Raw genomic sequence first — 144,179 nt, forward strand, 5'->3', positions numbered from 1 at the left:
TATATGATCATATAATCTTAAAAATACTTGAATGTGGTTATAATGAATGCTAGTAAATTAGCATTAGAATATATAGTCATATAAATTTATATATACATATGGGTAAATAGGCAAGATGTTCATATTTTACTAGTTTTTACCTGTATTTTATGACTATACTCTTATTTTTTCCTTAGTTCAACTCATGATAGAATCTAGATAAGTCATCTTCGTAAATGCCTCAATTTCATTTTGTAAAGCAATACTATGAAAATGATTATTTTCTCATTCTTTTGGTTTCACATGCATGTGGTGTGCATGCATATGTGTATGCATTCTTACTGTGTATGTAGGCACACATCTGTGGAGTTGCATGTGCATGTGTGCAAGAATGGGTGTGCAGGCCTCAAGTTGACATCAGGAGTCTTCCTCTTGATTTCGTTCTACCTTATTCAATGGGCCAAATCCCCTCAGTTGAACCCAGAGATCACCAGTAGGAGCTAGGGTAGTGTCAGTTGAAACCGGAGCTCGTAGATAGAAGGCAGTGTTCTGTGAAGATTCCCCATCTCTGCCTTTAGAGTACAGGAACAACAGAGGGGCTGCTGTAGACACTGGCATTAAGAAAGGTCTAACTCTAGCCTTCTAAGGTGAGAGTTCTTCCAACATGAATGCCACTGTCTTTTATCCCTTATATTAAATGACCTACTTCTTACACCAACACTACATGATAGGTTCTGTTGTCTGTATTTCATATACCACTGAGGTTATGGGTTGTAACTTGCAAACCATTGCAGAAAGGGGATGCCAGGGGACAGTTTGGCTGTAGCCCCAGCTTGATCCACAGCCTTGAAGATGCCTTGATGAAAGGGAAGTTCTAAGGTGTGTGAAGCAATTGCTATTTGCACGGTCTTTCAGGAGAATCTGAGAGACTGATCTGAGTGGGAAGACGGACTTGGGGAGCATTCGGAGGTTCCGCAGAGCAGTCTTCACCGGTAGAGCAAGCAGTGAGATTGTTTTGAATAACTACTTCCCTCGGGTCGCACAAGGTCTCCCTGAAAAGCCTTCTGCATTAGATTGAGTGAAAGATGTAGTTGTCATGATTGCTGAGTGGGTTGAAGTGACAGAATAAATGACCTCCTCAGCACAGTGCCTCTCCCCAGGAGCCAGGATGCACACAAAAACAGGGGAATTTTAGGGTAATTTGAGCAATATTTGCAGTGGTGGCAACATATGACTCTTTCGTCTCAGCAGGCTATGGTGGTAGGGAGTCTTTTTCAGGGCTCTGTCTTACTGTCTAAAAATTTCCAAAGCTTAACTGACTGCTAGGATAATTAACCCTCCTGCATCCTGAAGGTTTCTTTAGATCCACTTCCAATACATTAAGGAAAAGAAAGAAAACAATCATTTTCAAGTTGACCAGCCTGGCCTTTGGCTGCTGATATATGGTAAATTGCAGCCCAATAGGAAACAAAACCATATTTCTCATGGACAATATTGAAAGAAACCTATTATTTTTTTCTTTTATTTTTAAGTGCATGAAATTGTAATATACTTTATAGGTTTTATTATTTGCAGTGCCTCCAGGTGAGTTGTTGAAATGGGAAGCATGGTATCCGGTTACTGGAAGAGGTCTGTTCTAGTTAACCCTCTTGTTTTGTATTAACCATAGCTTGGCCACAAACCTACCATTGTGTACTCTTTGAAAACGTACTAAACAAAGGATCCACACCTTCAGATTTCCCACTGATCTCACTACTTGCTCAAACCACAACCAATGTTGAGCAACAGTCATTCTTACCTAAAACTAAAATGCCTAAGGGCTTTGCAGGTCTCAAACTCAGAATGGTTTTCACTGAATAATTGCAAGAACAAATGACCTTTACCTAGGGCAGTGTTTGGTCCATGACTCATTGGCCCCACTGTGTTGTATCTGTGCTGAGGAAGGTGTTATATTATGGCTGTGAATACATGATGCAGTGATCTGTTACCTCATGGCAACCCAGAGACAAATTAAAAAGAGGGGGAAAGCAGATTTCCACAATCTCCTTCAGTGATGTCTCCAACAGCCTAACTTCCTTACACTTGGACATGCTTTTTAAAGGCTTTGCTACCTTCTGATAATTCATTCTACCAAGGAAATAAATGTTAGTATATAGCATTTTCAGCACCATCACTAAGCCATATGGCATGGACAATTTTATTGCTGAATAATATTGGAGTTCTGCAGAATGTATTATTGCACTATTCCAGACTGTATACCAGCTGTGGGGTTTATGGTTCATCCTTCATATGGAATATGATTCAGCCACTAAAAAGAACAAATGAGCTATTAGGTAATAAAAGTAAGCAGCAGAGATGTTTTTATAATGAGACATCATATTAATGATTTCAGTATGATGAGGTGAATAGGATGGGAAATATGGAAGAATGAAAAGCAATTTGTTAAAGTGAATCACTTGTGTGTGGGGGTAGGTTACCAAAATGTGTGGGAAAAGACAAAGAGAAAAAAGAAGAAAACACTTCATCTAAGGCTTATGATAGACATTGGTTCCAAAGAGAAGGAGTGCTGGAATCCCATGGGATAAAAGGGTGTTGTGCTTCCTCTACCCACAAAGACACAAGTTTATAGCTGTGGCTGAAAAGGGTTCTGGGAAGGCAGGAAGCAGTGAGGGGCTGCTTTAGCCTCTTGCCCAAGCACTCTGGCTTCTTCCACCCAAACAGGTAACTAAAAGTTTAGGTAGGGCAGCAGAATTTTCTGGGCTTAGGGTTCTAACACAAACTCCCAGTGACTTTTCAAATTGAAAATGGCAGTAGGACTCAGATTACTGTGAAAATTAAATATGGTGGCAGAATTTAACACAAATTATGTCTATTTCAGTGAAAAGTGGTATTTTTTTCCATAAATGTATCAGATCATCCATCTAACTTCTGTAGTCTAATGTTTATGGGTTTTTAAGCTTGAAATAAAATTTATTCTGTGAGTAATTCCGGAGAAGCCTCCATAACACTGAGCTGTACACTGTGCTGTTACATACACTCTGTGCTTTCACACTCCTCCAGTTCAGGACAGGGAGATGAAGGCAGATCACCAGGAGTTCAAGGCCATCCTTTGACATTAAAGTGGATTCATGTCCAGGCTGGGATACGGGAGATTCTGTCTCAAGCAACAACAACAACAAATTACTAATGTTGTAATGACTGGAAATAAGTAAGAACCACCTTGAGGCTTTGTGGAAGGTTGCCTTGAATGACAGAAGTGTTTTTCATGGCAGAAAATGTTGCAGGTTGAAGAAGCACAAAAGGGGTGCTTTTTTTGGCCATTCTGAATTTATAGTTCATGAATTACGAATTATGGAGCCTCAGATGTTCCATGCTGGGAAGATGAGACAAGGATGTTGGTGCAGAGGCTCTAGGAACGTTCGCCTGTGCTAGAGGGTTTGCCCTGTGCACACAAAGCTCAGTCTCTAGAACCCAACACACATTGTAAGGACGTTTAAGATGGGTTCAGTAACTGAGATGAAGCATAGGTAATTATCAAATATACTTAATGCTTACTTTTAAGTGGCTGCAGAAATAGGGCTCTCATGAAGTTAGCATGTAAAGTTTGTCTGCTATGCTTACTTTGGAGACAACAAAGTTCTGGTTTGCTGATTGCTGTATACTTTTTTTTTCAATGCAGTTTATTCAGGAACAATCATCGGACCCTGGGGAAAGCCATCCCACAGCTTAAATAGCCTCTGGGTAGCCAACCCCAGCGTGCCATGTGGGCAATGCAGATAGGTCCACATACATGGAAGCAAGCCAGATCCTCAGCCTTAGCCAAATGTGGAGTTGTTCGTGACAGAGAGCACTCACCATTGGTAAGGTGGAAGGCGGAAACCAGCTCCATCTTTAAGGCGCGGCATTACGCAGCTCTCTACAGTTCCCCCTTTTTGCTTTAGACGCATCAGGCAAGAGTAGAGGTCTAGATTTCTGATATTAAAAATAAATTGGGACTTTGTACCGATGTTCATTTAGGTGTCATCCACCCAAAGAGCATCAGACCCGTCCGATACCTTTTTCTCAGAGGCGGGACCTGGGGCATCAACCTGCATGCAATCAGACTTGCTCTTCTCTGGGTCGAAAGCAGCTGACCCTGAGTGCAATGCTTAGCCTCGCATCCTGAGCATAACATTTTAGCTTTTTATGGTAGCCAACCATGCTTGGGGAGACTGTCCTGCTACAATGGCTGCAAAGGCCTGAATGATCATGGCTGCATTACGCTGTTGTGAGACTCTAATCTTGCATATACACCACAGGCAAACCAAGGAGACCAACACCAGAAGGCCTGCTAACGCTCCCATGCCCGCCCATTCCTTCAGGTGATTCATGGCTGCAGCAATCCATGGTGATAATCCTGTGGCTAGTCTTGCGTCCACTCTGGTAGAATTTACTGTAATAATGGCCACTCTCAGCTGCTCCATCGTAGTATCGAATTCTCCAGTCCAATTACCAAAAATATAGCTAGACAATTGTTTAGACAGATTTGCAGCACAGGAAAAATTCTCATGTTGTATGCTAGTGACACAAAGTCCAGCATACTTTCATTGGCAGCCAGGTTGAGCGATTTGCCATAGGGTATCAATTTGCTCCTGCACGAGGTCAATCCTCTGATTGAACACCATCAAGCCTCTTTTTAGTTGAGCATTAATTCCTTTTTGTACATCTAAGGCATGAGCTACATTGGCTAAAAGACTATTCAGGGTCTGAGCAGTCTGCACAGTATGACTCATGGCTAATGCCCCGGTGGTAGCTCCAACAGCCGCCAATGAGATGGCAGTAACAGTGGCGGCTGTAGTTCCAAGATCCCTTTTCTGTCTGAAGAGAGTCATAGCGTGAGGGGCATCAACAGGCACAGGCACCCAGCGAGGCATGCGAGTAACCAGGGCATACCTAAATTCACTAGGATTCCAGCATTGGGCAAAAAAGCAAGTATCATCACCACAATTACTTGGCTCTATCTGGCTAATAATGAATAAAAATGGGGGATATAAACAAACAGGTGTGGGCTTATAGGAAATATTATGAGAAGCCTTAACCCCCTCGTTGGAACATCTTGCATCAGTTCTAGAACTACCAGTGGTGGTGTCCGAGGTCTGAGTAGGTTCAGGAGACCATTGCCCCCAGGGGCGAGACGTGCTCCATGTAAATTGACTAACTCCATGTTTTCCTCCACTTTTGAAAGTCATTTAAGGTTCTTAAATTATTTTTTTCCCTTTTTTTAAATTTTTCCTCAATTACACTTTATTCATTCTGCATCCCCCTATAAGCCCCTCCCTCCTCCCCTCCTAATCCCACCCTCCCTCCTCCCTCCTCCCTCTGCATGTATGACACTCCCCAAGTCCCCTGATAGGGGAGGTTCTCCTCTCCTTTCTGATCTTAGTCCATCAGTTCACATTAAAAGTGGCTGCATTGTCCTCTAATATGGCCTGGTAAGGCTGCTCCCCCCAGGGGGAGGTGATCAAAGAGCAGGCCAATCAGATTATGTCAGAGGCAGTCCCTCTTCACATTACTATGTAACCCAATTGGACTCTGAACTGCCCTGGGCTTCATCTGTGCAGGGGTTCTGGGTTATCTCCAAGAATAGACCTTGGTTGGAGTATGAGTCTCTGGGAAGTCCCCTGTGTTCAAATTCTCTTGTTCTGTTCCTTTCCTTGTGGAGACCCTGTCCTCTCCAGCTCTTACTATTTCCCAGTTCTTACATAAAATTCCATTCACTCTGCCCAACACTTGCCCATCAGGCTCAGCATCTGCTTTGATAGTCTGTAGGGCAGAGGGTTTCAGAGGCCCTCTGTGGTAGGTTCCTAGGTTGTTTCCTGTTTTCTTCTTCTTCTGATGTCCATCCTCTTTGCCTTTCTGGATGGGGATTGGACATTTTAGTTAGGGTCCTCTCTCTTGCTTAGTTTCTTTAGATGCACAGGTTATAGTGGGTTTGTCCTATGTTGTATGTCTATATGAGTGAGTATATACCATGTGTGTCTTTTTGCTTCTGGGACAACTCACTCAGGATGATCCTTTCCAGATCCCACCATTTACCTGCAAATTTCATGATTTCCTTATTTTTCATTGCTGAGTAATATTCCATTGTGTAGATGTACCACAATTTCTGCAACCATTCTTCAGTTGAGGGGCATCTGGGTTGTTTCCAGCTTCTGGCTATTACAAATAAAGCTGCTACAAACATGGTTGAGCAAATGTCCTTTTTGTGTACTTGAGCCTCTTTTGGATATATGCCTAGGAGTGGTATGGCTGGATCATCGGGAAGCAGTATTCCTAGTTGTCTGAGAAAGTGCCAGATTGATTTCCAGAGTGGTTGTACAAGTTTACATTCCCACCAGCAGTGGAGAAGGGTTCCCCTTTCTCCACAACCTCTCCAGCATGTGTTGTCACTTGAGTTTTTGATCTTGGCCATTCTCATGAGTGTAAGGTGAAATCTCAGGGTTGTTTTGATTTGCATTTCCCTAATGGCTAGTGAGGTTGAGCATTTCTTTAAGTGCTTCTCTGCCATTCGGTATTCCTCTACAGAGAATTCTCTGTTTAGCTCTGTTCCCCATTTTTTAAGTGGATTACTTGGTTTGCTGCTTTTCAGCTTCTTTAGTTCTTTATATATACTGGATATGAGTCCTCTGTCAGATATAGGGTTGGTGAAGATTCTTTCCCAATCTGTAGGCAGTCGCTTTGTTTTGGTGATGGTCTCCTTTGCTTTGCAGAAGCTTTTCGGTTTCTCTCCATTCAGTTTGATGTTGGCTATAGGTTTGCAGTATATTGCCTTTACTGTGTTTAGATATGTGCCTTGTTTCCCTGATCTCTCCAATACTTTAAACATGAATGGATGTTGGATGTTGTCAAATGCTTTTTCAGCATCTAGGGAGATTATCATGTGATTTTTTTCTTTCAGTTTGTTAATATGGTGGATCACATTGATGGATTTACGTATATTGAACCACCCCTGCATATCTGGGATGAAGCCTACTTGGTCATGGTGGATGATATCTTTGATGTGTTCTTGGATTCGGTTTGCGAGTATTTTGTTGAGTATTTTTGCATCAATGTTCATAAGGGAGATTGGCCTGAAGTTCTCTTTTTTGTTGGGTCTTTGTGAGGTTTAGGTACCAAGGTGACTGTGGCTTCACAGAATGAGTTTGGTAATGTTACTTCTGTTTCTATTTTGTGGAATACTTTGAAAAGAATTGAAGTTAGCTCTTCTTTGAACATCTGGTAGAATTCTGCACTGCAGCCATCTGGTCCTGGGCTTTTTTTGGATGGGAGACTTTTGATGACTACTTCTATTTCTTTGGGGGATATAGGACTATTTAATTGATTTACCTGGTCCTGATTCAGCTTTAGTAAGTCAAATTGATCAAGAAAATTGTCCATTTCATTTAGATTTTCAAATTTTGTGGCATATAGATTTTTGAAGTAAGTCCTAATAATTGTTTGGATTTCCTCAGTGTCTGTAGTTATGTCCCCCTTTTCATTTCTGATTTTGTTGATTTGGGTGGTGTCTCTCTGCCTTTTAGTTAGCTTGGCTAAGGGTTTGTCGATCTTGTTGATTTTCTCAAAGAACCAGCTCTTGGTTTCATTGATTCTTTGAATTGTTTTATTTGTTTCTAATTGATTGATTTCAGCCCTGAGTTTGATTATTTCCAGCAGTCTACTCCTTCTTGATGTGTCTGCTTCTTCTTTTTCTAGGGTTTTTAAGTGAGCCATTAATTTGCTTGAATGTGCTGTCTCAAATTTCTTCTTGAAGGCACTTAGTGCTATGAACTTTCCTCTTAGCACTGCTTTCATTGTGTCCCACAAGTTTGGGTATGTTGTGTCTTCATTTTCATTGAGTTCTAGGAAGATTTTAATTTCTTTCTTTATTTCTTCCCTGACCCAGCTGTCTTTTAGTAGTAAGTTGTTCAGTTTCCATGTATGTGTAGGCTTTTTGCTATTTTTGTTGTTACTGAGGTCCAGCTTTCTTCCATGGTGATCAGACAGGATACAAGGGATTATTTCAATCTTCTTGTATTTGTTGAGGCTTGCTTTGTGACTAACTATGTGGTCTATTTTGGAGAAGGTTACATGAGGTGCTGAGAAGAAGGTAAATTCTTTTGTGTTTGGGTGTAAGGTTCTGTAAATGTCTGTTAGGTCCATTTGATTCATGACCTCTGTTAGAGATATTGTTTCTTTGTTTAATTTCTGTTTAGTTGACCTGTCCTTTGTTGAGAGTGGGGTGTTGAAGTCTCCCACTATTAGTGTGTGGGGATCTATGTGTGGTTTAAGTTTTATCAATGTTTCTTTCACAAATGTGGGTGCCCTTGTATTTGGGGCATAGATGTTCAGGTTTGTGATGTCTTCTTGGTGGAATGTTCCCTTGATGAGTATGAAGTGTCCTTCCCCATCTCTTTTGATTAATTTTGGTTGAAAGACTATTTTATCAGATATTAGAATGGCTACTCCTGCTTGCTTCTTGCGTCCATTTGCTTGAAAAGCCGTCTTCCATCCCTTTACCCTCAGGTAATGTCTATCTTTGTGACTTAGGTGTGTTTCTTGTATACAACAGATTGTTGGGTTTTGTTTACGCATCCATTCTGTTAGTCTGTGTCTTTTTATTGGAGAATTAAGTCCATTGATATTGAGAGAGATTAATGACCAGTGGCTGTTAGATTCTTTGAATTTGATGTTAGCTGTGTTCATACGGTTGTGTGCTTGGTTGCTTTTTGTTTTACTGTAGTGGGCTTATTTATTCCCTGTGTTTTCTTGACTGTAGCTAGCTTTCTTGGGTTGTATTTTTCCTTCCAGTGTCTTCTTTAATGCTGGATTTGTTTGTAGGTATTGTTGAAATTTGTTTTTGTCATTGAATATCTTGTTTTCTCCATCTATGAGGACTGAGAGTTTTGCAGGGTATAGTAGCCTGGGCTGACATCTGTGTTCTCTTAGGGTCTGCATGATATCAGTCCAGGCCCTTCTGGCTTTCATAGTCTCTGTTGAAAAGTCAGCTGTGATTCTAATGGGTTTGCCATTATATGTTACTTGGCCTTTTTCTCTTGCAGCTTTTAGTATTTTTTCTTTGTTCTGTATACTTACTGTTTTGATTATTATGTGGCAGGAGGATTTTCTTTTCTGGTCTAATTTATTGGGTGTTCTATAGGCCTCTTGTATTCTTATTGGTCTCTCCTTTAAGTTGGGGAAATTTTCTTCAATGATTTTGTTGAAAATATTTTCTGGGCCTTGGTGCAGGGAATCTTCTTTTTCCTCTATTCCTATTATTCTTAGGTTTTGTCTTTTTATGTTGTCTTGAATTTCTTGTACGGTCTGTGTCAGGGATTTTTTAGATTTAACATTTTCTTTGACAGATACATCTATTTCTTCCATTGTATCTTCCACACCTGAGATTCTTTCTTCCATTTCTTGTAGCCTATTGGTTATGCTAACTTCTGTAGTTCCTGCTTTCTTCCCTAAGTTCTTTCTCTCCCCCATTTCTTCCATTTTTTTTTTAAATTTTTCCAATTCTATCTTCAGGTCTTGAGCTATTTTGTTGGTTTCCTTCACCTGTCTGACTGTATTTTCATGTTTTTCTGTTAATTCCTTCAGCTGTTTGTTTGAACAATCCACTGTTGCTTTTATTTCATTCTGTGATTTAAGCATTTCCTCTCTAAAGGCCACAGACTGTTTGGCTGCAGCTTCCCGTATTTCTTCACGGATGGCCATAATCTCCTTGTCTTTAATTTCCTCCATTTCGTTATGAATAGCCATGATCTGTTTGTTTTTATCTTCCTCTAATTCTTTTCGTATTTTATTTGTTTCCTCTGTTATCTTTTTCATGAGCATAGATGTTAGGTCATCTACTTGAATTTCATTTATGCTGTGGTGTCTAGGGCTATTTGCCCCTGGATAACTGGGTTCTGGAGATGCCATTTTGCTCTGGCTTTTGTTGGTTGAACTTTTACGCTGTCCTCTTCCCATTGGGCTATCTTAGTTGTTTGAATTTAGTTTCTGGTTGTTCCTGGGCTCTTGTAGTGGAGAGAATCCCTTTGGCAGGAAGATGGTTTTTCCTCAAGGAAGCCTTTCCAGCTTTTTGGGTATAGTCACTGGATGTCTGGTGTTTTTCAGCAGTTGCTACAGCTCACCTCAGGCATAGAGACCTGGGTAGTAACTGTGGTCCTGATTAGTCGAGAGGGCTCTCCTCAAACTGGGAGAAGTCCTGGAGACAGCTGCCCTCCTTCTGGGTTTCTTGCTGTAAATTTAGTGATCAACTGCTGTAACCTGTGTGTCCCATGGTTTGGTCGGTTTTGTTAGGGATAACTGGTTGCCCCTTGGAGCAGTATCTGGGGGGTTGATCTCAGGGTTCCCCGTCTTTTGTAGGTCTGAGGTTGGGGCTCTGTGTCTCAGAACCCAAGAGGTAATCTGTGGCGGGTGAGTATTGCTCTGGTGTCTTGGGGCGCACAGTAAGGTGTATTTGGTACAATGCAGGCCTCTGGGCTGGTGGAGCGTGAGCTGGCCTGCTAGTCTGCGGAAGCTGAGTTTCTGATCACTCTGTGCTCCCTGTTTGGGCCCAGATCTGTGATGGCTGGGAGTACTCACTTGTTTGCGATTTGCAGGCTGCTAGACTTTTCCTAGGTGACCCCAACAGCACGGTTTCTTCCTTCCCTGTGGGGTCCTCTCTGGACAGGGGTTCCCAGTCCCTATTGTACTGGGGCGTGCAGCTTGTCTGTACAGCTGAGCTGAGCGCGCAGCTCTCTGTGCGGCAGGAGCTCAGTTGTGTTGTCGGTGGGTACCCGCTGTCCTAGAGACCTTCTGGGGAAAGACTGGGTGACCTGTGATCAGTCTGGCAACTTTGCTTTCCAGTGGGGTCCCCCCGCAACTGGGACTCCCAGCCTCAGGCACCCTTGTGCTCACGGATCAGCCTGGGAAAGTGATTGGGACATGGACGCTTGCGGCTCCAGCCCGGAGACCCAAAGTCTGCGTTACCCGGGATTTCTTCCGGGTTCTGGCTGGGTAGCCGTGAGTGGACCCGGCCGATTCCCACACTGTGGGAGCCTCCCCTCACCTGGGAAACACGATCCATGTAGTTTCAGGGCCCAGAGTTCAGTCTTCTGGTCTCTGCAGGCGAGTGCTGTCCTGCTTCTCAAACGCGGTGCTCTCCCAGCCGGCCATCTTGGCCACTCTCTGCTGTATACTTTTTATGCTACATTTAAACACATTTTTCTAAACATAGTATAACCCAAACCAAAAATATGTGTTAGGGATTATTATTTATGTCTTTGTCGTGGCAAACTTCCACAGTCGGAAGATTTCTTTCATACTTTTTTGTTGTCTATCTTAATTCTTTGTGGCCCGGAAATGCAATGTTCTGACTCTTGATCCCTCTGAGTCCCATGTCCAGTTGTTTCTTAAGGGAAGCAGACTTTGTGTGTCTGTCTTTATTGGTGACTATGGGTAACATGCCAGGGGTTAAGAGATAACATGCATTAACACTGACCAAGCCCTGCTCATATCCCTAAAGCTCTGTCCTGGAAAATCTGAGTCTTACGAGATGTAGCTTACGGCTGTGTTGGTTCAGACCTGAGTCTGATGCCTCCTCTGCACTGTTTTGAAATTTCATGAAACTTCCCATGCCGACTTCCAGCACTGACATCTGACACGAGGGCCTGGGACATCTGGATAATGCAATGTTCAGAGTGTTCACACTGGCCCTGTGTTCAGGAGGCAGCAGAGACTGTATTCAGAAAGCCAGAGAGAACCACCTTGGCACAAATTCACGCGCTGTAGTATATGTGTGTTTCAAAAATTGTTATAAGGCAAATATTCCAGAAATGGAGAAGTTGGACAATCATGTAAAAGTTTTGCTGTGAATAGTAGCTTGATCTAAAGATGTTAGTGTTTAAATATTTCCAGTCTTAGTTCCCTGTAGCCATTTCAAAAAATAATGTAAAATAAAATAATAAAAGACCACAAATTTAGTGGCTAAATAATAGAATTTTATTGTCTCGCAGCTCTGAAAAGGAGGTGTCCAAAACAGGAGATCCATACTAAAATAACAGCAAGACAATGCTGACTTCCCCTGCAGGACAAGAACTTTCTCCAGCTGAGCTAACTGCCAGCCTTACTCCCCGCCCCCCACCCTGTATCCTCCTGCTTTCCCCATACACCATAGCCACAGGTTCTGATTTGGGGGTGGGAGGAGATTATTCTGTCTACCATATGGAACAGCTTTTTGTCCATTGACTGAACAGATTAGCGTTTGATATCCCATTTAAACAGAGCTATTCTGGAATGACAATGACAGTCGTGGGTCACAGATTTATCATGGAAGTAATAGAGAGATTTAATGACAGTGTATTATCTCCCAGGCTCTAGAAATGCAAAGTCCTTGGCAGGTGAGGTGGTCTTTCCTGAGAGAACAACTCAGTCCAGCAGTAGCAGGACTGCCCCATCTAGCTGACAGTTCATTTTTAGGACAGGACTCCTTCTCAGGCTTTACTCAGCATCACAGGTTAAAATCACAATGCTCAGTGAATCAAATCACAGAACAATGACTCATTTCTGAAAAAAATAAATCTGCTTCTTCATTTGAATAAGGGAATAGATAGAAGCCGCATCTTTAAATAAATAGACTTTGATGGATAGTAGGAAACAGTCAGAAAATAGATCCCCTAGGAAACTCTGCAGTACTCAGGGACTTCCTTGTTATAAATAATGCTTTAATTGTGTATTTTTCTGATCAGAAAAAAATTACAATTCACTTCACGAATACTTTAAATTTACAATGCCATTTTAAAAACAGTCAATTAAAAGGAACTCTTGTCACATGAGTTATACTATTTGTAAAATTAAAAAAAATAATGTATTCAAGTATATCGCTCTAATACAAAAAGATAATCTTCATAACAGTAAAATATTGTAGACAAAATACTTCACACTGTATCTTTGCATTAAAGACATTAACAGTATTACAGTTTGACAAATTTATGTTTTACTGACTATATATTTGAACTCTCAATCAATGAAGAATAAAAACATTTTACATTCTACTTTCAAATCTAATGTTCGTGGAAGAACATACATCTTTGTATCTGTCATTTGTAAGGTCTTTTTCCTTGTTTGCTTTTAGACTCCTGAGAATGTGAATATAGCAAATTTAGGTCTGGGTCTTTTAAGTTCAGATCAGTTCCCAAACTGCTAGGATGTGTTTTCTGTTCTTGTTGCTATTTTATCTTGAAATTTTCTCATCAAGTTTAGAGAAAGCCAAGTTTATTGGAATGACAACTCCCTGTCAGAGGGGTCTTCATCGCTGCTTTATATTCTGCCTCTCCAACACTCCTATGTTCTCCTTTCTGCAAAGGAACTCATTACTAAGGTGGTAGGGGACTCGTTTGAAAGGCAACATGAGTCTCAAAGATATCAAGCCCGTGGTTTCCTTGAGGACATTCATATATTTCTTGTGTTAGAAAGAAAACTTTCCTTGGGCACACTGATATCACTCCAGAGAAACCAATTATTTTCCAAATATCTGCAATACTATTTTTGACATATCTAACTATGTCATGTAGGAAAACACACAGTGTAGCTCTCTGGTCCATAATTTTAACTCATATTAACTATATCTTTTATACTGTGAACAAAAAAACAAATTTGAATTTAATTACTAACAATAAAAAGACAGATTTCTTTTACGCACGGGTTATCTGGATCTTGGAGTTTTCATTTCATTGCAGCTATAATTATCAGGAGTTCTCTTTGTTTATCTTAAACATCCAAAACAACAGGGGACATTTTTGAACAATCTATAATATTCTTCTTGAATCTTGATAAAAGAGAAAAGAGGAAATGCTACATTATTAAGACAATCACATAGCACTGTTTTCAAATGGGCATGTTTTCTTTGCTGAAGCCTGATTGCTGTATGGATATAAGAATGTATTCAGGGGAATATAGGCTAAATAGCTTCCATTATGTTGTATTATATTATGTCAAATCAGGTTTTTGAGAGGCGTATTTAGATGTGAACATCTATATGCTCGTATTTAAAAATAAAAATTATTTTAATCATTATTGTGTACTTAAAATGGACTACATTTAGGCAATAAAAGGCGGGAGTCCCAAATCTTCAAGGCAAAAATTTTTCTCTCAGTTTAGCAACATGGTACAAAAATCTAATGCAGTTTTGAGCAGAATCTTTAAAAGACTTACCTTTCTAGATAAAACACATAGGAATAAGAAAATAAACATCCCTTGGAAGGCATTGCTGACTGTGAAGAGGTAAGCAGTCACCACGGAAGCATGAACCACGTGCAGAACCCCAAAGATCCAAGTGGTACCCAGGAGGAAGAGGAGGGCCAGCGCTCCTCTGGCACAAGACCTGGAGCACATTTGAAGAGCTTCAATTAAAACCCACTCAAGCCCATGGTAACCTGGACCTGGAGCACATTCGAAGAGCTTCAGTTAAACCCATTCAAGCCCATGGTAACCTGGACCTGGAGCACATTCGAAGAGCTTCAGTTAAACCCACGCAAGCCCATGGTAGCCCGCAGGTTCCACACAGCTTCCACACATCCTCCAATTTTGCTAAGGATGGGGAAAATAAACATTTTATGACCAGAAAGATCACAAATGACTAACGTGGTGATAGCTGCCTTGCAGTTTGGTGAGATAGCCTTTGGGGTAAATGTGTTCCTGTTCAACCTAGAATGTGTTTCAAAAATTAAAGTCTCGCCATTAAAAAGTGTACTTTTTGAAGGAAATACTTGATTTTCAAAATGTTTTAAAACTGGTATGCTGCTGTATGCAGCTTTTGATTTCGTATCTACTACAAAAGTAATCCTTAAAGAGCATCTTATGTAGACTTGCATCATCTGTGTTTAGCTCATCAAAAGCAAATTCTGGCTCATTTTTAAGTTCAATAGTGATGAATGTCTAGAATGTAAATCTAGAATTTCACCGCTGTTGCTTTGACAAGGTAGTAACCTCAAAAAATAAATTCATGTTAAGATACCAATGTCTTCAAATTTAAAAGAAATATGCATACTATGCTAAGCCAACCATATTTCAACTGACTGTCAGTGACTTCAGGTAAAGCAATATTAAATCTTTCTCACTGAGGATGTGGCTTTGAAAATGATTCATTGGATGCTTCCTCTCTCGTTTATTTTCAGTTGAGCCATTATTGTAGGTGTGTTAGAAATGCAGAAAATGCATCATTTTGAACTATATTGAAGCCAGGGCAGACATGAAACTCAAGAGTATTGAGGACTGAAAGAAGATGATCGCTACAGCACTTGCTAAGCCGCGGCTGTGACCCTTCCTCAAGCTCAGAACTGCAAGGTGCAGGAGTGTTCCCAAGCAACAGGAGCAGCAGTTGCTTCCCACACCCTCATGTCAGCTTCTCCCGAACAAAGCATTTTCAAGGTCTTCCCAGATCAGCCTCAGAGGGAGTGTTAAAGGAAAAATCATAGCAATATGTAAACTCTGAGTTAGAAGAAAGGTTTCCTAAATTCTGAGAAACGTCTGACAAAAGAGTCATTAGGATTTATTTTTGGCTTAAAACAATTCTCTCTTTTCCTTTAAATTGGAGAACATTTTAAAAGGTGTATTCACTTACCATTTAATCTGGATTGTTTATAATTTTGTTAAATTATTAAGTTTTTTTTCTAATATATATTTTAAATATGGTGAGAAAACTAAATCTTAAAAAACACACACACACATTCCCCCCAGATTATCCCTTGTTTAAGTGATTAAGGGTCTAGGAGTTGATGAGTGGTTGAGTACTTGCCTAGCACATAGATACTCTGTGTTTGGTCTGTGTTATTACCCCAGAGCCACAAGAAAAAAAAAGGAAGATAAGAAGGAAGGAAGGAGGGATGGAAAGAAGGAAGGAAGGAAAGAAGGAAAAAAGGAAACAAGGAAGGAAGGAAGGAGGAAGGAAGGAAAGGAGGAAGGAAGGGAGGAAGGAAGAGTTGCTAAAACATTTACATAAACTTCAATGACTACATACCTAATGTTCTCACAGCAACCCACTTCTGGTTTTAATCCGGCAGTGTGGCGAAATACTTTGTATATGATAACTCCGAAAGCTATGAGGTTAACCTGGGGAGATACCTTAATGTCAAAAGGGCGATCATTTTCATAGTGCACTCTGGTTTACCTAAACACCATGAATAAGCAGTGAAGATGTCAATAACGAAAAACACAGACTCAAGGGACACACACATTTTTGTATGTGTGCACATACACACAGACTTAGGCAAATACATTTCATGGCTGATTTTGACAGAGCCAAGGAACTTTTTTCATTTGCATTGTAAGCAGCTTAGGTGTGACACTGAGGTGAGCAGAAAGTTCTAGGGATGTTACAACTACATTTGCACACTGGCTGATATCATCCATCATCCACTGCCTTTGAATGAGGGTCCTCTGAAAGATCAACCAGTCCTCTTAACCACCGAGCCATCTCCCCAGCCCTATTTTTCTGTTTTTTGTTTTTAATTCTTAAAAGTCAGACATGCCACAAATGGTATATACTCATAAGTGGATATAGACATATAATATAGGATAATCATACTAAAATATGTACACCTAAAGAAGCTAATCAAGAGGAGAACCCTGGGTAAGATGATCAATCCTCACTCAGAAAGGCAAACGGAATGGATATCAGAAGAGGAAGAAAACAGAGAACAGGATAGGGGCCTACCACAGAGGGCCTCTGAAAGATTCTACCCAGCAGGGTATCAAAGCAGATGCTGAGACTCATAGCCAAACTTTGGGCAGAGTTCAGGGAATCTTATGAAAGAAGGGGGAGACAGAAAGACCTGGAGAGGACAGGAGTTCCACAAGCTGAGAAGAAAAATCTGGGCACAGGCATCTTTTCTGAGACCGATATTCCAACCAAGGACCATTCATGGAGATAACCTAGAACCCCTGCACAGATATAAACCATGGCAGCCTAGTTTCCAAGTGGGTACCCTAGTAATGGGAACAGGAACTGTCTCTGACATGAACTCAGTGGCCTGGTCTTTGATCACCTCCCCCTGAGGGGGGAACAGCCTTATCAGGCCACAGAAGAAGACAATGCAGCCACTTCTGATGAGACCTGATAGACTGAGATCAGATGGACTCGGGGAGGGGCATAAATGGAGGAGAGGGAGGGAGAGTGGGATTGGGAGGGGCCAAGGGAGGGAGCTACAGTTGGGATACAAAGTGAATAAATTGTAATTAATGAAACAATTAATTAAAATATTTAAAAAGTCAGACATGCAATGTTCGAATGATAAATGCTATCTATCCTAATACGAATATATGAATACCAAAATATTAAATATTCAATTTGTTATTAATACACTAATATTTTATTGATATACATTAATGTAAACAAAAATTTCAAAATGCATTTTGAAATGATAGTACTAATGCAATATCATACTATTAGGTAGTTCTTATATTAGTGATTTAGAAGCCTAGGGTTATAGGAAGCCTTTCCCCTATGCTGAGAGGTAATTTCTTTATCTATTGTTTCCGATGTTGTAGATGGAACCAAGGAACTAGCACACACTAGAAAAGTGTTCTAGTACTGAGCTACATCTCTTATATCCTAAGAAGTTTTGTAGACTTTCTCAGAATTCAGTTGAATAATTTCTATTAAAACAAGTATGAAGTCATGGGTTAGAGAATTTCATATTGCCACTTACCCATTGAAAGTTCTTTGAGATGAAATCTTAAAGGAATAAGGGTGCTGGTCATTTCTTTCTGCTTTCAACTGTTCATTACTTCTAATTATATGATTAATTAATTCTAATTACAGTAATACTTCCATTGAAGACCTTAGAAATTTCAGAGGCAGGATAAAGTATGCTTAAATTGACTTAGTTGACAGATTTACCCTTTTGAATGTTCACATAATGAACTGAAATGTCAATTTAATAATATTTAATAAATACCATTTAATAGTTATAAAAAGAATATGTAACATTTATATACTTTAAAAACTATAGTTTTGCATAAAATTAGAAACCACTATGGTTAATGTTATAAATATATGCATATATATTTTTAAGTAACAAAGATGTTTCACAATTGGCTGATGTAAATGTTGTCTGCCATAACTGCTTTGAAATATCGTCAGATCTTTTGACGATATGTTTAGAGTGAACTTTTGTATTCCACAAAGAAAGAACTAGAAGATAAAGTAAGTGATTAAGAATCTGTTCTAGATCCTAATTTTTCTTATTTAATAGGTTAGTGAAAGTATTGGCTAAAGTTTCTTTGACTCCTGTTCCTCGTTAAGTTTTATTTTCAGAGCTCAGAAGCACACATACACTTTGCATACTCCCTTTCTCATTACATGATGACAGGGAGGAGGAAAACAGATCTTTCTTTTGGGGAAATAAAAAATTTAAAAAAAAATTTTGTTTTGTAAAAAAAAGCAACTGTTAAAAATAAGGAGGAAGAGGAAGAGGAGAAGGAGAAATAAGATTGTAAGAAGGAGGAAAGAAGGAAGGAAAGAAAGACGACAACAGCAAAACACCTGGTGTTGGATACATGAGAAGTTAATTCTTATCCTATGTGCTCACACTTCTTCAAACGTAAAGGAACAGAGTCTAAGACATCTTTATCAAAAGGTATAGCAAACATATAGAAGTTCAAAAGTGTCGTGGACACCTCGAATGTTTTATTTTCATGCACTGACAGCACAGATATCTGGGCGTTAAATTTTGTTTAGGGATTTTCTCAAGGGTGTGAATGGTCAAGTGTTAGCACCAGTGAGAGCTTAGTACACACATATTCATGAACAAAGCTGACCTGACCTTTTGCTGTTGTGGATTTTACTAAGGGAAGACAAAGTAACCAGATAACTTTAAGGTGTTTACCAGCCTGCAAACTGACTGTAAGTCACAGATGGCACTGTTAGGAGAGGCAAGAGGCTGTGTGTTAGTGTCAGGCATCATCACTTACAGTCCACTAGAGAAGTAAAGGAAGAGGGAGGAGAGAAAGAAGCCCCGTGAAGGAAGAAAACATCACAAGATGTAGGTGGCTGCCCTGTGGACGCAGTGCTGTCACGGGAGCTATATGCATGAAATGGAAAAGGACAGGTTCTCTTCTCTGTTGCAAAGGAGTTTATTTTGTTTCGAGCCAGTGTCACACTCTGTAGACCAGGCCAGCCTTGAAGTCATGATCCTAATATCTCAGCTTCTCAAACACTTCATTGCAGGAATGTGCCATCGTTCCTGGTTTTGTGATAATATGGAGCCTACTTTTTTAATCCTTCTCCCAAATAACGTCTACGCCAGGAAGTTAAAATGGTTGTTAAAAATTAATAATCTTAGAGTAATGGTGTTTTAAAATAACTTGGATTTTTCTTCAGTTATTCAAATGTACTATTTCAACATCATGTTGGATCATATGGTACAGCAATACAAACCCAGTGGCAAAGCCTACATTTACTTCTTTAACATTACTTGTACAAAATTTGCCCATAAATACATAAATTTCATTAAATAATTTTTGTTGTAGATTCATAAACCATACATAAGAAATCAGCATCATTTAAACAGTCTAAAGGCATATGGCTTTATGTACTTAGTGATGGAAATGAAATTTAAACTCTACAGTTTAAATGGAATGGGAAAATATTTTAAAAGAATACATTGTGAATCAGAGTAAAAGATCTGTGTAAGGTAACAGAGATTCCTTACGACAGGTTTATATAGAATTAAAAATTCTGATAATAAGAAACACTTTGTGCTTACCGTACAGGTGACGGCCTTGAGATGACAAGTTGACACTTGAATGTGAATGAAACGGCTGTCACTACATTATTAATACTGTGATGATGTGGTGGGACCATATGGTTATTACTGAACTGAGAGTTTGGGTAATTTTTAAATACAAATACAACTTTCATGTTAATCTTAATAAACAATTTCATTTTCTCATTAGCATCTACCTAAACTAATTGTAGAGCCTAGAAGCTATGGTTCTGATACAAACATAAAGGAACCAGCTTTTGTCATCTTGTCAGTTGTTATTTCTTTGTCATTGATACCTAAATGTTAGTTTCACAAATGCACAGGGCTAACTGAGGATTTATAAATGGACATTCACCATTGCGTTTGCCTTAAATTCTAGGCTGGCATTCCAGAATCCGGCATACCTCTATAGAAATGAGCAAGACACAGATCCTAGATGGCAAACAATGTAACACTAGGGGTTATTGCTGTGTGTTGGAATACAGGAGAGAATAAAGAAAGCCATGAGGGAACTCAATGCCATGAATAATCAACACTGAAGAGCACTGGTTTAAATTTAACTTCATTTGTCCCATATAAGTGATGTTTCTTTACACATTAATCCATTTTTAATGTCAGTACTTCAATGCTTGGAACATACCTTCTTCTTGATAGCCTATTTAAAAAATTCTTTAAGCAGTCTTTTTACTGTTTAAAATTTTTCCTAGAAAGAAATTTTAATAGATGAGCAGACAAGAGAGCAAGGGGTTTATCTATGGAGTATTTAGACCTTCAGATACTGTCAACGAAAGGGCTTCAAATCCACAACTCAAAACACAGCACCTCAATTGTACACTTTTCTTTTCTTGGTCTTTTCTCAATAATTGATCATACCATCTATATGCTGATGCCAGTTCTCACGGAAAAGAATGGGAAAATTTCTTTTGCAGCACTTTTAGACTCACACTTTAATTTTTCATTATATAAAAAAAAATCAGGTTAATTTAAGACTGTGAAATTTTTACAACTTACATGTACTTTCAAATAATTTTAATACCTTTAAATTAACTGGCATCAGACAAACATGCTTCTGCCATGAACACACAAACTCTATTCACCTACTGAAACTCCATAAAAACGTGCATTCTTTTCTAAACCTTAGATCATCTTCTAAATAATGAAGTGGTTTAATTTAAGAAAAAGAAAGAAAGAAAGAAAGAAAGAAAGAAAGAAAGAAAGAAAGAAAGAAAAAAGAGTTCCATTGTCATGAACCAAATTAACATCAAAGGGTTGTAGTGTTATCTTCTGTTTGACTTTATGTTTGTTGTTGTTTTTCCCAGTTGGAATAACCCCTGCTAAGGCCTCAGTTAAATTGTAAACCAAGTACTATACCAGAACATCTGCGGGATGTCATAAGCAATCTATCTTTCCAAAGTTTTCCATGCTACAGTCCTGAGTCCTGGGATCTGTGAGTATGACCACACACACACACACACACACACACCACACACACACATTGGCTGTGGAAAGGTCTCTGTGAAGCTCTACAAGCAGAGCAACCCCTTCAAACAGCCAGAAAGGATCTGGGGCTTTAGTCCTGCAGTCACATGGAACTGAATTTGGTCAAGAACGTGAAGAACCATGGAAACGAGCTCTACCCTTGAGCCTCTGGTAGGGTTGATCCCTTAAATTCAGGACACAGAGATCCTCAGAATGGAGACAGCTGACCGGTGCTCTACACAGACATCTGAACTGTGTATCTGTGAGACACGCTTGCATTTTGTAAGCTGGAAAGCTTTCATCGTTTTTATAGCACCAGTTAAAACAAAGACAAATGTGGAATCTGCAAGGTTGTGTGTGTGTGTGTGTGTGTGCATTGTAAATATATAACAAATATGTATGCATACATCATATATGTACAGTTAACATATATGATAAAATACCCTATGAGTACTGATTAAATTCAAGTAAAAATTGACAGTCACATAATATATAATCGCTTATCATTAACTCATGTTTATTATTAATGTTCTATGCATTTAATGAATAGCTAATTATATAAAGTTTTCCTTGTTTACTATTTGTGGATTCTGCTTCTGTTTCTTAAAATCAAATGGTTAAGATTAATTATACTAATAACTTACTTCCTTTGCACTGTCACCCATGCAACTTGTTTTTTCCAGTTCCTTCTAGTTTTCTTTGTGCTGTACTTTCATTCCCAGAATTGCCAGGTGTAATAAATATAAATGATACTAATTTTAATCTTAGAAACACAATGACTATTTTATGTGCTCCATACAATATTGGGGATATACCCAACTCATAATTTATTTAATATTAAATAAGTTTGTTTGACATAGTTTATTCTGTATGCTAACTTCAATATTACAAGCTTTCAAATCCACATCCAAATTCCTGTATCATCGAGCCCAGGACACCTGAAAGAAAACCCTAAGGCTGTCTGCCTCTCCACAGAGGCCAGTCTCTAACAGTGTAAAAAGAGGGTGTCAAAGGAAAAGGAACTTTTATTTGTCTGTTTCAGTTGTCTTAGAGACTTACTGCCTCCTTCTTCTAGGCCTAGTCCTGGAAGCTTCTAGCCTCCGTACAATCTAACCTAGGCCTAGAGTGTTTTCAGCCTCTGAGACTTGCTGCTTAATAAGCTCACCCTTACTTGTTCTTACTGAGCTCTGTGCTGACTGGTTCAGCTTAGCTGTTCTGCCTCAAACTCTTCTCCCAGGTGATTTATTCAACTTCACTTCTCTCTCTTCCCTAAATTGCTCTGCTTGGCCTCAAACTAATTCCAGCAATCTGCTCTAATCTCGTGGCTCCTTCTCCTTCTCTGGCTCATTAGGTCTTCACCTGAGTTCTCTCTCTGCAACCCATCCCTATTACTGTCCCTGTAAAACTGCCTCCTCCTCCTGCTCCTCCTCTTTTCTCTCTCTCTCCCCCTCTTTCTCTCTCACACTCTTTCTCACAGTAGCTTACCTTTCCTCTCTCTCTTCATGAGAGTTGGGCGTATTCTATTTTGTCAAGTCTTTCTCCGATTTGTCACTGTATCTGCCACTCAATTAGACATCAAACATGAGTGTTTCCTTCTACAAACTAACTTTACCTTCGTTGTTTGGGATTAAAGACGTGTACCACCACACCCAGGCTTTTCTTTCCCTAAAACTTGCTCTAGACCAGGCTGGCTTTGGACTCAGATATGCTTGCCTCTGTCTCCTGCATTAAAGGCATGTTTGTATTGCATGTTTGGATCACAGGGACCTAGACAATCTTTGGATGTGATCTCTTGCCAGAGCAGCCATTTTCTGAATGAACTCTACAACCTACCTCTCCACAGAGGCCAGTTTCTAACAGTGCAAAAAGAGAGTGTGAAAGTGTGAGGGGGTAAACTGGGTGAGGTGGAGCACCCCTTTAATCCCAACACTTGGGAAGGCTGTGAGTTTGAGGCCAGCCTGGTCTACAGAGCAAGTTCTAAAACAGTCAAGGCTATACAGAGAAACCCTGTTTGGGAAAAACTTAAAACAAAACAAAACACATGAAGTGGTAAATTTTCAGATCCTGTTATAGAACGTTAGCAGGTGTGTATATGTAGGTAAAAGGATATAAAGCCCTGAGTGTAAGAAAAATTGACATAGGTTTGGAAGCATGCTTTCTCTTTGGAAATGCCTCATGGTGCATAGGGATATTGTGCTGGGAGGCAAAGGATCGGACTGATAAACTCCTTTGTTAAAAAGTCATAAGTAGGGGCTGGGCTTGTGATTCAGTTGGTAGACTACTTGCCTAACATGCACACAATCCTGGGTTCCATAGCTAGAACCACCACATACAAGTGGTGTGCATACTTGTAATAGCAATGCATGAGAAGTGGAGGCAGGAAGAACAGAATTGACGTCATTCTCAGCTACATGGTGAAGCCTGGGATACATGAGATCTAGTCTCTAAAGGAATAAAGTAATGGACCAAACAAAATCGGCCAATCTTAGGGATAAAAGGGAGCAAAAGCTTAATGAAAGTTCACAAGAATTATGACATCCTAGCATGCGCTGCCCCATTCTCAGCACAGTGAAATCATCTGAATACCCTTTCTCCCACATAGGCCTAACTAGCACCATGAGCTCCATCTGCTTTAACACTTGGCTCTGTCTCAGGAATACCTGCAGAGTTAAGAACTATTCCTGAGCTGAGATCCCAACACTGGCCCAGGAGAGAGTAGACTACAGAGAAAAGGACGCACAGTGTACAATCATATGAGAAAGACAACTGTTGAGTTTCAAACCCATTGAAACATCTGAAGCAGCCAGAAGACAGAGTAGGTACATGCTCACTTTGTAAGCAGCACAGGAGACAGTCATGAACAGAAGCCTCTGGAACAGTAAATCTTTTCTGATGTTACACTAATCTCTTGAGATTTACATGTTAGTAGACAGTAGCGTTTTCCCATCAGGCCTTGCCTGCGGAGAATTACAATTGGATGAACAATTGTTCTGGAATAATGTATCATTTTACAAGTGCTTATAAATGGTTGTAACACTGAGATCCAAGAACTATGACAAAAATACCCATAAGCACCAATATTCATTGAGTGGCTGTTTTCACATTTGATGTGATAAATACTGCCTGTAACTTCTTAATTATTCTTCTATATAATTATAGAATTTTAACTGATGATGCTGTTAATTGTTTTCCATTCAGGACACCAGAATTTCAAAGAAACTAAATAATTTATCTGAGATTATGGCTAGGAAGGACCAGGCATTAATGACACAGGCATATATTATAGAACTGGCCAGGAGTCAGTTTATTACTATGTTGGTATAATGTTCTTTTGGAATGTATACACTTTACCCTTGTTCACTCAAATGCTGATTTCTCTCCCCCACTCTCTGGTTTCAATCTGGACATTGCATTGTGATACTTATTCTAAGCATCACCTGTCTCAACTTTGTGTAAACATGCCAAAATAAAACAATCAGCCACAGTGTTGAGCAATGGAGAGGGTGGAGTATGCAGAAGAGGGGAGGAGCCAGAGGACAGGAAGCAGTGGGAAGCAGAGGAAGAGAGAGCTGGGAGGCAGAGCTGAGAGAGGGGTCTTGGAATGACATGGAGAGATGGACAAAAAGCAAGTATAATGTGGGAAATATGAATGGTAGAAACTATGAGGGCTTGGAGGTTTAGGATGAAGTAACTATTGCCCAGCATTGTGTTCTAGGTTAATTAAATAAATCATAGTCTCTGTGTGGTGATTTAATAATACAGCTGCTTAGGATTAACAGCAGTGTTAATAAAAGGTAAACCAATAGTAAATATTAATTGTCACTTACAACCTTACTAGTTTATGACTCATTCAGGATGGTCAAACATCAATGATAGCACCTGGCTTGTGAAGGCTTGGACTCAATATGCTGATAGAATAGTCCTCTGCTGAAGGCAGGAGTCCTCTCAGTCATGCAGAGGTTTAAGAATATGGTACCAGTCAAGAGGCTTCCACCCCTCACAGTCTGAGTAGTCTTCCCTTGTTCCACTGGTGTTCTCCAACGTGTGATGTGAAAAAAATCTAAACAGGTAATTTTAGCACTGCAGCTGATGGTTTTCTAGGGATAATTAAGCTTTCACACTCACAAGAGTGTCTCTGGTGTCTTTTCTGTATCAGAGGGGAGCTGCTCTCTGGAGGCCTATTTCTCAAGGTAACAGGGTCACCTTGGGACCTTGTGTTTTGTGAAGACAATATCTAGCATAGTTTAGATGCATTGTCCAGTTGCATTTGAGACTGCACAATATATAGTTCAATACATACTTTCTCTTATGTCAAATACATGTCATTTAAAACATCATGTTCTGAGGGATAAAAGTGCTGTTCTTCATCAGATAGTAAGTTAAATTAACATATTGAATGAAATCTAGGGGCAAATTTAAGGTATTCCTTCTAAAATTTAAGTTATTCTACTAAGTTCAGTAAATATCATTTCACATGCCAAAAGGCAGCATTACTGAAGGCTTGAAGGGGTATTGGAACAGTCTGCTGTGATGGATTCTGCCCCACAAACACCTGAACATGGACAATAAATACACCCTTTGAGGCTGGCATTCAAGGAGCCTTCCAAATGAAGCAGAAATTGGATTGCATCTCAGAGACTTGCTTAGGTATGCACAAATCTTCGGGATCAATTCCTACACAAAATAATGGCATAAGCCAAACTCTAATTATCTATATAATTTAATTACTATATCTGTAGTAAAATAAAAATTTAATTTCAGATGATGAAATTTAAAATCTTAATGGAATGTATATCAAATACAAAAATCATTTCTTTCATGTTTACTTCTTTACTCTTTTCAAGAACGTTTTGTAGTAAACTTACTCTACACAGTATAAGGCAATGAGCATAAACCAGTAAATGTGTAGGTTTTTGAGATGTGAAGGTAAGTTCACTAAAGTGTGCACTTTCTTACTGATGATGCCACCTCCAAGCAGAATGCATGCCTCCTATAGCAACACAGTTCCAGGCCTCGTATGCACGAGATAGTTTGTTGAGCTGTCTTTATTTTGCTTTCTTAATACATAAACATGAGCAATATTAATGTTTATCTTACAGATTTTTGTCTGAATAAAATTACACACTTAATGTAGGGTTTTCCAAATGATACTCATATATGTAAGTGTCCAACGAACAGTGAGTCAACAATTGCTCTTGGCCTAGAATCTCTGACCCATAAGAGTAAAACTACATTTGTTCTCTTCTTCAAGGAGTCTCAAGGTCAGGAATAATGACTAGTATCTATCAGGCTCAATATTCACTTGTTACGTGAATTAAAATTTAAGTATCTATATTCAAGTGACCTTAATTGCCTGTATAAAGAAACTATCAACTGATCAGCCATTAACTGAACAAATGTGTAAAAGGATCATAATTTGTCTCACATCTTGATGATTTTGCTACAAAAAGTTTCTCATTAATACTAAACTATTTGAAGGTAAAAGTAATAGTAGAAACAGAGACATAAATCATCAAAATGTAATGATTCTGGAGTGTATCAAAATAGAGAAGTTCTTGTAGAACATTCTCTGGACCCTGGCTTGATCCCTAAGCATCCCTAAAAGAAAATAGATGCACTGTAAATTATCGGAATTCAGTAATCCGCTGGGCAGAACCTAAGGTGGAGGATGTTCAGAGTTGCAGAAAGGCTGCCGTTCCACTTCCTGGACTTTATGGATAGACAAGGGCATATACCCTCAATACCTAGAAAGCATGGGCCTATGGCTCATGCCTGTTAAAATGAGGTCTGGATACAAGACAAAGGCACAGCTAAAAGCTTTAGTGATAACAGTTGTCAAGATTGTTTTTATTAGAATATTTTCCTTTCCCACCCCTGCTGATTTCCTGTTGGCTAACTAAGGGCTATCTCTCTTTTTCTCTGGCTAAAAATTTATTCTAACCATGATCATCTTTGGCAATAAGAGAATTATTTAAAATTCATATTTTAGCATGTTTCCATTAGAAATATTTCCATTAGGTTTTCAGTGTTTGAAAAAAGTATTTTACCTATTTAAGTCAGAATGAAAAATAGAATGAGAGAGAAGAGAATGGAAAATTTTTAAAACGTAGAATAAAGTGAACTCCTATGGCTGTGGTGTCATGCCCTCATTTTTGTTGCTTGTCTTAACTACAGTTTATAATATTCCATGGAAGATACTGAAATACAAACAAAGGTGAAAAAGAAGAGCATTTACAACAGTTGTTAATTTCAATACAGAAGAAAAGACACTCAGTGAATTTTCTTTTGTTGTGATTTCAGAAATGAAATCATAACATTTAGCATCTAGCATCGCACCCGTGGAAAGATAGGTTTTAATCTAAATGGTAAAATAGAACTGATATAAAATTGCTCCCCAGATTCTTTCTTTTCTCCTTTAGTTGTTAAAGGATATTCATACTCCTCTAATGCCATTTGCAGTCACTGTGTTATAGAGCTGCTGTTGCTATCCTCACATACGTACTGGAAATGCAGGCTCAGAGAGGACTCACTGAATGCTCCCTTTGCTAGCCGCACTGCCTTTGAGACCTCTGTTATTGCTGGCCAGAGCCTTTGCTTGTTGAGATGGATATTTAAATCACCATATTGCATGTCTTAGTGAAAACACAGCACAGACAGGCTCGCTGGCCAGACACAATAACCTTTCCCAAGAAGAAAAGGAGCAACGTACACCTGGCAGGTTTTAGTGACGGCTTCCCAGGTTTATGTTCAATTTCCTTCCTTACATTTCCTCCGTTGGAAAGGAACAAGTCTGTTTGACCAAGTTCATCTTGGTGCACCACCCCTTTAGTTCCTCAGCGGTAGGGCTTGAGGTAATACTACAAACTGAAACTTAAGAACAATATGGTGAAGGAAAATTCATGTTTTCTTCTCACAGACCTTAAAGTCACCTGAAGAAGATAAATACTGACCACTCATGAATCAGATATTTATAAAAACTTATACACATTGTAAAACTGGGAAAGTGTCCCTTAAGAACAAAATGTAGACTTCTATATTTGAAAGCATTAGCAAAACTTGATTATATATATGAAAAAAAAACTTGATTATAGATCAATTTGTTAGACAAGACTTCCTTTAGGCAATGTTTGAACTGAAGTATACAGGATGAGAAGGACTTAACTAGGAAAAAAGATCCGAGGGAGTTGAGACGAATGGTTCTGTATATAGAGAGAGGATGTAGTAGAAGGTAAAGAGACCTGCTCAGCAGCCAGTGTGTTTAATCACAGAGAGGCAATGGAAGGAAGCTGGCCAGTTTACAAGATGCACTGTGTACTCTGGAAAGTGTCTGCATGTCATTACTGGCATTCGCTGTTGAACAGTGTTCTGCTCAGGTTAGCATTCAGCGGTCACCATATTAAGAGAAATCTGATGTAGTCTTCTGCCGTATCTGCTGGGGTACCCTGTGAGAGTCACACATGCAGAGTACATTCCTTTTCATGTGGTTAAACATGATGGAAGCGCATGAGTGATATCCCACCTACTTCCTGACCCTATGCCCAGACATGTGAGTTACCAGGTTCACTGAAACCCGACCCGGTGGTTGAGGAGCAAAGACTTAGGATGACATTATGGTCAGCCACATAGGATTTTACAACAAGCAAGTTTTTGTTGTTGCTTTGTATAAAAAGACCTAATTTTAAAAATAATTTTGGAACAGAGTTTTATAGATTTCCTGCACAACAGCACTATTTTGAAGTATTTTTATAAGCCACTATTACTCTCATACAGCTCCATGGTTTGAAGATCAAGACACTAACAGGAATGCCCTTAGAATAAATCCTATGCAATGTTATTGACTTGATCACAAGAACAACGTGAAGCCAGGAAAATGGCCGTGGAGCACGGCAGGGCTGGTGGAGGCCTTGGCTAAGGTACAGATGACGTTGGCACGTGCCCTGCATCACTCAGAGAATGATCAGAATATGTGCTTGCCTCCTGCTTAAACAATTTTTAAGACTTCATTATGAACAAATTCTTGAAGGTTTTATGAGTCAGATTAAAGATAATATAATCAATTTGCTTTATTGTAATCAATCCACTTACAGAAAAATTTCTGCTTCTTAAATTATAAATAGTAGAATCCCTCTAGGCATGTATAAACAGATAAGTCTAGATTATAGTACCAGAGTGCAAAAATCTTGTGAAATCTGATCTTCTACCAAATGCTGTTCCTATTTTTATTTTTGTGTATTGCAGAGGCTTCTGCTAGGACCAACTGAGACATATTAAATGGCTTTGTGAAGATTAAAAGATTATGCAAATGTACAGTAAGCACTAATTCTAATGACAGGACAGTGGATCTACCACATACAGAGCTTTCTCTTCAGGGCCACACTATGGAATCCATACAGCTGAACCATGCTCACAACAGAGCACTTGCTATCAGCATCTTTTTGGACACTTCTTAATTGTTGGATTCCAAAGACTTAAAGCACTTTTTAAAAACTTTTTTTTTTACATCTCTAATTTCTACACATTTGGCCAAATCTTATGAAATTCTCCAGAGTACCCAAAATGACCTTTACAGGTATTTGCAGTAACAATACAATGTCTATGTTTGAGAACATATGAAAGCCAGCAATGTATTATTTGTATTGCTTTCTTCCCTCGAACACACAGCCCCTCTACTTCATCTGTTTAAAAAATTCTAGCTATCTATTGTCCAAGAAGGTCAGAATAATATAAAGGAAGAAACACAATACTATAGTCACTTAACTACTTATTAGTATATAGTGTAGAGAAAAGCTGGAATATTAAAATGCTTTAAACCCCAGATGTCACTGGATGATGGAATGAAAGCATTCTGCCACTAAATTGAAACTTTCAAAGAAAATATTGACACAGTCTTCACAAGACTGAAATGCCAAACTAGGAACATTTCTTAGGATAACTTTAGTGTGGGTTATCAATGCACAGTGTCTTCACCCTGACCTTACTTATTTCTCATGTCTGTGCTCTTTGTATAAGAGTTCAACCAACCTTAGTCTTACAGTCTAGACTAGACTGTCATATTCCCAGTGAAGAGAACTGGGGTCATGGTCGTCAGGGATCTTTTGACTCTGGAGATACTTTGCAGGAACTTTAGCTACTGGGACCTAGGGAGTAGAAGATGTGATGATGTGGACTCCAGACAATGCCCTGGACAGTGTTACAACAAAGGTTTTGCCCAGTGTCAGCAAACCTGTGGTATGGTAAAGAATGAATCTACCTGTATGTGGAGCCAGAGGATTGTCTCCTCCCTTAAGAGGTGATACAGTTTGGCAGATCAAATACCTGCCCAAGGGACTATGGAATACCTTGCTAAGGAGAGAGGAGGAATAGGTCACCCTTTAATGAGATGATGTTCTTTTCCTTCCTAGAATTCCACTCCCCTCACACACAGTCCCTGAGATTCATTAGGGTTCACCTGAGGCTGACCACCTTCTCTCTCTGTTTCTCGCCCCTCCCTCCCTATGTCACTTTCCTCCTCCTTCCCTCCCTTTCCTCTGTCTCTTTCCCTCTCTTCTTCCCTCCTTTTCCCTCCCTCCCTCCTCTCCCCTCGCTCTCAGACACTGGCCCTAACTGTCCTTTGCTACTTTGGGCTTTTTTACTCTTTCTTTAAAGCTCTCCCATCTCATGTATCTTGTTGTCTGCCATCCAGCTGACTTCCATGCCACCTTAACTTAAATGGCATGGCTTTTCCCACCCCTGCCTTCCCTTCCCTTCCCCTCCCCTCCTCTCTTATCCTCCTCTCTCCTCCTCTCTTCTTCTCTCACCTCCTCTCTCCCCCTCTCCTCTCTGCTTCACCTCTCCCCCTTTCCCTCTCCTCCTTTCTCCCCTCTCCTCCCCTCCCCTCCCCTCTCCTCCTCCCCTCTTCCTTCCCTTGCCTTGCCTTCCCTTTCCTACCCTTCCCTTCTCAACTCCTCCAAGGAACTGCTGAAATTTACAACTTGCTTGCCCTGCAGTTTTTCTTTTAAATTCTAATTAAATTGTCCTTTAGTTTCTGTTTGAATACATTCTTTTTTTTAACAAGGTACTTTATTTTAATATTACAAAAAACATAATTGAGAGATTTCTTTTTGAGGGGGATCAGCTTTCTATTAGACATATCAAAACCACACAGCATTCCTGACTACATTCTTCAATTCTTTAATAATGAGACTAAGAATCCTATGTGGGAACCCCAATTGCTACAGTATCATCTGTCAAGCAAAAAGGGACTGCCCCCAAATTCCAGTAACACTGGTCCATGGCAATCCTCTTTATTATTATTATTATTTTTTGCCTTTATTTAGTCTAAGAGCATGATTTTGACACCACAGTAGGTAATAATACCAAATGTTGGCTTAAATATTAGAAAAGGTTTTCTCATATGTTGTTGGTGTAACAAAATCAATTCATATAATTTTACTGGCATAATTATGTAAATGTTACAATCTATACATACATCTGTTTCTATCTCTAAGATGTGATTTCTAAGACTGTCTTGAGGGGTAGGCAGCCCTGGTGGGACTTGGATTCTTTTTTTATTTATTTTTGGTTTTAAAAGACAGGCTGTACAAGACTTGACTTGCTTGTAGACCAGGATGGCCTTGAACTCACAGAGATCTGCCTGCTTCTGCCTCCCTGAGAGCTAGAATTATAGGCATGCACCCACCACACCCCGCTTCAACTTGAATTCTTTATGCAATACTGTTTTTAAAAAGGAAATGTTGGAAATAAATATTTATCCTTAGGGGAAATTTAAAATACATACTCTTAATAAGTTCTAGTGAGGAAAGATATATTGTAGGCTATAGGTAAGGTTTATTTTTGAGTTTGTAATTGAGGATGTACGTATGATCTGTTAGAATACAGAGTAAATATGAAGAAGAAAGTATGAATGACATGGCAGAAATATATATATACACACACATATGTCTGTATATGTACAGACATATATATATATATTAAGTCTACATTATCAATATAACCTATATTGATAATGTAATAACAAAAATTTCAACACTGCAGGAGAGGACGAGGAAAGATTGCAGGAGTCAGAGAGGATGGGGGCACCAGAAGAACATGGCGCACTGAATCAACTCAGCAGGGGTCTTGTGGGGCCTGCGTGGGTCTGCACCAGGTCCTCTGTGCATATGTTATGGCTGGTAGCTTGGTGTGCTTGAGGGAGCTGGTGTGTCTCTGACTCTCTTGCTTGCTTCTGGGACTCCTTTCCTTCTGTTGGGTTACCTTATCCAGCTTCAATACAAGGGCTTTTAATTTGTCCTATTTTTATCGTTTTGTTACATTTGGCTGTTGTTTTGGAGGCCTGCTTTTTTCTGAAGGTAGAGTAGAAAGAGGGGATTCTGGGAAGTAGGGAGGTGAGGAGACATGGGAGGAGTGAAGAGGGGAAGCTGTACTCAGGGTGGATTTTATGAGAGAAAAACCCATTTTCAAAAGGAAAAAAAAGAATCCTTCTGTGGACATAGCTTAAATCCTATTGTTCAATAACTGAACATATATCAACAGGAACATTCAATTTCTATTTAAAATTACCTAATTTTTTTTATATTTGTTTACTTGAATCTAACAGCTAGGTTTTACTAAAAGACTCAACCTTAAAGATTAAAAATATTGAAAAAATATGGAAATTTTCTGCAGCTTGATGTTTACTTTTCCAAAGATGTAAAATTCTCTTTCCTATCCAGTTTACTTTCAAAAGCATAGTGGATCTTCTCATGTGCAGTCACTATCTTAAATTTTTAAATGTCGTGATTCATAGATAGAATCAATGGGGTCACCAGTGTCTTAATTCTGAATGCAAGAGTGATCCTTAATATTAATAAGCTCATATCTGAGGAAAGGCTTGTGTGTCATCTACAGAGAAAATGTTGCTGTTCAAATATTTTAGCAGCTGACTCTTATCACAGAAAACTAAATGGATGAATATGTGTTTGAAGCAACATACCCAAGAACATCAAGAAATAATTCAGTTATCACTCATTCATTCTGTGTCTCAAAGGCATTTTATGTTCCAATTTGAAGCCCAGACTACCCCTGAGCTCTGTCCTTAAACACTAGCAAGTGGTATTTATGGTGATTCAGTCTTATAGATTGCATTCAGGACACCATGTAAGACCATGGCAACTGTGAAAGGACCAGAGCATCCCTACATCTCAAACAAGGCTTGTCTCTCACTCAGGGTTACAAAACCATCACCACTAACTATCCATTTAAATTTAAACTAAACTTATCCTTTGTCTTTATTCTAGAAACTTAATATTATTTATCTTTTATTAAGTTTCTATTTTATTTTCTCTGTTTTAGTTAACTTTTTTTGGCAGAGGGTACTGCAAACCACAAACTAGATAAAAGTAGGCACATATATTGTATTTTGCTATAATCAAATGCTGTGACATATTCTCTAACATTTTCAAAGCTAGGATCAGCACAGACACAGACGTGCACATGTGCTGTGTATGATTGCACATATTCTAATGCATATGATTTGGGACTTTGGAAATCTTGTTTCAAAATTTGTCCTTTTGTTTGACTTTTTAGTGCAAGAAGTAAGAATAGCAGAGTCATAAGCTTTTCTTTGGAAGTATTTGGGGTTTTCCTTTCTCATTGCTGAAGAATAGGTGCTTTATAAAGTATGATATTTATCATTGCATGGTGAACTATTCTGACATTATTCTCTTCATTTATCTTTTAGGAGTCTAGGACACAGAGCAATCAAATACCCAAAGAAAGACCACATGGCCTTTCTTGTTGCCTCATGCATTACTGCGGTTTTATTAGCAAATCAATTAAAATTTAAAAATGATTACTGAGGACTCATTAGGCTCTTATGTGTTCTGGGGCTGCCCAAAAGTATACACAGAAAGTTATCATGTGCGATAATAGAGTGTTAAAGGTACAACAGAGGATTAGAATTCAAATTTTATGTGACCACATTAAAGAAAGAGAATGGTTTCAAGTCTGAGAAAGGTCCCATGACTCTCTGCACTAATTAATAATTTCTGAAAGCAGAACTTTACAGAAAATGTCAAGATTATGGAAGGAAAAGACTCCCCAAAATTTTCAAGCAAGTGAACAAACAAGGCTAAAGGCTGTGTTTGGGGGAGGCATGGTGAGGGAAGGCTGGAAACAGGAAGAGAGACATAGATTTCCAAGACTCCATCATTACTTGTGTTCTTGACCTGTCCAGGAGAAGAGAACTGTCAGCACCGAGGCTAAGATGGACTCACATCAGCTCAGACCACCCCAAGATAAGAGATAATGGTAGGAAAAAGTGATCAGAAAGTAGCTACAAAAGAGTTAAGAAAAAAAAAAAAAAGAAAGCCGTGGTTTAGAAATAAAGGCAAGAAATAGCTTCAAGTCCTACTTATAGAGCTATAGCTTATGCCAATCACTTATCATTTTGAAATCTCATTTTTAAATGTTCTAGTGGGATAATACAACTATAGAATGTCTAAGGGTTACTGAGTATTTAAGTAATAGCCATGTGGGTCAAAGTAGTGTGTACTTAGTAATTTGTAACACTCCTTTTTTAATACTAGAAAGTTAGTGGGAAGATAGAAAAGGCCTGGCTGTAAAAGTAGTGAACTAGATAAGTTTATTTAGTTGTTATTTAATTTATTTAGTTTGTAAGTTTATTTAGTTGTTAGTTAGTTTCACTGGTTAGTTAGTAAGAAATAATACTGTAGAGCAGGGTGATACTTGTGTGAAAATTAATTCTCGGGTACTCATACAAATAAGCCCATAATAGTGCCGGGTTTTCAATGCTGTTTCTTGCTCTGCCCTTTGCTGTTCTTCAAAAGGATTCCTCCAAGCTCAAAAGGCTGCTGGACAGCAATTCAAGTTCACAGTTAAATCCTCTCCCTGCTCTCTCCATCTCCATAAGCAGGCATGTATAGCACTCCATTTCTACACTGGTAGCTCTCTTCACCAGAAAGAAGCAACCATGTTTATATTTGACCCCTTTTCTTAGTTGTTTGCAGCATTGTTTGACCTGAGAGGCCTGAGACCTCTTGCTCTCCTCTTTTACTTGCATTTTCTTTCTCTCCTTTTTTCTTTTTTCCTTTTGCCTCCTTCCTTCCCTTCCTCTCTTGCTTCCTTCTTCCCTCCTCCCCTTCCTCTTTCTCTTCCTCACATACTTCCTTCATTCCCCTCTTTTTTCTTTTTTTTGTTTTATTTCCAGACAGAATCTTCTTTTCTAGCCCACGCTGTTTTGAAACTGCTATGTAAATAAAGGAAAATGGTGGTGTCATGATATACTCGTATTAGTGTCTCAAATTCTAAGACTAGAGCTTTGTCTCAGTATGCTTGGATATGGATGTATTTCTCTCTTTATAAGAGCTGAAGTTTCTGTGTGTTTTCCCTTTCTTTCAGTTTTAGGAACACTGCATGATAACTCTTCCCCTTCTTCCCTATTACATACTCTAGAAGCATGCAGCTTGCAGGAAACTCAGAAGTGGGTGGGTGGCTCTGTGCTCACATATGGGCTGCAATAAGGAGACACATTTCAGTGAGCACATAAAAGTATGTTCACCATACCTTTGCTGTTCTTGGGGGATCATCATCTTTCCCTAACACTGGCAGCAATAACAAAAACACTAGAAACTTTGAACTCTACTGTGCCCAAGGACTCATAACCAGGGACCTTCTATATTGAGATATTTCCTGCCCTGTTGTCTTCTGATATATATATATATATATATATATATATATATATATATATATATATGGAATTTCAGGCCAAGGGAAAAAAATGATTGGAGCACAGTTTCTCTGACTTTATCACTGAACAAGAAATTATTCTGTAGTAAGAGTAATGTTTCAGTTGACATCCTGTGCCACTGCACCATCAAGATATTTAAGTGTGGCTGCAGAGTCAAGATGACTAGAGTTAACTAACTCCCTTTGATAGAGTAGTTAGTATTTATAAGACACAACAATTAGAATGTTACAAGTTTTAGAGAAAACTGAGATGCCGTACCTGTTTCTTAAGCAACCCGACCTTCTGGTCGACCTGGGAAAGGCGGGCACACTAAACCTGCACAGAAAGTCGACTGGTTTGTTTGTTCCAAATTAGACCATGGTGACTGACACTTGTTCACTGACATCTCTGGAGTGTTTTCAGGATTAGGTTTTAGACAGCCCATCCAGAGTCTGAGTAATTCACTCTGTATTATCTACCTTCATTTATAAGCACCTTTAAATTGTGAAAAACATGACCCTGTCTTGCTTTCAAGAAACATGGCCCATTTCTTTCTGTTTTCAGCGAAATTCCTACACTTCCATGTTTTACATAAGCAGTAAGAATTATTGTTGACTTGTTTTGTGGAGAAGATATTAGTAGAATAGAACACATAAAATGTTTTTGCATGAAACAGTCATATCAAAACCACAAATGAAGATATATGAATTGGATACAACTTTGTATGTATTACGATATGGACTGTAAAATTGAAGCTGTAATAAATTAAATTAGACCAAATGGTGGTCTAATTTAATACCTATCCAGTAGTTTAAAAACATTGCTGGGTTAACTCCGGAAATTATGAACAATTGTCTGTGGTCATTAGGAAGCACAATTTTTGAATGTACTTGATTATACCCACATTACTGGAAAGCAATTCTTGATGAGAGCTCTCTGCTTTAAACATGAAGTCATTTCTATTGAGCAGTTCCCTCACAATCTTAAATGATTCAAGAGAAAAGAGAGAGAAAGGAAAGCAGAGTCTAGTTTATGGCCAAATTACATGGGACAGAGTTGTCCAAAATATTCTCACAGTTTTTGTTTTGACAATTTGTCCCATTCTTACATCTCGTCAGGTCTTCCTTATTCATTGACAGACTATTATATTCGAAATGGTTGCTGAAAACTTTCAGCATTCAGAAATGCTTGCAAGACATATAAAAATGTCTTTATTCAGACTGGAACATATAATACCTGCCAAATTTGTAGGTTTGAAACCACTTTCAATAAGAATTAAAAGGCCTCTTCCTTGTTGGAATAGCACCATCAATAGACAACTTGTCTGCTTGTATGAAATAGTGGGTTCTCGTCTCCGATGTTGCAATTTAGTTTAAAATCACTTTGTGATGACAGGGTACATAAAGATGATAAAACCCTGAAGATGACAGTCTAAATTTCAAAGATGACCTATCATCGATAAAAGATTAAATATCATAAACATTTGAAATGCCAGATTATCAGGTGGTTGGCACACTTTCAGTGTTTTGGGATGCAGAGACACTAGAGATAAGACAGACTGATACTGCTGACATTCTCTTATTACACTATGCAAAAATTATCCTCTTCCAACGGGATATGAATGGTAACTGGTTTTCACTTACAAGTTATGTATTTTTCTCCATCCTAATGCAATATATTAAATGGTACCAAATGATAGAGACAGAGTGGTCAAAAATCACTTTTTACAAAGTACAGAGCCTGATTTGGGAACATTCTTCTCAAACATAGCTGGTCCTTAAATTCTATTAGCAATTTTTATATACTTACAAGAATGATTAGACAAGCTGGTCCTATGAAGCTCCAAATGAAATTGTTTTCGGTGCTTAGCCAACATCTGAAAAGTAAGTGAGAGATAAAATCAGTAAATACGCTACATGGACTCTAGCGAAACAACATTCTTAAACACAAGCAGAGTACTTAGCAGTATCTTTCAAATGCTCATAAAGTCTGTTTAACTTACACTTTGGTGGTACCGTAATATCTGTATCCTAAGGATGCTGAGAACCCAACAACTACAGCTGGGCTGAGATAGCCAAAGATATAGAAGTTTTTGTGCAAAAACCCCTTGTTGTAGATGACTCCAACAACGATGAGATACAGGTGTACGCCTTCAATGCACATCCAGGCAAAGGCAGCTAAAAAGAAGTAATGGAGCAGGCCAGCAATGATAGAGCAGACCAACTAGAATGAAAAAGAAGGGAGAAATCATAAGTAACATTTTCTTTAAAATTATCATATATTTCTCTCAACCTTCTTCATGAATGATATTTTATATCATGATGATCATACTAAAATATCTGTGTCTCATCAGCTTTGTTTTTAAGATGTTCTGCTCGTGGCTGATTTAAAAGAACTGCACTTCATCTATGGGAAGTGCCAAATGATCTTGTGATAGAATTAAGCTATTGATTTGCCCAGAGATTTGTTGTTTATATGCATTGATGTTCTGGGATAAATTGGGGACTCTTCACACTTAAAGTGTTTCTCAGTGGCTGTGTAATGGTTTAAACTGGATTCTGTCTGGATATCATTGTTCTTTCCATTTTAATAAAGTTCAAATAATGTATATTATTGTTAAACCATATAAAACAAAGTGAGCCTCCTGATTAAGTAGCATAATTTAAAATGTACATATTGTATATTTTACCAAAATATCCGTTGTGGAATTGCTTAGAGTTGTCAGAATCCTATACAAATTTGAAATGTCTTTTCATTAAACATTTTTTCACAAGTATTTACTTATTACTTAGAACTGGAATTAGAGTTAAATTTGCTTTTTTTTTAATGATATGTATGTTTGTGTCTCTCTGTGTCTGTATGGATGCCATATGCATATTGTGTCTTTGCAGGCCAGAAGTTGATGTCAGATTTCTTGAGCCTGGACTTAATGAGTAGTTGTGAGCCACCAGATATGGTATTGGGAATTGAAGTCTGGTCTTTGTCAAGAGCACCAAATGCTCTTAAGCACTGAGCCATCTCTTTAGCCCTGGAGTTAGGTTTATGAGAGCTAATAATTGATTAGTAAAATCGGTAATATTTATTACTGGAGCGATCACACAATATAATGCTTATTTTCCTCATTAAAATGGTATAGGTAATGGAGAAATGGCTAAGTGGCTAGGAACATTGACTTGCAGAGGACCAGTTATGGCTCCCAGCACCCATGGTAGCTCATAACAATCTGTAACTACAGTTCCAAGGAGTCCAATGGCCTCTTCTGAACTCTGCCCACACTAGGCATGCAAGTGGTATACATACATACATGCAGGTAAAACACTCATATTCATAAAGTAAATAAAACTAAAAAATTAAAACTATACTTCAAGGATAAGCATATATGTTAAAATATGTGGGAGACTAATGTATAAAGGTGAGGAGCAGAAAGATTTCAAGAAGTTGAAATTTGGAACTCACTTATGTGGAAATTGGTTATGATAAAGAGCTTAAAAACAAGTAGATTTGACAGGAAGGAGTTGACAAAAACACTAAGTAAGACTTGTAGAACAAAAATGAGGGAAAAGGGAAAGAAGAAAAATACACTTGAGGGCTGAGGGGAGTATAAAATGGAGAGGTATCATGAATCCTTCTGCAAAGCATAGAAACAACACACACACACACACACACACACACACAAACACACACAAAGGGTGTTTTATGGTGCCTAATTCAGAGGGAAAACTCAATGACTGGTTACCAGCTTTAGCTCCTGGAAGATTTCCAAGAGGGACAGAAGTGCACAGTTGCTTTTCTGCTTTGTGGTCCCAAGAATACATTTCTCCAGCCAGCGCATGGAAGGTGGCTAGGATTCTAACTGCTGCTGTTGTATGTGAACTTGAATGTTGCTCACTCCCTCACCTAAGGCTACTGGCAGCCATTGGGTTACAGACATCCTAGTTGCCTAGAGACCAAGGAGCATTCTTGTGATCAGTAAAAAATTCCTCAAAGGACTCCATGGCAACCATGAGTTGCCTCTTAGAAAGTGCTGTTCTCCCTTCTTTCCTGCATGCAGGGTCAAAATTTGTTGCCTGGCTCTTCTGGTCTGCAATTCCAATTTCTTTCATGAGCACACATGTTAATAAGTGGTTGACATGCTTAACCCTATATCAGGTCCCACTTGTGTGCAGATAGAGATTTTAGAATAGGAGACTCTTTGGTGAGGTCTCAGGTCACTCTGATTGTGACTGTGTTTGGGTTTACTCTCAATCCTAAAGCAAACTTCATTTCCACTCCACTGTAGTCCCTTCTTATTGCTCATGCAAAAGCAGGGATTTCTCTGGTATAAAACTTTGGTTTTCCCAGTAATTCACATAATGAAGAATATTTTTGTTTAATGAACTTGACAAGTGTGCCATTTAGATATGTTAGCATTATCAAATCTAGAATAGATAACTTAATTATTATCAACAATTATCTAACATGTCAGCTCCACTAAGACCTTTATTATGGTTCATGTTCATGTGACATGTTGTTAGGGAAAAAAAGAAAAAAAAATACAAGAAAAAATACGAATACAGTACGGGGGGGGGCAGGCTGGGTACCTTATTTGTATTTATATTGATCCCAACAAGAAACACAAGCTCTGCAAGAAAAAGGCTGCAACAGAGGTTCTTGTGAATTGTGGTCCTGGTGCTTTGGATTTCACTGAAGAACCAGAAGGTGAAAATGCAGATGGCGAGGCAAATCAGCGAGATAATTATTCCAAGCTGAGTGATCCTTGTCAGAATATTATAATCTTTAATTCCCTGGGGGCAAATAATAAGAGTTGTTAAGAGAAAGACTTAGTGACTTACCAAAGGGACTACAGTCCCTAACGAACTTCTTAGGGAAGTTTAATCAAAATGTTCATAAAATGTAAAAATAAAACGTGCATTTAGATGAGAAAGCTTGTACTTAGTATCCAGAGAAGTCTGATATAAATCATGTAGCAGGCTAACAGTACTATAATTAGTGATTTTTTTCTCTAAGCATAGTATATATTAGTACATGCCTGAATAATGTTATCACCATCAGTTTCATGATATTGGAAAGGTAATTCATCATTGTAATGGGAAAATGGTTAATTAAAACAGATTTATCAGCAGTAAGTCCAGAGCTTCTGTCTATGAGGTGATTCATCTAGAACACATTAAACAAAGGTAAAAGAAAAACGGGATATGTGAAGACCAAAATAGTGCAGGTGAGACTGAAATGGAGACCACTTGTTTATTTTCACACAAAGAATAGAAGCTTCCCCTACCCCCATGGAAAAATCATAACTGATACTAATTCAAACAAATTAATTGTGATACTTAATAAACTTCATGGTATTAATTAATGACCTGATGAAGAAACATAGAATCAGCAACCTGATGAAGATTACAACACAGAGATACAAAGAAAGAAATTATGTAATCATCAACATAGCCACCACCATCACCACCACCACCATCATCATCACCACCATCACCATAATCATCATCACCACCATCACCACAATCATCATCACCACCATCACCACAATCACCACCACCATCACCATCACCATCACCACCATCATGCAGTCTAAACAAATACTACTGAAACAAAATATGTATTACAAGGATATTTACCTTTTTTTTTTTAATGTTTGAGAATTGTTGGGGTTTTATTTCATTAAGGATATACTGGGTAAAAATGTGCCAAATTTTGTCAGTCATCAAAATAAACCCATTATAAAGAAAGAAACTTCTCCAGAAACCATAAGAGTAAAATGTGTGAGTAGCTATTGAAATATGTAAAATCCAGAACAATGGAAATATGTTATAGACTAGTAAGTCTTTGATAGGAAAAAACCTAATCATTCCTTATACATGTCCTAGCAGAAAATGAAGGAAAGAGAGACAAAACCAAACCAAACCAACCAAGCAACCAACAAACCAACAACCAAACAAACAAAAACCCAGTCTTTTCAATTACATTAAACATACAATTGTCTCCCAAGAAAAATATAAAGAGGTTATCCTTTTTAATGATATGAGGTAGAAAGAGGAAAAGCAAGGATGATAAAGGCTGGTCGAAGCTCTGTGAACAAGCTGGGCTTACGATGGAGGTGCTGGAAGACATCAGGATCGCAAAGTGTGTCAGATGACTACAGCGGCAGGAGGTGTGTGTGGCATTTGAGTCTGTCAGCTCACAGCCCTCGGATGACCAGCCGCCATTCTCCATGGCATCGGCGGAATAGTCCCAAAAGGCACACTGTGTCCTATACTCCTCTGAGAGCTGAAAAACAGAGAACCCGCTCCTGAGAAAAAGAGGGAAGTCTACAGCAGCCTTGCCTTGCTGGCATTCAGTGTATTCCTGATGCGACCAGCGTGGCGCCTCACCTGTGAGCACACAGTCAGTGCTGACAAATGACATCCGTGCTTCTGCAGCAGATTTGGAATTTACATTGAAGTGATGCTACAGTTATTTCAGTTTTGTAGAGTTGTGATAATTTTTATCAAATGACATGTGAATTTCAGAGAGGAAGAGCACTGAGGTCATCATCTGTCTTTATTCAGCAAATACTTATTTTTATCAAATATTGTCAAGTATACACTAAACATGAAGTATTGACCAAAACAATGTATATTCACTGTTGATCTTACATTCTACTTGTATATAAAAAATTAGGAAATGAGAAAGAAGAAGAAAATGAAATGGAAAGTAGCCCCAGGAGACTTTTCACAGGAGGGGATGGCTAGTCATGTGAGCATATCACATCTATTTGTGTGTGTATGTGTGTGAGCAGGAGTCAGTTTGTCCTTCCGTCATGTGCTTGTGGTTCTGAAGGATTAACTCCAGTTGTCATGTTTTGCTCACAGAACCATTTCACAAGCTCTTAAACAACATCTTTATATCCTGAAAGATATGAGCTTAAAAACTGTCAAAACATTCCAGAGGCAGGCATATTTCTGTGAGTTCAAGGCCAGCCTGGTCTACAAAGCGAGTTCAGAACAGTGAAGAAAGACTACACAGAGAAATACTGTCTCAAAAGACCAAAAAACAAACAAACAAACAATCAAAACAATGTAGCTTAAGTTTAGAACATTGCACGTGCTTCTCTTTAGTGTTGACAAGAAATTTTAAGAAGAACTAGAAGTGCAAAATATTCTATAGAAAAAGTAGTTCAGTGTTGGGGAGTACATCACTGGTTGAGTGCAAGCTCAGAACAGACTTGGGCTCAATTCCCATCACTGAAAAGGCGAAAGGATCAAAATTATATTAACTTTTAAAATTTTTTCAATATGTTTATTCTCAAAAACTCAGATATAACTAAAGTAATACCACCAAAGTATATTTCAGTTCGCTGAATATATAACAAATTTTAAATAACACTGAAAAACAACTTACCTTTACATGACTTAGTGTAAATGTAATTTTTTCAAGTTCATACAATGTGGGCGGATTTGAGCTAATTGAGGCAGAAATAACTGAAGAAATGACTTTTTCCTTTCCACCAGAATTATCACTTTGAGGGTCCAGTGAGAATTTCTCAGATGAAGAAAGCAAGGGGCCAATGCTCTTATAGCATAGGAATGCAACTACAACATTGCCTGTCAATCAAATGAAGGTTGTCAGTGGACACTTAGAAAATGAAAGTATGTTAAAGCTTTTCAACACAAAAACTGAGCAGACAAAAGTTATACTTGATGGAAACCATAAAAATTTAGATTGGACTGTGAGGTAAAGTATCCCATATGTGCATTATGGTACTACATTCATATCTTCCATTTTTTGACCTCTGAGAACTGTCATGGCATCATCTTTTCACAGACTTTGATTGGAGATAAAGTATTCCTAGGTAAATTGACAGCCTGATCCTAACAAAGAGCCAGAGTCTAAGGCATATTCACTACTAAAGAGAAACTTTTTAACTCATGTGTCCATGTGGGAATGAATTGGAATTAAGAACACGGAGAACTGATTAAGCTGGGACTTGCCAAAGAGCTTGTCCTTCTAATCACTGCAGTGCTTCCTCCTAATGTAAAAACATTCAGTTCTGTGGAGCCAGAGGAACCATGTTTTACCTCAGCACTGCCCAAATTCAGTGTCAGAATACAGCACAATGCTGCAGAATCGCAAACACAAATATAACAGTATATTCAGAAAGCACTGTGCTCACAAACCAGGCTCCTCCACAGCGCACTGAAAAGCGGTCCACATGATCGGGTGATGTATAGTTTCTGAAGTTATGTTACTGCTCGTCTTAATTGTTACAAGGCCTTACTTAACCTAGCTACATCACAGAACCTTTCTTTCACCTACCAGCTTGAGAAACACCTATCCATGAAGCAAATAGATAGTAATCTATGTGGAGGTTAAACTTGCTTGTCAACACCTGGGGAAGTGGGAGCTGCATCTGAAGAAATGCTTCCATCAGATTGACCTTCCATCAGCATGCCTCTGAGAAATTTTCTTGATTGCTGATATAAGCAGTGGCAACACATTGTGGGCAGTGCTCTCACTGGCCAGGTGTGTCTGGGCTGTGTGAGGAAGGCAGCTATGGGAAGCCAATAAGCAGAGTTCCTCCAGAGCGTCAGTTCAGTTCCTGCCACCAGGCTCTCCTTTGGCTTCTCCTCATGAGGGGCTGTAACCTGTATGTCTAGTAAAGCCTCTCCCACTCCACTTGCTTTTGGTCAATGTTATAGAGTCCTAACCAGAACAGTCTGGAGTATTTGAGCTAGTGACATCAAGACTCTTAGAAATGACCATGATGCTAGTGTTTCTTGTGGATTGAAGGAAGGACTGAAAATTTAAGGAAATATCAGGTCCACTGACAGGGGTGGTTACCTCTTAGGGGTCATAGTAAGAAATGGTCCCAACTGAAATGAAAGGTGTATGAGAAAAGGTGTCTTTAAATTATTTTATTACCTACTGCTATCTAAAATGATGTTTTGTTTTTTTTTTTAACATCAATATGTGATTTTGAACAAGGGGTGCCATTGAAATCTCTAAACTCCCCACTGTATTTTCTTGATGAATATTCTTTTAGCATCCCCCACCCCCAGTATTTTGAACATTTTCAGTTTTGATGTTTTCTTGCTAATTTTAGGACTAATTAATCTTTGAACTTCCTTGCCAGTCTTGAATGTAAAATGTTCTTCCACTCAACTATGCTTTGAATGCTTGATCTCCAGCTGGTGGGGACACCTTGAAGGCAAGGAATTTTTCCACAAGGTGTTATCTCTCTTGCAGATAGCTCGATTGGCCTGAAGCTTTGAAGGTTCCTCTCTCTCCCAGTTCTCTCCTGCTTTCTCTGCTTCTTGGCATGTTGACATTTTTCATTCATGCCCCTTTCCCCTTGTAAATGTTTTTATTTCCTCAGATGATGGGATGAGAAGAGAGCCATACCCAAGCTTTACAAATATATGGCTTAGGCTGAGCCCAGGGCACTTCTATCTAACCATCCCTAGACCTAGGCCTGGAAACTTCTAGCCTCCATTCAATCTAATCTTCTGTAAGATCAGACTTTGAAGGATTCAGATTCCAGCATCCATTTGCTAACATAGGCCTAGAATGTTTACAACCTTCAAGACTTACTGCCAAATAAAACTTACCATTTCTAACCCTTTCTGAACTCTGGCTTGCTGGTTCAACTAAGCTGTTCTGGCTCAAAACTTCTATCTACGCTGACTGATTCAAACTGGTTTCTCTCTGCTTCTCACTGAATTACTCTGCTTGAAGTAACTGCCTCTGAACTCAAGAACTGAACTGTACTCAACTGAACTCCAACAAGAATTGCACCAACTTCCTAACTCTACTGTACTCTCTCCATGAACTTCACTGTGCTCCTGTGCTGTACTCTACTTCACTGTACTGTCTTGTCTCACTCTTTCTCTGTCCTGCTCTTAAGTAGCTTCTCTTCTGAAAAAGTTGGGCATATTCTATCTCTGACTGATTCTGTCAAATCTTTCTCTGAGTCATCACTTTGCCCCTCACTTAGATGTTATTGTTTGGGATTAAAGGTGTATAGTAAATTCCAGCCAGAGGAATTAAGGGTGTGTAATAAAGCCAGAGGAATTAAAGGTGTGTAATAAGGTCATGTCTACATTCCAGCTGGATCTCACAGACCTAGGTTTTTGGATGTGAGCCCTTGTCAGAGTAGCCATGTTGTTGGATTAAAATTCCTCTACACCCTCTGCCCTGAACTCCTCCATGCCTTCCCAACATGATGGACTGACTGAAACTGTGAGCCAAATAAATCTTTCCTCTTTTAAGGTTTTCTACCAGATATTTTGTAACTAACACAACAAATCTGTACTTTCTACTAAATAGTAAGGTCCGCTCACCAACAAAAGGGATTGCAGATATAGACTCTTTTGTAAAGAATACATCATTTCATACTGAATCCCATCTGCTCTCATTTCGTGCTCATGATGTTTATGCTTTCTTTGTCCTGTACTTTCTATATTCTGCATATCTTTTTTTAAGAATGAAAAACAACCTTTCATTGAGTGTCTAGAACAAATGTGTGAATATTTATTTAGTGCAAATGACTATGTTAAAGTTCCAGATATAACATTTATTTATATGTATGTATATAATACATGTATATATGTGTACAGATATGTACTTGTTAGTAGCTTTTTTCCCTTAGAATCATTTGTTTTGTTTGTTTTTATTATTATTATTTTGAAATGTTACCAATCATTTTTTTTCCCAGTGATGCAATAGTGCTTTGCAACCTGGGTTAGTTGAAAACCACCAGGGTGAAAAAAAGGTATGATTTCCTTGCCTCTCAAATTTTAAGAGTATAGTTTCCAATAAGGACTATACAGTGAACTTCTGAGAGAATCTTGTTCCTGGATGCCTTTATTGCTCCTTATTTTTGTAGAATGCTAAGGGTTCTTCTCAGTAGAATATTCTTCAGTGGTGTTTGGGCATTTGACTATTATCCTAATTTCACAAGTAATTAAAGAAAAATATGTACAATTCCTTAGCAGATATTCATTATGTTTTTTGTTTGTTTGTTTTGTTTTGTAAAACCACGGTTCAGAACACTGAATCTGGTTTTGTCACCCTATCTTGTCCCTGTCACATTTCTAAATTCAGCTTACAAGATAGTGCAAAAACCCATTTGTGCTTCTTGATCCCCTTAATTCCTATCAATGGCGCCTTTTGTCTTTTCTAATGAATTTCACAAGTGAAATCAAATGCAGACATCACTGGGAGGCAAGATCCATTTGTACATTTGTATATTCCTTTAAGATTCAACCTTGAGGAAAAGACATTTTCCCACTCTGCCTTATTGAGATCTGATATTACCATCTCCTTCAGCTGTCCATTTATGTGTGTCATCATTAAACATAACAATGCTACCACACAATCAGTCAGCATCTCTCTGAGATTTTAATTCTGTGACAATGTCATCATTCGTCACCATAATAGGTATTTTCAATGTGTTTTCCATAACTTCTAAATACCATTTACATTGTCTGAAATTTCAACTGTTTAACAGGTTCTGTGGATATGTTCATAAATCTCATATGTATGCTCTGTTGATTACAGTATGGTTTAGTAGCATATGAGATAAAGGTTCAGTTATTTTTTTTTCAGTTGTTTTGTAACTATATGTTTCTCACTTTGATCAGAAAATAAATAACAGTGAAGATAAAGAATGGAGAAAAAATCTCAAGCAGTGGAAACAAAATGAACTGAAGCACAAGAAAGAAAATATCATGAGGCTAACTTGTAGAATAGTCATTAAGGATAAAGTCTGTCAGTTCGTAAAGCAGTTTCTCTGTGTGTTTACTGCATAGTTTCATCTGTGTTTATGATTACCCACACACTCTCTGAGGAAAGGTTTCAATTCATGTTTACCCTCAACAATATATCTCTACCAATGAGAGAACAACTACAAGAGAACTTATGCCATGATAGAGAGAATTTTCCATGCTCATTTCTCCAAGAGGAGATAAATGATAAAATAAATTAACGCAGTAACTACTTGCTTCACTCCAGTTAGGTGACAAGGAAAAGCTTGTTGAGTTAATTTTTTTTATTAACTTTTTCCTTTCTAGTATTGCTCTAAACTATTCGCTGATAAACATGGAGACAAATCCATTAACTTTCCACCTTAGTTCCATTATCTACGAAATGAGCTTGTTAAATCAGATGATCACTAAATTGCTTGCCACTAGCATTCTCTCTCTTAACTTTTTTAAGTTGCATCTGACTTAGACTTTACTATACAAAAGCTAAGGAATGATGAATGAAAGAAAAGGTTAAGCCTAAGCAATAATCACTGTTTTTTGTCTTTTTTTTTTAAAGAACATCCTTTCATGCAATCATAAATTTGGTTTCATGATGAAAAATTAGAATATTATTGCTTAAAGTTCTCCTCAGGTAATCATATCAGAGAGAAATCTCAGCTATTCTGTAAAGAAACTTAAAATATTTCTATAGAAAATTACATGTATATTTGTGAAATAGCCAAGTGCATATTAACTATTTATCAGAAATTCCTGAATGTGCATAAGATGTTAAGTCATACCAGTTGAGTCATGTGAAGCTTTTCTCTTTGGAAATATTTTTACATAGCCTTCGTCCACATTCATATGGGGATGAGCATGCTTCATATGATTTGAATCAAAAACAAAAACCTTGAGAGCTGAAATAAGACCATGGAAATAAGACATATTCTAAAATTAGTTTAATCAATGTAAGTTTTAAATTTAGAGGCATTTGCGTTAGACACCACTTCATTTCTTGGGGCAGTTTAATGCATGCCCCCTAAAACTGAGAAACCTAGGAAATTTCATTTTCTGTCTTTTGACTATTGCATTCATGGCTTAATCTTTAGTGAGCTAAAATAAAAAACTAACATCTACACATGCAGGAGTATCCACACACAATTTCAAAGGCAACGAAGGACTACTGTCATACAGGTCTGTCTCACCCACAGCCCATCAGCCGCATCCAGAAAAGGTACGAATATGGCATCACATGAAATAGTAAACTTAAATAAAACTTAAATACAATTTTGTAAACTTTGTAGATGACAATGTCTTGCCTCTGTGTCAAAAGATTGGGCATACCTGTATACTATGTGCAATGTAAATATAACTTACTCTCGAAAGATTGACATAATTAAATTTTTGAGTAATAATTCCCTTTGGAGGTACATTACCACATCCTTTACACAAAAACATAGTATGCCTACATGGTAATTTCATCATTTTTAGTTTTAATTTGGGCAAGTGATGAATATCAATGAGATAATCCTTCTATCAATATACAACTGCCTAGTTGAATATCAGCCAGAGATGCAATAGAGGTACACTCAATGAATACATAATAAAACATCTTGATTCTTCAGAAGAAACCATTCTTAACTTTATTCATAATGTTAGTATTTTTTTCAGTAACTGCATGAAGCAGGAAACTGTATTTCATTAGTATAATAGCCTCATGTTATCACAAGGCAAAGCATTCCTAAAGAAAATTTTAAATATTCCATATGCATAATTCCTGATGTAAATATTATAGTTTCAGGAGACAACTGAGTGAACATGACAGTGGAAAAATATCTTCTGCCAACTTTCATGATAAACAGTGTATGGATAGGAAAAAGGAGACAGGAAAGACAGGGGCAAATCTATATAGCCAATCTCATTACTAGCATGGTTCTCCGTTCATATTGTTTAACATAAAACAGCAGGCATTTCTGCCTTCACACTACTGTGAGAAACTTAACATGACAGGAACTGCCCCTTACTGTCTTGTTTGGAAAATGCTACTGCTTTGAAGCAGACCATTCACCTCCAGGCCTTACCTATATCACTAGAACTCATATTGAACTGAGCAGTTTTTTGGAAGTTCTGAGAGATTTTTAACGTGATGTTCTCGGCAGCGTGCATCAGTTTTGTGAGATGTAGTCTTCTATGATTTGAAGGTAATTGGTCCCAAATTTTAAGTGTGTTCTTTTGAACAAAATTATTGATGGTTTTCACAAATTCCTATTTAAGAAAAAACATGTTTTTAGAAATAACACACTGAATAGAATTACAAGAAACAACTTAAAGATCAACTGCACTATGGATTAAATATCAACATACTCACAGTAAGAGTTGAATTGAAATAGTCATTTGTGGATAAAATGGTGTTGTTCACGTGACCTAGAAGTGGAGGAGGTTCTGCTAGTATCTCTATGTATGTGATTACATCCATCAGAGAGAGCTCAGCCTCAGAATTTCTGTAGATTTCTTGGAATAAGGTCATCTGTTCTTTCATGGGTCCAAACTGAGAAAAACAATGAGGCCAGAAGAAGGGAATTTAATGTCTGTTGGAAGGTTTTATAAATAAGTTTTATATGGTTGGGAAATTGGTCCGGTGAGAAAAACACTTGCCATATAAGTTTGAGGACCAGTCTTCAGATACCCAGACTCTCTGTAAAGATATTGTGGGTGGTGGCCCACCTGTAATCCCAGTGCGTGGAGGTGGAGACGAAGGGTCTCTGGGGCAAGCTGTCTAACTAGTCCAGCCTGCAAGCTTTGGGAAGGAGGGAGAGGGAGAAAGACACACACACACACACACACACACACACACACACACACAGAGAGAGAGAGAGAGAGAGAGAGAGAGCCTGTCTCAGAAACTAAGATGAAAAAATGATTGAAGAAGTCATCAAGTATTAGCATCTGGACTCCACATGCACATGGCAGCCACATATATGAACAAACATTCATGTGTACATATTAGACACAAGTCCACATGCATTAAAATCCAGAGTGCGACATACATCAAATTTACCCAGAGGCTGAATTCCTTGTCATAGATGAATAATGTATTATCAGGTTAAACCGAAATCATGACATGTATCAATGACAAAAGAATTTATTTACAAAGGCTTTATAAGCAACTGGGAAAGCTTTGAGCATACCTCAGAAACACACAGAGCTTATTTTAATTGAGAATTTAAAAATAATTTTGAAAAGAACTTCTTTTTTTTTCAAGTATAGACATATCCTAGCCAGTGAACCTATCTCAACATTTAAATTTATTAGTTCTTACAAGTTTTGATATTATAAGTAAGAAATTATGACCTAAAACCTGAATCTGATTGTTTTCCATCAAACGTTCCTCAGTATGCGATGAAATGAAAATGCTTTGGCCAGAAGTTCATTCCTCATAGTGTGATTCACCCTTTCAACCACATAACAACAATTTTATGAATGTCCTACTTTATTGCTCTTTGAAGTGTTCACTTTGAAGTATGAAATCAAGTTGCACTTAACTATGTCTCCTTGGAATGTGGTACTGGGTCTGAGCCAATATGTGTTTTAACCATTTTATTCAACAACTTCCTTTCATGTTTAAAATAATTTTCCAATACACCAAATAACGAAAAGAATAGCATAATTAAACAGGATAAAGTCTTCTACAATGCTTTGGAAAGTTTCAAATTAATCTTATATGCGATGTAAATAATACATGGCTGTGTGCAAACAGTTTAAATTCTATATGAGGTTCAGCTGCTAATGTTTTCAAACAGGACTTTGGTAGCACTTTTGATCTCTAACTGAGATCAAAATGCCAAAATAAAATATATTTCAACCTAAAGTGTCTACTTACTCTTTTTAAAGTTTTATTAACATTTGCAGCAATGCAGGCAGGCTCTAAGTGGCAATTTGAATTCATGCTTTCTGTAGAAAAAGAAAACACATTCCACAGTGAGTCTACAAACCATTGTTCCTAAGCTGATTGTGTTGACTTGAATGATCTTGTTCATTTAAACATTAAAAATGTATTCTTTAACATTTGAGATTCCATTTGAGTTCCAGAATATTTGATGTCTCACAGAAAAGGTAAGAAAGTAGTGTAGGAGGAGGGAACGAGTGCGGGACTGCGTTAGATACGCTGCTTCCACCTTCCATTCAGGGAGACAATGGACCTTTCTTAATGTGGCTGTCAACCTTGGTCAGTGCTGCCGCAGGTCTTGGCGATGTAGCTCACTGACGCTTCACAAATGTGTAGTAAATACTTCATAGAGGTTCAGGTTGAAGGCTGTAAGTCACCTTGGCAGTAGGAGCCATCATGAGGTGTGAACTGTGACTTCCCCGTGGCGGTCTGGTAACCGTCCCTGCAGAAGCAGTTAAACCCTCCGTCCACATTTTCACACACAGCGTGGTCACCGCAGACAGCGGACTCAATGCACTCATCTATATCTGCAAATAGTTCAAAAGTAATTTCTCACATTAGTGTTCTTTTGCTTGCTTGCTTTCTGATAACAGTATTACACATGGCTAGTGATTCCATATCAACTGATACAAGAAAGCAGGGGAAACCCCACCATTTGGAAAAAGAGAGAACAAACTTGACTGCATGCATTTCTTAACGCTAATTTGGCCAATCCATTCTGACAGAGTATTGAAAATGTTATTCATGGGCCACACTCTCAAATTGTTTTCTGAGTAGCACGATTCATCAACAGAGTCAGTAAATCTATTCCCATCATCGAAGATGTAGCAGTAGTTCTAATTTAATAAAGACTCATTTTTCAAAGTGCACTTAGAATTATTTGCCTGGCAGTGTTAGGCTAAACTGATGATAACTCAGTTTAAAGTAGCCTGGAGGATAAAGGTGGACTCGCTCTCTACAGCTTCATTTCTGTGTGTGATTTAAGCGAAAACTAAGGTCTAGCACATTATGTGATTCAACTCTCTTAAGATTTATTACGATTGATTACTTTTGTTCACATTACATTTGGACTATGATTCTAATATGCAATCATCATAGTTGAGTATGGATGAAGTAATAAATTGCACAGAATTAAGTCTGAGATTCTCAGTTGCTATATATTGATGCTGTAATAAAGGTGCTAGGTTTTTAAGCTCACATCATTTATATTCTTAATTTAGAATTTTACACACTGCAGTGAAATGTGCCTTAAAGTTATAAATACAATATAAATACACTGCCAGGTTGGGGAATGATTCCAAGGAACTGAATAGTCCAGATCATTACCTTAAATTAATGCAAAGATTGAGAGTGTGTGTGTGTGTGTGTGTGTGTGTGTGTGTGTGTGCAGAGCCCAGTTCTGGCATCTTAGAAACACTTTCTATTAGATTAATGAATGAATCTGCAATTTTAATTTACAATTTGATTATTACAGTAACAAGATGGCATGGTACCATTTACCAGGGAGCTATTAAAGTCTAATTTAAAACGTCATCAAGCTGTTGTCTTAAATTCAGCTATTCCCAATATTTCACTTAAAGATACATTGAAGGCACAGGAAAACCTGTAGCTCAAACCACAGAAAAGAGGCTCAAGGCTCTTGCTTGCTTCTTGAAGAACTTTGCGTTAGCTGGAAAGATGATGGTACTAGATTATAAAGAACATTACCAGATGTTAGAAACATCCCGCTCCGATGATGTGTGCACATCCATGGTGAGTACACAGCCTCTCAATGAATGCCGCCCCTTACTTATTTTCACTCACATGTATGTTCAGAAACTATCATCCTACGCAAATTGATTCTACACTAACTAATGGAAAGAGCCATCGAGTGCTGACTGTTGTATGGAAGGAACCGTCAATCCATGTTCTCTAAGCTGCATGGGAGGTGGAAGGAATGAGGCAGAAGAGAAACAAAGTCAACCAAGTGGGAACCTGCAGTTCAAGCCAGAGTCTTTTACTCTTGGATTGAGACAGGCTTCTCACAACACTGCTCTGGAGCTCACTGTGCAGCCCTTGAATTCATGACAGCCTTCCTGCCAGAGTCTTGCGGGTTCAGTGACGGCAGGCCTGGCATGTCACCAAGAGCCCCTCCTCTGCAGTGCCATTTTAGAAGCACATGTTGCAGTCCAATGGGAAAACCGCCTACATAAGGCTGTGAGCAGACCCACTGAGTGTCACAGACGGTACGTATCATTTCATGGTAGGGGCAGTTAACACATTCTTGTGTAACCACATTTTGTCATGTTAGAGGCCTCTTTAAGGACCTGATTCTTTAACTGTGCAGCATTACCATGAACTTTACCTAAAACCAAGCCTGAGCAAAACAAAAACATTGTTCTGTAAACTAGACTCTGTTCACCATGCTGCATGGTGACTTTCAATACACTTATTTTCTTCCTCTGTCTTCTTTACGCTGGGTTTGGAAAATTTGAAAATTTTATATATTTATACCTTGATCATATCCACTCCACTCCACTTCTCAACCCGACTTTCCATCACATATCTCTCTCTCTCTCTCCTCTTTCTCCCTCTGTTCTTCTTCTTATTTCTTTTTCCATAGTTTGGTTCAGTTAGTGCTGCCTGTATCTGTCTGGGCCATCCACGGGGACTTGAGGAACCTGTCAGGGGTCACTCTCCTAAGGAGCAGTGAGTCTTCCTTGTCCAGCAGCCACCAAACACCACTAGCTCATCAGACAGGGGTTAGGCCTCATGAGCCCTCCCCAGCCCATGGAGGAAATTAAACTAGCTTAATTTTACATGGATCTCATGCAGGTAACCATAGCTGCTTTGAGTTCTCATGTGCAACTGCCATGTCATGTCCAAAGGACAGCATTTCATAGACTACACCTTTTTCCTTGACAATTTTATACTTGCTCGAATTATATTTTGGTCACTCATCCTCCCTTCCTCCTATCCCACTCTTTACCCTCTTTCCCAAACAAGGTCCCCTCTCAGGACCAGTTTTGTTTTGTTCTTGATTTTATTTTGTGGCCTTGGCTTGTTTAGCCTCAGCGATGTAGCTCACTGACGCTTCACAAATGTGTAGTAAATACTTCATAGAGGTTCAGGTTGAAGGCTGTAAGTCACCTTGGCAGTAGGAGCCATCATGAGGTGTGAACTGTGACTTCCCCGTGGCGGTCTGGTAACCGTCCCTGCAGAAGCAGTTAAACCCTCCATCCACATTTTCACACACAGCGTGGTCACCGCAGACAGCGGACTCGATGCACTCATCTATATCTGCAAATAGTTCAAAAGTAATTTCTCACATTAGTGTTCTTTTGCTTGCTTGCTTTCTGATAACAGTATTACACATGACTAGTGATTCCATATCAAGGATACAAGAAAGAGTGGTGCTATCCCCTGGTGCTCCCTGTCACTACACCCAGGAGGACAATGACTCTCCTTCCTGCATTAGCTCAGGAGGGCTGGACCCCAGGAGCCTGTTCCTAACTGACTGTTGATGAGTGCGGTCTTGTGCAGACCCTCGGCAGGAAACAGCTTCTCTGAGTTCACGAGTGCCTTGCCACTGGGGTCCTTGCTCTACTTGATGGTTTCCACTGTTCCCTCAAATGAACGCCATCTCATCAGCATGGACCAAATAGGGCATTTCAGCTTCTGAGTTTATCAGATGGGCACATGATGATCTAAGAACAAGAACTGGTAGGAGCAATGTTCTGGCATACTAGCATTCAAGATTAAACTCATGGAAAGTTCTTATATTTAGAATCAAGATTTTGTGAACTAATATCTATTATCCTATGAAACTAATGCTTTTTAAACTTTAGTTTATTTTTATATTTTAACAAATGATAGAGGGGAGCCTATTTATTATTCCTCATTTGTATATCAAAGACTGGTTAATTGATAAGAGTTCATCCCTGAAGAAAACTGATTATCATTCTCAGTAGCCATTGGCCACTTGTAGCTCTTCATGTAGGGGTGGAACTTTGTGTGATTTTCCTCGCCTACCTTGATGTGTCAAGGCTGTGGCTCTTACAATCACACACACATACACATACACATACACATACACATACACACACACACACACACACGCGCGCGCACACATACATGATATGTAGCCACATGTAAATGCAATCATTTATATATTACTATTGTTACATATGTATAACAATAATAACTAAAAATAAATTTGGGTGGGAATCCGTGTGGGGACTCAAGAAGAGTTAGAAAGGGGCTGGAAGAAGGTGGCCAATGATATTGATACCATGCATACACATGGAGTTCCCAGAAAGCAATAAATAAGAAAATATAATGGGTTGCCATTGATAAAATAAATATGGTTTCCAACTTGAGGCAAGGTCCATGATAACTTTGCCTGAAGTCCCTTATGAGGTCCAAATTGTTAAAGTTACTTTTATTCTCCTGTTGTAATTGTTGTCTTGGAGGCTTACTGACTCCTTCTGCTAAGCTAGGTCTAGTCCTGGAAGCTTCTAGCCTCCATAAAATCTAATCTAGGCCTAGAATACTGTCAGCCTCTGAGACCTACTACTGAATAAGCTCACCCTTTCTAGTTCTTTCTGAACTCTTCCTGGATAGTCTAACTCAGCTATTCTGGCTCAAACTCCTCTCCGAGCTGACAAATTCAATCTGGCTCTCTCAATTTCTCACTAAATTGCTCTGCTTGGCCTCAAACTAACTCTAGCAATTTGTTTTATTCTTTGGCTTCTTCTCATTCCTTGGCTCATTCTGTCTTCACCTGTGTCTAGCTTGTTCTTTCTTCAACCTCTCTCTGGAAAACTCTCCCAGTAAAATTTACCTCTGAATTTCCTCAAACTGAAGCCAGGAATTCAACTGCATTGAATTTTCTCTCAGCTCACTCTCAACCCAACTTCCTGAACAGCACTGACTAGAACTCAGAGTTCTGTGTGCCTCTGTCTCCTGAGTGCTGCGATTAAAGGAAGTGTACCAGCCATGTGGATCTAAGCTTTTCTTTACCTGAAACTTGCTCTATACCAGACTGACCTTGAACTCGAAGATCTTCTTGCCTCTGGGATTAAAGGTGTGTCTGTATTCCAGCTGGATCACACAGACCTAGAAGGTCTTTGGATGTGAACTCTTGCCAGAACAGCCATGCTCTGACTTAAAATTCCTCTACATCAAGTGGTTTGAGTGTAATACATCTACATTGTTGTTTCTCCTTTCCTGCAATTACAGGCATGGGGATGGCTAGGTTTCTATCCTAACCCTCTTAAACTGGAGCTGTAATACAGTAAACAAATTCACCCAATGCAGAGGAGTTGTATATCATAACAAATGAGGGAATGTATATGAAGGCAGTAGTGGCATCAGGCTATAGCTCATACCTGACCTTACAATCAGAAAATTAAAACCAGTGACTCTGCTCCTATGTGCTTACTCCTAACTGCAGGAATCCCAGTGTGTGTATGCTCAGGATGGCAGAGGAATGAGTTTGTAGGTTGTCATGTCTTTGTGATTGTCAAAGCTGGCTAAGAGGAAAAGAACACTGGCCTCTCTCCTAATGAAAACTGCAGTTATGTTTTACTAAGACCAAATGAAAACTTTTAAGAACTGGCACAATTTTCTTGCTAATAAGCACTCTTGACTTTATATTAAAAATTCAACATTACTCAAAAGGAAGCACAACCTTTACAATCTCAAGTTATTCACTAACTCTAATTTAAAAGGACATGCTGTTTTCCATATCTATGGCTGGTAAACCCAACAGCATTTTTACCACAATCTTCTTTAAAAGTGTGATTATATAATGTTTTTGTTCATATGCTGTTTACAATAATTGCTAATAGTGTAGTTATCTAATGTTGTATTACAAAAGGCAGAATGTTTAATTATTGGAAATTATTCACAAAGATAAGATTCAATTTTAGTATTTTTAACTCCAAGACAACAAAAACCAGTTACATGGAAAATCCAGGATAAGCAGAAAACATAAATACATGTGTGCTAAGCATAAGGGTAAAAGAGAGAAATGATGCCCTATGCCCTTCAGGTTTTAGTCTCTTTGACTCTTGGGTGCTTAAGTTTCCCCATTTCTGAAATGCTGATCTTCACTTAGTCTTTGGGGGGCTGAGTACCTGACATTCTATTTTACTGTGACTCCAAAGGGATGAAAATAATTCATAATGCTTTCACCTCACACCTGCCTGACAATTGCCTTATGTGTGCAGAGCTGCATTTAAATATGTACTAAAGTTAAAGAATTTTTCTTGAATCACTTCTTGCTCTGAATAGGAAATTTCATTTTCTTTTAATTGATATTTAATGATGTTTCTATATGTTGATGTTTAATGACTATAATTGTTGCATACGTCATATTTAAGAATTAACTGAATTGCCCATGGAAGCATTATATTACATGGTAATAATAAGACTAAGAGGGATAGATTTGTGGTTCTGTATGAACTCCCTGAGGATTATCAGAGTGAACAATAACAATTACTATAGAACCAGAGAGAATAGAAGGAGCTGTGCTATAGCTTCTCAGAGAAGCATAATCCTTACGGACAACAAAATAGTGAGAAATAACATTTTTCCCAAGAATGAGTTTTTTCACTGAATAATCCATCATATGAAACAGGTAAAAAATAGGACTCAGGACTGGGGATTGGGTTTTGATACAGTTATTGTGTTTACAAACTACTTAAAAGAACTGCAAGGGAGTTTACTAAGGCTTAGGGCCATTCTGCAGTATTTCATAGAAATGAAGACTGGAAGAAAGAGCTTTAAGTTACAGTGTAATTACCCCTCTTACAATGCTGACAAGCATCCTTCATGTGCATGTGTCTCTGTGTGTGTGTTTGTGAGTGTGTGTATACTTTTTTCTCTGTTGTCTGTCAAATAGAGTCACTCTAAACTGAAGAATATTAAAAATGAACCTGATCTGATGAGACAATATATATCTTCTGGAGACTGGAGGCTTTAGAAAACTGAGAATACAATTAAAATTGTCTTTAATTACAATGCTCCTAGTTAGACTTCCCCACCAGCTGAAACAGCTCTGCTAATCAACTCTTAAGAATAAAGTATAGAGATATGGAGAGAGTGGGCAGCCTTGCCTTGTCCCTGATTTCAGTGGGGTCGCTTTAAATTTCTCTCCATTTAGTTTGATGTTGGCTATAGGCATGCTGTATATTGCCTTTACTATATTCCTCAGTGTCTGTAGTTATGTCCCCCCTTTCATTTCTGATTTTGTTAACTTGGATAGTCTTTCTCTTCAACATAGTTCTTGAAGTCCTTGCTAGAGTAATAAGACAATTAAAGGAAATCAAGAGGATAAAAATTGGAAAAGAAGAAGTCAAAGTATCACTATTTGCAGATGATATGATAGTATTCTTGAGTGACCCCAAAATTTCTACCAAGAAACTCCTAAAGCTGATAAACACCTTCAGCAAAGTGGCTGAATACAAAATTAACTCAAAAAAAAAAAAAAAACAACTCAGTAGCCCTCCTGCATACAAAAAACAAAGGGGCTGAGAAAGAAACTAGAGAAACAACACCCTTTGCAATAGCTCGAAAGAACATAAAGTACCTTGGTGTGACCCTAACCAAGAAAGTCAAAGACTTGTATGAGAAAAAATTTCAAGTCTCTGAAGAAAGAATTAGAAGAAGCTATCAGAAGATGGAAATATCTCCCATCCTCATGGCTCGGCAGGACTAACATAGTAAAAATGGCTATCTTACCAAAAGCAATCTACAGATTCAGTGCAATTCCCATCAAATTACCAACACAATTCTTTACAGACCTTGAAAGAAAAATTCTCAGCTTCATATGGAACAACAAGAAACCCAGAATTGCTAAAACAATCCTCTACAATAAACGATCTTCGGGAGGTTATCTCCATCCCTGAACTCAAGCTGTACTATAGAGCAATAGTAATAAAAACTGCATGGTACAGGCATAGAAACTGACTGGTGGATCAATGGAGTCAAATAGAAGACCCAGAATTAAACCCACACACTTATGGACACCTGATTTTTGACAAACATGCCAAAACCATACAGTGGCAAAAAGATAGCATCTTCAACAAATGGTCCTGATCTAATCCGATGTCTACATGTAGAAATAGAGCCATACTTAGCACCCTGCACAAAACTAAAGTCCAAGTGGATCAAAGACATCAATGTAAAACCAGAAATACTAATACATGTTAGAAAAAAAGTGGGGAAGAGCCTAGAACTCATTGGCACCAGAGACAACTTCCTGAACAGAACACCAATAGCACAGGCTCTAAGAGCAACAATCAATAAATGGGACCTTATGAAACTGAAAAGCTTCTGTAAAGCAAAGGACACCATCATCAAAACAAAATGAATGCCTACAGATTGGGAAAGAATCTTCACCAACCCTTTTTCTGACAGAGGGCTAATACTCAGTATATATAAAGAACTAAAGAAGTTGAAAAACAACAAATCAAGTAATCCAATTAAAAAATGGGGAACAGAGCTAAACAGAGAATTCTCAATAGAGGAATATCAAATGGCAGAGAAACACTTAAAGAAATGTTCAACCTCATTAGCCATCAGGGAAATGCAAATCAAAATGACCCTAAGATTTCACCTTACACACATCAGAATGGCCAAGATCAAAAACTCAAGTGACTACACATGCTGGAGAGGATGTGGAGAAAGGGGAACCCTCCTCCACTGCTGGTGGGAATGTAAACTTGTACAACCACTTTGGAAATCAATCTGGTGCTTTCTCAGACAAATAGAAATAGTACTTCCCAAGATCCAGCTATACCACTCCTAGGCATATATCCAAAAGATGCTCAAGTATACAACAAGGACATTTGCCCAACCATGTTTGTAGCAGCTTTATTTGTAATAGCTAGAAGCTGCAAACAGCCCAGATGGCCCTCAGTTGAGGAATGGATACAGAAATTGTGGTAAATCTACACAATGGAATATTAATCAGCAATAAAAAACAAGGAAATCATGAAATTTGTTGGTAAATGGTGGGAACTGGAAAAGATCATCTGAGTGAGGTATCCCAGAAGCAGAAAGACACACAGGGTATATACTCACTCATATAGACATATAATATGTGATAAACCTACTAAAATCTGTTCACCTAAGGAAGCTAATCAAGAAGGAGGAATCTGGCTAAGATGCTCAATCCCTGTTCAGAGAGGTATAGAGGATGGACATTGGAGAAGGGAGAAAACAGGGAACAACAGGACAGCAACCCACCACAGAGGGCCTCTGAAAGACTCTATCCTGCAGGGTATCAAAGCAGATGCTGTGACTCATATCCAAACTTTGGGTATAGTGCATGTAATCTTATGAAAGAAGTGGGAAATAGTAAGACCTGGAGAAGACAGGAGCTCCACAAGTTGAGCAACAGTTCCAAAAAGTTTGAGCACAGTGGTCTTTTCTGAGACTGATACTCCAGCCAAGGACCACTCATGGAGATGGCCTGGATCCCCTGCACAGATGTAGCCCATGGCAGTTCAGAATCCTAGTGGGTTCCATAGTAATGGGGACAGTGACTGTCTCTGACATAGACTGATTGTTCTGCTCTTTGATCACTTCCCCCTGAGGGGGGAGCAACCTTATTAGGTCAAAGAGGAAGACAATGCACCCATTCCTGATGAGACCTGATAAACTAGGATCAGAGGGAAGGGGAGGAGAACCTCCCTTGTCACTGGACTGGTTGAGGGTCACGGGTGGGGAAGAGGAAGGGAGGTTAGAATTGGGAGGAGAGGAGGGAGGGAGCTACAGAGGGGATACAAAGTGAATAAAATGTAACTAATAAAAATAAATAAATAAATAAAAAGAATAAAGTGTATTATGTTGCATTCTAAGGAGATTAGCACATGGGACATAGGCTTGAGAATGTCAGTTGGCGTTTGAGAAAAATAGCATTGTTTGTAGCCTTTGTACTCTGGAAAAGCTTTATCTACTGACAGGTAGGGCAGGGTAGGATTCAAATGTTGTACCCACTGAAGTCTCAGGGGGAAACAATGGCTTCTGGGTATAGGATTGTGACTCTAGTCTCATCATCTGAAATGTGTGTGTGCAGAAAAGCCTTTCAATGTTCTTCAGCATAAGCTAATACTTTGCAGGTTTACATTTATCTAATTATTGAATAGAAATCAATTATTATGCAATATGTACATACTCGAAAGCAGACGTATGTACATCTCTGTACTCATATAATAGAAGCACACATCTATATTCCCATGTAAGAGAAATTAAACCACTTCACGAAAATTAAGTGAGAGCAGCTCATAAGTTGCATGCAAAAACATATAAATTAGGTTAAAGAAAAATATTTCACTCACATTGGGTTTGAGTCAATCATTTAGTTACTCAAATATTTATGGGGTCTTCTAGTTCCCGAATGTGAATGTCTATATTGGGAAATAACTAAAAATTAATCAAAACGTCAGGATCTGTGGCCTCCTGTCAGAGTTCACACTCTGAAGGTAACTTACCACACAAGCAGATAATTGAGTTTTTATTAAAATAAAAGTTTTCATTTATATCTCCAAATTTGAATCCTGTTACAGAATATTGGGGGAAGTTTATATTAAACTATAAAATAAATTGTGTTTTCAGATCAGTTATTGGTGATATAGAAAATGATGAGGGTAGAATCTCATGTGGGCTACCACTACAAAAATAATATGCAAAGATGCATAGGGAAAAGGCTGACTGGACCTGAGATACCAGTCAAAGTCCATGCAAATAGGCCACCTTGTATTGCCTAAATGAGAAGTTTCTAAAATAAATTAACATATCAATGTGTTATTTAATTCCAACACATCTTTATTAATACTGCACACTATATTAATGGAAAAAAGTTGACATTGAATTTTATATTGTTCTTTGAGCATAGTTTTGGGCACTTGACCTCACAGTTTTCTTATCAAGAATGAGGAAATTAAAATATTTGCTATGTCTGAGTCTCACAAACTGGATATATAATATAGACAAATTCCCTGAAGTTCCTCCTCAAATCTTGTTCAATAAAATACTATCCATCTGAAAGTAACCTCCAGATAGAGGATAGGTAAGAAATTATTTTTAAAGTAATATATAAATATGAATTATTTAAATACCCTTAAACTTTGCAGGGTCTAGCTTCATAATAATTAACCTTCAAAAAGGAATTTTCCTTAGATGGGTAGAGCATGGAGAGATAACCCTGCTTCGTGGGTTCCGTGGCTAGGGGGTGTGCTGGTCATGCAGAGGGCCTCCTTCTGTTCTGGCACCCATTCCAGATGGTGTGCAGCCAGCTGTTCCTCTAGCTCCAGAGGGAACTGATGCCCTCCTCTGGCATCCGTGAGTATCTGTATTCACACACCCATGTGCCCTCCCACAGGTAAACATGCATGCACAACATTTAAAGCAATAACATAAATACATATTTAAAACTTGCTTCTTTTTGCTCTTTTGGAATACTCTCATCAACTCACAGTTTCTTGAAGTGACTCTGTTGAATTTATCTCTATATTAACTCATTATCTTTAAATGTAAATATTTATACTTATATTACTTAAAATATTTTGTAATACAGTTAAATTAGAGAAGATTTTAGAATTAAAAACTATTAATAGAGAGAAATAGTTATCATTTTTTCAGTAATACTTATAGGCCCATCCTTAACTTAATGAACTGAGTACAACAAGCTCAAAGGTACACATAGTCCCAACATATCTGTGGCTGCTGGAAAAGATATGTCAAAAACCCAAATTACCAGAGTGAAGTGTTTTTATCAACTACTTTATAAGGTCTTTAATAAACAGCCAACATTGCCAAGTTACAAGGCAGACTAGTGATATGGTTTACTTAGGCCAATTTCTGGATACCAGGATTTAAGTTATTTTCAGAGATTTCAAAGAGAAAGTGAAGCTGAACCAGGTATTACATTGTAAATGAGAGTTTAGAGGAAGAAAAGTCACCCTAATAATATGCTCAACCAAAGAAAAGAGTAAAGAAAAGAGTTTACATAAATATCTGGTGCCATAAAGCAAGGAACATTATATTATTGAAATGTAAAGTACGGGAGGTGTCATCAACAATGGGAAAACACTTGCTATGCCTTTGTAACTAGGTCAAAGATGGCCTTCAACAGAGAAAATTAGGAGAAAATTACAATTGAAATTATGTATCACAGCAGTTTTTGAAATACAGGAAATATTAAAGAAGTTCCTTGTAGAATGTAATGTTTGAGAATGACATCAAAGCAGAGTAAAGAAAGAGGCACAGTACAGTTCAGAACTACTTAGAACTTGAAGTTAATGACATCCCCCCCAAGAAAGTAGATAGGATCAAAGAAGAATAAATATGAACTGAAAATTGTGTCATCTGGATGATGTGTAAACTCAGATTTTTACTTTTGCTTACTTTTTTTCCTGGTGAAGTAACACATTCAAGATATTGGTATGCTTTAGAGATTAATTGAATACTTCAGTTGGCTGGGGAGGAAAAAACAGAAGTGACTCTGCTTCTAACTTGGAGAAGAGTGGGAGAAGGAAAAGGAAGTTTCTTTATTGGCAAAGAGAGCAAATTTACTTTAGCATGAAAGATTGGGGTGCTCTGATTGATCTAGGCTATTCAAATAGACAGGGAGCTCTTCGATTGGGTGTGATTTATTCTGAGGGAGTAGCTGAGGGAGAGCTGAAGCCTTCCATGTTCCTCTTCTGAGGATGTCAGCTTCCAGAAGAGGGGGAAGCCCACTGTTTCCTTTGTATTTCTCTCTGTATGGACCCTGCTCCTTTTCGTCTGCCTCCTCTTTCCATCTCATTTCCAGAGGATGCCGTTGTGGGCATATTGCATCTTTTCTTCTTCTTTCCACTTCCTTTTTGTTACTGTTGCTGTTCATTGTGAGTTAGTAAAAATTAAGTAAAACTAAGGAAAGACTAAGTTAAGAAAAGCTTAGAAGACTGAGACTCAGATGTGAGGGGTTAGTGCAAGGAACCCTCCCATATATTCGGTAGTTTGCAACAGCAGCTGCAAGGACCATTTGTTCCCATTTTGAACCCTCAAATTCTGAACTGTAAAACTGTTTCTTGTTAGGTGTGGTTGAGTCCTACCACACACCTTTAATCCAAGAACTTTTTACTGTAAACAGGTGATTATGGTCAGGTTCACCCAGCCCTAGCACACACCTTTAACCCAAGAGCTTTCTCTACACAGGATCTAATAAAGTTAACCCTGGGTCAAGAGGTAGAGCAAGAAACCAGACGACGAAGGAATAAATATTAGGAAGGACTTTGAGTTGAGGGGTATTTAAGACTTTCTGGAGAAGAAAGAGCTTTTTGCTTCAACTCTTTTAGGTTAGGCTTCAGCTCCTCAACTCCCTGGCTTTTTCAGGCTTTGATATATATAGCAAACCAAACCTTGCATTTTTTTGCTCTTTTCCTTCTGGGCTGTCAGTTGAGCTACTGAGCAGTTTGTGTTTTTTTTTTCCCTCCAGACATGAGCTGAGAAGGAAGGTCAGCTGGATAGTTTCTCTGCCTCTCTGAGCTAGCAGGTTTTCACCCCAACATCTGGCTCCTGATTCTTTATTGTTAAAAACAGAACAGTTGGGATTTTCATTTTTTTAAAAAACAACAATCTTTGGGGTTTTACCTGGTTTAGTCCAGCTTATCAATAACCACATGAATGTCCAGCTTATCAATAAAACAGATGAATGTGTCTGACAAATCCTTCCCTGGTGTATTTTGGGCAGTGTATTTCTGTTGTCATTGACTAGTCATTCATTTACTTATCTTCAGGTCATATCAATCATTGGATTAGCAGGATTTGCATCGATAATTCAAAGGCAGGAAAGTGACATGTGTTTCAGGTATTCTTGACTGGAACATTTTAATTATTTAATTGTCATAGAACAAAATGCCTGCTATCATCTCCCCTTTTTTACTAGGGAAGTACACCTAGGATAGTCAAAATGATGCCAGCTTAGAGGCAGAGTCAGGTGGACACAGTTGTTATGTATGCCTTTAAAGACAGTGCTTTTGCATTGTTGAAAAAGTATTTTTTTATCATAAGTCTTGTTTCTAATAAGGCATAAGTAACCAGCATCTAAATCTCCAAATCCAAGGGTTCCAAGTACCTAAATGGTGGCAGATTATGGGCTACCAATTACATGACTACAAAATTTTACTGCTTTTATAGGACAGGGATAATTTATGTCCTATAAATTACTAACAAAGTTTTATTTTGTATTTTATTTTTTACAAATATAATTATTTACAAATATAATTACCCCAAATTAAAAAAAGTATTTAAAAATGGAGATACTATTGGCTAGGCTCAAAATTCATGAAAGGCACAAAATTTGAACAGTGTTTTGCCTCTTGGAGTCCCTCCTTCTTGCTGTTGGAATGAATACCACTAGTGCTACTGTGCAAATTGGAACACTGAAATGACCATGACCACTGTGTGATTCTGCATGAAACAGGCCCTGTGTGTCAACATGGAGCTTCACCTGCCCTCTTTATCCCTGGGCAGCTGCTTAGCTAATTTTTTCCCCTAGTGGCACTGGAAAATTCTTTACAACCAGTCTTCTAATGAACATGGAATAAAACATTGTCACTCATATACCTGAATTTTGTACTAGATAGCATTAAAGTAAGCATAGGTAAAGAAGTAAATGGGTAGGAAAAGTTAACCGAGAGGAGAAACAAAAATGAGAGCTGCAGTGAAAACAGAATGAGTCCAGTAGGTTAATGAAAACTGTAGACTCACTGTGTGCATACCACAACTGATGTCCTTACTTACTGTGTGCACACTGCAACTTACAGCAATATCCTGGCCTATGAAAGGCAGAGGAAGGGCAGGAACAATATAAATATATTGTTTTTTCCCCTCTGGGGATGACTTTGACCTCTCAATATTTCAAGGGAGGAAATAATTCAATACAATGCACATGTAATCCAACCCTCCATGCACCTGCAAGATAATTGATTGACAAGACACATGGAGCCATAAATCCGGCACTGAAGGTGATGCACTCCTTCTTGCTGTTGATGGGAAGCATTAGTGTAAGCTCACATTTCCTTGACCATGGATTTTAGTAAGTCCAATTTACTAAAGAAAAAGTCAAAAGCATCAAGGAAAAAAAGTTACACCTTGTAAGGTAAACAAAGTAGATTTATATAAGAATAAAATGTTTGTGCTAGGTGTTTGTATTTTTTAGTTTCTTAATGGAAATGTGATTTTTAAACTCTTTAAAACAGCAAGTATTATTCTAAAATTTTTTGAAAAGAAAAATATGCCTTTGACGATAGATCAGCTTTTGAATGGGATGCAGAAGCCGGAGGTGGGGGAAGGCAATGACAAATAATACATGCACAAAACGTTCTCTGAGGCTGTTTTTGCAATTACTTTTTTTTTTTTTTTAAAGGAAAATGTGGCACTTAAGAAAATACTCCCATTTTCTACTACTATCATTTTTGGTCTTCCCTTTGTCAGAACTATTAATGCACACATATTATAAAAACAAGCACGCTGGATACAAGTAAAAGAGGAAAATGGAAGGGAGAAAAGCAGTCCTGTTTTTCTACACTAGAAACCATTTCTCTTGCTCATTGGATGTTAGGCTGGGACAAAATCCTGACACTTTTCTTTCAAACTATCAATCAACGATACTGTAACATTTTCATTCCCTTGTACCCATCAGCTATGATAGTAAAGATGAGTAATATTCTCATAATCTCCCTGGGACTCAAATGATGGTTATGAAGTCGCGTCTGTGAAACTCATTTTATTGACTTTTGTTTCTAATCATTGAAGTGATACATATGCAATTGGGGAATCAAATCATTGATAGAAATGTCTTACAAGGGGTCAATGCAAAACCCTTGGTGGTTTACAAATGAACAACGGAGAGGAGCTTCAGATTCTGCAGCTTGGAAAGAGTAGAATAGTATGTGTATGTTACTGAGATGAAATGATCCTCTATCATTCTCTAATGAGCTAAAAAATTTCATCTTGCTGAAAGACATTTACTGAGATTCAGGGAGCACTCAGCAAATCATATATGAATTATGTGATGAAACATTAAAGAAGTCAATTAGGGAAATTTCAAACATTTCAGAAGACAGACCTTCACATAAAGGCTAGACAGTGTGGTTCAACTCATAGGTAACAAACCCTACATGTAAATCTCGCAGGGATAATGACTGTGTGATGACAAACAAAATGCAGCCATCTTTCCTTATCCACAGGGGCTTTGCTTCCACTGAGGCCTTCCATGGACCCCTGAAACTCAAGGAAGTACTCCATATGCTTTGCTTTGTCCTGTGTGTGCACCCCAAAGAGAAAGCTTAAACATTAGACAGAGTGAGGTGTGCACTAAAAATCACAGTAATAAAACAAGACCGTTACAACAATATTCTGCAGTGGGAGCTTTGGGGAGATTGTCTTTGTCATAATATCTTGGCAACCTCACAATAAAAAATATTTTATGAACATATGTGATTACTTTTTCTTCCTAACAATGTAAATTTTCTCCTTTCCACCTAAAGAAAGTGCTCTATAGCTTCTTCTTGAATAGCTAGCATCCCTATTTTGCATTTTGGAAGCACCAAGACTTAAAACAAGGGATTCTTGAACATAAGAGCTAGGATGCCCCTCCATCTTTGACCAAGGTTGCTAGTGAGTGATGGGTAGACAGGGCACACTGCATGGAAATGCTGCATACAGAGATGATGTCTTTCTGAAGGAGATGATGAAATATTTCAAAAGATCATCCAGACTCCTTCTCAGTCTACTTGTGAATCATTTATCTGTGAAGTTTTCTATTTATTATGTCTATGTCATTGTTAACTAGTGTTACTGTAATCACAGAAGCACTGCTTCCCCAAGGGAAGATAGAACTTCTTACAGGTACTAATTAGCATGCTAATGAAATGCATACAGAGAAGAGAGTGTATGAAATACTTTTAATACAATAGGTCTTGTGGACTCACACACATATTATTTATATGTTAGGATAGATAGATATAGATACAGATTTAGATATAGATCTATAATGGAGAACATCATATCCCATCCTAACATTTGGATTTGTACTAATGCTTTACTTTTAAGAATGCACAGATATTGAATGCAACATTTTGAAGAATATTGGCTGACTTTATAAATAAAAGAAACATTTCTGAAGCTTAAATCACATATCAAATCCTACACGTTAATAGCAGACTTCAACCCTCTCTGATCAACGGATCAGTCGCTGAGACAGAAACAAAACAGAGACATAATGAAATTAACTGACATTATGAATCAAATGGATGTAAAATATATCTACAGAATATTCCACCCAAACATAAAAGAATATACCTCACATAACCTTCTTCAAAACTGACCACATAGTCATAAACAAAGCAAGGCTCAACAGATACAACAAAATGGAAGTAAAATCTTGTATTTTATCAGACCAGCATGGATTAATGCTAGACTTCAACAACATCAGAAACAACAGAAAGCCTACAAACTAATGGAAACTAAACAATTCTCTACTCAATGATTATTAGAAAGGAAATAAAGAAAGACTTTGTAGAATTCAATGAAAATGAAGGTACAACATACCCAACCTTTGGGACACAATGAGAGCAATGATAAGAGAAAAGTTCATAGCATAAAGCACTGTCATAAAGAAAAGGAGAGGTCTCCTATTAGAAATTAAGAAGCACACCTGAAAGGTCTAAAACAAAAGGAAGCTAACTCCAAGAGGAGTAGAAGGCTGAAAAGAATTGAACTCAGGGCTGAAATCAATAAATTAGAAACAAAAAGTCAACAAAACCAAAAGCTGGTTCTTTGAGAAAATTAAGAAAATAAAAACCTTTAGCCAAACTAACTTAAATACAGAGAGACAGTAGCCACATTGACATAATCAGAAATGAAAAGTGAGACATAACAACAGATACTGAAGAAATCCAAAGAATCATTAGCTCTAACTTCAAAAATCTACACTTCACAAAATTGCAAAATCTAAACAAAATGGACAATTTTCTTGATAGATACCACTTAGCAACATTAAATCATGATCAAGTAAACAACTTTAGTAAATCTATAACATGTAAAGAAATACACACAGTCATTGAAATTCTCCAAACCAAAAAAAGAAAAAAGTCTTGGACCAGATGGTTTTAGCACAGAATTCTACCAGACTTTCAAAGAAGAGCTAACACCACTACTCCTCACACGATTCCATAAAATAGAAACTGAAGGAAAATTGCCAAACACATTCTATGAAGCCACAGTCACCCTGATACCTAAATCCCAGAAAGACCCAACAAAAAAAGAGAATTCTAGACCAATCTCCCTCATGAAAATTGATGCAAAATATTAAATAAAAAACTTGCAAAACTGAATCCAAGAATACATCAAAAACATCATCCACCATGATCAAGTAGGCTTCATCCCAGGGATAGTTTAATAAACAAACAAAAAAAAAAATATCAATGTAATCCAACATATAAACAAACTGAAAGAAAGAAGGAAAAAAAAACCCAAATGATCATATCATTAGTTGCGAGAAAAGCCTCTGACAAAATCCAACATCCCTTCATGTTAAAAGTCTTGGAGAGATCTTGTATACAAGGCTCATACCTAAATATAATAAAGGCAATATACAGCAAGCTAATAGCCAACATCAGATTAAATAAAGAGAAACTTAAAACAATTCCATTAAAATCAGGGACAAGACAAGGCTGCCCACTCTCTCCATAGATATTCATACAGTACTTGAAGTTTTCCCTTGAGCAATAAGACAGCTAAAGGAAATCAAGGTGATACAAATTAGAAAGAAAGAACTTAAAGTAATGCTATTGGCAGATGATGTGATAGTATATATGAGCAACTCCAAAATTTCCACCAGAGAATTCCTACGGCTGATAAACTCCTTCAGCAAAGTGGCTGTATACAAAATTAACTTAAAAAAGAAAGAAAATAATAATAATAATAATAATAATAATAATAATAATAATAATAATAAACAGTAGCCCTCCTTTATATAAGCAACAACTGAATAATTAGGCTGAGAAAGAAATTAAAGAAACAATACTTTTCACAGTAACCACAAATATAAAAATATCTTGGTGTAACTCTAACCAAGACTTGTGTGACAAGAACTTCAAGTCTTTGAAGAAAGAAATTGAAGAAGATATCAGAAAGGTCTCCATGCTCATGGGCAGGCAGGGTTAACATAGTAAACATGACCATCTTACCAAAAGCCATCTATAGAGTCAAGGCAAATTCCATCAAAATATCAACACAATTCTTTACAGACCTTGAAAGAGCAGTTTTCAACTTTATATAGAAAAACAAAACAGAAAACCCAGCATAGCTAAGAGAATTCTGGTCATTAAAATACTTCTGGAGGACTTTGTACTGATGTTCATTTAGGTGTCATCCACCCAAAGAGCATCAGACCCGTCTGATACCTTTTTCTCAGAGGCGGGACCTGGGGCATCAACCCACATGCAATCAGACATGCTCTTCTCTGGGTCCAAAGCGGCTGACCCTGAGTGCAGTGCTTAGCCTCGCATCCTGAGCATAACATTTTAGCTTTTTATGGTAGCCAACCATGCTTGGGGAGACTGTCCTGCTTCAATGGCTGTAAAGGCTGCATTACGCTATTGTGAGACTCTAATCTTGCATATACACCACAGGCAAACCAAGGAGACCAACACCAGAAGGCCTGCTAACGCTCCCATGCCCGCCCATTCCTTCAGATGACTCATGGCTGCAGCAATCCATGATGATAATCCTGTGGCTAGTCCTGCGTCCACTCTGGTAGAATTTAATATCAGAGATCAGACCTCTACTCTTGCCTGATGCGTCTAAAACAAAAAGGGGGAACTGTAGAGAGCTGCGGAATGCTGTGCCTTAAAGATGGAGCTGGTTTCTGCCTTCTACCTTCCCGATGGCGAGTGCTCTCTGTCACGAACAATTCCACATTTAGCTAAGGCTGAGGATCTGGCTTGCTTCCATGTATGTGGACCTATCTGCATTGCCCACGTGGCACGCTGGGGTTGGCTACCCAGAGGCTATTTAAGCTGTGGGCTGGCTTTCCCCAGGGTCAGATGATTGTTCAAGGTTCCTGAATAAACTGCATTGAAAAAAAAATACTTCTGGAGGTATTACCATTTTTGATTTTAAGCTGTACTACAGGGTAATCAAAACTGCATGGTATTGACATAAAAATATACTGGCTGATTAATAGAATAGAACCAATGAATATGCAGAAATAAACCCACATACCTAAGGACACCTGATTTTTGACAAAAAAGTCAAAATCATACTATGGAAAAAGGAAAGCATCTTCGACAAACAGTGCTGGTCTAACTCTATGTCTACATATAGAAAAATGAAAATAGATCCATATTTATCACCCTACACAAAACTCAAGTCCACATGGATCAAAAACCTCAACATGAAACCAGATATACTAAATTTAATAGAAGAGAAAGTGGAGAATAGCCTTGAACTCATTTAAATGGGAGACAACTACCTGAATAAAACACCAACAGCTCAGGTTCTAAGATCAACAATTAATAAATAGGACCTCAGGAAACTGAAAAGCTTCTGTAAGGTAAAGGATGCTGTCAATAGAACTAAATGACAGCCTAAAAACTGGGAAAAGATCTTAACCAACCTTAGACTGAACTCAAGAACTCAAGAAATTAAACACTACCAATCCAAATAACACAATTAAAAATGGGGTATAGAACTAAACAGAGAATTTTCAACACAGGAATCTCAAATGGCCAAGAAGCACTTAAAATTGCTCAACATTTTTAGTCATCAGGAAAATGCAAATCAAAATGACTCTGAGATTCCATCTAACACCCAGCATGATGACTAAGATCAAAAACTCAAGTGACAGGACATGCTGTAGAGGATGTGGAGAAAGGAGAACACTCCTCCATTGCTGGTGGGAGTACAAAATTGTGTAACCACTATGAAATCAATCTGGCGGTTTCTCAGAAAATTGGGAATAACTCTTCCTCAAGACCCAGCTATACCACTCCTGGGCATGTATACAAAAGATGCTCAATCATACCACAAGGATACTTGCTCAACTATGATCATAGAAGTCTTATTCATAATAGCCAGAAACAACAAAGATATCTCTTTACTGAAGAATGGATAATGAACATGTGGTACATTTACACAATAGAATATTATTCAACTATTAAAAACAAAGACATCATGTAAGTTGCAGGCAAATTGATAGAAATAGAAAAGATCATCCTGAGTGAGGATACCCAGATCCAGAAAGACACACATGGTATGTGCTCACTTATAAGTTGATATTAGCCATAAAGTACAGATAACTATTATACAGTCCACAGACCCAAAGAAGGCAAGGGAGGATGCTTGAATCTCATTCAGGAGGGGAAATAAAATTGACACCTGAAGTAGATGGAAAGAGGAAACTGGGTGGGAGGGGGGATGCGGAAAGTAGCAGGGGTGAAGACAAGGGTAAAGAAGAGTGGGGAGGGGGAGAGGGAAGTCTAGGAGAGAAAATGGAAATTGGTGATGGTGGTAGGAATACCCTGAGATAGGGTAGTTTCCCAGGAGTCTGTGGGGATGATACTAGTTGAGATTCCTAGCAGCAGGGGATATGGAGCCTGAAGAAGCCACTTTGTACAGCCTAATGGGACTTCCAGTTGGAGGAGGGAGATGCCACCCCACCCATAAAATCTTAGACTCAAAATTTTTCTCACAAGAAGTGTAGGGATAAAGATGGAGCAAACATTGAGGAAATGGCAAACCAATGACTGGCTCAATTTGAGACCATGAGAAAAAGCTAACCCTTGACACTTTTAATGACACTCCGCTATGCTTGCAGACAGCAGCCTAGCATAATTGTCTTCTGAGAGACTTCATCCAACAGTTGAAGGAAACAGACACAGAGACCCACAGCCAAACAATAGTTCAAGCTGGGGAGTATTATGGAAGAGGGGAAGGAAGGATTGAGGGAGTTGAAGGGTCAAGGACAAGACCAGAAGATTTACGTAGAAAATTAACGTGGGCCCATAGGGACGCACAGAGACTGAGCCACCAAAGAGCTTGCGTGGGCGGGACCTAGAACCCTCCACATATGCAGCAGATGTGTACCATGGTCATCAGGCATGTTCCCTAACAATGGGAGGAGAGGCTGTCTCTGTCTAGGTTGCCTGTTTTCGGATCCCTTTCCCCTAGCTGGACTGCCTTGTCTGGCCTCAGTGGGACAGGATGCCTTAGCCCCACTGATACTTAAGGTGCCAGGGTATGTTGGTACTCCTTGGAGGGCTCCCCTTCTCTGAGAAAAAGGAGAGGGAAGAACGGGGGGAGGGTGAGACTGGGAGGAATGAATGGACTGGGACCAGGCTGTGATTAAATTAAAACAAAAAAGAAGGCACAGGTAGTGAGAGCAGCCTTTCGAAGAACACTGGCTGACTTTAGCTATAGTTCAATGGGCACAACATTCTTAAAATCAAGGATGCACTCATCTCCTACTGCTTGCCGATTGGTTGAAGGGATCACTCACATTTGTCTTTAATGACAGGAGCATTTTGTCGTACAGACTATTTCAATCAAATATGAATGTGGCATTTGTTCTTGAAGAATCATTTGTAGCATGATTTCTCCAAACCATGACATTTTTAAAGAAGACTTGATGTTTTAGCTGAGTCCATGATATAGTTAAGTTACAATATAAGTGTTGTGAATAATACGTACCATTCAAAATTATCGTCCAACCACCGTTAAAAAAGCATGCAGTTTTCTGATAATTATAAGACTTTGGGACATACCATAAGCATATAAAACATTGTGGCTATTGAACAATACTTATGGCCTTGATCAATTAACAAAATTATCAAAATTATTCTTTGCCTTAGACTATGAAGACAACAGGGCAAATTGGGTTTTAGACATGGTGTAAGAAAACCAGATGTATTAATTTAATTGTTATTTTTAATCTTCGCTTTCTTGGATAATGTTCCACACTTTTTTCCATAGTCCCGTAATGACTAACTGCTTATACACACCACTTCGGTCTCTGCAAAATTCACATGTGGAAGTTCACTCAAGTGTTTTCTAGTAAATATGACAAGCTGTAACATATTACATTCGTCTTCAAATATGGCAGCCACCCTGCTCTGTTCATGTTCTCCTGACACGCCATGGTTTGACATCCTTCTCTGAGTACACACTGGTAACATCTCTACTTCTCTCTCATCCTGTCTTCTCCAAACAAAGAGAAACTTGTCTGGTTTTTTTAGCTATTTCCCACAAATACCCAAGCATTCTCAAAATGGTAATGTATTTGTTTATTTTGTTTTATAACTATACATAGGTAGAATATATTATATCTATATGTTCAAAGAAATTAATTCAAAAATTTAGAATTCAGTGATTCTTTTTTATCTGTATCTGCAGTTGGAATATTAGATTTACTTGTTCCTGCAATAAATTCTACCCAACCATGATCTCCCTATCCATAAAATGAAGTACAACAGTGACACTATATTTAGATTCTGTGGCTGTATAAAATTAATAAAATATTAAACCCTGATTAGTATAAATGCAGTTGTCAATCTACTTTAGAAATATGGCTAAGGAAGATTAGAAACTATGTGAACATTCTATGTTACTATAAAATCTCTTGTTTCGTTATTGCAAGTTGACAAGTATTTTGTAAATTTATTCTGTTTGGAATCGATATTTTCAAGTAAAAAAGCCATAAAATATCTGTTTTCCAAGAATGTCACAGATACACAACAAAATTTAGTTCGCTGGGGGAATTGTAATGCTGGGTTTTCTTGCTTGGATATCGAAGTGTGTCAGGTATCTATCACCAAGAAGGTGTTTTACACTAGTGTGAGTTTCTTTAGAAGAATCAGGTCATCAAATGTTTCACACGCAGGGCAGGCAGGGCCTGTGCTGTTCAGCAAGCACCCAAACTTCATCTTCCCTTTGCCTCAGACATGCTTTACAGACTCTGTTACCTAATGCCAGGAGCACTGAACCCTGGAAGAAGCTGAAGTAAAATGTTGACATGAACAGTCTCCCTCCAGGGTACAGTCAAGATTGTCTTTCTCTGTCTTTGAGATCTGTGTAGACTGAACTAACTCGTTGGAATTGTCCAGTTTAAAGTACCGTGGGAGCAGGCAAATGAGTTTTGCATCTTGAATTCTTCATTTGCATGCTAACAAGATGAAGCCTAGCATTTGTTTGCATTTTTGGACAAGTGTGCTCTATCCTTAAAGTGTGCCACAAAATGTTCTTTTATTATTTATGTCTGGCAGGTCTGAAACCACCAGTCCTATGGCAGTTTTATATGGTTGCTTCATAGAATTAGGTAAAAAGAAATTCTTACATAAAACAAAATCCCAAGAAGAAATTAAAGCATGTAAAGAAGCCTGCTCTGCTTTCCAGACTTTGAACATTCCTTCCATTTTGGAATCCTTCATTGATTTCAAAATTGTTACGTTTCAAAAACAAAAAGGCATTAGCAATTTATAGCTATTTAAGTAGAAAACAGTACCGAGTATAGACAAATTTTAGGTTTCCAGGCCCGAAAATAATTGCCTCAAGGGTCAGCTGGAAATAGTTTTCCTCCAACAGTTTTGCAGCCTGAACCACTGGTGAGGGAGGCCCTGCTGTGTGGAGATGATTCAGCTAATACCTCAGACCCTGGGAAAAGACACGACGCCTTATTTTCTGGACCAGTGACCTGGCCCAACATGGGGTGGTAAAAGTGATCCTATGCCTTGAGCTATGAATCCTCAAGTGCAAAGGGGACTGATTTAGAAACACTGTATACCCCAGAAATGATTGCTTAGGATCAGCGTGATTATGATAGTACCGTAAAATATACATTTCTTTATCACACTCTAGTGCTTTTCGACCTCAGAGTGTGCGGTTACCGCCTGTTTTAATAACAACGTTTTATGACATCCACTGAAGTGTTAGAGGTATCTTTTTCTTATTCCACACGTTATTTTTGAATCAAAGAACAGAGCAGGAAAGGTTGCACCATAACCTGTCATTTCCATCTCTATCTATAACGGGAAAACAAGGAAAACAAGGATATTGGAAGCAGTTCGTGGATCTGAGCTCTTACTATCTGCTTAAAATGTTTTTATGTTTATTTTTCCCTTAGCACTACTGTTAGAGATGTCATTTCAAAACCTAATAAAATCCTTCCACTTAAGCCCTTTCTTCCTACAGCTCTTCATCAATCACGGCAAAACTGTGCTCTGTCATGAAGTAATTGCAAGTTGGCAAACTAAAAAGGGCATCTTTGTGTCCCCATCCCCTTATCTTTATGCAGGACAAGGATGACAGCCAATTTATTAGTTGAGATACTGTTAAACTCATCAAATACGATAGAGTTTTCCCCCTTCTTGATGTTTTCTATTATGGAATCCAGGTCCTTCCTCTGAAAGGCTTGTTAAGAGATGGCTGCAGCAGCAGTGAGCTATGCATAATGATCCTCTAGGTAACAACTTTCTGCAAATGAATGCTCCGGGGCTCTGGTTAAAGGACTTTAGAAGAGAAAAGGTATGTGATCAGAAAGAAACTTGCTTACTGTTGTGATGTCTTGGAGTTGAGATTAATCCCAGTTCTTGTTTCTTTACAACCTGCTGTTTTTCCTGTATTTCCTCCAAGTTTCTTAACTCTAGTTGTGCCTTTTTTCTTAAATCTCCTACAATGTCACAAAATTAATTCTGTATCTTTAGGTTTCTGAAGAGTTAATTTCAGCATTAAATGAGGTAAAGACTAAACTGGACATAAAAAAAACTGTGAAACTAAAATATTTCTAGCATTTTATTATCTAAAATATCAGGAAGCAGAGAGAGGTACATCTCTGTGACTCCAAGGATAACCTGGTTAACGTAAGGACTTTCAGGCAAACCAGTGTTACATCATGAGACCCTTCTTAAACAAAGTAAAACAAAATCAAATTAAATCAAAATCAATCTCTCAAAATAGAAATTAAATCATAAATTCAAAATCTACTTGATACTTAGGATTATCAAATCCAAATTTCTAGTTTGATATATACATTTATTTTCAGTTGTTTCAAACTCAAACATAAAAATGTTATAATTTAATTTTTTTTGTGTGTGATAAAGAATATTTTTCTTTTCTTTTTTAAAATAATTTATTCATTATATCTCATTCACAGGATAAACACCAGAAGAGGTGGAAGAGAGTGAACAGGATGGGAGCCTACTATAGAGGGTCCTCTGAAAGGCTCCACCCAATAGGGGTTTGAAGCAGATGCTGAGACCCACAGCCAAACTTTGGGTAGAGTGCAGGGAGTCTTACTGAAAAAAATGGGGAGGAATAGATGGACATGGAGGGGACAGGAACCCCACAAGGAGACCAACAAGAGTAAAAAAAAAAAAAGAAACTTGAGTAGAGGGGGTTCTGCAGAGGCTAATGAACCAACCAACCACCCAACCAACCAACCAACCATGCATGAAGAGAACCTAGACTTAACAATTTTTAAAGAAAATTGTCCTTACATATGAAACTATAGTTTATATGATATTTTGTAATGAGAACAGAAATCTGCCTAATCATTCAATATTACCTATGCTAGAACAGGAACTATCTGGAGCACTACCTTCTTGTGCAGGCTTGTTTATCTCTGCAAACCTTCAGGCTAGGAAAAGTAAATATTAGAGAGCAACACGTTAACAGTTAAGTTTCTCTGAAGTCCCTGGGCACTAGAGCAATTAACTGTTAGGAAAACAGTGAGGTCTACTGCTTACATCACAAATCAACGACTTTGTAGCAAACAGCACAAGTGCTTAAAAAAGCAAATGTAATGATTGTCTTCTTGAATCCCTAAAGATTCAAAGCTGGAAGTAACCAGGAAACATGCATAGCCAATGTTACCGAATCAGTGCCCACCTGACACTTAGTAGGCAGTAACAGACTAGGTTCTAGGGCACACTGTTGGAGGTTTAAACAAACCTCTTCTGTGATCGTGCCCCATTTTACAGATGACAGCACTAAACACAGGAGACATGGCGCAGATCTGGACACAGCATTTGGCTGTCAGAGAAAGCTTTGAAATCTGACTCCTGATCTGTGCTGACACTAGAAAATGTCGAGAAGTTTTCTTTCAAATCCACATCTTGCTAACAGATTTTTCAACAGGAAAATAATAATTATTTCTGCTAGCAGCACAGAAACTGGATGAAATAATTAAATAACATTCTCTTGTGGATTTGGGGTTGATAAAAGCCATTGAGAGAAAATGTAACTCTTTTTCACTGCACCAGACTTCCTTCTTCTGCAAAGTAGAGAAAACCATACCTTCAGTAGGAGGACCTGGAGAACTGAGACTCATCAAGGACCCTCAAGTGCTTCCAGTCATACTCCAGGGGCTGCACTACTGAAACAGACTGTAAAGCAGATCACCTGCTGAGTTCTGCCCTGGGAGACTTCCTACTCATTTAAAACTCACAGCTGGTTTTGGCATCTTTGTCAAAGATCAGGTGTCCATAAGTGTGTGGGTTTATTTCTGGGTCCTCTGTTCGGTTCCGTTGATCCATCATTCTGTTTCTTTGCTAGTACCATGCAGTTTTTATTACTGTTGCTCTATAGTACAGCTTGAGTTCAGGGATGGAGATACATCCAGGGGATCTTTTATTGTAGAGGATTATTTTAGCGATTCTGGGTTTCTTGTTATTCCATATGAAGTTGAGAATTTTTCTTTCCAGGTCTGTAAAGAATTGTGTTGGTAATTTGATGGGAATTGCATTGAATCTGTAGATTGCTTTTGGTAAGATGGCCATTTTTACTATGTTAATCCTACCAAGCCATGAGCATGGGAGATCTTTCCATCTTCTCATATCTTCTTCTAATTCTTTCTTCAGAGACTTGAAATTTTTTTTCATACAAGTCTTTGACTTGCTTGGTTAGGGTCAGACTAAGGTACTTTACGTCATTGGTGGCTATTGTGAGGGGTGTTGTTTCCCTAATTTCTTTCTCAGCCCTTTTGTCTTTTGTATACAGGAGGGCTACTGATTTTTTGAGTTAATTTTGTATCTGGCCACTTTGCTGAAGGTGTTTATCAGCTGTAGGAGTTCCCTGGTAGAGTTTTTGGGGTCACTCACGTATACTATCATATCATCTGCAAATAGTGATAATTTGACTTCTTCCTTTCCAATTTGTATCTCCTTGATCTCCTTCATCTGTCTTATTGCTCTAGCAAGGACTTCCAGAACTATGTTGAAGAGATATGGGGAGAGTGGGCAGCCTTGTCTTGTCCCTGATTTCAGTGGGATTTCTTTAAGTTTCTCTCCGTTTAGTTTGATGTTGGCTATAGGCTTGCTGTATATTGCCTTTACTATGTTTAGATATGTGCCTTGTATCCCTGATCTCTCTAAGACTTTAAAGCTTCTGTAAAGCAAATGACACCATCATCAAAACAAAATGACTGCCTACAGATTGGAAAGAATCTTCACCAACCTTTTTTTTCTGACAGAGGGCTAATATCCAGTATATATAAAGAACTAAAGAACCTGAAAAACAGCAAACCAAGTAACCTGATTCAAAAATAGGGAACAGAGCTAAACAGAGAATTCTCTGTAGAGAAATATCAAATGGCAGAGAAACACTTAAAGAAATGCTCAACCTCATTAGCCATCAGGGAAATGAAAATCAAAATGACCCTGAGATTTCACCTTACACCCATGAGAATGGCCAAGATGAAAAACTCAAGTGACAACACATGCTGGAGAGGTTGTGGAGAAAGGGGAACCCTTCTCCACTGCTGGTGGGAATGTAAACTTGTACAGTCACTCTGGAAATCAATCTGGTGCTTTCTCAGATAACAGGAATAGCACTTCCTCAAGATCCAGCCATACCACTCCTAGGCATATATCCAAAAGAGGTTCAAGTACACAATAAGGACATTTGCTCAACCATGTTTGTAGCAGCTTTATTTGTAATAGCCAGAAGCTGGAAATAGCCCAGATGCCCCTCAACTGAAGAATGGATGCAGAAATTGTGGTACATCTACACAATGGAGTATTACTCAGCAATGAAAAATAAGGAAATCATGAAATTTGTTGGTAAATGGTGGGACCTGGAAAGGATCATCCTGAGTGAGCTGTCCCAGAAGCAGAAAGACACACATGGCATATACTCACTCACCTACTAAAATCTGTACATCTAAAGAAACTAATCAAGAGAGAGGACCCTAACTAAAATGCTCAATCCCCATCCTAAAAGGCAAGGAGGAAGGGTATCGGAAGAAGAAGAAAAAAGGAAACAAGCTAGAAACCCACCACGGAGGGCCTCTGAAAGGCTTTGCCCTGCAGACTATCAAAGCAGATGCTGAGACTTATGGCCAACTTTTGGGCAGTGTGAATGGAATCTTATGTAAGAAGTGGGAAAAAGTAAGATCTGGAGAGGACAGGAACTCCACAAGGAGAAGAACAGAATCAGAAATTTGAACACAGGGGTCTTCCCAGAGACTCATACTCCAACCAAGTACCATGCATGGAGATAACCTAGAATCCCTGCACAGATGAAGCCCATGGCAGTTTAGTGTCCAAGTTGGTTCCATAGTAATGGGAAGAGGAACTGCCCCTGACATAATCTGATTGGCCTGCTCTTTGATCACCTCCCCCTGAGGGGGGAGCAGCCTTTCCAGGCCACAGAAGATGACAATGCAGCCACTCCTTATGTGATCAGATAGACTAAGAAGGAAGGAGAGGTGGACCTCCCCTATCAGTGGACTTGGGGAGGTACATGAGTGAAGAAGGGGGTTGGAGGGTGGGATCGGGAGGGGAGGAGGGAGGGGCTTATGGGGGGATACAAAGTGAATAAAGTGTAATTAATAAAATTAAATTAAATTAAAAAAAAAAACCTCCCAGCTGGGTTATCAGCCTCAAGCTCAGCTGATGCAAGCTGTGTTCTCAGTCCCATCTCACGCTAACAGAGCATTGTGATTGCACTAATGTCTGTGTTCTCAGTCCCATCTCACGCTAACAGAGCATTGTGATTGCACTAATGTCTGTGTTCTCAGTCCCATCTCACGCTAACAGAGCATTGTGATTGCACTAATGTCTGTGTTCTCAGTCGCATCTCACGCTAACAGAGCATTGTGATTGCACTAATGTCTGTGTTCTCAGTCGCATCTCACGCTAACAGAGCATTGTGATTGCACTAATGTCTGTGTTCTCAGTCCCATCTCACGCTAACAGAGCATTGTGATTGCACTAATGTCTGCAAGAATTCTTACATGCAAGATGTTCTCTTCACTACAGCAGTGAACTGAGAGTTACAAGTTTTGAGATTAATTAATCTTATTTATTCATCAGCATTCTATTATCTAGATAGCATAAATGGGCATTACAAATAGGAAGGAAAGGATAAAATCCCAAAACATGAAAAAGATAATTAAGAGAGAGAAAAATGAAAGGCAAAATTTAATTACAGTATATACTCATCATTAGTATGTTGATAGGCATTTATCAAACATAAAAAGAAACAGGTTGGGAAACAAATTGGATTGTTTGAAAATGTGACAAAAGTAGTGTTGACTATTTGGTTTCATAAACGGAATCTGTTCACCATCAAAGCTCTCCTCAGTCCTTGAGATTCTGTTTCCTGATTCAGCAATGGTTTTATTTCATGATTAATTTCTCAAATTATAAAACTTTCCACACAACTTCATGGCCGGCATGCATCTGTGTCTGGTTTCCTGCAAATGTTTTTTATGTTGCAGTGGTACTCCATCTGTTGTTGTTGTCTATCCCAGGGTACGGAAAACGTGGGAAGTTTGGTTGACGACCGTGACTGCCAGTGGAGCTGGCTGCTGCCTGGTGCAGGCCTCCCAGCAAGGGGCGTCAGACAGAATTCAGTTGCAGAGCACATATTTCTGTGTTTTTAAGGAAAGCCAGACAGGTGGCACCCTTAGGTTTTAGCATTTGCATTTTGTCTCAAATGTCATTTCCTCTGATTTATTTCTCTGTTTACCTCCTGCTTTAGCCACTCCTTCCCCCACTAGGAACCAGTTTCAAAACATTGGAAAAATAGCTTCTTAATTTTGATTCTTAGTTTAGAATTAAACAAACAAACAAACAAACAAACAAACAAGCCCTCACCTTCACTGCCCAATTTGAGTGCCTTTTTAATTATTTATTTTTAAGGATTTATTTTTGCTTTTACTTTGAGGTGTGTGGGTGGTAAGGCTTGGGTCCTTGGAGGCTAGAAGAGGGAATCGGATCCCGTAAAGTTGGAGTTACAGGCAGTTGTGGACTACCTGATATTGGTCCGGGGACATAAACCCAAACTTTAGTTCTTAGCAATGCAGCAAGTGCTCTGAACTGCTGAGTCTTCTCTCCAGCCACTTTGTATATCTTTTAAAAAGGATTTTATTTTAGCTCCAAAAGGTTAACTATCTTCTAACTCTATGTGTAGCTTAATGTATATAAACTTATGTCTTACTTACACAGGCATGTTTGTGAGCATTAACTTGCTTACATATGTTCATATACATTAGAGAGATTGTCTTTAGCTCTAAAGAACTATTTTTTATTTTCCACATATAAATCAAAACATTATTTTTAAAGATTTAGACATAAACAGAAGCTAAATATTAAACCATGAATTGAGTTCAGGTATGTAGCTAACTGATAGCATTTGCCTAGCATTCATAGGTACTTGGGTTTAATCTGCAACACTTCCCTGGTCCAAGTGTTGGACCAAATTTGTAGATCTCTCCCACTTGCCTGTGGGAGAGCAAAATGGTTCAGCCGTTTGTCTCTGTGTTACACACTGCAACAGGTGCCTATCTGTGAGCTGGCAGTTCTGCTTCTAGGCATTAGCTGTACAGTTTCAGTAGATGGCTGCCCTGAGCCTTGTGTCTGATGCTCACAGTGCTTCCTTCATGAGAGCCCCAAACTATAAATAATTGGAATGTGTATCCACAGTATGACTACGTCACGAAATAATTCTGTGAAGGAGATATTGTGGGAAGGATTCTGTGTGTTTGATATGGATGGAGACTAAAGGTAGAAGTCCTCAGAGCTTGCTTGAGATTTGGGGGCAGCCTGATGGTGATGGAGGTATAGAAAGTTTTCGGAGGTGATGAAACATTCTAAGTATTGATATTGGACTTAAACATTTTACACGAGCTCATTAAATGAAGAGTACATAGTAATCACGCTTAGTAAAAAAAATTAAAATACAAAGAGATGCTTTGAAAGTATATGCCTGAATATAGGAAAACAGGTTAGATGACTCAGTAGTAACAGAAAAGCTTTGCTGCTCTAATGACAGATGCTGTAGAATAGAAACTCAGACATAAACCCACATGCAAAAGTGAGGTATGTTTGTTGGGGTGACAGTTTGGAGATTCTGTGTTGAGTCTGAACTGGCATTACCAGATCCTGGCTGTAATCAGTCCCATACAGCAGCCGATAGAGTTGGTATTAACCATCAGCTAGACTTAACAGGAAAAGTCCTTTCCAGCGCGGAAGCTTCTCACAGTGTAACTGTGGCAGTCAGTCCTTGCAAGTAATGTAGGCTAGGAGATGTGGAAAGAAGCTCTAGGCAACTAAGGCTTTTCTAAGTTAAAATTCAAAACTTCAGTACTGTGTACTAAGCTGTGCTTCCATACACTTACCTATAAGCATCTCCACACTTATTTACCATGAATGTGCAGGAAAGCTTTGGTGATCAGATCTTTGGTACACAATTTTGTCACAGGGTGTCCCTTCGTTTGAGGACTGTGTCTACTGTATCAAAGCTTCCCAACATTTCATTTTCCTCCCTGTTGGAAACATCTCTGAACATGTGCTCCAGAGTTCTAGAGATTGTGAAACTATCAAGGGGCTGTAGAGCCCTCTGCAATTAAACATGTAATTGAGCATTTTACTCACTATACTTGTTAATTTTATTTTATTTTAAAAACTTGATGCATACGTGCAACTGTGAAAATACAAGCATGTGTCTTAGCCCAGAACACAGGAAATGAAAAGCTACAATCTAGAGAAAAAAAAAAAAAACAGCAACATTCAACATGTTAATCTGTCTCTTATGTGACTATTCAGGCAATCATTGGATATTGATATTCTTAATTATTATATTTTCTTCATAACAATACTCTTCAACATACATGATACATACTTTGAGAATAGCCCACAAAACCTCAGTATATTTTTACAAACACAGAAGAGAGGATTATCACAGTGACATTTCAGTATTGGAATCTGTGTGTGTTTTACACTTGCTGTTTCAAATGGTCCTTGCACACAAAAAAATCTTCTTCTTTATATTTTATGAGTTGTTTCACTACTCATAAAAGTGGAGTCAAAGACATAAACTTTTCAAAGTGGAAAAACTTGAAATGCAAGGTGGTATAAGGCCAAAAAAGCAGATTCTAATTTCTTTCTTCATATTCTGATACCTATAAATGGTCTGATGATCTAATGCCAGTGTTCTACATTCTAATATTTTAAACTTAGAATACAGCTGGGTCTTGTGGTACAGGTCCATAATTCCAGATAGTCTGAAGACTGAGACAGAAAGATTTCAAAATGAAGGCTTTCCTGGGCTAGAACCCATTATCACCACGAGCTGGGGGACATAGTGAGACCACGTGTCACAGTTTTAGAAACATAAGAGGCTGGGTTATTTCTCAGTCTGCAAGCACACACCTAGAGTGTGCAGCACACTGCCTTGGTGTTTGTAGACCTCCATATTAACTTGTAAATTGGTTAGCAGTTAAGTTCTGTGTAATCATCTCTCCAAATGCAGCTAAATAAGGACAGAGGGGCACGGCCGAGTTCTCTGTGCACTGTGATTGTCCTGTATACACACCTGGCCCTCCTAAGAAAGTCAATCCAATTTATAACAACAGTTGGTGAATGAGGAATCAAACCTTCAAAAATAAACACTGTTCAGTCATGAAAGCTATAATCTCAAAATATGAATCACGTCTTTTTATGATGTAAACTGCTTACGTAACAAAATTTATATATTTCTCAACAAGACAGTTCTCTCTCTCTCTATTCTTCCACCCATGAAAGGTTGAGGATATTCAAACATCTATTGTCATCCATCTTCACAATAAATAAACATGGTTTCTAAGTCATTCCTACTTAACCTCACTGGAATAAGGAATGCCAATATTGTGGGACGCAGCTTAACATAAAGCTGCCCTACCTGCTGATTTGTGGTACACACACACACACACACACACACTCAACAGTCACACACATATACACTCACACACATACACATAGCATACACATAGTTGACACACACATAGCACAAAAATTCTTTCATGCATGCACAAAAATGCATACAAAGAGATACTCACGTGTATATACATACTCATAAACACACAGAAATGTACACATTCACATATACACAGCACATACACATACTCTCAGACACATACACACACATATACACTCACACACATACACAAAGCAGACATTTTCACATACACATTCTCTGTCACACATACATACACAATTTTCCCTCCCTCAAATATTATATTGCCTCATTAGGCTTCCTCATGCTAAGTTCTGGGTATTTTTATTTACATTTCAAATTGTCATTGGTTCAGAATTCACATATAAAGAATTATAAAGCAACACACAAAATACTGCTGTTTACTGTATCCCCTTTAACAGAGACCATTTGAGAGGTTTATTTTAAAACAGTGCTGACTTCTACACTTAGAATAGTTTTATTTAATATTTGTGAAAGAGGAAAATTTAAAGCCACCAAAGAGTTGATGGTTTATTTATAAAACTCCTTCAGCACAGCTCACCATTGAGAATGCCAAAATGAAGTTCAGTGGGATTTATGAGCAGTTTTTAGGAAATATTTCTTATTTTTACAGAATTAAGGGTAAGGATGATGTGGAAATGTCACGTCATGCATCGCTCCTGTTTAAATCATTGCACAGAGGTGCAAACTTGTGCTGTTTATAAAATCCTCTTGAGGTATCTTTGAGGTCTCCTCATGCTGCTCATTTCAGCACTAAACACCATTCACACTGAGACTCCTTCCCTAAATGTTACCTAAGTTACTCGCCTTGCACTTCATCCTGTTGCATTTACCATGAGCATTGTCTAAGCTCCGAGGCGAGCAGGGCAATTCATCTCTCCTTGTACAGCCACCACGCACACACACTGTGCCCTTTTACTGTATTCTCCAGTAATTCTTTGTCGCAAGCTAAATAGTCATTTCCCAATATGTTATTAATCTTTTGGACATCTGTGTGCTCTAGCAGAAGTCACTGGCTCCTCTGAAAAGCAGCTTTCTAATTTCCATTCTTCTTTCTACACCATAAACCCCTCCACAGAGCAGGAATGTCATTATGCAAAGCTAAGGGAGACAGAATAAAATAAAAAGACCAGCTGGGCAATAAGCTAAAATAAAATCACCAGATCAAAGGAGATGAAAAGTTAGTGTTTTAAGCACTAATATGTCTTAGGTGCTAGGAAGTGTTTGCTTCCCAGGGTAAAGAAGGCTGGAAAAATATACTGTTTGTTATGAAGCCATGGCTTTTTAACATGTCCATTTGCTTTATATCTCAAATTATTATGTTAATTTATTGCACAAAAAAAATCATATAGAGAAAAGTTACCCTTGTTTTTCAATTATAAAACACAGTAAGAATTTCTGTTCATCGTGTTGATGGGAGTACTGTGATCATGGTCAGCTGAGCTATCGTCTTCAGTAGATGCTCAGTACATGCTCTTTGGCTTTAGTTGCTTTTATACTGTAAGTGTATGAGCATCATTTACAGTTATTGTTACTGTATGAGATAGGATGTGATGTTGTTCAGGCTGGCCTTTATATACCTAAAGAGCAGGTGATGACCTCGAACCTTGATTCTCACACTTTTGTGTCCCAAGCGTGTGCCATCACAATCAGTTTAAACTGCGAACTGTACCAGGCTTTGATGAATGCTGGGTAAGCACTCTACCAACTGAGCTGTGTCCCTTGGCCACACTGTATAATTTTTATACTAAAACAAGCAAAATAATAAGATTATGAAAAGACTAGAAAAAGCATATAACAGAAAATAAAAGTTTAGTTTTCTTCAGCTTTATAAAAGTGTAACCTAAGCACAATTAAAATATCTATTTTGTATTTTTTTATGAATTTTGATGAATCATTAATGAAAAATAAGTTTAAAATACAAATTGGGTAATTTAAATTATTACAGTTCTTCTTTCTTGCCCTTCATACAACTACAGAATATTTTATAATTTTTAGATTATGTTTAATTATACATACTTATTGTTTGATGTTGCTATTTATACCTATTTTTACAGTCTTCTTAGAAATGGTCTCATTGGGACTTTTTGTCATTTCACTTCCAGTTGTGTTCAACCTTTAGAATCTTTTAAATAGTATGTCAATAAATAGATATGTACATAATTTTCTATTGATGTTTTTACTTTATGAGATAGGACTATTTTAGATATTAGTTTTTCTATTGATATATTGAAGTATTTTTGGTTTGATGATTCATTATAGAATTAAAAACTTAAATTTCATCTCACTCATCAAGATAGATTTATAGCAAAACCCCATTTATATTTCCTATGATTTCAAGCAACCAATTCACCTTCTACTTCCCTACTAATCAAACATTGTGTCTTTGCTTAAAACCCAGTGGCTGGCTCTTTGATCACCTCCCTCTGAGGGGAGAGCAGCCTTGCCAGGCCACAGAGGAAGACAATGCAGCCAGTCTTGATGAGACCTGTTCGGCTAGGGTCAGATGAAAGGGGAGGAGAATCACCTCCTTGGACTTGGAGTGGGGCATGGGAGGAGATTAGGGAGAGAAGGTAGGATTGGGAGAGAATGATAGAGGGGGCTACATCTGGGTTACAAAGTGAATAGACTGTAATTAATATAAAAAATTAAAAACAAAAACAAAAAAAAAAAAAACCCAAATCAAAGCCTGACAGTGGTGGTTCACCCCTTTAATCCCAGCACTCAGGTGGTAGAGGAAGGTGAATCTCTTGAGTTAGAGGCCAGCCTGATTTACAGAGCGAGTTTCAGGATAGCCAGGATACACAGAGAAACCCTGTTTCAAAAAACAAAACAATAGCAACAACAACCATCCAACAAATAAACAACTCCCCCAACACAAACACACACACACACACAAAACCCAAACCAAAAGAAGAACAAACCAAACCAAACAACCCACTGAGTCCAATTTTCACTGTACATATGTTCTTGGGTTTGTGGGCATTCACCCGAGCATAGTTGCCTGGTCAGGATCCACGCCTTTAAAGAAAACTGGCTTTTCAGTAGCTGTCATCTGCCAGTAGCTCCTCAGCGAGGGGAGGACTTCCTGCCAATCTCCCTTCCCCAACAATGCCAGGAAAGCTCATTTCAAAGTGGCTTAAAAATAAAACCATCATCTAAGTCACCTCTGGGGAGGATTAGCAGAACACTCAGGTCATCCAACTTTCCCTCCTGTCTTTGCTGTCATTCGGAGACTGGTGCCGTCTTCCTGGACGAGCTAAGTGTATTCCTGGTTATAAGATTTATGAGTTTTGATTTCATATTCTAACAATGTGAGAAAACCTTAGCAGAAAGTTTTTTTTTAAAAAGGCAATAAAACAAAGCTTCAAAGACTTTTAGGGCAGTGAATATCTTAATGGCCTTTTGGAGCTTGGACTGAGGCACCTGCCAAAAACCGAGACATCAAAGGGAAACACACCCAGCCCCAGCAGGGCCAGGAAGAGAACCATCACCTGGTAGAAAAGATAAGATTATTTGGCATGACCTGCACTATGTGAGTGGGTGTGGGGCGAACATCTAAAATGTCATCATCCGGTAACTATGGCTCTAGGAACTCTAAGCTTATACAAGGCATAGTGAGCCGTAGGCCTCGGTGTGGACGGAACAGCCACAGGGAAACACAGATCAGTCTTTCTGCTGCAGAGGAATTTCTTTGGTAGAGACATCACAGACCCTCCAAATACGAAGACTACCATCAATCTTTTTAAATAAAATTAATTTTAACAGGCCCATAAAAATCCCACCACTTGTCAAGAAGGACAGAAACAGAAATTAGCAAACTCAGAGACTTTTACAAATTAACTTCTGGAATATATAAGCTATGTTTAAACATTAATGAGATAAGGGCAGATCTTAGAATATGTGCGAGAGCTTCTTTTAAGGAATATGCAAGGAGTTTAAAGAATCAAGTAGTGCTTGAGTAAAAATATCTAATAACTAATTAATTTAGTTTAAATTAAAATTAATTAATGAAGTGGTTACATGATTAGAGACAGCTCTAAAAATGTTTGAAGTGAAAAGCGGGAGCAAAGAGATGAAAAAGACATGAAACTTAACATTAAAAGGAAGCAGGCAATGAACCTTTGCTTGTAATTCTAATCCGAGTAAACAGGTTATTTTTAGGAACTAATGAGTAAACTGGTGTGATTTCCCTCTCATAATCTTAGCACGTGGGTGTCTGCAGCACAATCACCGAGTTGGAGGACATCCTGGCAACAGAGGGGGGCTCTGGGTTAGATTGTTGAAAAATACAGATTTGATAGCAATAATGTGGACATTCAGGGAGCACAACTCTCTGCTGACTTAAAAGAAACCTAAACATGCAAGTGGCATAGAGCAATTGCAGCTCAACCTTCAGACGATGCTACAGCAGCTACAGAGAAACGTCAGCAGTGGACATAATTCTTAAATTGCAGCGTCTAGAATGAGGCATACCATATACTTTCAAAAAATTTAGGGACTGTGTCTGAAAACTCAGGATATGTGCTAAGAAAAAAGAAAAAGTAGAGTTGTATGTTGACAAACACTAATTTGTGGTGAAATTTGGGGCAAAGATACATTGAACTCTGACAGACAGAAAGGTGAACATTAAAGGATGGTGAGAGGGAGTGTGGAAGTATTCAAACAATGCTTTTGAATTTTCACACAGCCTTAGATAAAGAACTCTGCTCCTGTGCTTTCATGACAAACAGATGGCTTAGTCATTTCCTAAATCTCTGTAATTAGTTATTTAAAAAATAATGTCAGCGGGAATGAAAAGAAAAAGTGACACTAAGCCACAGAAACACGGAGAAATTTGCAATGGGTACAGTTCTTGAAGTCTGAGGTTTGTAAAGGAAGCTAAAAATTGAGAATGTTATTAACTGCCATGACAAAGGAAAATATCCAACAGGACTTGGTCTGGATCAGCTTTGGTTGAATCCATGTTGACAGAAACGGCGTGCCATTGGTGAGAAACAAACGCCAGAAAGCTTCACATTTTGACAGCTTCAAACTTATCCAGCTGAAGTGCAAAAACTTACAAATTATGGCATACATTTGATTTGATATGATGTATCCTTGTGATATATTCAGATATTAAAGGTTAAGACATTTGCTGATATAGATAAAAATATAGCGAGAATACAGTTAGATAAAGACAAAACACATTTAAAGAAGGAATTTTTAGATGCTAGAGTGTAGAACATTTGCCTGGTATTTACTGGGTCTGAGCCCCTCCCCATCCAAAAGACAATATTTAAGAATTAGGTCCTCCCCTATTAGTGGACTTGGAAAGGGGCAGGGAGGAGATGAGGGAGGGAGGGTGGGATTGGGGAGGGAATGAGGGATACAGCTGGGATCCAGAATTAACAAAATGTAACTAATGAGAAAAATAAAATTATGGAAAAAAAAAGAATTTAACTAACTAATGAATTGGAATCATCAAAAACTTTACATAGTGAAAATGGCTCAAAAGAAACATTGAAATACTTTAAATGTAAAATCAAAACAAAGCTACAGAGTAGAACAGAGTTATCAGTACTATAACCCTTCACACATAAAACATGTATGAAATGTAAGACACCAGTATAGGCAAATCAAAGAGGAAAGAGAATAAAACAGAAAAGATTAACACAATGAACAATAACTCCTTCTTTGCCAACTTACAAAATAGTAATGTCTGAAAGTAAAAGGAACTCTTAAATCACATAGCTCTCTTATATATTTTTCTTAAAGTGAATTTAAAATTATCTTTTATTTTGGCTAAAAATGAAAATCTTCAATTGTATTCTTTTCAATTTAACTTTCTTTTTCTTCTGGTAAAATGAGAGTGACTGGTATTCAGTGAGAGATGGTTTGAGTCACAGTACTAATGTTATAGTAGTGTCTGTCTGTCATCTATCTTTCTTCTGTTTGTCTGTTTATCTGCCCAGCATCCAGTCATCATCTCATCATCTATCTATCTATCTATCTATCTATCTATATATCTATCTATCTATCATCTATCATGTATCTATGTATCTATATATGTATGTATGAATTTTGTATATATGCACAGTATGTATGTATGTATGTATATATGTATGTATGTATGTATGTATGTATCTATCTATCTATCTATCTATCTGTCTGTCTGTCTGTCTCTCTATTATCTAGATTACCCAGTATCTGTTTATGGGTTTCAGTGCATGGAAATGCAACTTAGATGATTTCATTTAATTTTGAAAGGGAGGTTAAGGATTGAGAATTTTTGTGATGGTTTGCAACTTCAGTTTTTAAAAGGCATGCATTTTGAACATTTATTTAAGTGTTTCCCTACCATTCAATATTCCTCAATTGAGAATTCTCTGTTTAGCTCTGTACTCCATTTTTAAAATTGTGTTACTTGATTTGTTGTTATTTAGCTTCTTGAGTTATTTATATATTCTGGATATTAGCCCTCTATCATGCAAATCAAAATGACCCAGAGATTTCACCCTACACCCATCAGAATGGCTAAGATAAGAAACTCAAGTGATAACACATGCTGGAGAGGAGGTGTAGAACGGGGAACCCTCCTCCATTGCTGGTGGTAATGTAAAATTGTACAACCACTCTGGAAATCAATCTGGTGATTTTTCAGAAAATCAGATATAGTACTACCTCAAGATCCAGCTATACCACTCCTAGGCATATATCCAAAACATTATAAAGTATACAACAAGGACATTTATTCGACCATGTTCATAGTAGTTTTATTTGTAATAGCCAGAATCCAAATGTCCCTCAGTGGAGGAATGGACACAAAAATTGTGGTACATTTACACAATGGAATACTACTCACATATTAAAAACAAGGAAATCATGAAATTTGCAGGCAAATTGTGGGAACTAGAAAAGATCATCCTGAGTGAGGTATACCAGAAGCAGAAAGACACACATGGTATATACTCACTATAAGTGGTTATTAGACATATAATATAGGATAAACATACTAAAATCTGTACACATAAAGAAGCTAAACAAGAAGGAGTACCCTGGGTAAGATGCTCAATCCTCTTTAAGAAAGGCAAACACAGTAGGTATCAGAAGAGGGAGAAAACAGGAACAGGACAGGAGCCTACCACAGAGGTACTCTGAAAGACTACCCAGCAGTGTATCGAAGTAGATGCTGCGACTTATAGGCAAACTTTGGACAGAGTGCAGGGGATCATATGAAAGAAGAGGGAGATAGAAAGACCTGGAAGGGACAGGAACTCTACAAGGAGAACAACAGAACCAAAAAAAAAAAAATCTAGGCCCAGGGGTCTTTTCTGAGACTGATACTCCCACCATGGGCCATGCATGCAGATAACCTAGACCCCTTGCTCAGATGTAGCTCACGGCAGCTCAGTCTCCAAGTGGGTTCCCCAGTAAGGGAAGCAGAGGATGTCTCTGACATGAACTCACTGACTGGCTCTTTGATCATCTCCACCTGAGGGGGGAGCAGCCTTACCAGGCCACAAAGGAAGACAATACAGCCAGTCCTGATGAGACCTGATAGGCTAGGGTCAGATGCAGGGGAGAAGAACCTCCCCTATCAGTAGACTTGGGGAGGAGCATGGGAGGAGAAGAGGGAGGGAGGATGGGATTGGGAGGGGACATGAGAGGGGGCTATAGCTGGGATACAAAGTGAATAAATTGTATTAAATAATAAAAAAAAACAATAGAAAGGAAATAAGGCAAGCATGTTCTAAGATAAATAAATGTTACTTTTATAAATACAACATTTTCTATTACAAACACAAACCTAATACTCATGAAATTCATCAATTTAAAAGCAGAATTATAGTTTTTCCTTTTACTTGTATCTACACAGTGAGGCTAGTGTTTTTCCTTCAATAGAATTTGCAATTAGTTGACATATACCATATAATCTTTTGGTTCCAATCTACATTCATTCCCTTTTTGGTAAAAATTTTTAAAAACTAAGGGAATCTTTGGAAAAAAAACAAACAAACCACAGACAAATAAACCAAAATCAAGCCCATGTAACTGGCACATGCCTTACACCAGCAAGTATGTGACACTAATTGTAATTTTTTTTCCAATTACTTATCTAGTCTCACAAACCAGCTACAGTCAAGGACAGCTAAAAATGAAAACTGAATTCTTTACATCATAAATACAGAGAACAAAGAAAAGGTTAAGCAACATATGAAAAGCATGATTCACATTTCTTACTCAGCAAAACTGGGTCGCTATCATTTGGGTGAAATGATCTGCAGGAAAAACATCAGTTTCTTAAAAAAAAATCAGTGTGCATTCATTTCCTTTCTCCAACTTAGAGTTTTCCATGTTTGGATATGTAATAATATTTGGCAACTAATAAAAAATTGAAATCCAATGCAAACTGTGTTGCTTCTCATATTCAAATATTTTACAAGTTGTTGAGTCATCAAAACTAAGAGCACCTGGTGTCCTATCTGAAATGACTGTAAACACTCCAATATAGAAATCTCAAAGATGGAAAAAATCTCTTGGAAAAGAGATTGGATAAAGGGTCTAAGATTGAATCCAGCCAAAGGAAAGCCTTTGTGGAAGTAAGATGTGTCGAAGACACTAACGTGTGCCATGGAACAGAAATATCTAAAGATATTTTGCAAAGCAATGTTAGTGCTGTTTTTAAATTCCAGGTTTTTAGGATGTTTTAACAATCAAGAACATTAATTAAGAGGAGATGAAATTCTACTATCTAAATACCAGTCTAGCAAGGAGCATAGTAATTGCCATTTCAATACAATTCAACATAGGCTTCTTTTATTCAGACCTTGTCTGGGTCTCAGGAAGTATTTGCTGTTGTCCTCCCTTAGCCTTGCGAATTCATACCACTCTGAACTCTATTTACCGTTTCTCTCCGTGTACATTTCTATTTGCACAAAAATGTTGTCAGCACCCACCGACCACTCACAATACAAGCCCATGGGCTTTCTGTCACAAGCATTTTCTCATACTCAGAATATCTCCTCTCTTGTGAGGACCTTGGGACCTCTTCATTTTACAGTTCTCCCGCTTGTTTCCTATGTGCTCGCAGAACAATCTTGATTAGGCTATTATTGGCTCACACCTATAACAACATTTAAAGACTATTACAGGCAGACCTTGAGTTTCATGCCAATTATGGCTACTTGTAAGTTTGAGGCCTACTTGGGTCATAATGGGATCATGTCTCAAAAACATTAACCAACCCCCCCTTCAACCAATGAAGTCTAGTATTGTTTCTACCGTGGCATCATAGAATGCCTCTAGTAGTTTCTATAGCACTGTACCTAATTAGTCAGCATTAACACTTTGTTACTTTCCAAATGATTTTCTTTCTTCAGAAACTGATGTGACTTTAAACAACAACAATATATATATATATATATATATATATATATAGATCTAATTTGTCTATAAATATCACAAGGTAGCTACATAGTATACTAGCTGACTAATTTTATAGATATACCAAAGACATAATCATCAGACAATTACAGTGCAAATGTACTATAATTTTTTTCTTTTATTAAAGCATCTATATAATGAGCATTTTCTCTCCCCCTTCTATCCACAAACACATAATTTATGGATCCAATTCACATTTCAACTTTCAGCGTAAACTTTTTTTGTGAAATTTCCTGTTCACCCAGACCTCTCAAATCAAATGTTCACGTATGTAAACTAGTTTTCATGATTCATTATTGTTCTAGAATCAGTGGCAGGGGAGGGCACATAGCTTGTTTCTTGATTAATATATAACTTAGCAAATATATTATGTCAAATATATTGTGGATGCTACAGAAGTATTTATTGAATGAATGAAGCATGAGTTAATGAATGATAGATTAACCATGTGAGTTTCCAATTTGATTCAAAGTTATTGCTTTATTACTTTAAAAAGTACAGTCTCATTAACTACAGAATGGCCTTTTAAATTTCTAGTAAAACATTATTTATTATTTTTTTCTGTTAAAATATTTTATATAAAATCATAGCTACTATTGCTATAATTTAAGAATATTGACGAATTAGACTAAAATCTAATACATTATAGTTACAGCTAAAAAATTTAAAGCAATGGTATTCCAAGCATAATAGCTTTCTTGACAAAATAGAAAATGAAAGTAATGAAGCACAAATATTATTTCAAGAGTTTAAATATTTTATTTAAGAATATTTTAGAAAATTAAATTGATTATCAGCATCTTGACAATAATACAATAATTTTGAAAAGACAAATTAGAACCAGTGATAGGAAATTTAGGCCTTTTTAGAAGAAGTTGGTTCTAGTTTCTATCACTGGCCAAGAGCTTACATGGCTGTTTCAATTTTTATTTAAGTATATTGTCCTATCTAATTTGTTTGTCTGTCTGTCTAAATGTCTTTCTGTCTATCTACCTATCATCTATTTATTTATGTGTGTGTTTCCTATGCCTCTGCATGTACCAGTGCATGTATAAACACACAAACACACACACACACACAGAAAATGGAGACAACGAAATCCTCTATCACTCTCCACCTTGTTTCTTTGAAACAGGTCCGGGTGTGGAAGCAAAATCCTGTAATGCAAGGATTTCAGAGGCAGGGATAGGAAGATTAGGAATCGAAAGAGAGCCTGAACTACATAGTGAGGCCCTGTGTTAAACAAAAGAAGTAGCAAAAATAATCCACTTGAAAAGATACTTTACAGTTCTAACCAACTGGATTTATATTTTACTTCCAGGTTTGCAGCAAGAGTGGAAGCAGTTTGTACTGGGACAGTAATAGAGATATTTGACAGAGAGAGAGACAGAGAGACAGAGACAGACAGACAGACACACACACACACACACACACACACACAGAGAGAGAGAGAGAGAGAGGGAGAGAGAGAGAGAGAGAGAGAAAGGGAGAACTTGGGTGAAGACCAAATGACCCAGTGAATGAGAAGGAGCCAGGAGATTAGAGCAGATTGCTTAAGTTAGTTGGAGGCCAAGAGAGAAGCCAGATTGAATAAGTCAGCTGGGAGAGGAGTCTGAGCCAGAACAGGTGAGGTGAACCAGCCAGGGCTGAGCTCAGTAAGAACAAGTAAGGGTGAGCTTACTAAGCAATAAGCCTCAGAGGCTGAAAACATTCTGGGCCTAGGTTAGATTGTTTGGAGGAGGATAGAGGCTTCCAGGACTAGGCCTATGTTGGTGTACAGAGGCAATGCACTTCTGAGACAACACTTGAAACAGGAGTTCCTTTTACAAATATTTTTTTATTGGGATGGTTTCTATGTTATTAGTTTGCCTTTCCTCAGTAAAAACTTCTAAAATAGTTGTTTTTGCAGAGAGGACAGATTCTCTGAGCTCATAGTTTTGAGGGTGGAATAGTACAGTGCTGGCTACAGCTTAGACCTGCTCTAGTTTCCTCATTGCAGTCAAATCAAGAAGCCCAGGGAGTGAGTGAAAAAAAAAAAAAAAAAAAACAACAACCAAAAAAAGGAGTTCTCAGACTTCTTCCAGGGACATCTTCCCAATGGCTAATGACCTCCCATCACTCACAGTCTGAAGACCAGTCAAGCCCTCAGTCATCACAGACCCTCAGGGGACATAACTAAATTATAAAAGCAAGAAATTACAGTAGGTTCAAATGCCATGGTTAGATGTTTTGTAATCTTGAGTTGATGTAAGTTTAACCATAACGCAGGAATGATGCTGAATTAAGTGGAAGTGACTTAGCATATTTCCACTCAGGTATGTCTTTCCCTGGGGTAAGAAGTCACACTGACCTGCTTGAAAAAAGTCAAGACAGATTGATGGTGAACATGACTGTTGTTTCAAACACCGCAGGCTTGAGGAATGTGTTTTTATGCAACTGTGACATTCCTCTCAGCAGTTCTGATGGGGGACTTGATAGATAATTAGGGATGCAAAATTATGCTTAGTATTTAATCCTTTCACTGCACAAAATAATTTTACCTCTCACATACTTGTATATTATAATGACATTTGTGTGAACATTATCTTGTGGTTTTGCCAAACTTTCAAAGTAATACCTTAAAGAGGTTTCATATACAGATATACCTCTCATCTGTGTATCATTTATTTATCTTCATTTTTAAATTTTTACATTTTTATTAAATTTTTATTTGTGTGTTTATGTACGCATAAGAACAAGGGGCACGGTGGAGATGAGGGAGGGAGGGAGGGAGGGACTGGGAGGGAATGAGGGATCTGGACACGGCTGGAATACAGAGTTAATAAAATGTAACTGCTAAAAAATAAATAAATAAATAAATAAATAAATAAGAGATTTGAATAAAGCAAAAAAAAAAAAAAAAAAAAAAAAAAGAACACCGTATATGTATAGATGTCAGAAGGCAATCTGTGGGAGTCAGTTCTCTATCTGGCGGTTCCTGGGTATTGAACTCACATTGTTATGCTTGTTGGCAAGCAGCTTTACTCAATGAGTCCTGTAGTCAGCCCTTTTCCTGTATTTTAAAGATTTACGTTATTTTTTCTCTCTCTTTCTGTGTGTGTGAAAGAGAGAGAGAGAGAGAGAAAGGGTAACTTTTATTTACCAGTTGTAATTATCTCAGTGGCTTATTGATAAGCTCACCCTTTCTGGCTCTTTCTGAACTCTGGCTGTCTGGTTCAACTCAACTCTTTTGGCTCAAACTCCTGTATAAGCTGACGGATTCAAACCCGCTTCTGTTGGAATTACTCTGCTTCTGAACTCCATGAACTGCACTGCACAAACTCAACTGTACTCCTTTGAGCTGGACAAAACGGCCCATACTGTAATGTACTGTAGTCAACCCTATTGTCTTCTCTACTGAACTCTCTACTGTACTCTAGTTCTGTCCTACTGTACTGTCTTCTCCATTGAACTCTCTATGATACTCTAATGTACTGTCTTCTCTACTCTCTCTCTCTGTCTCAACTTTACCTACTGCTCCTAAGTAGTTTCTCTTTTCTGTCTGTTATCGTGAGAACTGGGCGTAAACTATCTCTGACTCAAGTCAAATCTTTCTTTCATTCATCTCTTTGTCGGCCCTTCAACTAAGCATCACTTTCGAACATGGGTGCGTCCTTCTACAAACTAACTTGACATTCGTTGTTTGGGATTCAAGGTACATACTAAGGATGTGTCTGAAACCTCGACCAAGAGATTCAAGGTGTGTCATTCAGCTGGATCACACATACCTAGAAGGTCTTTGGATGTAATCCTTTGCCAGAGAGTCCACATTGCTGGATTAAAATTTCTCTACAGAGAGAGAGACAGACAGACAGACAGACACACAGAGAAAGAGAGAGGAAGTGAAGAGAGGGGAGAGAATGTACATTTGCAGGCTTTTAAATCCCTAAAAATGAATTTTTTGGTGGTTGTGAGTTGCCCCATGTGGGTTCTGGGAACCAAACTTGAGTCTTCTGCAAGAGCAACGAATACTCTTAACCCCTGAGCCATCTCTCCAACTGGACCTCTTCCTTTATATTTTTTAATTATCTAATTTCAATGAGAACTTTTATTTGGGTACTAAAGACAAATATTTTCATGTAAATTTACTTATTTCAAGCAATAACATATGTAACGGTTACCAATATATGGGATAGCTAATTTTAATAAATATTCATCTCAAGCAGACAATTCCCTGAGAATTCACCCTTGTTTTTCACGGTTTATCTTTATTTTTAGTATGAGTGTTTGCTGTGGGTGTGTGTGCATTAATGCAGGTGCCTGCAGAGGCCAGGTTTCAGGAGTACAGGTGTGCAGAGGTGTCAGGAGTTACAGACAATAGTAAGCCTCCCATCTAATGGAAAGGGAGCTTGAGTCATGTGCCAGAGCAGTATGTGTTCTTAATTACTGACATCTCCAGCCACAGAGTTTTACTGTTAAACATATGTCTTACTGTAGTTTATCTCTCCCTTGGGCACGGTCTTCTATGCTTCAGAATTCTTTTTCCTGAATTAACTGATATATGCATATATATAATTATAATTAAAATTAATATATAAAACACATGTAATGTAATTATATAATGCAGTATAATATGTAATATAACAGATAATTGATTGACATATATGCAACAATATATTATTTAGGGGCAATCAGATCCTAGATATTTCTTTATAAATCTGCTTCTACTTCAAATGCAGCCTCTATCATGCTAATCAGGTAAGGCACACAGAGGAAATGTAAAGAAAAATCACTCTTTAGAGGAAAGTAACTATTAGTGACACAGCTTTTGTTTTCTTTTTCAAAATTACTGTTGGACATAATAAGTGTAAACTGTAACTTCAGCATTGACAGGCTCTCACAGAACATTCCTTGAAGTGAACATGTGTGTTGCACTTTGAGGACAGTAGGAAAATGCCTCCTTGTTGTGTGATAACATTAACTTAAAAAAATATTTATTTTTTATATCAATTACAGTTTATTCTCTTTGTGTCCCAGCTGTAGTCCTCTCCCTCATTACCTCCCAATCCCACCCTCCCTTCCTCATCTCCTCTCATGCCCCTCCCCAAGTCCACTGATAGGGAAGGTCCTCCTCCCCTTCCATCTGACCCTAGCCTATCAGGTCTCATCAGGAGTGGCTTCATTGTCCTCCTCTGTGACCTGGTAAGGCTGCTTACCCCTCGGGGGAGGATTATAAAATAGCCAGCCACTGAGTTCATGTCAGAGACAGTCCCTGTTCTCATTTCTAGGGTACCCACTTGGATACTGAGCTGTTATGGACTACATCTCTGCAGGGGTTCTAGGTTATATCCATGAATGGTCTTTGGCCGAAGTATCAGTCTCAGAAAGGACCTCTGTGCCCAGATTTGTTTGGTTGTTTTGCTCTCTTTGTAGAGCTCCTGTCCCCTCCAGGTCTTACTATCTCTCCCTTCTTTCATAAGATTCTCTGTACTCTGCCCAAAGTTTGTCTATGAGTCTCCGAATCTGCTTTGCTACCTTGAAGAGGGAGAAAACACGGAAGAGAACAGGAGCCTACCACAGAGGGCCTTTGAAAGACTCTACCCACAAAGATAACATTAACTTTTGAATATTGTGGCCCAGAAACCTCTGTCTACTTTTCTCAGTGGTTGGAGAGAGGAGACAGAGAACGTGCTTAAACATACTTTGACAACAACTGCCTGACAAATTTACATGAGCAACAGTCTTGATTTATTGAGATCTTTCTGTGGGACCATTTTAATTAAATGCTTACTTTGTGTTATCCTCTTTAATTTTCAAAATGACTTCGGTATTGACAAAACTGTGTATTTCAATAGATTTAGTCACTGAAAAATTCTAAGATAAAAAATCAGTCCCACAGAAGGCTTCCTCAGAAGCCCTGTTTTCCACCGTATTCTGTAATTCTACTTTCCACAGACTAGCTGGCAGTCTCATCAGGCTCCAATCAATTTGGACTGCAAACATACTTATGCCCTTTTTAAGTCTATGATACTGGAGTTCAGATTTCGATGGAGCATCCCACTGTGGAACTCACCACCTGAAACCTTCCCTGGCTAAATCGTAGCCTTTGTTTCTTCTTCATAGTTGCTGTTTGCCCTTGACATCTTGCTTTTGAACATGGAGCATAGTTCAAGCCTTTGTTTTAAATTCTGATGCAAGGACAATTTCATTTTAATAAAGGAATGCATATCAAGACCTTTGAAACAGTAGTTAGGGGTCAATACCATGTAGTGCAAAATTTGGTAGGACTCAGGCTTTATTTTTTTTCCAGCATAATAATATACTTTTGTACTGTGGGCTGCTATCAGAAACTTCCTCCCTTTCTTCTTCCCTCACTTCTTTTCCCCTTCTCTCCTTCAATTTCTTCTTTCCTTTCTTTCCATTTATTATTAGTGTGAGTATTTGTGTGTGTGTATGCAATGTGTGTACATGGTAGCATGCATGCTGTGCTGGACAAGTGTGGCGGTCTCTGATAACCTCATTAAGATTTTTTTGCATTGACCTGGGCTCAAGTAGTCAAGTTATATAGCAAGCACTGCTCATGGCTGAGATGTCTTGGTAATCTTTTTCTTCCTTTTCTGGACAGGCTCTTACACTGTAGCTCAGGTTGATTTGGAACTTAATATGTATTCCAGGCTGGCCTCAAAAAACACAGCAATCCTCCTGCCTCAGCCTCCTCAGTGCTGTGATCACAAGCATGATTTATCATGCCCGCCACGTCTAAAGACTTTTTAAAATTCAGATTCACTTTGTGCATGTTTATTTGCCAGGCAGCCATCTGATTTCTTCCCAAAGGATAAAGTAAAGAGATTGTTGACTATAAAACAAGAATTAATGCATCTACTGAAAATTTCCAGACATACTTGTGTCCTAATGAACGGAAATTCAAAGTCCAAAATACACTTTACAGATCATTCTCCTCCGCATGGTGTTCCATTACAAAGCTGCTGCACTGAACATAACATTAGCTGAGCAAACATCTCAGCCTAATCAAGCATCTGCTCGCCACCCAGCACTGTGCAGACAGCAGAGATCTGCTGCACTTTCTTTAGTATTCTCAATGGGTTTCTGTGTTTATAAAAGTCCAGAAATAATCTCGGAATTTCTTCTCCATATGGTGTCAGGAAAATTGGCATAACATTCTTTCTGACAGAAAGCATATATGGCTCTCTCATTTCAGAATATCAAAAGTTTGCCATACAGACAAAACTATCAAATAAATGTTAGAACTGTCTTAGTTTCTGTTTATTCTTATCAAACTGATTTAGGTCCTGCACATGCCAATTTTAATGCAATAAAAACACTCAAAATCCCATGTATCCCTTTCTTATTCTAGGTTTACTTGTTAAGTAGAACTTCAATTAAAATTTTAGTATTAATTTCTTTAAAATGCAGGATGTATTCTTTTTCTTTTTCTTTTTTCTTTTTTGCAGAGGGCCAGAAACACTAAGTCACTTTGTGGACATGATCCACATTTTGGTACTGATTACATTAAAAGAAGAGAAAAAGAGGGTATGTGCGAATGGTTATAGAGCAGATAACTGGCTCAGCCACGTCATTCAGTCGCTTCATTCACTTCAGTGTATTCCAGGGAACTGTTAATTCAAAACTGATGGTACTTTTACTATGTCTGAATACATTCATCTGCAAATCCTTCTGTATGATTTAATGAATAGAATCATTAAGATATTAAAAATATTAACCAGCCATAGCAGGGTGTACCTCTAATTCCAGGACTTAGGAGGACAGAGTCAGAGAGCCATGGGTTTGAGACTAGCCTGGGATACATGGTGAGTTCTAGGTGAGCCTGAGTTACAGAGTGAAACTGTCTGACAAACAAACAAGCAGAAGAAAAGCAAGAAAACATGCTAAAACTAAATATAGAAAAAATAAAAGTATAATCTTTGGTAATGTCATTCTTCAATTTTCAATATTGGTTGAAAACTAAATGGAATGTACATTGCATAAAACCCAGAGGATAGGCAGTAGGAACTGTAGGCTTGGGTAGTCTCCTGGTGGTAAAGTTTGCTTCCTTACATGGTAATGAAGAGATTTAACTGGAGAGCTCAATATGAAGCAATGATATGGTTCCAAGTCCATAAGGTCCCTTTAACCTGGTCGAGACACATTGCCAGATACTTCAATTAATGTGCACCAGGGTCACAAAATCCATTTCTTATCAGCCAAAAACACTCACGCAGTAAATTTTATTTTCAAACCCCAATCTGTAAATTGAATCTGTGTACCTAAAAACTACAGGGCAGCAGCCAGTCCCTGGGCTTTCTCCCTGATAGCATCTTCAGAAATGGTGCACGGCTTTGTGTGCTATTTTTAGCTACAGTATTTGGTTAGACCCAACTGTTAATTTCCTCCCTGGTCTAGGACAAGGTTTGAACCCTTCTGACATTCTGGGTAGCAGTGATAGTAATTTATTTGGGAACTTTAAAAGAATTCTAAAGTGGATCTATGAATCTGTATACACATTCACATTCCTTGGTAGTATAAATCATGTATCTGAACATAATACTGTAGAAAAAAATCTTATTAATATGGAAAATAGCATTACCATGCAGTAAATCCCAGGGGAAGCGACGTTGCAAGGGTTGAGCTTGTCTGACCAACGCCATTCAAGATAATCACATTTTTAATGAAAATTATTTGACTTGACTATGAAATATCTTTGTCTATTACATCCAGGTGCCGGAGCTCTCTTCCTATATTCCAGTTGTTATCAGCAGTTTTTTCTCTCTCTTCCTCCTAGCCTCATTCTCACCCTAATCGCTGCTGCAGTGAATTTGTGGTGCTTTCAAACTAATGCCTCTGCTTGCGGCCAGTGGAAATGGACCAAACTGCAAAGCCAGTCAAAACATTGTATCTGTCTTGCTTCAGGATTTAACTGCAGAAAAATCACAACTTCCGTACTGGATAACTACACTTCTGTCCATTTCTAAGAGCAGCCCAAATGTTAATCAACTTATGTCAAGGCTGTATATCTATCTGGCGTACAGTGGTCCTCCCTCAGGAAGCCAAGTAAAAAAATATTAAAATTCAATATAACATTAAATCAAGTATAGTATTTTATTAAAACCGAGAACGAAATGTAAAATTGTATCACACATAATCATGGGGAAAATGAGATATTTAGAATTTTTAAACTCATCCCTTTCAGTTCTCCTAAACCAACAGTCTTCTAGTTGATTTCATCTCTGCTAAATAGAATAAAAACATTCCTTCTCAGAAGTAGGTATACTTATGGAATGTTAAAATACAACTTTTTATTTAAATAATTTTGTAGCTAAAGCTAGATGTTTTTATAACTTTTATAGTTTGTGAGTGTCAAAATCATGTATAATGATTTGAAGTTGTAGACAGAAAGAATGTTTCATTTCTCCCATTCTTGTGATCATTTCTTTTATTTCAGTCAAGCTATAATTTGATAGTAAAATAAAATATTTTAGTAACTAATTGTAACAAAATGAAGTCCTTCACATTGTATACACTAATGTAAAAAGGTGAAACATGATCTTTGGTAGTTTCTCTGAAATAACAAATCTCCATGTTAAGTTTTGTTTATAAAGGGCTGATTATGGAAAAGAGAGAACAGCATGAGATAGTTCTATGAACAATATAGAAAGTTCTTTTTATAACTAAAGAAAAACCCTCAAAGCTACATGCAAATTAGAAACAAAGGGCTCACTTTTCAAAGTGCCAATGATTTTATGCTTCTTAGAACTGTGAGAAAGTCAGACTGATAACATAAGATCAAGCAAAAAAAAAAATAGTCATTTTGATCAGTGGGTTTCTCAAAAGTCTAAGACAGGGCCCTGTTCCTCAAAAAACAGAAGGTCCTGGCGAGGCCTGAGTGCCAAGAGTGTAGCTGACTGTGTCCTCACTAACTGGTTACTAATCTATGAAGAAGTTCCTAATGCAACAAATTAAAATTCAGGCTTGCATGACTGATTGCTCAAAATGAAACAGGAAAACAAAAGATATAAGGAACAAATCAACATGAAATTTTATACCACATTTGCTCATTTTAGAAGTAATTTTAGTTACTTTAATGAGTATTCTTTACGTATAGCCAAATACTTACGTTGAGATTAGATATCAGAGACTCTGTTTATATAAATATTAGATAGTGAATACAATTTAGCCAAAGATGGACAGAAACAGAAATTCCATTTATTGTGCTTTTTTGTCTTTTAGTGCATGTGTGCCTATGTGTTATGTACATATCCATACTAGGGTGTGTTTATATGTGTGTGTCAGTACACAGCAGATAGAGGCCCACATCATGTTTTTTTCTTGATAGCCCTCTACTTTATTTGATCTCTCCTCATTATTTTTTATGTTGCCATGTAGGCTTATGAGGGTACTAGGAATCTAAATTCTAGTTCCCAAGCAAATGCAGCAGCCACTTCACTAATGGAGACATCTCTCAAGCTCACTTTTACAATGTCTTAGTAAATTCCATGTATGAAAGGCACCAGGTCCTTTCTGCCTATGTTATGGCTGTTGGTTTCGTGTTTTGTGAGACTATGGCAATGGGGGCAGGTGATCTCTAACTCTGTGCCTGCTCATGGGACTCTTTTTTCTCCTGTTGAGCTGCCTTGTCCAGCCTGGATATGAGGATTTTGCCTTGTCTTCTGGTATCTTGTTTTGTTCTGTTTGGCTCTTGGAACCCTGGCTTTTTTTTTCTGAAGAGGAAACAACAGAGAGTAGATCTGGGAGAGAGGGAAAGTAGGGCTCTAGGAGGAGTAGAGGGAAGGGAAACTGTTCGGAATGTATAGTATGAGAGAAGAATCTATTTTCAACTAAAAAAAAACCAGGAATAACAATTTGGGGGAGACAATGCTCACAGGTGAAGCGGGTTGTAGACAGATAAGACATTTTGGTAGTTTCCAGGGGCACAAACAAGAATAAAAAATAGTCCCCAAGGTTTTCAGGCACTATTGAAATGCAGACAGACATTCTAATGTACTTCAAAAATGTATTGATCTGAAACAAAATGAAACTGCTAGGACATGAAGAAACTATAATTCATAATAAATAGAATATTTTAGTCTTAAAAAGAAATTGATTTATGTGTTGGGCCTCAGGCAATGAATATTAGCATATACTGTTCCCAAAATCGAAATAAGTGTTTCTACCCTGAATGCTAACTGATCATTCTCTCCCATTCACTGTGCCTGATACAAAGACGTGCGTGTGCATGTGAGGTGGTACATTTGCCCTGCTCATACACACATTGCTTAAAGGTAAACTCACAATTGCATGTGAGGAGAACTCAACTCCCCGAAGTAGGTGGACAAATAAAGTAATTGCTTTGTCGACTTACTTATTTTTATTATTCAGGGATGTCAACACAATACTTGTCTCAATCAACCTAAAATATTTAGTACATTGCATTTTATTACGGTAACTGTAATATATACAGGAAGAATCTCTGAAGAGTGACTCAAAAACTTAATTTTAAAGGAAGAAGAAGACAAAGAATCTTCAGTTGCATGCCTGCCTCAACTGATTTACACCATCTGCCTGGTAACATTAAGAGAGAGGGTCTGGGGTCACATCCAACTCAGCAGGAAGTAGCTTCTTGATGTGCTAAGGGTCACTGGTGAGGAAGAGATGGGGCAAGAAGATGAAAATGACTCTCGCATTGGCCGTGCCAACTCCAAAGATTAGTTAAAACCATACTAACATTATTATAACCACAAAAGTTTTAAGTGGCCGAAAAACAAACAAAACAAAACAAAACAAAACAAAACAAAAAACCCACTGAATTCAGTCAAATGGAGCCTCTGATTTTCTCCAACAATGCACTATCCCTTATTACCAGGTATGGAGTTCATTTCAATCTTGCTGGATTTTATAATATAAATTCACAGACTGATCATATTATTAGAGGTTAGAAAACATGTTGACCAGAACCCCTGCACAGATGTAGCCCAGGGCAGTTCAGAGTCCAATTGGGTTACATAGTAATGTGAAGAGGGACTGCCTCTGACATGAACTGACTGGCCTGCTCTTTGATCACCTCCCTCTGGGGGGGAGCAGCCTTACCAGGCCATAGTAGAGGACAATACAGCCACTTTTGATGTGAATTGACAGACTAAGATCAGAAAGGAGAGGAGAACCTCCCCTATTAGTGGACTTGGGGAGTGGCATGCAAGCAGAGGGAGGAGGGAGGGTGGGATTGGAAGGGGAGGAGGGAGGGGCTTATGGGGGGATGCAGAATGAATAAAGTGTAATTGATGAAAAATTAAAAAAAAAGAAAACATGTTGATTAATGCCTTGTCTAATCTTTGAAATAAAGTAAGAAAGAATTTGAGAAAAGTTTATAAAAGTTAAGAGGAGAAATTGGGATATAAATAGAGCTTATACTGAAATGATCTAAATGCCCTGATTACTGGAGCCTTGATGTATCTGTCACTAATGTGTACATGAATTTTGTATTTCTTCTTCTCTACTATGTGTTCTAGCCATTCTTACAGGACGAACAACCCGGGAATGTGAGGCTTCAGTTTTAATCTTCTGATATTTTATTGTTATCGCTATACACTAAGGTGTGGTGTGTACAGAGGGCAGAGGGTACTCTCCTTCCATCATGAGTTCTAGACCACTCAGACTGTCAGTCATCCACAGAGAGCACCTACCACTAACCCATCTCCAAGAGCCTCTTCTGCTCTTCTAAATGCAGCTTGTAATACTCAGGTTTCACCAGCTGATCCCTTGATACCCTTGCTACTGAAGAGAATGTAGATGCAAGAAACTGAGAGATATGACAAATTTAGGACATAGGAATGTGTTTGTCGTGACCCATTCTTTGATTTTTTTGACGCCCATTCCATTCTTTTGTGGTTCAGATACAAAATTTGTTACGATTTTGAACATATTTACATTTGCCATTTTCCCTTGAAACTGTTTCTCTCCATTTTGCTTTTCAAACTCAGTTAATAACTCAGGATTTTTCTATGAGCCAGGATAGCCTATTTAATATAAGAAATTTCAGAATTTTCTGTGTATGTGATTGGGAAAAGCATTTTTTTTGCATTATTCCAATCATAGGTGGTGAAAAGGCACAAAGTTGGCATCAATTTTCACTAACCAGGGCTCTTTTCTAGAAGATGATTACATTTCTTTGCAAGCATTCCCTTGTCCTTATCTGGTTCAGTCAACTGTAGAGGAAAGTCTCTAATGTATATAGCCTTTGCAAAATAGTGTTATCAACTTTTCCCCTAGATTTTCATCCCATTAATTCAAAGGCTTCCATGAGCTGAGTCTTCAGTCTTGGACATTTCATGATCTTCTCTGAGTTCTCCACTTTTACTGTGAAGGAGTGTTGGACAATGGTTAAACACTTGCATTTCATGTACTTTTACCAGTGCACTGAAAGTTATAAACATTTCTTAGTTCCCCCAACTAATTGTTAGTTATATTTGTTGAATGTCAGTTACATTGATAACATTGTGTTTAGGAGAAAGGATGTAGAACTAAGTTAGAATTAAAATTATTTACTTTTACTTCAGTGAGATTCAATTTCCTTATTTGCTGATCTACCTCACTAAGTCATTTGAGGATTGTCTAAAGCAATTATTTGAATATGTTTTCCCTATCAAATTACTCATCTATAAATTATAAGAATATTAACTCATACTTCTGAGAGTTACTGTGGGAATTTAATCCATGAATATGTGTGAGGTAGTTAGAGCCCTGTCTAACTTGCAGCAAGCCTTTAAGATAACATCAGTATATCACCTATTTTGTTCCTAAGCTGTGAACTTGAGACAACTTAAACCTTATAAAGATTAACTCATGGAGAAGAGAAAGTACATAGGAAAATAAGCAATAGGATGTGTGTGATTTAGTACTACCCTTTACAGAGGCTTCAGGTAACTGGCACACAGAACAGAGGATGTCACCAGTTCTCCAAAATAAAGTGGAAACATTAAAAGATACAAGAAGAGTATAACTGAAGCACAGAAAGTAGGAATCTGGATGTAGTAGAAATTCTGTGCTATTGGAATCACTTCTTTTTTTCCAAAAAGATGATAAATCTCTAATAATCAAAGTGTTGAAAGAACCAAAAGACTAGATACCTATAAAGAAAACAAATGATCAAATTTAAAATGCAAATCTATAAATGTAAAAGGACATATCTGTAAGTATAATTCTCAAAAGAGGAAATCCAAATTGTTGAGGAACACTTAAAGAAATGTTTAACATCCTCAGTCATTGGGGAACTGCAAATCATAACTATTTTGAGATTTATTCTTACACCATTAAGACTGGGGAAGGAGAATGGAAGGAGATAAGGGAAGGAACGAGGATGGGATTGGAAGGGGACGAGGGTGGGGGCTACAGCTGAGATACAAAGTGAATAAATTTTAATAAATAAAAATTATATTAAAAAAGAATAACTAAGATCAAAAAACAAGTGAGAGCTCATGTGGTGAGGATGTGGAGTAAAGAGAAGTTCCATTTATTGTTGATGGAACTGAAAATCACTGTGAAAATCTGTGAAAATCACTGCAGCAGTTCTTCAGAAAACTAGGAAGAGATATACCTCAATATCCAACTATTCCAGTCTTGGGCGTATACCCAAAGCATGATTCATGTTATTGATTATCTACTCATAACAGACAGAAATTGAAGATGACCTAGATGTTCCTCAGTGTAGAATGGATTAAAAAAATTGTTTCATTTATACAATGGAGTATTACTCAGCTATCAAAAATAAAGTAATGAATTTTTCAGGTAAATGAATGCAACTAGAAAAAAATCTTCCAGAGTGAGGTAACACAGATTCAGAAAGAAAAATATAGCATGCATTTCTTATATGTAGATATTAGTTAAGTCAATGATAAACAAACTGAAATTCATAGAACCACAGAAGTTAGGTATAAGTAATGGAATAGGGGAGGGGCAGATGGATCTCATTAGGAAAGGGAAATAGGATAGGTAGTTATGGATGAATGTGAAGGAAATGGAATGGGAGGATCAAGTGGACTGGGGAAGGGGACAGGTGGGTGAAGGAGGGAACACAAGGAGATATAACAAAATTAAGGGCCATTTGAGGAGCTATAGAAACCTAATAAAAATAGAATCTTATACACACACACACACACACACACACACACACACATATGAAGGCTATCTAACTGAAATCACCAAATAATGGTGGAGAAAATAACCGCCTTACTGGACATCTCTTGTCAGTAAATGAAACTTCCAGTCCCAAATTAAGTTACAGCCAGTTGCATTGTTTGCCAAAGGTGTCCCATGAAAATCCTGAAACAATCCAGGCTGTTGTCAAGACTATAGGCCTCTCTCTACAAACCGATTATAAGTCCCATTGATGAAGTCAGGACTTACACAACTAATCGAAATTGGAGAATTTAACTGATGCCCACATGGAGCCTTCACCCCTATATACTAGCATCGTTGAAACAGGAAGACACTCTGCAGGGATACCAACAAAAAATGTCAACACCAAGGCAGACACAAGCCCTTTGATCAGCAGTGCTGTCCTGCCCACAAGATATGTTAGGGCAACGGTGGCACAAACCTTGTGGGAGTAACCAAAGAATACCTGATTTTACTTCAGGCCTACTTCATGAGAAGGAACCTATACTCAAAACTGCTTAGGTGACCAAGAACTTGAGAATAAATGTCTTAGGCTTGGAGCACTTAGCCCTCAAAGGGCCTCCATCAACCCCTTCCCCTCAGGGATCAGGGAATCATGCCGAAAAGAAAGCAGAAAGAATGTAAGAGCCAGAGGGGATGGAAGACAGTAAGGAAACAAGATCTAAATCAACATGATGACATCACATATGAACTCAAGAGACTGAAGCAGCAAGCACGGGTCTGTACCAGATGTTACATATATATATATATATACATATATATATCGTATATATATAATTATATGTTTTATATATATAATGGCTTCTAATTTAGTGTTTCTAAGGGATTGCTGAGTGTGAGAATGAGTAAATGTCCATTTCTTGTGCCTTCTTTTGGGCTGTTTTCCTTCTGCTTATTTGTTTTGTCTAATTCTGATGTATTTGTTTTTGTTTTGTCGTATTATATATTACATGTACACTGTGTCACATTATACTGTTCTATAACTTCTTAGTAGCCTGTTCATTTTCTAAATGGTACTAGGAGGGAGTGGATCTGGGTGGGAGGGAAGGTAAGGAGGAACTTGGAGAAGTAGACAGAGAGGAAACTGTACTCAGGATACATTATGTGAGGAAAAAATACTTATTTTCACTAAAAGGAGAAAAAGAGCGTGAATATTTGCCTGCACGTGTGCGGCACGCGTGTGCTGTAGGCTGGGGCACGGCTCGGTAGTCAAGACTATCTGCTGCTCTTGCGGATGGTTTGGTTCAGTTCCCGATACTCACTTGATGACTCAGAGCTGCAACTAAGTTCCAGTTCACACACACACGCACACACACGCACGCACACACACACACACACTCACTGAAGTGAGGGTTAGGGTTAGGCTTCCTCAGGCCTTTCATGCTCAGGTGTACACACAGATGCAGGCAAGCAGCCACACACACACACTACACACATGCCCTTAAACATGTCTTTTTAAAAAAGGAAAGAAGGAAGGTAGGAGAACAAGGTAGAAAAATGAAAAACTGGAAAGACAGGGAGAAAAGATAAGAGGATCTCAGGATAAGAAAGAAGGGGAGTTAGTCTGATACGGAAAGGATAGGAGCTCCACAAGGACCAAATATATCTGGGCACAGGGTCTTTTCTGAGACTGACATTCAACCAAGGACCATGTATGGATATAACCTAGAACCTCCACTCAGATGTAGCCTGTGGTAGCTCAGTAACCAATTGGTTTCCCAAAGTGAGGGGAGCAAGGACTATTTCTAACAGGAACTCAATGACTGGCTCTTTGGTCTCCCCACCCCCGAAGGGAGGAGCAGTCCTGTTAGGCCACAGAGGAGGGCTTTGCAGCCAGTCCTGAAGATGCCTGATAAAACAGGATCAGATGAATGGGGAGGAGGTTCCCCCCCCCCATCAGTGGACTTGGAAAGGGGCACGGTGGAGATGAGGGAGGGAGGGAGGGACTGGGAGGGAATGAGGGATCGGGACACGGCTGGGATACAGAGTTAATAAAATGTAACGGATAAGAAAAAAATAAAATTAAAAAAAAAAAAACAGAAATGTGTCAACAATTTGATGAAGATTTAAGTGTCAGCATCACTTAAAAGCAATCAACATAAAAGACAAAAAAAGTCTGAAGTGAATACGAGAAGAGTTGCTAATGCCTGCTAAGAATCTGGGATGATTAAAGTCACACTTATTTGAAGCCTTAATATTAAAGAAAAAAAAAATGAAGGTTTATAAGCTGTGGTGGTTTGGAGTGACGTGAGCCTGGCTGAACTGATTTGTACCTCAAGTAGGCCACCGTTGTATATCTATGTCACTTTAAAGGTATTTGAGAATTGCAAACAGTCAGCTGAGACCAGCTATGAGGAAGCAGTCTTAATTTGTATTTCCTTGATAGGTAGGAGTGTTGAATAATTTTTTTTTTAAGTTTGGTAATTTTTTTCTTAAAACTTTCCATTCAGTTTTAGGCCTACTATTAATTTATTTTGCTGATAAACTTATATAGTTTTTATATATTCTAAACATCTATCCCCTATTTGACAGTGAAGCTTATAAAGATTTTTTCTATTACGTTGGGCTGTCCTTGGCTGTGCTGATTGTTGCATTTGCTGTGCAGATGTCTTTGCATTTCATGTGACCCTTTTCCTTTTTTTTCCCCCTCAGTTCTTGGGTTCATTTCTGTGCCATTAGTATTGTTTTTGGAAAAACATTCTTTTGTGTTTATTTTTGGGCAAAATGAAAGCTACCGACTTTGTGTTAGGTATGTTCAGCCCATGTAGGAAATCACAGAACTATAACGCAAAGATGATTAGTGGTGTTCCTGTTCAACAATAACTTCATTAAATATTCAAAGCTTTAGTTATATTTGTAAAGCATAGTTTAGGCATCATAGTTAATTTTTTTTAACTGTCATGTGCTAAGGCAGAACACACACCTGCATGCTCTCTGCTCGTTTTGATAAATGTCTGTCTTATTCTGGTAACAAGCCCCGTGCCATCATTGCTTTTACTTAATCGCAGTTGGAACAATGCTCCTGTCTTTGACTCTCTCCACATCCGACTTTGTAGATTATTTCTTCTTCAGTCCTTGGGAAGCTGCTGTGACACTGTATCTTTGCTCTGCTCCTTGTGACAGCATTCTTCTAGTAGAGATCTATCAGTATTTCTATGCTCCTTAGATAATCAAGAAAACTGCTTTTTATTTTTGGTTACATTTGTTTGTTTTGTATGCAGGTATGTGCATGTGTGAGAACGTGTGTGACAGATCTGTGAGAGGGTCAGAGGACAACTTACAGGAGACTGGTATGTTTTTTGTGACAGGATTCTATTTAAAAAAAAACAAAACAAACAAACAAACAAAAAAACAAACAGTGGAGCCATCTTGTGACCATGAATGCTGTTTTATGAAGTGTGTAACTTTTTCAGCAGAACCAGGACCTTACTGTTTTCCCTGGGTTGTTTCATGATAGGTATTTTCCAAGCTATGAAAAGATGTTTATGTATGTGCACAAGTTGTCCTCTTTGCATCCTTCCTGACACTTCCTGTCCCCACCTAGGACAGTTGTTAGTCTCACTGACATTCCATTCAAACCCCAAACATTGGTCAACTTAATGAATGCTTCTGCCAGGAGGGAGCCAACCTCTCACATCCATTTTCAAACTTACATGAGCTCTGTGTCATACAAGTGTTATGCTTTAAACACATACAGAAAATCCATATGCACCTCAACCTTCTCCTTTTACTTGCTTTTCACACTTTCTTTTTTACTTCAATGGTGAATACTCTTTTGCTTCCTATACCTACAATAGTTGTGCATTAAACTACAATCAAAAATGTGTTGAAACACACAATAGAAACATAAATAGCAAAACTAAGAAATCCTAGTTTAGGATAAAATAGCTTCAATAATTTTATAAGCCTTTTCTTGTACACTAAAATGTGTACACATAATTCTTCTTGCCTTAAAATACCCTCAAATATCTAGACACTACAAATTTTCAAATAAGCCATGACTATTATCTCAATATGTCTACTAAAACAGCTAATTTCTGCTTAAAGGCATTGCTCTGCAGAAACAGCATCAACATCCTGCCTGGTCCTACAGTCAATCTGGTCTGTCATCATTCATGAAGCACTTGGGGCTTCTGAAAAACTTCAGATGTGTTCATCTAGGTCTTGTTTACGGCTTTTTGAAGTTTAATTTATTCCACGGAAAAAGAGAATTATTGTAGAGATTGCTCAGACTCTTTACTGGTTAATGTACATTTGCTTGCTTTCTTGTTTCTTCTTTGAACATCTTGACAAATCCAATTTATTTTTCTATTCCCAGCTTCAATATCATTTTCACTTGTCATGTTTCTATGTTCTACAGATTCACTTGTGCTCCTATCTCGAGAGCACCACTTCATAACCATTAATACAGATCTTCAACTGCCCCACCACCTACTGTCTATGTCAGAGAGAGTTGCTTGTTTACATTTTTAGTCGAGGGCCATGGGGGCATTCATAACCAACTATCCATGACTAATGAAGCCATGTACCTAGAGGAGAACCTACTGCTTCTTCTCTCTACTCTCTTATACAAGTAAAATTTCTAATTGCATTCTACTTACTTTTATACCCATAGATAATTATAGCTTTTAACCTGCATCACGAAGCTTCTTTTGCAACACATGGAGACAACTATAGAAAGCCACAATTGATTAAAAATGCAGAGAAAAACTTGCCATGGGCACACAGCTTCAATTGATACAACTACAATAGAAACTACACACATAAGAAAAGGACAGAAATGTTGTAAGAGCCGTAGGACTAGGATGTGTCAGAAGGACAGAGAGACAGAAGGACAGAAATCTCAACAATACAGTAGACTATAAAACAAAACAAAACAAAACAAAACAAAAAAACCAAAAACCAAAAACCCAAGAAATCATGGTAGCAGAACACTCAGCAGGTAAAGAGTATAGGCAATTAATGACAATGGACAGACAGTGTCTATCCTAAGGGCAAGTAAGTGGTCAGTTCTAAAAAATATACACAGAAGCAACATTAAATAGGCTCAACTCAAGTGGCTGCATATATATATATATAATTACTGATATATATTAATAATAATTAAAGAAAATGTTACAGTTGGTAGAATGGGACAACCTTGGTGAAACAAATTTCCACCACTTCTTGGCTGAATCCATTCATCTGTTCTCCAGAGATAAAAGAAACCATCAACAGGAAAAGCATTGTACTAACTCATGCTTTGCAATCAATGTGCAATACTTATTATCAAGCTCAGTGATGGCAGGGATGAGGATGATGACCATAAAGGTGATCAATGAATACCTGTTCAATAACAAGATGATTTTGTAAGATTAATTCATTACTGCTAAATCTTGTTTGCTTGGAACCATGTAAGCCATGTTCTATGTGACTTGCTTAAAACCGACTCTTGTTACACAATTAGTGACTGTCATCACCAAAACCTGTACTGTATCTGGTATTTATAAAAAAAAAAAGAAAGAAAGAAAGAAAGAAAAAATCAAATTCTGTGTTGATCATGATTATGTGGTGATTTGGTCCGAAAAGAGAACAACTTCTATTTTGAAATCACTTGACACCTATATAGCTGAACCTAGATATTTCTTACTGACACAGTGCCAAGCTTGCAAAGATGCACAAGAAATTAAGGTATCTATTTAGAGATGAAAAAGCCAACAAAGGATCTTCATAGTCAACATATAATCTATACTTTTCAGTAACTGAAAATGTAATGTTTTAAGCTTAATTTTAAAGAACTTATTAACACACCTACTGACAAAGGTCTTGAAAAGAAGAAAATTAATCTTCAGCAGTTTTACAAACCTGGATAATGACTACTAAATCAAGTGAATTCGGAAACTTCATTAAATAGAAATGGCTGTGGGTTCAGAAACTACAGTGTGTATTGGAACATGTATTTTTCAAAGAAGTCATGAAAGTCATGATTATCAGCTCATTGGTTGTCAAAGGCCCAAACCAAAAATATATTGATGTTGTTGATGATAATCATGATGGTAAAAGTATCTAAATCACAGAATGGTAATGGTGTTTATAAGTGCTACAGAACAATTTGCAATGATTAGTGGGAAAGCATGCTGATATATTGAAAGCAATATTTTGAAGGTCATTCAGCTATCAGCTTGCCTTAATGTTATTCAATTAACTACACAGTAAAAAAATCTATGATTATTTATGGAAAGTATTTTGTAGTGCTTGTAGAATAGTATATTACAAATTCTGGCTGGATGCAAGAACAGAAACGGCTGATCTAATGCACCATTAAGCAAACTGCATCTTTGCTGTATATTTTTTAAGCATTAAACTAATTATGATGAGGTTTGGATTTTACTATATACTGCATATTTAATCTTTTTAAGAGCCTATCAAGTTGAATCACGAGATGCAACTTGTTTGTGTTATAAGCAACAACATGCAATATTAACAAAGCACAGCATCCTAGCTTAATTAGAAAAAGTCCATGTGATCTTAAGTACATTTAGGAGTACAACACCACATCACTCTAATGTGAACTTCGTATTTAATTATATTTGAAACTAGTTTATATGACTTGCAACATTTTCTCCTCTTCTCCATATCTCTGTATAGACCTTTCACTAATGACCTACTTACATGTAACCTATGTTGAGGATGACAGAGAACAAGAAAGAGGACATGAGTCTTGTTGGCAGGTGGAAACACTGGCTGGCATTATCATAGCTAGAAGTCATTCCAGTTAGACTGTCAGGCGGCGTTCATTTTATCCAGTCAATTCTCTGAACTGAACCTTACAGCGAGGCCTCCTACCAGGCTCTGTGCACCATGATATTCTATGGGCAGAATCTATTTTAGAAATCCCTTCTCACCTCTTTCTTTACTTCTCTCTTTCCTTCCATACTTCTACCCCCTTTCTCTTTCTTTCTCTCTCTTCTTTACTCTTTCTTTTTTCTCTACGGCTCTCTTCTTCTCTTTCCTTCTGAAAGGATCTGTGTTGGAAGTTTTCCCCCAAACCTGCAATCTTTCTGCTTCACTTCCACAAAGCATTCTGATTATAAGTGTGTACCACCACAACACAACTCTGTTTCCTACCCTTAACATCAAATTTGAATTTAAGTAGTTAGCTACCACAGAAGACATCTAAGGAGCCAGTATAGATTGGGTTTGTGAGCTGTCATGCTAGAAATGTTTTTCTTTGTACCTGGACTTTTTGGGTTCATGACAGAGCAATCTTAAACTTTCAAAACAAAAAATAAGATGGATAATCAATATCAATATTCAGAATATATTTTGACATAAGAAGTTCATTCTCATTGGTAGGTTAGCTAATTTTCTTCTGAGTCACACAAGCTTAACAGTATAGGTGAAGCAAGCTCATTTCTGGAGAGCAGAAAGGGGTCACCTCAGAGCTGAGCCTCACAAGCAATCAGAAGAGATCAGGATTATTTACCTTCACAGATGGTGACTCCATTTCCTGAGAACCCCAGGCTGCAGAAGCAGGCTTCCACACCACTGTGGATTTCACACTTGGCATTTGGGAGACACGGTGTCTTGGTGCAATTTTGTGTGTAGGAACAATTCAGCAAAGTGGAAAAACCCACTAAATAAAACCAAAACATAGACCTTGTCAAAATTAGGAAACGACCCCATCCTTGTGTTAAACACCCATACTCCAGAAATGCTCTTATTTATTTTCATCTAGACAGGTGAAGTATAAAAACTTTCCAATGACTCATTTAGCTAAATCACAGCAGAAAAGTGAGCAAACCTAAAGATTAAGGACTACATCATAAATTTCGGTAAAACTAAAACATAATGGAGAAAAAAAAATTCCATGAGCTCATCCTGTCCTGAAAACTCAGTATCACTCTTCATTGGAGCGAGGAGGTCACTTTCAAAGGTGTTGCCTGATTGCAAAGCACTTTCCCTTCCATGGCTCTGGGGGTTACTTTTTCCCTTTAGAATCAAGGTAAATTAAGTATGTGGGTCTCTACAACCTAAATGATGTATTTTTAAGATGTCACTTGTTATATCTAGGAGAAGAAAAGCACATCCCTTCCCTTCTCCTGGTGTTCTGGCAATTGTCATTCTGCCCTTTTAAAGACAAAAAAAAAAAAAAAGTCTTTTAAGGTATCTTGTATTAGGAGAAATTAAAACAATTCAACACACTGTTTAAAGATTGATCTCAGCCACAGAACATTCTGCCCAACATGACAAACAAAATTGTTTTGAGGACTGTTAGGAAATGATAAGCAAAATCATAGGCTTTCTTTTTATTGTCTTGTTCCAGGCCCACGTAAGAGCAAGCTTGGTAGGAACAGGGATGAATCACAAAGCCATTGTTGAGAAAACAGTCATCTTAGATAAATTGTCCTTATCTGGTACCAAGAGATTGTTACAAAATCAGTTCTAAATCCCAGCCCCACAGAAGACTGCATATACTTCCTAGATCTGAATTAATTTGCCTTCAAAGATGTGATTTATTATCTCTCCCCACGCATCACCAAAACAGGGTTTTAAATGAACCCAAAGTTCAGGCAGGCAGGAGCCTTAAAAATGTCAGGGAGCTTCTCTCAAGGTTTTACTGCTTAGATTTCCCAGATTTCTCGGGGTCGATCACAAGAAAGGTCAAAACCTGAGACTTTGGGGACCTTCAGTATTTCTCCAGGAAGAATAAAGAGGTAATAGTCTTGGGTCGTAGGTCCCAAGGTCCAGAGTGGAAAGGCCAAGCAGAAAAACATCCTGTGAAAGCCTGTTTTCTTTGGAGACCTTGCCAGACATACTTGACACTTGAACCCCAGGTAGTGAAAAGTCGCGATCCCTGGTTCCCTGCAGGTGGGCGCTCTGCAGCCTCCCTGGCCTAGCCCAACTCACCTAGAAGCGGGAGGAGTCTCATTGGAAGCCGCGGAGCCGCTCAAGGCAGGAGTGCGGGTCTGTCCCGGAGCTGGGCAGGCAAGACAGGGTCCCCTGCTCAGTCCCCTGTGACGCACAACTTCCTCCTGTCACTTTCCGGCTTCTTTTGTGTGACTGTGTGCACGGCCCAGAATCTGCAGGCCACGTCCGGCGCCAGGCCCCTTCACCCAAACAGCCTGGGCTCCAGTCCCAGCAGCAGTGGCCACAAACTCCCTGCTAGACCACAGGTGGGAATCTCCCAGGAGCAGCCACCAGAATGTCCTCTAAAGCTTGTGCTCTCAGATCTGACAGACCTACTGGAAGCGGAGGACCTCTGACATCCCTGAGAGATGTCCTAAAATGAAAAGGGGTCAAGATGACACTCAGGGGCCCAGGTTTAGGTAGCACTTTGTCACTGCTCAGTTTTAACCCTACCGAAGACTCAAGGAGCCGGGAGTAAAACTGTGGTTAAAGAAACAGAGTGAATCCTGATGAGACCTAATTGACTAGGATCAGAAGGAAGGAAAAGAAGACCTCCCCTATCAGTGGACTTGGGGAGGGGCATGCATGCAGAGGGTGGAGGAAGGGAGGAATTGGGATGGGAGGAGGGGGGAACCACAGGGGGGATACAAAGCGAATAAAGAGTAATTACTAAAGAATAAAAAGAAGAAAAAAAAAGAAACAGTGAAAAGGAGAGCAATAATAGTAAAGATTAGCTTGTCAGCTAAAAACTGTGGAAGAGCAAAATGTTCTTTTCTCTGGTCCATCTAAAGGTCAAGTACATTTCACCATGGCCCTCCCATCACACCCCTAGTGCAATTTGAGCCTCACTTCCAATTTCCTTTCCTTGTCTGTACATGAATATGTTATATACACGACTATGGTTCAGGTTGGAGAATAGAAATGACAGGATCGTCAGAGACAGGGAAGACTTGCATCTCCAAAGAATTGGGATCTTCCAGACACAAGACTGATGCACACGTGAATTGTGTGGACTGCAACAGCCCACACAAGAACTGCACAGGTTCAAGCTGGACACTGGACACAAAGTTCCACCCCTAATCAAAAAGCTGCTAGCAGTTCGTTCCTGCTGAGAAAGGGAAAATCAGTTAATTGACACTGAATTTATCAACCACACACCAGGGCAGACCCCTGTCCAAGAGCTGCCAGCACAAAACACACTCTGTATTACTCTGTGAGCTTTTTGTTTTGGCATGTTTAGGCTTTTTTTTTTTTTTGTCTTATTGGATTTTCTGTTTGTTTTCATTTTCATTTATTTGGGTGGGGAAGAAATATGAAAGTTAAGTTGAGTGGGTAGGGACATGGGGAGCATCTGTGAGGATTGGGGGAGAAAGAAACGCTCAAATTTTAAACAATCAGTCAATAAATAAGCCACTCAAATGATAAAAAGGAAAAAATTTCCAACTTTACAAATTAAGAGTAACCTACACAGAACCTAATTTACAATGATAGAAAGTAGACGCGCACTTGCCTGAGGTTGCGACAAGCTGGGCTATGGACTGCAGAAATGTACAAAGGGGAATCTGGGGACGACCAGATGTCATGCACCTTGACTAAACTGTTGGTGACATGAGTGCATCTGCTTGTCAAAGTTCATGAACTACATGCTTAAACTTGGTGCACCCTACTGTGTGGAAGCTAACGACACTGTTGACTTAAAGTTGACATAAGGAAATAACTTTAGCCCGTTCCATCAGCACAAGCCACTTCACCTTAGGAAGTAGGGTGCAGCTCTGACACATCCAGCATTTGCCCAACAACTGCTAAGAATCTACTTTAAATTTTTTTTATTATTTCTTTTTTATTACAATTTATTCACTTTGTATCCTGGCTGTTGCCCCCTTTCTCATCTCCTCCCAATCCCACCCTCTCCTCCTCTTCTCCCCCTATGCCCTTTCCCTAGTCCATTGATAGGGGAGGAGGTCCTCTTCTTCCATCTGACCCTAGCTTATCACTGGGCCTTGAGAGCCCTGCAGAAACTGACACCCCAACCAAGGACCATGCATGGAGATAACCTAAAACCCCTGCACAGATGTAGCCCATACACTCAGTGTCCAAGTGGGCTCCTAGTAAGGGAACAGGGGCTGTCTCTGACATGAACTCAGTGGCTGGCTCTTTGATCACCTCCCCCTGATTGGGGGGCAGCCTTACCAGGCCACAGAGGAAGATGATACAGTCAGCCCTAATGAGAAACTACTTTTTATACAGAGCATCTTTCTCATAATGAACATCAGAGTTCTTCAGCTCCGCAGAACTTACAATGATGAGGCAGCCATTGAAACCAGTCACCAAGGTTCGGGAGCTTATGGATAGATCACGTGACCCTTATCTTTCACAGCATTCCTGAAACTCTTTGTATCTTAAAGTGAGGAAAGTAATAAATAAATAAATTAATTAAAATTTTTTTTCTGAGAGTGATCCTACTGCATGCAAGAAAATGAGGACCAGAATGCCATGTGACTTCACCGCAGTCCTATAGCTAGTCTAAGGAGATGGTCTGCATGACAGCTTAGGATATTTTGCTCTAAGCCCATCTCGTAGGTGGCACGTCATAGTCTTTTTCTCATGGACCTTCCCTTTGTAGATTGTGTCAAGAAGGTGGAGCTGTCAAAGAATGTGGCTCAGGGAATTTGAAAAGGTAATTTAAACGCTCAAATTTTGTGAAAAAGTGCTTCTTAACTGTATATAAAAAAAGATTTCTTTATTCTCTTTTTAAGCACCGGATAGCAGTGGTGCAGGGAAATCCAAGACTCTCTGAATGACAAATCTCAAGAGTTTGCAAAGGCAAGGAGCAGTGTGTACATAGCTGAAGAAACAGACAGTAATGGCTTGGACAATTACTGCATGTTGGTGCTGGAAGACATGGGCAGGTTCTTGAAAGAGCTGGATGCAGTCCGAATGATCCTGCTGACTGGCTGTGGCCATGTAGGGATGCCGCGACTTGGTTAGAATGCCTTAGAGACAGAGGGCTTAAAGGTTTTCCAGTTGTTTTAGGTGGGGAAGGTTAGATTTTTTTTTTTACAAGCACAGGAGAAGCACTAAGAAGGGGAAAAAGAAACGAGTGTGGCTCTGTGTGGGAATCCAGTGTATGTGGTGTGAGTTTCTGAGCACAAGAGAAGTTGTTTCCGTGCACGTATACAGAAACTAACTTCAAGGGCTTAAATATAGAGATCTGTTATTTTCAGAGAAAAGTCATATTCTGAGATATAATACGTACTTTAAAGACTTATTAACCTAAAATAATTTGCTTAATGTATGTGCCATACAAATCTAACCTTTGGTTTGTCCCAAAGATAACAAAAGATAGCAAAATTTTTGAAAATGTTACTCTTGCATAAAAATTAACAAGAGCAAATTAAAACTCGAATACTGTATAAAATGTATTTTCTTTCTGTTTGTATATTCTTATTAAAATCTGGAAGCCTTTTCAGACTTCAAAAATTATTTCATACAAAGGAGACAGAGTATTTAACGATGCTTGTAGTTTTAGGATTGCTCATTGTAAGATCAGAATAAATTTAAAATGCATTGTTTGAGGAAGTCTGTATTGTGTGAAGGGATAAATATGAGTTCACTGTATAACTCTGAATCCATTGTCTTTATTGTACTTCAGAAAGACACTGAGAATTTTCAATAAAAATATTTTGTCATTGAATGAAGAACATTTTAAAAGTGGGAACTACAAAGGAATTATACAAAATGTGCATGTGTGTGTGTGAGTGTCTGTGGGGCATTATGTACACCTAAGTGTGGTATTGATGAAGATCAGAAGAGGGTATGTTACACAAGAAGAAGGTGCCTGACCTTTTTTAGCTGGAGTTTCAGGCAGTTATGAGCTGCCTTTGGTAAGTGCTGGGAGCTGAGCCTCAGTCTCCTGCAAAAGCAGTATGGGCCTTTACTTTTCTTTTGTGGTGGAAAAAGTATATTTTTAGAATTAATCAGCTGACTAAGTTTAGATGATCCCAGTCTTGCTGGCAACATCCAGAGCATCATAATCAGGAGCCATCCGAACATACGCCTTTTTCTCTCTGTCAGGCCTGATCAGGGTATTAACTTTGGCCATATCAATTCCAGCCATATCAATTCCATAGAATTTCTTCACGCCCTGTTTGATCTTGCTTGTTAGCCTTGACATCACAATGAAAACAAGTGTGGTTGTTGTCCTCTGTCTTCTTCATGGCTGACTTGCTGGTCAGGGGATTGATGGTAACATAGTGGTAAAATTTGTTTCTCCTGGGTGCACTCTTTTGAGGGTATTTGGGCTGCCTCCGGAGCCTCAGGGTCTTGGGCTGCCAGAAGGTGGGTAATGTGTGGATCTTCTTTTTGTGGCTGTGGATGCCTTTCAGGGTTGCCTTTTTGGCTTTCAAGGCCTCTGCTTTGCCTTAGGCTTTGGGAGGGGAAGGAGCTTCCTTCTTCACTTTCAGCACCATCTTGGCTAAGCCTTTAACTTTTGAACCATCTGTCCTGTCTCATAGTTAACTTTTAAAGACAGCAATCACCTTTTTTGCTTTCCTTCAAATATAGCACACGAAAAGAAGCTACTTATAGGCTTCCTGTGTGACTGTGGGTTCTATGCATTGGTGCATTCCAGCTCAAAATGTGAGGTCTTAGGACTTTAAGTTAGTTCTGTGTCTAAGAGCAAAATTAACAGGAGAACCTTGACGGGAAGATCAGACTGTGTTGGATGGTATTTGCAGTCCAAGTCTGGGCCGAGCATTACTTCATCTCCATGAAGTGGACCATGAAAAAATTGCCGATTGTTCATTGGTCACATTACCCTGAAAGAGGATCATGCGCCTTTCAGAGGACAGTGTGGTATACAGCAAATACCAAACATTCCAGCTTGTAATATTCAACACACCTCAATATAGGACATAAGTATACTGTGGATATGAAGACAGTTTCCAGAGTCATGATACTGCTCCTACAAAGGCAATGCTAGGAACATGATATCCTCCTTCAGGCCTTGGTTAGACCAACCTTTCCTTAGTGTAAATCTTGTGACTGGATTATTTTCCAGCCCTGGGATTATTGCTCTAAACATTAGTTTTTCTCCATAATCGAGTTTGCTAAAGTTAGTAAGTTTTTGTTCACAGTTTATAAAATGAAGTAATTCCTTATGGCTTCACACCATGTAATTCTTCTTAGGATTCTCATGAAATACAAGTTTCGATGGAGAGTTTTCCTACATCGTATCAGAGGCAACACTAAGAGGATGTGGGTTGTTACTCAGGTGGTAGAATGCTTTTTTAGTGTATGTGAAGTCTTGGTTCAACCTTAAACATTGCATAGTCAGATGACCATGTATGCTTATGTAATCCCAGCACTGTGAATGTGAAAAGAGGATCAGAAAACAAGGCATACTTGGCTACCTTCTGATTTTGAAGTTAGTCTGGGGTACATGAGACTATCTCAAATAGAAAACAAGACAATGCACAAATGCAGAATTCAGAGTCTACACTTAGCAAAAACTACAGAAAAGCAAAAAAAAAAAGGCGATATAATTATGTGTAAATGAAGACTAATTTGATACAGCATAATTAATATTAAAAAGTTCAGTAGTGTCTCAGCACCCACAGCATATGTTAACTCTCAAGAATGGATAAGGACTAAGGTGACAAGGTGACATTGTTTGTTTAATGTTCTTCTTAACCTGGTTTCTTGGAACACAAAAGTCAGGGGCACAGTTCTGTAGTTTTTTCCCAGCATGATAGTTATATAATTAAACAATGGTTGATTGCTGTGCCAAGGCACTTGGGAGGCCGAGGCAGAATGATTGCCTGGAGTTCTAGGACAGTCCTACCTACATAGTAGGTTCCAGGCTAGCATGTGAGATACTCTTCTAACACAACAAGAGCAACAAAAGCAGTGGCTATCACTGACTGGCTCAATAAGTAAATGCATTTATACAATAATGTATTGTAAAATCTTTTCAAAATGCTATTTTCTTAGGGGAGATTAACTGTAAATACTTGCCTCGGGTGTCTTCAATCTTTAAGAACCATTTTATGTCACTGGGACTTCAAATGCATATTTTCCTCAATTAATTAAAAGAACATCATCATCATCATCATCAGCAGCAGCAGCAGGAGCAACAGCAAATCCTCCCAAAACACAGCTAAACTTAGTTATCTGAGGAGTTCATAGTTCCCAAATGAGATGTGGAACTATGCTTTCCTCTTTGTCTCCTATTTAATTTATGAGCTAGTAGAGAATAAAGAGATATTGCAATGTCCAGACCTAGGCACTGCAAGCAAATATCCAAACATATGTCTTTATAAGATGGAATATATTGACTCTTTGTACATATATCAAGAATAGGACTGGGGGCACATCTCAGCTAAGGAGCCTCTTGTTCTTCAGTAGTGAAAACAAAAATTCCAACCCCGGCCTTCATGTAAATGCAGAGTTGGAGTGGGGCCCAACTGAAAATCCAGCACTAGAGAAGGAGAAAATTGGGTTCTCTAGTGCAAGTGGCTAGGAGAGTAGCTGAACTGGAGAGCTGTGGGTTTAAAGTGAGAGACCCTGACACAGCGTGTAAGGCAAAGAACAAGCAAGGAAGACACCCTGCACCGAACTGCCATCCACATGTACAAGTACGCATGGATGTCTGCACATGCAAACACTGACACACAGACACAAATATCTTAGGTCATCTCCATGCATAGTCCTTGGTTGGAGTATCAGTCTCAAGAACATTTTCAAGCTGATTTCCTGAATGTGAGCAAGAATATTTGTCTAGTTTTCAAGCTGGAGAGTCTCTCAGTACAAAGAGGTCAGCGTTGCATGGAAGGAGGGCACAAGAGCCTCTGCCCAGGCTGGTCCTTCCATTGGTGTGTGAACCTCAGAAAAATCACAGTTCTTGCCATTATTCTGACTAACTGTTGTAAATGTCTCTATTCTGCATGGCTAGTCCTCCCTTAAGGCTCCACTTCTGAAGATTTATAAGCCGGCCCCCAAACTTAGGACTAGTGCCTTACAAATCATACATGAGGAAGAAAGGAAGGTAGAGAGAAGCAGGAGGAAAGGAGGAGGAAGGAAGAAAGAGGAAAGACACAGAGGGTGGGAGGGAGACAGAGGGGGATGGAATCACATCTATGCTAATTATTTGCCTTTTATCAGACTTCCAGATTGTTTCATTAATTTATCTTCCTTTGTTTGGACCTGTTCCATGTTGTACAAATATTAAACTGACCTCATCTTTTCAAAGGGCAGCACTTCTAAAACAGGCACCATGGTGAAGCAGCTTTCTCTTTAATAGTGTTACACATTTTAACTCTGCTTTCCACATGTCATGGCGCTGATTCATTCATAGCTGATTGCTCTGCTTCATCAAATCACTCTGGGTAACATTGCAAGGGGTTACCAAATATATCAGGACGCATGAGTAATGTAAATCATTTCTTTAGGCTTGAAATGCAGTGTACGTTAGATTAAACTCATCTGCCTTTGGGTTTTTCAATCACTAGTTTATTTTATCTTCTTATAATTTTTCAGAATCGTTCATTTATTTCAGGAAAATTAAACGTTGTAATTGATTAGTAAAAGCAACTAACATTCATTGTTGGTGATGAGCACCTGAAAGATGTGCATCGCAGTTCAGAGCCCTGGGAGCATCCGTTTTAACTTCTAGTCACATTCGGAGTTATCTTCTTAAACTTACTCTTTCTGCGTTGTCACACACCTTTAATCTTGGCCGAGATTTAATTTTCCTTTACAACATGTTTTATTAATAGTCTTCTGGGAAGGCATATTGGCTTAAAAAGGAGAAAGTGTCTTGAAAGCCTAAGTTGCGTTAACTGATAATCTTTTGTACTTTATCTTACTTTTTAAGTTTTTTTTTAATAATGAGCATCAGGTTCTTAATTTTCTTCATTTCTAAGTCTATGTTGTAAATAATATTAAATAATAGCAACCCCATTGATTGCAAATACGTTTTAATCATATTGAAGTGATTAGACAAATTTGAAAGTCATTATCAAATCTTTCAAAACTCCTGATGTCATACAGTATTATTGGCATATAACCCATAATTTTCCACCATCAATAAGAGGTTATAATGTAGCTTTATTTTACTGATGTATGTTTCAGATTATAAACCAGTTGTACCATTTCTATAGTGTGCTTTCATAACTAGTGATTGCCCGTTTAATTACACTGCATAACTGTTACTCTAGTAACTTACTCTGGCTCTTTAGTCTAGTCACGTAGAATGTGGTGCAGTAGTTTTTAAAGCTGTCACTGTCTTTGTGTTCCTTTGCTATATGGTTAACACTGTTGTCTTTACTCATTCTCAGGGATGCTTTGAGGGCCTAGTAAGCAGTTCCAAGATCATTCCACAAATGAACTTCTAGGACAGGGGTAGGGCACAAACGCATTTAAGAAAGCAGGGCAAACTGTTAAGACTGTACCTCTTCAATCGAATCTTGTTTGTGATATATAATTGAAAGTATTTAAGGCTCAGTCAGTAAGGAGGAGGAAATGATAAAGCATTTCTTTATTTTTGTGACTACATATGATTGCCTTGGCCAGAACTTTCAATGGTAAGGATTTTTCTTTTGTTTACTTATTTGACAATTCTGCTTCTGTCTTGTTCCAGGATCTCTCATATCTTTGCACTATATGCTCACTCCTGAGATATTTTTTTAATATGAAGAATTCAGATATTTACAAACTTCTGAATAAAATGCATAATTTTTTAAAATTTTTTATTTAACTTTTATTAATTACACTTTATTCATTTTGTATCCCCCCATAAGCCCCTCCCTACTCCCCTCCGGGTCCCACCCTCCCCCCCTTTCTGCATGCATGCCCCTCCCCAAGTCCACTGATAAATGCATAATTTTTAAGAGAGAAAGATTTCTAACTCACATTGGTAGTTAGCTATGAATTTGTTTAATTATACAAAACTGAAGTAAGCTAATTACTGTCCACAAAACTGACCCGTAAGCCTAAGGTTGAGATCCCATTTTAGAGTGTGTTCATTTTGTCTAATTGAATTAGAAGATAATAATAGGCTTCTGATAAAAATCAACGTTTCATTCATCTAGGCACTTCGTTTAAAAAAGTCTCTATAAAAACTAGTTTAGTGTTTTTTGATTTCTACTAAGTAAAAAGTACTGTCGTTCCCATTAAAATTATAATATTTTTATTACTAGCCAGATCTATTATTGATTTTATTTCATTAATCTCAGTATCCTGTCTTTAAGAGCGTATATTCTCTTTCTTCTACAACTCCCTGTATTATTTAGCATAAAATTATTTTCCTCGTAGTTAAGGGAAAGAACATTTGAAAAGTTTATAAAAATGCCTATGATTGTATTGGAGTCCTTTGTTCACGTATTTTTTATTTGATTTTTTTTTGGAAAACTGAAATTAATTTTATGCACCACTTTCCCTTTGAGAGCTAAAGTTGATAAGGTTGATTTGTAAGCTATTTAAGTGACGCCGCTTGTTTACGGTTTTCTGTAGTCCATTACCATAGCATCTGAGAGGAACTATGTTATTATGGTCTTAAAGGTTGTCCTGTAAATACACTAATTTTGTTCCATTTCCCTCCTGTCCTTGACAGCAGAATGGCTAAATCTCTTGTTTGTTTTGCAGTCTTCTGTTTCCTGAAGGACTTAGAAGGCTGTCAAAAGTAGGGATTAATTCTGTGCCTATGTCAACATAAAATCCTCATACCTAACAAACAATGCTATTTGAATTTAAAGCGTGTTACGCAGCGATTTTATTGACAGGTAATATGGTACCCAAATGAATCTGTTCTTACCTGAATTTTTGTAACTGCTTGGCTCTGTCAAGGACAGCAGTTTTGAATAAGTGTACATTGGGTAAAAGAACTTCTCTAATGCAATTTTAAATAAATATTATTCAACTTCCTTTACAATAATCCATCATTAATTATCAAATCACTTCATCATTGAATCACATGTAATTATTATTATCCAATTAAAGCACTACTTAATTAAGCTACCTGGAACAAAGTAATGTCAGAGGTTTATTTTTCTGCATATTATGTCTATTGCATCCTAGATCATAAACATCATGGACTGAGAACTTGTACCTTTCTTCATTAGGAAACTTGAATTTTCAGGGGACACCAGATGACTAGTACTTTCTAAGACAACTATTGTCAACAAGTAGCTTCACCATTGAGATTTATTGACATGCAAATTGGCTGATTATACCTTTCTCTAAAACTGACAAGACTTAGCCTTTTAGCCTACCAGTTTCCCAGAAGCTACTATTGCATTTCTGGAGGTTTATTTGAAGAACATTGGATACCCCGGGCCTTCTCTGTCGCTGACCCATGGCTTGCGTCTTAGCCTTCTTTGCCCTGCAGCTGGAGTGGCTAGGACTGAGTCCTGACTGTTGAAGTGTTAGGACAAGCTTTGAATATCAAGGTTAGGATTATTAGCTATCCTTTTGTCTCCTTGTCTATTACTTTCTGTTGTTTATGAATCTGTGGTAAAAGTTTGATTCTAGGAGTTATATTGGATTTGGAGAAAGATTGATGGCCTCATTATATTTACCTGTGAGAAGGGCTAAACTTCTCAGTATCTCCAAATCTGCAGAAGTGGCTTCTTCCAATCTTCTCAATTGAGAGGCAATTTGACTCACATTTTGTTTGAGCCATCATTAATTGGGAATATACCTGTAAATATGAATAAACCTAATTTTAACTGGGAAATTATCTCAGATGCATCATTGGTTTAGAGCTGATGTAGCTGGGGATGAGGACAGGTTGATGGGACACTAAGGCCTATGCTTTGTAATTGTCCTTTTACACAGAGAAATAGTTACCTAATAAAATATACATCTTTGACCCAATTTGACCTTGGATTCTAATATAATCGAAGTCTCAACAAAGAAATTCAAAGGCCAAAGAATGAAGTGATAAAAATAGGAACAGACAGGGTAAGCAAATTTTGACCACAACTGCAATTTAGAAAGTTAAACATATTGCTACATATAAACATATATACTTGTACTTATGAATATAAATACATATATACATATGTACAGTTTTAGAAATACCAAAGTAAAAATTTGAAATTATAACTATTTTCACATTGAAATAAAATCTCTAAATTAATGAACTTTAAAAATAATTTTTTATTTTTAATTATGTGTATACATGTGTGTCTGTGTATGGTTATGTGCATTTGAAAGTAGGTGCCTTCAGAAGCCAGAAGAGGTCATCATATCTCCAGGAGCTACAGTCAAAAATGGTTGTAGGTCTAAGAACTCAAGTCTTCTTCTAAAGCAGGATGCGATATTAGCTTCTCAGGCATTTTTTCAGTCCTTACAATATTACAATCTTTAAATTTCTATAATGAGTCTATGGATTAAAACCATATTCAGGGAAGTATTTTCTGAATAGTTTGTGTGAGATAATAGTTTAATGATATAGCCCTGTCTATACAAAGTTTTGCAGAAGTTGGGTTGTAACATTACCTTAGTTTGTGAACAGCTGAATATGATTGTCCCGGATTGAAATATCTACTTGAAAGTTTCTCCGTTAAGCATGTTCTGTACAAGTCACTTAACTGCTCTTGATTTTCTTCTCTGAGTGTTCTGCTTCATCTATACAGAGAACAACAAACCTTCAGGATTTCAAATAGGTTCATCAGGATTCTGCTCAAAAGGCTGTGGAAATATTTCCACAGAGCTGACATGGTGGCTTTGATGGATTATGAAGACAGTCATTAAAATTGATAGTATTTCTTGGAGTCACAAGAAAAGAATCCCAGCATGCTGAATGTGATAACAGAGTCTATTAACTTATAACGATCACAGAGTGTTTTCTGTATCAGAACCCTGAGCTTTGAGTGCAGCAAATGTGGCCTGTTGATAAGGCTTCACAGCCCCTAAGGAGTTGATGTCTTAGACTATTAATTTTACTGGTAAATTTTCAGTACGTGTTTTCATCCTGATTGCATGTACAGATAATGTAAGTGTGTAGATGTCAGTGTAATTGCTTTCAGCAAATGAGATTGCCATTTTTTTAAATCTATTTTTTAAAAACTAGTCTACCCAGCTCTATTCATAATAGCCAGAATCTGGAAACAATTTAGATGTCTCTTGACGGAGGAATGGATACAGAAATTGTGGTACATTTATGCAATGGGATACTACTCAGCTATTAAAAACAAGAAAATCATGAAATTTGCAGGCAAATGGTGGGAACTAAAAAGATCATCTTGAGTGAGGTAATTCAGAAGCAGAAAGACACACATGGAATATACTCACTCACAAGTGGATATTAGCCACATAATATAGGATATACATACTAATATCTATCATCCTAAAGAAGCTTAACATCAAGGAAGGCCCTAGGGAAAATGTTCAATCTTCATTCAGATGGACAAATGTGATAGACATTGGAAGCAGGAGAAGACAGGGAACAGGACAGGAGCCTACCACAGACAGCCTCTGAAAGACTACTGATTGAGGTTTGAAGTAGAGACTGAGACTCATAGCCAAACTTTGAGCAGAGTGCAAGGAATCTTATGAAAGAAGGGGGAGATAGAAAGACCTGGAGGGAATAGGAGCTTCAAAAGGAGACCAACAGAGCCATAAAAAATGAGCCCTGGGGGCCCTGAAGAAAATGATACTCCAACCAAAGACAGTGCATGGAGAGGATCTAAAATCCTTGCGCAGATGTAGCCCATAGGCTCAGTCTCCCAGTGGGTTTTCTCATAAGGGCAGCAGGGGCTTTCTCTGGCATGAACTCAGTAGCAGGATCTCTGATCACTTCCCCCCTTGGGGGCGCAGCCTTGCCAGGTCACAGAGGAAGACAATGCAACCAGTCCTGATGAGACCTGATAGGCTAGGGTCAAATAGAAGGGGAGGAGGACCTATCAGTGGACTAGGTGAGGGCCATGGGAGGATATCAGGAGGGAGGGTGGGTTTGGGGGGAGATGAGGGAGGGGGCCACATCTGGGATACAAATTTAATAAATTATAATAATAATTAAAAAGGAAAAATAATAATTATAAAAAACTAAGTATATCAATAATTTTATTAGCCTGTAATTTTTTGCTTTTTACCAGAATTTTCTTTATATAAAAATGATTTTTGCAATCTCTAATACCCTAATTAATTAATATTGATAAAACCAGTTAAAAAACAAGTAACTAATTTTAAGTATACTTTTAAGTTATAAATAAAATAGGGCTTCTATATTATGGTCCACCGGAAAGTAGAAAGAAAATAATCTAAAGTGTTTCACACTATGGATACACATTAGTTATAAATTACACCATTTGCTCTGTAATTTGAGGTTGCTTATATCTTCATTACATAAGTACATTGGCTTAATTATCATATTTTGATATTTATTTATGTTTACCACATCTTAAGATTCCATAAACATAGCATATATAGTTTTTTCTTTCCCATTATTGTCTAAAAATGTGACATTTTACATTGTATTTTCATGACATAAGGGGAGAGAGTTAACTATAGATGATTTGTAACACATGGGAGAATGTATAGAATGTATAGGGATAATGTGCAAATACCATGTCTTTTTACAAAAGGACTTGAGCATTCATGAATCTTGACATTTGGGGCACCCATGAAACTGGTCCACCGGGGGCACCGAGACATTGACCCTGTGCCTGCAGTTAGCTGAAAGGGCAGGTCTTAAGCAGCCTCAACACAGGCACACAAAAAAAAGGTTAATCACATGTACTGAAAGATGGTCACTTTCCTCAATAGACTGATCAATCATGTGCATCAAATAATTTTGTACACGGTAAATATATGCTATGTTTATCATTCAGTCACAGGTCAATAAGACTGAAACATGAAGATGGATAGAGAGGATGAAGTCTATTCCATAATGTCTGCTAGTGAAGGATAGTAGCTAGATCCCATCTCAAAACCTATGACCCACATGAAGATTGTCAATTTGGGTTGTCAATTTGATGGGATCTGGGATCAACTACAAAACACATCAATGAAAATCCTTCTAGGACTAACCGTATGTCGGGGGAAGACCTTTCCTCAGAGTGAGCAACAGCTTTCAAGATGCTGTCCTCAAATGAGGAGGTTGGAGGAAGAAGCAGTGTTGTCTGCTGCTGGGGTTCACCTCCTGAGGGAGTGTAGTGTGTCTATCCTCACTGCAGCTGCCATCCTCTGCTAAGATTGAACTCTGGTTTTTTTCTGGCGTTTTTTCTTTATCATCATCATCATCATCATCATCATCATCATTTACTGTTTATTCACTTTGTATCCCAATTGTAGCCCCCTCTCTCATCTCCTCCCCGTTCTACCTCCCTCCCTCTTTCTTCTCCATCCCTCTCCCCTAGTCTACTGACAGGGGAAGTCCTCCTCCCCTCTTGTCTGACTATCAGGTCCCATCAGGGCTAACTGGATCCTCTTCCTCTGTGGGCTGGCTAGGCCTGCCCACTAGGGAGAAGTGATCAAGGAACAGACAGCTAAGTTCATGTCAGACAATGTCTCTTCTCCCCTTACTAGGGAAGCCACATGGAGGCTGACCTGTCTATGGGCTACATCTGTATAGGGAGACTAGGTCCTCTCTATGTATAGTCTTTGGTTGATGCAATAGTCTATGCAGGCCACCCTGGGTCCTGCTTTTTTTTGTCTATGTTGGTTTCATCTTGGGGCTCTCATCTCTGCATCTTTTTATGTTCCCCTTCTTTTATAAGTTTCCCTGCTCTCTGTCCAAAGATTGGCTGTGAGTCTCTGCATCTGCTTTGATCCCATGCTGGTTAGAGTCTTTTAGAGGACATCTGCCACTGGCTCCAGTCCTATTCCATTTCTTCTACCACTTCCAGTGTCTATGTTGTTTGCCCTTCAGAATGAGAATTAAGCATCTTCCCTCGGGTCCTCTTTTTGTTTAGTTGCTTTAAATATAATCCTATATTATATGGCTAATATCCACTTTTAAGTGAGTATATACCATGGGTGTCTTTCTGCTTCTGGGTTACCTCACCCAAGATGATATATTCTAGTTCCATCCATTTGCTTGCAAATCTCATGATTTCCTTGTTTTAAATAGCTGAGTAGTATTACATCGTGTAAACGTACCACAATTTCTGTATCCATTCTTCAACTGAGGGACATCTGAGTTGTTTCCAGATTCTGGCTATTACGAATAAAGCTGCACTGTCAACAAAACAAAACGACAGCCTAAGACTGGAAAAAGATCATCAACCCTACATCTGACAGTGGGCTAATATAAAGAATATATAAAGAACTGAAGAATTTAAGCACCAACAAAGCAAATACTCCAATTAAAAATGGGAACAGAGCTAAACAAAGAATTCACAACAGAGGAATATGAAATGGCAGAGAAACACTTAAAGAAATGTTCAACTTCCTTAGTTGTCAGGGAAATGCAAATCAAAACAACTCTGAGATTTCATTTCACACCCATCAGAATGGCTAAGATCAAAAACTCAAGTGACAGCATATGCTGGAGAGGATGTAGAGAGAGAAAGGAACCCTCCGCCATTGCTGATGAGAATGTAAAATTGTAGAACCACTCTGGAAATCAATCTAGTGATTTTTCAGAAAATCAGAAATAGTACTACCTCAAGATCCAGCTATACCACTCCTAGGCATATATCCAAAATATGCTCAAGTACACAACAAAGACATTTACTCAATATATTCATAGCAGCTTTATTTGTAATAGCCAGAATCCAAATGTCCCTCAGTGGAGGAATGGACACAAATATTGTGGTACATTTACACAATGGAATACTACTCAGCTATTAAAACCAAGGAAATCATGAAATTTGCAGGCAAATTGTGGGAACTAGAAATGATCATTCATTGTTGGTGGAAATGTAAACTTGTACAACCACTTTGGAAATCAATCTGGCTCTTTCTCAGAAAACTGGGAATAGTACTTCTGGGCCTACACCCGAAAAATGCTCCATTATACAAAGACACTTGCTTAATTCTGTTCTGGCATTTTTTAATATAATTTTTTTTAATCATTACAATGTACTCACTTTGTATCCCAGCTGTACCCCTACCCTCATTCCTTTCTAATCCTGCTCTCTCTCCCTCCCTCTTCTCTTCCCATGCCCCTTCTCCAGTCCACTGATAGGGGAGGACCTCCTCCCCTACTGATACTCCAACCAAGGACCATTCATGGAGATAACCTAGAACCCTTGCACACAGGTAGCCTGTGGTGGCTCTGTCTCCAAACGGGCTCCCTAATAAATGGAGCAGGGGCTGTCTCTGACATGAACTCAGTGGCTGGCTCTTTGATCACCTCCCCCTGAGGGGGGGAGCAGTCTCACCAGGCCACAGAGGAAGACTATGAAAGTCAGTCTTGATGAGATAGGCTAGGGCCAGATGTTCTGGCATTTTTAATGTGAACTGAAGACAGGACACTCTAGGAATCTCTGGGCCTTCTACCCCGGGTTTGGACTGAGTGCCACAGCACCCAGCTTCATCCGAGAGCACTGCCAGGTTCTCTGCTATGCAATAGTGAGTTCCCTATTATAGTATACGTCTGCTCTGCCAGTTCTCACTATCCCGATGACCTTGCCTAATGTGACTTTAAGAATAGGCTGTTTAGCATTCAACAGTCAATTCACACACAGATGCAAACCTACAATACTGCTTTTCAGTCACAGATGTGTACGTTTCAAGAACACATTATGCTACCTTCTTCTTCACTCTTGTGTTTTAGCAAGCTGCTGTAGTATTTTATGAAGCAGGTCCACCTTTTCCTGTCCAAACAACAGGAAAACAAACTTCCTCTTTCCAGGAGTGGCCTGAAAAGGGAGCCAGATGCCTCAGCCAATTATTGTCAGGAAAACATGTGAGTATCAATTATGGAAAGATCAGTGTTCTTGTTGAACACAAAATGAATGACCTGGTGGTATAATAGGTAACCCTGAACTATTTTGACTCTCTGTGGAAACCCATTTTCTGACTGACCTTCGAACGGACTCACGTGGTACAGTACACAGTCATGTGTGAAGGAAACATGGGGAGATCAGAATTGAATAGTTCTAGGGCTGTGTTCTAAGGGAGTTCCTGCCTCTAACACTCACATGACACACACACACAAATAAAAAAACAAAATAAAAGAAAACATAAGTACCATGGACTATGTAATGTCTTTAGAAGACAGATATGAAGAATGCTATGAAAAATTTATGTTAAATAAGACAGATGTTATGTATAAGTGTGTCATTTTTCCAAGAACAAATCTTTAAATCAGTATAATGTCCAATAAAATAAAAGTTTAAAGTATAGCTGTCAGTCTCCATTTGTAGCCAGAAGTACAGTAACACCCGTTGCTGGTTTGGATGCCAATGAAGTAAGATTTATTTTTCATTTTTTATTATTACATTTTATTAACTCTGTATCCCAGCTGTATCCCACTCCCTCATTCCCTCCCAATCCCACCCTCCTTCCCTCATCTCCTCCCTGCCCCTTTCCAAGTCCACTGATAGGGGAGGACCTCCTCCCCTTTCATCTGACCTGTTTTATCAAGTATCTTCAGGACTGCCTGCAAAGTCCTCCTCTGTGGCCTAGCAAGACTGCTCCTCCCTTGGGGGGTGGGGAGGTCAAAGAGCCTGCCTTTGAGTTCATGTCAGAAATAGTCCCTGTTCCCCTTACTAGGGTAACCCACTTGAATATTGAGCTACCATGGGCTACATCTGAGCAGCGGTTCTAGGTTATATCCATGCATGGTCCTTGGTTGGAGAAACAGTCTCATATAAGACCCCTATGCCCAGATATATTTGGTCCTTGTGGAGCTCCTATCCTTTCCAGGTCTTACTAACTCCCCCTGCTTTCACATGATTCCCTGCACTCTGCTGAAGGTTTGGTTATGAATCTTAGTATCCGCTTTGATACACTGGTAGGTAGAGTCTTCCAGAGGCCGTCTGTGGTAGGCTCCTATCCTGTTACTTGTTTTCTCCTACGTTCAATGCCCATCCCATTTGTCTTTCTAAGTGAGGATTGATCATCTTACCCAGGGTCTTCTTTCTTGTTTATCTTCTTTAGGTGTATAGATTTCATTATGTTTATCATATCTTATAGGTCTTTATAAGTGAGTATATACCATGTGTGTCTTTCTCCTTCTGGGATACCTCACTCAGACGATCTTTTCTAGATCCCACCATTTGCCTGCAAATTTCATGATTTCCTCGTTTTTGATTGCTGAATAGTATTCCATTGTGTAAAAACACCACAATTTCTGTATCCATTCTTCCGTTGTGAGACATCTGGGTTGTTTCCAGATTCTGGCTATTACAAATAAACATATTTGCTATAAACATGGTTGAGCAAATGTCCTTGTTGTGTACTTGAGCAACTTTTGGATATATGCCTAGGAGTGGTATAGCTGGGTCTTGAGGAAGCACTGTTCCTAATTGTCTGATAAAGCACCAGACTGATTTCCAAAGTGGTTGTACAAGTTTACATTCCCACCAATGTAGGAGAAGGGTTCTCCATGCAATGGAGAAGGGTTCCCCTTTCTCCCCAGATTTTGTATTTTTTTAATCTCTCAAGCACAATACCTGACACTAAAGAATTCTACTGTTGGTGGTACACACCAAGGAGCCTGAATATACCCTGGATATATGTTCTTGGCACAAATAAAAAAGGTTTTGAGCAATTTGGTTTTTAATATGAAAAGCCAACAAAAAATAAGTGTTCAGAAATAAGTATTTTTGAAAGCAAACTACAGGAAAGAGAATCTCATAAATAAACAATTGCCCTCATGTAATGTGACATAGCTTGGAAATGAAAAGGAATGAAGCAAACCTCAACAAATGGATGTTTCCCTAATAACCTGTAGAGAGAAAAACAGTTACAAATGATCGCATCAAGTTTGATGTGTTTTGCATACATTTTCAGAACATAAAACTATTGTCTTAGAATGGATATATTGGATGGGACTCATCAGAAGCAATGGGATTACATAAAAATAGTCAGTGTAGTAGTTATTTATAGAAGAGAAATAAAGTAAGCCATAATGGAAAATAGACAATGCATATGGCGGTAACTCGTTTCATATAGGACTTTGTAACTAGCATAATTTTTCAAACGGCCTTTCTTCTGAATTACACTTTTCGAGTGAAATGCTGATGTATTGTATGCAGTAAAGTGCTAGATACCTAATACTCACAGCACATTGTGGAAGAATTAATATTGTTCTATCTAATATTTTACCTGTGCTGTTGACTCTTTTGCTTTAAACATTTGATTTATAGTTCTGTCCACTCATGAGGGACCAAAAAGTATTAAATTATTATGCTCGTAGTTTTCTTGTATGTTTTAAACAATTTGTCTTCTCCCTTAATTATTAAGGAAGGCTGAGATGCCATGACTCACCCTGATAATCAGTTTGTGTAACTGATGTGACAACTGCACAATTTTCTTTTAGTTCAATAAATTCCACATCTCACCATTTTATTGGAATCCACAAGTTCATTAAGCTTAATTAACACTTTTCACATAGAAACTGTAATATACTTTATGAATAGTAACACTTTGATTACCATAAAATTTCAAAAAAATATTATTATCATTGACCATACTTTTTTAAAACACTAAATTTTAAAACTGATATTCTTAGAAGAAAATTATTTATAAGTTGCCAAAGAAGTATTTTCAGATAATCTGGAATGCACTTTTAATCCTTTCAAATAGCCCATTAGAGAAATGATACTACGATTTCTTGACAAGGGAATTTGATATATTTGTCTAAGAAAATTTAGAGCTTTAGAGACACTTTTGTCTCTAAATTTTTTTCTAAAATTGTCTCTAAGATTTAGAGACAGTTTTGTTAATTGTTTGGAATTAGAATACTGTAGACTGGGTAAATTATTTTTTAAGAAATGCTCATACTTATTTGATTGATGTTTATGTAGGCTAAAAGTGTAAGATTTCTGAGCCACAATTGGGAAGGGCCTTCATACTGAGTTGCAGCAGAACAACAGAAAGGCCACTATAGTGGGCTGGCAGGAATGGGTAGAAAGAAGGCCAAATTTGCATCTAAAGTAGGCGATTTCCATAGTAATGTACTCGCATGTTGAAATCATCAGTCCTTTCATGAGCAGAGTCCTCAAGGCCCTTAAACTCTTCAAGGCCCCATCCACCTCTTCACACTCCTACAAAGGCAATTCTGTTTCATGTTGAAGGTTAGAGATGTCCTTTAAAATATAGCAACTTCTATAGGTTATTTGGCCACTCACAAATGGAGTATAGAGATGCTTATTTCTAGAAACAGCAGTGTTACAGCCTAATGATAATGATATAAGAGCCTGGATTCCATACCTAGCTGATAAAAAAGGAACATTGGCCTGTCTTCAAAAGTCCTACTTAATTCTCCCTTTGTTACTTTCAAGTTCTATGGCTTTGGGTAAGTAAGACTTGATTTAGGAGAAGTTCAAACTCTATGTACCACGTAGTTTTGCTACAAGTGTTAAATGAGATAGTGCCTAGCAAGTATGGTACTGAACAAAGTCATTTTCAAAATGGTAGTGATTTTAACTATCAATTCTTAGTAATGCCACAGTGCTAATGAAAAGTACTTCTAACTGCCCCCTGCCCCAAACGTGGACCTGCTTAAGTGAACATATTAGAAAAAAAATGAATTTTTAGACATTAAATTTGCTCTTCTGTAGAGAAATAAATTCAGCACAAAGATCAGAAATAGACAATAGTATGAAGTAGGTAATTTGGTCTCTACAGGTCTCTATTAGCCTCTCTGATGAAATACAGTTCTTGTCATTCCTTCAATTTGTTCCCTAGTTGTAGTTTTTCTCTCTGACATCAACTTCTCTTCTCTATCTGAGACATGATATATCATATCATATGTGGATGGTACATGCTTCCCTAGTGACTAATGCTAGCTGAGCTCCTGCAGAGACAATCTTTGATGCAAGAAACAGGGAAGTTGGTCACTTAGAATCAAATTTTATGACAACATTTCAGTGGAGGACAGGCTAGAACTTTGAATTTTTATTCCTTCTGTGTGTGTGTGTGTGTGTATGTATGTGTGTGTGTGTGTAAGAGAGACAGAGACACAGAGAGACAGTGACTCACAGAGAGACACACAGAGAGAGACAGAGAGATACGCTCAGAGTGTTTGGTCAGAAGGCTAATATAAAATGTGAGTTGCTGTTAACTGCGAAATTTGAACCACTTCAATTAAAGTGACTTTTCCAGAGTTTCTGTCATTTTCTCTTTGGAGAAAGAGATAGTGGCAGCTCTGGTTATCAGAGCCTTGTACTCTACTATCTGAACACTGAAGGAAAGGATGTCAGAGTTGGAACATTTTTAGATTTCTCGAGACGTTTCCAGGACTCTTTCTGTGGACACTTCCAATGCTGCCCAGTGACATGTCAGTAAGCCATTCCTAACTGGAAGGGTGCTTACACAAGGGGACGGATTCGAACCAGCCAGATTCACCCTTTCAACCTGGGTGGAGGCAGCTCTAACTGGAGACCAGAGTTCTGTTTGCTTGGAATCTGTAGATATCCATATTCAAACTGCATGCGAATCGTCATATAAAAATGTCATTTCCTGACCTCAAGTGTTCTCGTGTTTACAGTTGAGGGGAGGAGGGTTTTTATGTGCAAGTCAGTGAGTGAAAGACTAAAGGGAAAAGATGGCTGGTTCCCCTTGACCCGTAAAGGGTTCCCACCTAATGTTCTCACTTCTCCACATTCCAGTGGTCGTCTTAGGAAGATTTGGACTTGAAAGAACATCTTGTAAAGGTAGTAATGAGTAATAAATGAGCAATCTAATAAAACAAATTATCTGTGCTTTAAACATTTGTTTTTGGAAATTTGACATGTTTATTCCTAGAATATGTGTGGAAATGGTGGAAATTTTCACAAGTTATTCATTCAGTTGAATCAATATTTGCTACAAATTAGTCAGGTAATAAAAAGAAAATGTAAGAGCAGCATCGCAGTGGAGGACAGTAGTCACTGCTGGATGAACCACCTCCCTGCCTGACTGCAGCCAAAGTGTTCCGAGCTCTTTTCACTTTCTAAGTACATTTTTCACTTTTTCACTTTCTAAGTGATGATATTCAATCTCAAAATAGTAAAATCAGAAATAAAAATGCCTCGCCAATGCATGCAGGTTGAAAGGCTGTGCTTGCATTTCCCAGGCAGCCATGCTTTCGCTCTTGCTAACTCACTTTGCAGTATAAGCTGCGGTTCAAATGGCGTCTTCCTAAATCACAATCTTGTTCATGATAAATTGCTGTGATAAAAGCGCTTCATCTGGTGGAAGAAGTGACTATTCATTGTGCTAATGTGCCCAACATCTGTCATTTTCTCTCCCTAAATACTTTGTCACAGCAAGGGATATAAGCCTTACAGAGCAGGTTGGTAAAATACATTTTCATTTCAAGACTCACTATGTATGATGTAATTTGGAGGCTGGGATGATTAAGCCAGGTTTCTTTCCCCTTCTTTCTGAAGCAGAGAGTTAAGCAGTCTAAGTATAGAAATGGCAAGGTCCATATTCCCTGAAAAAAATAACTGCTATTTTCAGGATTTATTCTGACTCAGATTGCATGGGTGGAAACTGATTCACAGACATAGTTAAGTCATTCTTTGTGCTTGATAAGGACCACCTATTTTCTATTGACTTGGGGAAAGGGTATTTATAGTAGATTAACAGCACTGTCAGAGGAAACCTGGGTGGTACCCTGTCAATTCAATTAACTGAAGACAGAGAGTAGTGTAAAAAGGGAGGAAGCGGATATCAACTGCTGAAAAGGCTTCTGCTTCACTCAGCATGGAGCACACCCATGACAAGGCATTCAAACACACTTTAATACCGAAATGTTGGGAAATGATACCAGAAATATCGTCACTAAAAGAAAGCTGCCACAGTGTTAATTTTTTCGACAGGAAAATTACAAAAGAAGTCAACTCTGTTAACAAGGACATTCTCTTTCTCCCCACACCCCTGCCCTTTTCAGTCAAATTGGGTATTGAAAAAGACAAGAATACTTCCAGAATGATAGGTCATATAAAGAAATTTGAAAACAATATTTGTAAATTTCACATCAATTGTGAATTAAAGACTTCTATATTTTCACTTATATACACATGTACTTTAATCATGTTCAGTGTTTTCACCCACTGACAGTTCTCTCCAAGTTAGCCCCATCCTATGTTCATGACACTTAAGATTTTAGACACTAGTTTTATGTTAACTTCACACAAGCCAGGGTCATCAGAGAGGAAGGAACCTCAGTTGAGAAACTATATTGGTAAGACTAGGCTGTAGGTAAGCCTGCGGGGTACTTTCTTAATCAGTGATTGGTGAGGCAGGGCCCAGCCAGTTGTAGAAGGTGCTGTCTCTGGGATGGTGGTCCTGAATCCTTTAAGAAAGCAGGCTGAACAAGCCATAAGGAAGGAAGAAGCCAGTAAGCAGCACCCTTTCCATGGCCTCCGCATCAACTTCTGCCTCCAGGTTCCTGCTCTGTTGGAGTTCCTGCCATGACTTCCTCCATTGATGATGAGTGGTGTGGAAGTGTATGACAAATAAACTCTTTTCTTCCAAATTTGCTTTTGGCCATGGTGTTCCATCGTAGAAACCCTGACTAAGACATAACATACTGCAGAAACAGTTGTAATTTGTCCTTCTGTGCCTGGTTGATGCCGCTTGCCACAATGGTCCCCAGTGCCACTCATTTCCACAGTAATGACCCATTTCTGTTCTTTGGTCAAATAAACCTTCATTGAGTGTGCATAATATCTTCTCTACTTATCCACCTGTTAATGGGTGCTAACTCTAATTATGTAAGGACATCATTGAAAAGATGATGGGGACAACATTAAATCTCAGACCAGAGTATTTTATTTGGTATGTATAATTTTTCACAATATAATAAGTACAGATCTTTTTTTTTAACTTCTAGTGTGTAATTTCTCTGTATGTGTGTGTCTCTCTCTTTTAGTGTCTTAATATTTCCATTGTTTAAGTTTTCACCTTCTTGGTTAGGTATGTTCCTAAGTATTTTCTCTCTCTTTTTCCTCTTTTAGTATCTTAATGTTCTTATATTTTTCACATGTGTATGTTTCATATATATGTATCCATGTACATAACATGTACGTACACATGTATACATATATGTATGGATGTACATATGTAGGAAACAAATCTGAGTTCAGATTTCCAGAACCCACATAAATCCAGACAGAAATCTGCACATCTGTAATCCAGCACTTACACAGTGAGATGGGAGACTGCCCAGAATCTCATGGGTCGGCTAGCCTGGCGCACAAAGTAGTGAGCAGCAGAGACCCTGCGTCAAACAAGGCAGATGTCGAGGACGGATAGTTAAGGATGTCCTCTGACCTCCATTTGTGCACTGTGGCAAGTATGTGCCCAACTCAGAAAAATGAACACACACCCAGAGACTCACACAGATGAGAGAGAGGAGGCAGGGAGGGAGGGAGAGAAAGACAGAGAGAGCAATAACAAAATAAAGCAGATCACTAACGCCCATTTTCAGTGTAAGAGATTATAAGAAGTAAAAGTGGGCCAATCCAATTTGACGAAATTCCACAAAACAAACAGTAACAACAGAAGAGCCACTTCAAGTCAGGGTTTTCATAATATTTAAGGAATCAATTATAAACTCATTCAAAAATACAGAAAAGATATGGTGATATCACGTCAATTCATAAGCAAAAACATATTGGTTGGGTCATCATTTGGTCTTTGTGAATCTCATTTATACATGTTTGTGTTTCTTTACAATGATATTTATT

General features: G+C 38.2%; 1 protein-coding gene and 1 pseudogene across 1 annotated transcript; both read right to left on the minus strand.

Annotated features, from left to right (window-relative positions):
* Positions 1–11,946: 11,946 nt before the first annotated feature.
* Adgrl4 (adhesion G protein-coupled receptor L4) lies at positions 11,947–119,539 on the minus strand. The gene is made up of 16 exons (XM_060392507.1): positions 119,383–119,539; positions 117,959–118,108; positions 54,763–54,912; positions 52,011–52,160; positions 51,568–51,638; positions 50,056–50,235; positions 49,769–49,952; positions 48,488–48,604; positions 43,345–43,547; positions 42,055–42,231; positions 40,533–40,736; positions 37,955–38,175; positions 37,762–37,828; positions 16,001–16,092; positions 14,197–14,365; positions 11,947–13,810 (listed from the first exon to the last, which is right to left on the minus strand). The coding sequence occupies exons 1-16, from the start codon at positions 119,402–119,404 to the stop codon at positions 13,748–13,750; spliced, it is 2,220 nt and encodes a 739-aa protein (XP_060248490.1). The 5' UTR covers positions 119,405–119,539; the 3' UTR covers positions 11,947–13,747.
* A 3,834-nt stretch (positions 119,540–123,373) lies between these two features.
* LOC110559722 (large ribosomal subunit protein uL23-like) lies at positions 123,374–123,851 on the minus strand (annotated as a pseudogene).
* Positions 123,852–144,179: the final 20,328 nt, after the last annotated feature.

Source organism: Meriones unguiculatus, chromosome 10, assembly GCF_030254825.1.
Source record: "Meriones unguiculatus strain TT.TT164.6M chromosome 10, Bangor_MerUng_6.1, whole genome shotgun sequence".
Lineage (NCBI taxonomy): Eukaryota > Metazoa > Chordata > Mammalia > Rodentia > Muridae > Meriones > Meriones unguiculatus.

Bases quoted from the DNA above. Each gene is read 5' to 3' on its own strand.
- Adgrl4 (XM_060392507.1), bottom strand. From the start codon at position 119,404: ATGAGACTCCTCCCGCTTCTAG. The intron at 54,913-117,958 runs GTAAATAATCCT...AACTATTTGCAG, and splicing joins TGGAGTCACCATCTGTGAAG to ATATAGATGAGTGCATCGAG. The intron at 48,605-49,768 runs GTAAGGCCTGGA...GTCTTATTTCAG, and splicing joins TATGAGTTCTAGTGATATAG to CTCTCAAGGTTTTTGTTTTT.